General features: G+C 39.3%; 2 protein-coding genes and 2 pseudogenes across 3 annotated transcripts; 2 read left to right on the forward strand and 2 right to left on the reverse strand.

Annotated features, from left to right (window-relative positions):
- Nucleotides 1-9,407: 9,407 nt before the first annotated feature.
- Nucleotides 9,408-49,225, reverse strand: ACTR2 (actin related protein 2). Of its 2 annotated transcripts, XM_047744965.1 has the most exons (10): nt 49,050-49,225; nt 40,403-40,513; nt 38,374-38,388; nt 34,721-34,936; nt 31,057-31,129; nt 26,581-26,717; nt 24,804-24,953; nt 20,002-20,147; nt 16,092-16,224; nt 9,408-12,164 (listed from the first exon to the last, which is right to left on the reverse strand). In XM_047744965.1, the coding sequence occupies exons 1-10, from the start codon at nt 49,095-49,097 to the stop codon at nt 11,994-11,996; spliced, it is 1,200 nt and encodes a 399-aa protein (XP_047600921.1). In that variant the 5' UTR covers nt 49,098-49,225; the 3' UTR covers nt 9,408-11,993. The 2 variants fall into 2 exon arrangements, with proteins under 2 accessions (XP_047600921.1, XP_047600922.1); XM_047744966.1 differs by lacking the exon at nt 38,374-38,388 and having other exon boundaries at nt 49,050-49,223.
- Nucleotides 49,226-53,142: 3,917 nt separating this feature from the next.
- Nucleotides 53,143-54,946, forward strand: LOC125109813 (store-operated calcium entry regulator STIMATE-like; annotated as a pseudogene).
- A 7,342-nt stretch (nt 54,947-62,288) lies between these two features.
- On the reverse strand, nt 62,289-62,901 carry LOC125108729 (trafficking protein particle complex subunit 2-like). The gene has a single exon (XM_047744967.1). The coding sequence runs from the start codon at nt 62,858-62,860 to the stop codon at nt 62,495-62,497; it is 366 nt and encodes a 121-aa protein (XP_047600923.1). The 5' UTR covers nt 62,861-62,901; the 3' UTR covers nt 62,289-62,494.
- A 4,663-nt stretch (nt 62,902-67,564) lies between these two features.
- Nucleotides 67,565-98,790, forward strand: LOC125109814 (non-histone chromosomal protein HMG-14-like; annotated as a pseudogene).
- Nucleotides 98,791-144,179: the final 45,389 nt, after the last annotated feature.

Below are 144,179 nucleotides of genomic sequence, written 5' to 3' on the forward strand. Positions count from 1 at the left end.
ATGCTTGGTGGCCTCGGGCATCACGGCCAGTGTCTACCGGTGTAGCCCCAGTGTGGAGCAGCAAACCCTGAGGAAGTGCCCAGTTGCTAGATTCTGTCTGCTGTCCTTGTGCTTTTCCATCACCATCTTCCTCATCCTCCTCTCTGCTACTGTTCCAGCATTTAAGGCTTATTCAGGTATGAAGAAAAAAAAAAAAAAGGTAAAAGCCTCAAATCTTAGTTCTTAAAGTGAACCTTAAGGAAGAGATTGGAATCATAACTATTTCAGGCCCTTGAAACCTACCAGTCTCAGATGAGGAGAAGGGACCACAGCTACCATGTCTATGCTATTGGTGGGGTCCAGGATCCTCTGGGATGGGCTCTGCATGGTGTGAATGTGGGGTGGCTAGACAGAAAAGGAGGGGAGGATGGAGAGAGAGACTTTGCACTGAATAAAGCTCACTCTGACCTTCCCGCAGGACTTCTCCAAGACTTTCAAATGCTGCAAGGAAGATTTCTTTCTCTAATTCTTTGGACTACAGAGAACATGTGGGTTGCAAGGCATCTTGCTGGGACTTGGGTTTCACAGAATACTCTTGGGAAAATGCTCCATTACCCCACGTTGCCTTAGAACCTCACAGAACATTTCTTCAGATTCAAAACTCTTGGAGCTTTCCATGCAAATACAAGTGATCTTAAATGTCACTGGTTTCAGACCAATTTTAGGGCTACTTTAAAAAGGGAAGGGGAGGTTGCACCTGGGTAGCTCAGTGCATTAAGTGTCTGCCTTTGGCTCAGGTCAGGATCCTGGGGTCCTGTGTGGTGTTCTCTGCTCAGCTGGGAGTCTGCTTCTCCTTCTCCTTCTGCCCCACCCCCTGTTTGTGCTCTCACACTCACTCTCTCAAATAAATAAATAAAATCTTTACCAAAAGTTGGAGGCGAGGGGTGGGGGGTAGGGGAGCAGCACTCTACAGAGTTGAATCTCTTTCAAATTCTCGACTGTCTCTGCCACCATTGCATTTAGGAAACACAGCTTGTGATCTTTAAACAAGGGGACCCCTGACCCTACACTCAAGCTGATGGTTAAATAACTATAATTCACACAGAGTATAATAATGTTATCCAGTGTGGGGGGGTGGGGGGAGGTATTTCCTGCAAAATCAATGTAATTTCAAATGTGCTTATTTTGCACCAGCTGAAACTAACATTGTCATGAGTTGATTTTTGTTATTTTTTGTTTTGTTTTCTGGTTCACTGTCAAGTTCAACTTCAAGTTAATTTCATACATGTACACGTGCAGAATTTGCAAAAACTTTGGTTCCCAAGTAGGCTGGCCCGTAAGCCCTTGTCCAGAACAGCTGCACAAGGCTGACAACTTCCCACCACATTGGGCTTAGAAATCCTCGGCGTACTTTACAAGGAGAGAATGTAGCAGTCTCTAAAAATGCCCACTGATCCTACTTTTTAAAAAGTCATTAAGATATTGAAAACCCCATCTATGAGGTGTGGTCCCAAGGAATCTAGTCCTTGATACCCTAAAGGCACTGAATTGTGAAGGTTGCCAGGTACCAGCCCCTTTACCCTAAAATAGTATCTGAGGGAGATGCCTTCACTTGGATTGGGTTGTTTTGTTTTTTTTTTTTTTTTTAAAGAGTTTATTTATTTGACAGACAGAGATCACAAGTAGGCAGAGAGGCAGGCAGAGAGAGCGTGGTGGGGGGTGGGAGCAGGCTCTGGCTGAGCAGAGAGGCTGACACTGGGGCTTGATCCCAGGACCTTGAGATCATGAACTGAGTGGAAGGCAGAGGCTTAACCCACTGAGCCACCCAGGTGCCCCGGAATGGGTTCTGATTAACATTCAAGAGATCATTTCACACTGTTATCAGTATATTCACCTCTTTTAAACCAGTTTTTTTTTTTTTAAGTGATGAATTATTTTCAATGAGTTCGTAAAACCTATTTAATCCTATTATGAAAACCTATAGCAAATGGACAATGTGAACAGCCTTAGGGTAAACTTGCTAGAGACAGTTACAAAGAATTTATAGGCCTTGATAGTTCTAAACGTCCGGAAACCTAAGAGGAATCTGTTTCCAGGGCCTCTTCAGCCCCAGCCAGGCACTCCCTACTCTCGGTATTCTGGTTCGTATGAAAGCATTTAATCCAGGTCCTAACCCTCAACCATCCCCTGAGTATGTGAATTACAGATTCTTGCACATCTGAAGTACTTTCTTGCGGCTTTTTTTGGTCTTGCTTTGTTTTGTTTATCCTACACAACTTCCTTCCTTCCTGCCCTTTGCTCCCCGGGGGGTTCGAGAGAGAGGCTAGAGACAGAGGCTAACCACTAATCCTGTCCTCCGGCAGCGACGGGAGACCCAGGTCCAGGCCCCTCCCTCTGCTCCTAGCCAGAAGGGGACAGAAGCAAACAATGGCCACTCCCAGCAACACTGCTCTTCTCAGTACAGGAGATCCAGGGAACATCCTTAAAATCACTGCTGCTAAGTGGCCCCCAGCCGCTCGGCTTGGGCGCAGAGCTACCACCCCTGGCGCGTTCTAGCCCTAGCCGGTCTTCCCGTGTGCCGGCCGGGGCCCCTTGACAACGCACGGTGGGAAGAGCTTGCTCATGCTCTCGCCACTCTCCACGCATTCCACACAGGCAAGTTCTTAGCAGACTGAGCCATTCAAAGGTTTCCGTTCCCCAAGTGTTCTTTTCAAGGGCCATTTGGAATCCAGGGGCCACTGCTAACCTTAATAACTGACATTCTTATCATTTCTCCCCTTCCTGTCATGAGTAGAGGGTTTGAGACCTCTCCTGATGAATTTGTCAAGTTCTGATCTAAATTCAGAGCCCTGGACCAGGATGTACACCCTCTAGGCAAAATTTCTGCCTACTGGAAAAAAAAAATTTTTTTTAAACCCCAAACTTGATAAATCCTCAGAGGTTGACAAGCTCCTCTGGACGTCAGTGCCTGTGCCCAGCGGACCGCTCACTCGTTCACTCCGAGGGTTACCACTTGATTCTCTTCCTGGGGTTGGTTTGCTAGAAACAAAAGAGCAAAGCTCTTACAGCGCACTTCATATCAAAGCACTTCTCTAATGGCCCTTGGGATGTCAACCGCTCCAGGCTGAGGGCACTCTACTCATCTGCCTGAGTTAAATTAAGGCACACAAAAGACAAGTGCTTTTCCCAAGGCCTTTGAGTGAGGGGGTGGGGAGGGGGGCGAGAAGAGTCACGATGGGGTCGGAAGCTGATCAAGGCTTCGAAAGGGAGGCAGACAGACACAGATGGCCACGCAGAGCCGTGGTGGGGTGTTGAAGCCAGAGATGCTCGAGTTAGACTCTGCCTCTATAACATCCTAGCTCCACATCCTTGTCCTGGTTATTTTCTTTCGTGGTCTGTTTTCTCATCTAGGAAGTGCGGATAACAACTCCGACCTGAATGATATGAGCATCGGCACCGGTGCCCAGCACAGCCTTCTGTTGTGTCCTCACTGGTACTGTTTCTAGGGGCCTCCGGCCATTACTGGGGGGCCTGAGGACCCCTGTTGGTTTGGCTCACGGAAAGTCAAGGCAAGGTGAGAGCTGGATACACACTGGTTCAAGATGCATTCTTGTTCTCTGAAAGGCATTAAACCAAGGCCGGAAAATGCTCTCCTTTTCCAAAAGGGGTTTGAAACAAAAGCCCTCCCAAACGGATGAGACTGGCAACACTTTGGAGAGTAATAAAGGAAGCCAGCTGATTTTCTCCAGGCACACGGGAAGGAGAGAGGGAGGGAAGGGAAGAGAGAAAAACAGAGGGAGAAACCAGGAGTCCAAGGGCCCCTAGTAGTTGAGTTCTAGGCAGAAAGCATTGGGCTTCATTCTCTCAGAAAACGATTAAGAGGAACCTTTGGGAAAACATGCGCAGATTTCTATCATTTAGGCTGCAACTTACTTCTGTACAAAACGCTCTGGTTTCTGATTTAGGTTTTTCCAAATGCAAAGGAGCTCTTTTTTTTTTTTTTTAAAGATTTTATTTATTTATTTGTCAGAGAGAGAGGGAGAGAGAGCAAGCACAGGCAGACAGAATGGCAGACAGAGGCAGAGGGAGAAGCAGGCTCCCTGATGAGCAAGGAGCCCGATGTGGGACTCGATCCCAAGACGCTGGGATCATGACCTGAGCCGAAGGCAGCTGCTTAACCAACTGAGCCACCCAGGCGTCCCCAAAGGAGCTCTTCTTAGCGTGTCACCTCAGTGTCCAAAAGTGGGGCCAGGTATCTTTATCCCCCCGCCCCCCCCCCCGGTCCCGTTGAGAGCCGCTGGCCTGAGTGCTGCCAAAAACACGAGGAGGGTCCAAGGTGGCGAGGCGGGGGGGACAGTAAAGCACCTCGGAGACTCAGAATTCTCTTGGTCGAAATGAAAATAGTTTACACCGATATTGTCACAAATCCAAGATATCTGGGGCAAATGGTTTCCTCATTTCTCCTCAATAAATCAGTGTGGAGATTCTTGGCAAGCTCTGCTCCTCACAGGGTGGGCAGCTGTGAGTCCAGCCAGGGCCTTAGCTCCTCCTCCTCCTCTCCAAGCCTCGACCTGCCTTTTGCAGATGGAGTTCTCCCCCTCCCCCCTATCTGCCTCACAGCTGATTATTTTAGCAGACAAGCTCGGAGCCTGAAGAAAACAGGACCTCTTCTTTCAAGTAGTAGCTGTACTGAAACTTAGTGGGAAAAGTCCCTCCTCGGGACCCAGCCTCTGAATGCCATCAGCTAGGGGAGCGAGCAGCCATTTGGTTTCATTTGCTCAAAAGTTTTCCAGTCTCAGTGTTTCGACGGCGGGGCTGGGGGCTCCATAAATCAAAACCTCTTTAGACTCTTAAACATGGGCATTTCATCCTACAAATACTTTCCCTCACATTATTTGTTCAAAGGACCCACAAATGTAACAAAACACACTTCCATTTAGAACGCTCAAGAAGTCTTTTTTGTTATTTTGAAAACACCTGGAGAGAGATTTTTTTTTTTTTTTTTTTGGCTACTACCACAAATCTTGGCTTCTTTTGAATGGTAGAAGCAGGAAAAGGGGTTGAAAGTATAAAAGAGCGCTACATATTTAGGATGGGAAAGAGAAACATAATTTTCAGCCAACTCTTTTCTGAGATTGGTAGAATTAACCAAAATCAAACATGACATTGTCACATGATTTTTAAAAGAAAAGTCGCTTAAAGTCAGAAACAGTGTTCCTAATATCACTTCCACCTGTTTGAGAAAAGGCAAATGGTAAACACTGACACCTCCCCCACTTCCAAATCCACATTATGAAACAGCATTCTGCTTTAGGGGACCTTGTGATTTTCAGTCAGTTTTTGTGTGGTTAAGAAACGCATTTATAGCAGTCATTAAAATGACGATTGGTCATTATGAACAGTTAAACACCTCCACTTTGGGACAAATTTCAGGTCAACATTTGGAACAAATGAGGCTCCCAAACATTCGATATGCATCTTAGCTAACTGTGCAGTCACGGGTGGCGCTTGAAAAGGCTGGAGGATATTTGTTGTGTGCTCTGGAGTGAAACGGACAATTTAAGAGAAGCCTTCGTGGCGAACACGGTAGGAATAAGATACAGGCAAACAAACAGCAAGAAAATGCACCCAGCATTAGCTACAGCCTCTCCAGCTAGAGCCTCTAGAGCCTACTGGTATGGGCTGTCAGTTCAGAAGAGAAAAGTAACTTCCTACTCACCCAAAGGCTCCACACAACTCCTTAGAGAGGGTTCCCGCTCTGAAAACCAGCCACCTCCTTACCTGCAGCAGGTTATTGTCCCCCCCACCCCCCTGCGTGCACTCACCTGCACTCACTTTCATATAAATGGCCCGCCCCTCCCTCCTCTCCTCCTCACTCGAATCTCTGGCTAAAATCATCCTTGCCTGAAAAAGCAAATGTAGGGGTAAGCTTCTGCGTCTCTCTAGCAGCTAGAAGCTACGATAATAAAATGCCACAAACTTCCAAATTTTCGAACTGGGTTTATACTTTCAAAAAATCAAAACTTAACCATCTATCCGGGGGCTCCAAGCTGCATCAGGACGTTCGCTTGTAAGTTAGTTGCGTGGAACTTGAAACAGATGATTTCCTCTCCAGAAGTAAAGCTACATCTGGTGGCTGGGTTGCTTGGCCAGACTACAGACCTTTTTACAATCCGTCAAAGGGCTGAATTGTAGCACTAGCTGTCCTAGCTTGAGTTCAGGGAGCTGGGAAGCGTGCAAGTCAGAGTGAGGAGAAAACATCTCAGAACAATTCTGAAATGAGCAGTTTGCTCTGGTTATTTCCCTGTTTCCGAGCACCCAGTTCCCATGTATGGGGCCCCTAAAACGTAATACACTAACAACTCCACATTTCCTTGGAGTCTGTTTTCTTCAAGGCAAGTTAGGCCAAACTTACAGACCTTCCTTTGCCTTAAATCACAAAGAGCTGGTAAGCTTCAATGGGAGTCCGTTTGAGTCCCCGGGGTTCCTTTTAATTCACACATACATGTAAATGGCTAATGATGCTGTAACCCTCCCACAGGAATTTGCATTCTGAGTAAAGGCTCTTATCGGCCACCAGGATTGGGGATCGAGGGGATGGAGGCCAGCACAACCGGCCACCCAGCTCTGTTCAGAGGTGGTTTTCAGGGCCTCTTCCCATCTCACTTCGGAACCTATTTGCTAAAAGCTCCGAGAGGCGTCAGGAGAGTGGGGCAAGGGCAGGCTGGTGTGTGCCCCGGGGAGTGGCTCATTCCTTGGGCTGCTTATTTTGTTAAGATCCTTTTGTTAAGATTTTGTTAAGCAGCGGAGGGAGAGCTTTGAGGGGAATACAGGACCACTGGCGCAGCTGGAAAACAGGCTGATTCTCAGCCCCAAACCTGGTGGGCCCAGAGGGCAGGAACCTGCATTTGTTTTAAACACTCCCTGTGATTCTGACTTCCTATCAAAAGAGACATGAAGGGGCAAGTAATGTGACTATTTTTGAAATTTAGGTAATTTTGCTCCATCCATATAATTTCTTGTAGGATACTTTATATATTAAATTCCACCTAAAGCTCTAAAAAACAAACAAGCAAAATGGCCTTTTAAATTGATCATCAGGGTCTTTTGAATTATACCCAGTCATCATATTGTTAACTTCCAAACCGACATTTCTTTCAACAGTTTTTTTTTTTTTTTTAAGATTTTATTTATTTATTTGACAGAGATCACAAGTAGGCAGAGAGTCAGGCAAAGAGGAAGGGAAAGAGAGCCCGATGTGATGGGGGGATGCGGGGCTCAATCTCAGGATCCCGGGATCATGACTTGAGCGGAAGGCAGAGACTTTAACCCACTGAGCCACCCAGGCACCCCTCTTTCAACAGTTCTTAAAATTTAATGCCAGAAGCTTTAGATCTAAGAAAGAAAACACATATGTGGAGATAGACTGAAGATTTCAAATCAAGGGGTCAAATGTATGTTATCAACTTATTTTTGACATTTGAACCTCACTTAAATTCCAAATTTTTACTTTTCAAATATCAAGTTGGTATGAGATATGAAAATGTTTAAGAGCAGTTGACAGAAGTAATCCTCACTCAGGAAATCCTTAGATTTGGTTACCCAATATAAGACAGGCCTTGCAATTTTCTTGTGCGTATTTTAGGATATGCCTAGATAAAAAATCCCAACCCCTGCACACAACATCAAGGCTTAACAAAAAGATCAACTTAATATTGCGGCAGGTCTTAACTTTGGTTTCCTGAACTAATTGCTTAAAATGTCAACCTTTATTTGATATTAATATCTTTGCATTCAAATATTTACAATTACTTTTTTAGTCCCTAGGAACTCTTAATACCTGAGAGTTGGGGCCCTCTTTTCCAAACCCATATTCAAGGAAGAGCAAAGCAGCTCGGTAAAGTCTCCTTTTTACTGACCTTTAAGAAAAAGCATTCATCAGGCAAAAGCTCAACCTGATGCCAATGGCCAAAGGCAGTGTTCTAGGGAGTCTACCTTGGGCTTAAAAACCATAGTTTATTATTCCTGTAACTGCTTTCTGCACTTCTCAAACCCAAACCTTTCAATTGGTACGCGCAAGCATAGTTAAGATACTAAGTCTTCTCTTTCAAGGAAAAATATTTGCAGAGTCCTTTCCAGTCTTTTTCCTCTTCTGGGTGGGGAGGAACTGAGGGTAGAGAGGAAGCAGAACAGGAACTGTTCTGCCAAAGAGAGTAATCATTTCAATTCCCCCTGCCCCGTTAGGTATCTTACATCTGCACACAACACAAAATGAGACACTTAGAACAGGTACAAAGCATTGTTTTTGCCACTGCCATAGTGCAGATGATTTAAACAAAAGTAACTATAGTGTAATAGCTTCCTTCTCCCTAACTTCAGGTGTTCAACAATACAGGGCAAGATGCTTTAGGAGGGTTTTAAAGTATTAAGTCTAATGCAAAAAATCAATGTGAATTTATACAACAGCTGCCTTATTGACAATCCTGACACAACTTTTTCTGTTCTATAGCTAAGGTTACTTGCAATAGAGTGGTTAAAGTCAGGAATTTGGTCTTTACAACGTATTCAAGCTTTTAATAGGTCAAGGAATTTGAGCTGGTGGAAAAAAGGGACCCTACAAATATCCCAGGTACTATGGATACTGGTCAATTAGTCCAAGATTAGATTATGTGTTAAATATTGAGCCAAAATGAATCCTTGAGCTTCTGATTCACTTTCGTTCAGTACTCTCTTGGATGGTTCTAAAATTAGCACAGTTCCACACTCAACTGTACAGTGGTCAAAGTTTATGGATGAAGAAAACCAATGGAGACCACTGAAACCTTCATCCCATCAACAAGGAGCAGTGCCCAGTATCTTCCATCTTGTAACACATGGAGACAGTTGTCCCATTATACTGGCAACTAAGAAGAGGTTGGAGAAGACACCAGAAGCAAACCTCACGACATCCTGGGGTAACATGGCCATGAAGGGAGCAATGAGATTCAAGCATGCAAGTTCATGAAGAAGGATACACAAGAATCCTATCTACTCCTCAGCCCCATCCTCAAAGGCTAGTATGAAAACAAGGAAAAGTCAGTTTAATACACAGGCCCCTTACATATGGATCTGTCTAGCATTCCTAATCCTGCAAAAGCCACCTTAAGTCTTCCACGAAACAAAACAATCCACTTGAGGGGAAAGAACCCTCTAATACAGCTGTGTAATTTACTCTGTTTTCTAGTTTTTGTTTTACTTATGTACTTAAAATCATACCAGAAAAAAAGAGGTTTTTTGGTCAAATAATAGAACAACACTGAGCTGAAGCTCGCCTAACATTTTGTGTTGTGTGCAGATGAAGTTGCATTAGCGAAAGTGAAAATACGAACAAAAATAAGAAAATGAAACTAGAGAGAAAAACAATAGGTAAAACCAAGACAAGATTCAAATTTACTTTCAAAAATCTGATTTTATTTTCTGAATCAAAAAGAAGTGTATTCACGTTAGATGTAGAATGTTTAACTTTCCATTGATCTCTCTCAAAACACCTCCCTGATATTGTTAACAGTGCTTAGAACTGTAAAAAGTCAACATCCAATACCATGCTTTAAAGAAAAAAGTTTAAATGTAGGATTTATTTCTAAGGAACCCTTCTCAAAGGTCAAGGCATTGGCAATTCTAATTTAAAAGGAATTTTAATTATTGGAAATTTAAGTGACAATTGTTTTCAAGAGCTAAAACTCAGATCGCTTTTAAAACAGAAAAAATTTTAATATCTGAGGGACTCCTACCTGACAACTCCAATTAAACATTATTTTCTACTACCCTCCAAATAACTAAATGCATTATTTTACCTTGGAATAGGAAAATTAGAAAATGGAATTTAAAAATTATTTTATATGTATATATATATATATATATATATATATATCCATCCTTTGGACAGATATATATATATATATATATATATACACACCATTTTAACGGTCGTGTCTGCTAGCAGAATCATGAAATTAAAACCAAATTCTATATTCAAGGGACAAAAGATAACTGCTCTTTCATTGTTCTAAGAGTCTATCCTATTCGTTGTTGTTTTCTATCCCCATAGATTAAAATCATGACCAAAGGCCGAGAGTTAATCCATTTACCGGAAATGAACAGCTAGCTGGTAGGTACTGGCCCTACATTTGTGTCCTTTAACTAGTCCAGGACTCAAAGGCTAGGGGGATTTATATGAACATGATTTAGGAACCTTGAGAATTCCAAAATGACTGACATCCATGTCCCTCAAATCTAGTACATGTTATTCATAGGCTATTCAAGTGTACTGAAGCATGTCCAGCATGCAGGCAAACTTCTTTTACTTGTTTCAAATTGAGGTAAAACAGACAAAAAATACTTAATATTAACGAAGCTGCATAATTAAAACTAACCTTCTTTTGTTGCTTATTTCATAAAAATTGATTTTTAAGTTTTCTCACAGAAAAGAGACTCTTTATAAAGCCAATAATTTCTCCAATTTCAGTCACCTAAAAATAATTAAGCTTCTTCGTTCAAAGCCATTATTACTAAAGAATATTTTGAAATGAAGGAAAACATTTTCCCCCAGAATCTGCATTTTGTACTTAGCGTGATACAACTTATTACTTTATTTTTCAAATCTAGAAAGAATTCAAGTCTGAGTACTAGTTGATATTTTTCAGACACAAAGCAATACCGACGGGATTCATAAATATGATTTTCTGACAGGTGGGAAAGTTTGCTAACATTTACAAAATATCAACAACTCTTCTTTCAAGCATAAGATGACTGAGACTTATTGTTATGATTACTTTTTCAGTACAAATATGAATTTAAATCTTGATTTTTTTTTTTGCCAACATTTTAAGTAGTCAAATTTTATTCTACTTCCAAGTTTCAAATTAAAATAATAAAAAAGCAATGAAAATTACCCAACTGGCAACAAGTCCCATATTTCAATGTTATTTTTAACCCAACAATTATAACCTACTGCCAGTAATTATTCCTATGTATTTACTGATTCTTACTAAAGCAGCACTGGTCAGATATATCAAAGTGTAACTGCGAGAATGGTACTTGGCACTGGATCACCTTAATGCTTCTGGTATAAAAAGAAGCACTCTTAAGCACTCTTTTCATCTGTAATCTGAATTTCCAAAAGCATTTTTAAACTGTTAATTTTGCACTGATAGATTCTAGGGAGTCTACTCCCAGCTAACATGGTTGATTTAAAAACAAAACAAAACAAATAAATCCCTAAGCCACATGGTAATGGAGTATTACACTTGCTTTTTTATCATGGAAACAGTTCTAGGCAGACCAAAAGTAGAAGAAAACCTGCCAAATCAAAGTACTGTAAATAAATTTCATCTTACACACCTCAGAGCAGAAAAGCTCAAAAAATCAAAATTGTAAAATCAAAAGACCACTCCCTGCCCCCACGCAAAAACCCACCAAAAACACCTGAATTCTGAGTCTAACGTTCCCCTAAAATGTTAATTCCAGAAGCTTTAAGGTACTTCAACTGTGCAGTGACTGTTGAAAGCACCACACCAGGGAGGAAATGCTGTAAAAGGGGTCAGCAGCCGCTCACCCGCCCCTCACCACCCCCACCCCAATAAAATGTAAAAGCCCCTGTAAAGTTTTTTCTTATGCTAATAAAGGCATACCACCTAGCGTGCTAAAGACTAAAACTAGCCGCATTAGAGCAGTAAAGTGAAAATAGGAAGCTGACAGGAATGATCTAAATGCCTACTTAGAAGAAACAAAGCAGCAGACAGGACCCTTTGCCCTCTCATCGTGTTTGTAGGGAAGTGGTTGAATTAAACAGATTTACCCACATTAACAAAAAATTAACAAAGCTTCCCCAAGACACCAGAATAAAACCAGACCTTTCCAGTCAAAGGGCACAGAGAGGACTCTTCCATGTCCTGAAATTGAATGAGTTCAAAGACTGGCAATAAAGGCAAAAAGAAAGCATTAGGGGTGTGATGTGAACAAGCTCTGGAGTTAGTTTATCGAACAGTCACACCAAGTTTCTCCAGCACACGAACACCCTTTTCTTGGTATTCTTGTCGGGTCATCCAGAAGTTGTCTTTGTCCTTCATGATATCTGCTAGAACAGCACCACCCAGGAACACCATATGCTTTCTGCGTGGTGGGTCTTCGATGCGGATCTTAAATTTCTAAAGGAGAAAGACAAGATCGTAAAATGTCACAAGTGCATCATGCTTTCTGCTTCATGAAGATGACTGTCTCATATATTCTGCTGCTGAATTCCCACAAGTCCTGTGATGTAAGCAGAATGGCTTGACTTTTTATTTGAAGTAGACATTTTTGGTAATTTGCCCAAAGCTCAGACCGAGGAGATCACACAAACCATCCCAGTGTGCTCATTTACACCTGTTCCCCCATCGCTATTAACAACAGCCCTTGTCACTCTCAAAATTGTCTTGATATGAACAATAAATTGCACAATCAGCCTACTGAGAGCCCAAGTACCAGAGTCCTGATTGTGGCAGGTTTCTTCACCTCCTGGGGATGACCACATGAGAAAATCACTTAGATGTCAAGTCAAGAGCTTGGATAAGAGGACTTCTATGGTTTCCTCAAGGTCTAATGCCTCTATGATTGCCGTCCCATGTAAAAGTAAGATTGGAATTCTTTTCTTATAAGCAAAGCTCACTTTCTATTGTCTCAAATTCAAATGAAATGTTCTCAAAATAAACAAAGCCAAATATGGTCAAATAAACCGTGGAGATGCTGGGGAAAAAAATGAACACAGTAACCAAAATTAGACAAGTGGAGTAAGTTTTTCACTCTGCAGCCACTACTGATTGTCTAATAGAAGACACACCTCAATGTGTGATCATTCCATGCCTGAAAGAAAAACCTTAAAATGTCATAGTTCAATTTACTGTGTCACAAATCCTGCAAAAGGACTCAAAGTCACTATGTCATTTTAGATTGTCTTCACATTACATAACTGAATTGTAGGATCAGGTATAAACACCAGTTTACTTACTTAAAAAAAAATAGGCCTGGCTTTGTTGCAATAAAACTTTATTTATACAAACAGGCAGTATGAATCAGGCCTGAAGGTCAGCCACCCTGGCTCTAAGGGAAAGCTGGTTAGTCCCTGAAGGCGCTGCCGTCCCTGCAGCTCTGTCCCTGCAGCTCTGAGCAGGCTGCTGTTTCTCTCACACCACCTGGTCTGGTCACACCAATTCTTGTTCTCCACTGCTGCTTCTCTCTCCCTCCTCCCTGCAACTCCCAAGTTGAAACTCATTCTTTTTTTTTAAGATTTTTATTTATTTATTTGTCAGAGAGAGAGAGAGAGTGAGCGAGTGCGCGAGCCAGCACACAAGCAGGGGAGCAGCAGCCAGGAGGAGAAGCAGGCTTCCCTCAGAGCAGGGAGCTGGATGCCGGACTTGATCCCATGACCCTGGGATCATGACCTGAGTCAAAGGCAGTTGCTTAGCCAACTGAGTGAGCCAAGTCCCTTGAAACTCATTCTGTCAGACCATTCCAGCCACCACTCTTCTTTGCCAAGTCACCTACAGGAGCCCCGATTTATTTCCTCTCATGCCCGCTCTTCCTGTGCGTGTGTGTGCTCTCCCCACTACTTCCTGGTCTCCTTTGTGACTTCATCCTTCTCTCCCTCTCACTTCATGAGGCACACCATGGACTCAGGGGACCACCTCTCTACTCTGTAGCTGCCCCCAAGCAACTGAACATGACAGGTTAGAAACTGTACGTCTTGGCTGAACTGCATCACTTCCTTCGCTTGAGCCCCTTAGTGCAGCCTGGGAAGTCCACAGCACGTGTCTTCTCTCTTCTATTCTTCAAGAACACAATTTCATACCTCCTCCACCTCATGAACTTCCACCACCACTTCCCTCCCTCGCAGCCCGCCACCTTGTCCTTCTACAGCCTTCTTTCTTCCTCCCTCCCCCACACCAGACTTAGTGATCCCTTAAAAACAAGTCAGATCCTATCAGTTCTCTGCTCAAAACCCTCCCAAGGCTTTCTGTTTCACTAGGAGTAAAGCTAAACCCTTCACCATGGCTGACAGAGACCTGCATCCTACCACCTTTCTGACCTCACCAAGGGGCCTCCCCTTTACTCACTCTGCCCAGCCATACCTGCACATTCCTGACAACCCAAGGCTTTTATTTTGCGGGGGGGTAAAATTTTATTTATTTTTTTGACAGGTAGAGAGAAAGCAAACAAGCACATAAGCAGAGGGAGAAGCAGGCAGAAGGAAAGGGAAAAGCAGACTCCCCACTGAGTAAGGAGCCTAAAATAGGCCTCAATCCCACGACCCCGGGATCATGACCTGAACCGAAAGCAGACGTTTAACCGACAGAGCCACCCAGATGCCCCAACCCAGGGCTTTTGCACTTGCCATTCCTTCCTGGAAGATTCTTCCCACAGATGGTTACATGGCTCACCGGCTCACTCTATTCAGGTCTCTGCTCAGAACTGATCTCCTCAGAGTCTTTCCGTGACCACACTACATGAAGGAGCATGTGACCTCCCCAGTCACTACCACTTTCTAGCCCCTCACCTTACTTTCCTTTTCTTCACAGTGCTTATTACTACTGACACAGTCACAGAATAAAAGAGGGGACCTGGTTTTTATTTACTACTGTTTTGTTTGTTCCAGCAGCTAAACAAGTGTTTGGCACCCAGAAGCAGGTCAAGAAATATTTGCCGAGTAAGGAAATAATCACCTGAGATTAATTTTAAATTATATGTATGACAAAAAAAAAATCAGACAAATAAGCAAAGTACTTAGACAACATGGTTCCTTTTGAGTCTTTTAATTTATTTAATATATGTGAGTCCACATTCCATTATCACAATTTAGTGATAGATGAAAATGTGACATTAGTATCTCTGATATATATAGTCCTCTGTAATATGTAATCTCATTATCTACAACAGCTGATCAAAGTTGTTGGGACAGGGGCGCCTGGGTGGCTCAGTGGGTTAAAGTTGTTGGGACAGAGCTCAGAGATTAACTTAGAATTAAATGACCCTGGCTGAGTGCATAGTATATATAGTGTACTTCACACACTCCAGTGTTGGTAGAAAAAAAAAAATGTCAAATTATCATCAGCTATTACCTTCTAGTTTGTAAATTACTTTCTATTCTATACATTGACAACTACCAATTAAAGTCTGTTTCAAGAGCAAGGACAGCTGATGGGGATGCAAAATATTTGCTATATTATGTTTTACTATCTTTTTAGGGAAGTAAGACGTATAAAAGAAATAGCCAGAAAAATAACCCAGAATCAGAAATTTGAGACAGTCCAAGAGTAGCAATGAAGGCTGGTTACATATCCAAAAAGTTAGCTAAAAAGAACCCCAAAACCCCAAGAGGCATTTCTCTCTCCATAACACGGCAGTCGCCCCTTATCTGTGATTTCAGTTACCCATGGTCTGGCAGCAGATGAGGCCCGGCCAACACAGCACTACATCATGAGGCCTGCGTGACTCCTGTCACCTTATCTCGTCACGAAGGCATTTTATCCTCACATCACCACAAGAGTGAGTATAGTACAATCGGATATTTTAACAGAGACCACATTCATGTAACTTTTTTCCAGTGTACTGTTGTAACTGTCCTATTTTATTGTTGTTGTTGTTCATCTATTCCGGGCCTAATCTATGAATTAAACTTCATCATAAGTGTTCTTGTATGGAGGGAATCAGTATTATCTGCGGTTTAGGCATCCACTGGGAACCTTTGAACATATCCCCACAGAAAAGGATTGGGGGAAGGAATACTATATGGCAGGTTCTTCCTGTGCCCTTAGAAGCACCTCGACTCCAGGTTGTCTGTTACAGAGGAACCAGAACATGTGGCCTGGGACCTCACTGCCTCTAGCCACTGAATACAGAGGGGACCAGGCAGGACAACCATTCTGAAACAGAGCTTACCTCGAACCATTTACTTCTATCTCTTCAAGGCTGCATGCGACTTCATTAAAAAATTTGTTTAGGAAGATTTCTTGCTCCCTCTGGTGGTTGTCAAGATTCACAAGCTACTTTACAGGGTTTTAAAAAGTATGTTAACAGCTGGATTATTGACTGATACTTACAGAAAGTTTTTCCACATCTCCCTTTAAAACTCGTTCTAAGTAAAGCTGTTTAAGTTCTCGTTCCAACCGTGATGGCAGCCCAGGGTACATAGTAGACCCTCCAGAAAGCACGATGTGCTTATAGAATTCAGATCTAGAAAGACACAAAAGGTATTCATTTGGGGTTTCAGATGAGAAAAACAGTCTTTCAGCATTCCTTTTATATCTGTCAGTTTCAAGGGACTGCTGGGAGAATTAAATAAAATTCAACATGGAAATTGCAGGGCTGAACGTTTGTTATTAATGCTGTTATTAGATAACAAACCTTCTCTACGTGTAAAATACTTATTATAATTTTAATGAGGATGCTTCTAAAGCACATGACACATTGTCCTGCAAATGTAATTGAGACTTTTTTAAAAAAAGATTTTTATTTTTCTATTGAGAGAGAGAGAGAGAGCAAGCTGGGCGTGGGGGAAGAAGGAGAGGGACAAGCAGACTCTGCATTGACCTCAGGGCCTGACGTGGGGCTCGATCTCATGACCCTGAAATCATAACCTGAGCTGAAATCAGAAGAGTCAAATGCCCAACTGACTGAATCACTCAGGCACCCCTGTAATTGGGCATTTAACAATGACCAGAGTTAACATCACAAACTTCCACTATTTGGACTATGTATGTCATCACACTGCTTCCCGGAATTTACCATAACTAACCATTTTCTACTATGATTTCAGTTGCTCTTCCAATTTTTCCATTTGCCTTTTGTACTTTTTCCCTTTTGTTCCTTTGCCTTGGAACTAGCTGCTGTTATGTCCGGTGAAACTGACGTGTTTCCTCGTTACAGCAGTCTTTCTTCTTTAAATATGCTACCAGTTATGATACCAGATAGTCAAATCTAAAATAACTGCATCCATAGTAAGAGTAATATAACTAAGTGAGGGTCTGAGGAACTCTTCTAGTGAAGCTCAGGAGCTGAGCCACAGCTATTTTGGCCTCATCCATCCTGGCTTCTAATGGCTCAGCCTACCATGACCCCAGCTTACAGAAGCGTGCGGCTTTTACGCCCACTTGCAGAGCTCCGCACACAAGTGTAGCACATGCAGTTGAGCTATGGCTCCACATGGTCCGTTCCCACGAGCATTTACAGGTACACCTTCAACATGCAGAACCCACGGAGCTGAGCTGTGCTATTTCCCAATGCTAGCTCTGTTGTAAGGTCCTGAACCGGACTCCAGTGCTTTAGGAATGCCAACACTTCAATCACCACCAATAGGTATATACTTTTTTTTTTTTTTTAAGATTTTATTTATTTATTTGACAGAGAGAGAGATCCCAAGTAGGCAGAGAGGCAGGCAGAGAGAGAGGGGAAAGCAGGCTCCCCACTGAGCAGAGAGCCGGATGTGGGGCTCGATCCCAGGACCTGAAATCATGACCTGAGCCGAAGGCAGAGGTTTAACTGTCTTAGCCACCCAGGCACCCCTAGGTATATACTTTTGAGTCCAATTTTACTATTAACGATCATTAAGTTGAGGGACAAAAGCATCTACCTAATCCCTACTAAGAGAGGTTTAGATTTTTGATCATCTCACATTAAGTTTATAGCTTGTTATAAGCCAACTGCTTGCTATTTTTATTACTTTTCATTATTACCCTGCTCCTCCGCCATCCCACAAAAATTAGTTTGACGGTTATTTAACCCAGGGTTAAACAGACAAGTAAGCAAACACTTGCTTTTTACAAAATGCTTCTGAGTGAATTCCTCCATAACCTGGGTGTACAGAAGGGCTGTTCAACTATGACTCAAACTCTAGATGCAATAAAAGGTTATCAACTTATTTAATAAGTAAATAAAAATTTTTGTATAGCCAAAAAACGAGACAAATGGAAAATCAGAAAAAGTACCTGCAATAAATATTACAGAGCTATAATATAAAAAGAGCTTTTAAAAAATTGAGGGGGAAAATTACAAAAATTCTACAGAAGCAAAAGCCATGAACAGATAATTCACCAGAAAAAGACAGAAACAGCCCTAAACATAGAAAAATATGTTTAACTTCTCTCTTAAGTAAAATACAAATTGAAACTACACTGAAATATCATTTCACTCATCAGACTGGCATAAAAGTTAAAAAGTTACCAAACTATGACCAAGCTGTGGGGACACACAGGTGCCCTCATCTATTTCTGGTGGGAAGGAGAAGGGTCCTAGCAGTAACAAAACTATATGCATTTACTTACCCTCAGACCCAACAATTCCCTTTAGAAATGTTTTCAAATTATACATGCCCAACACTACAAAAATATACTGTGCACAAGGTTATTAACTGCAGCATTATTTATCTGCAAAAATACTGGCATCTACCTACGTAACCCAGATTCACCGAATGTTATGTATACACTGGGAAAAAAAAGGACAATCTCTAGGAATGGTACAGGATTGTTTAGGATTTATTAAGTGAAGGAAGTAAAGTGCAAAAAAACATTTATACTAAGCTACCTTTTGTATAAGAACAAGTAAGAAACACAGAAAGGATAAACCCAAGCTAATGAGATCATTTACCTATAAGAGGGAGGAAGACTAGGGTAGAGAACAAGGGGCTGGGAGAGTAATACTTCAAAATATGCTTTTTATATAGTTCTGACTAGATGGTAATGTTTTACCTACAAAATTAAAGCTAAGGCAGGACTATCCTGTGCCACAAAACAGAATGTGCTCAAAGAGATGAGAGCATGTCAAAGGATACACAGGTGTGTTTGAAGGGGCTCTCCCTGGCCAAATCAGGAACAATTTGAGCATCAAAATAAACAAAGACAGTAACAGATTATAATCACTGGACAAAATCATGAGTTCACATTGATAACAAGCAAAACAAGGCAATGCGCTTCCTTATGCTGGAATGCCAATTAATAAACATAGAAAGAATGACAGAACTAGAAAATTACCTTTTTGAGAGCACAATAAAAATGGATTTAGGCAAGAATCATAAACAATACTAAAAGGGGTGGGGGGGGGAGAGTTTAATGAGGAATAGGAGATCAATACAGTCCCAAGGTACTTTCCCACAAATTACTTACAAACTAAGAAAGGAAAAATACAAAAACTAAACAGGAAACTTCAAGAGCTTAATCCTAACATCACCAACAAGAAACAAACAGATCTCATCTCTGGATGGGACACCCTGAGAAGGACACATCACTTCAGTAGTATTCCAGCCCCAAATGCATAAGCTGGATCTAATCATGAAAAAACCTCAAACTCAAGTTGAGAAAAATTCTCTAAAATAATTGGCTTGTACTCTAAAAAGATGTTGCTGTCATGAAAGCCTGAAGAACTGTAACAGATAAAAGCTAAAACACGACAACTACATACACTGTGTGAGCTTAGACTTGATAATCTCCTGGGGAAAGGAAAAACTGTATAAAGGACATCACTGGGATAGTAGGCGAAACTGAAAAATGGGTGGCAGATAACAGCAGATCAGTAATCACTCTCCTGAGCTCAGAAATGGCACTATAGTTAGTTAAGAGAATACCTCTGTTCTCAGGAAATACAAAGCAAATATCAAGGAGTAAGGAGGACTTACGTGTTCAACATACTCTCAAAAGGCTCAAGAAAAAAGAGAGGGAGAATGATAGAATAAACTTGCCGAATGTTAAAATTAGGAGAATGAGAAACTGAGTAAAGAGTATACATGACTCCTCTGTATTATTCTTGGAAATTTTCCTTAAGTTTTGAATTATTTAAAAAAAAGTTTAAGGTGGTTTCTGAGACACAGTGATATATATCCAACATCAAATGTCATCCTCAAAAAATTCTTTTGCCTTATCTGTTCAAAACCATGAGTGAAGTAATAGACAACTTAGTCACTTTAACTATACATACTCTATCTATTGATAAATAACTTTGAAACCAGCACTTATGATGTACCTGGTATCAATGTCAGCTGCCTGGATTGTGTTAAAAAGCAATTCGGCAACACCTACTCCCTCAACATTGATCAGGTGAGGCTGAAATAAAGCTTCTGGTGCTTCAAATCTCTCTCCCCCAACTTTGATAATGCGGCCATCTGGGAGCTAGAAATGAAGAATAACCAGGTATTAGTCACCAAAACATATTTAAAAATTTCCCAGTGTTCTTTAGCACACTAGTACTTTAAACACATCTGTTCAATAACCAAAATCATTATCAGCAACATGCTTCTCCTAAAATGAATTTTTGAAAAAGAAAAAAAAAAGGCAAAATAAAATCATTTAGATAGTTGTTATTATCATGCTGTTTTGTTTTTTAAATGCAGAACATGCCATCATGCCATGCTCCAACACATCAGGAATTTCTTGAAAAAAGTCACGAATGCATGAGTGTGTCATGTTCCACTGCTGTGTGCAACTAAGCATAAAAAAGAAGCATTATGGGGTGCCTGGGTGGCTCAGTCATTAAGTGTGTCTGCCTTCTGCTCAAGTCATGATCCCAGGGTCCTGGGACAGAGCCCTGCACTGGGCTCCCTGCTCAGCAGGGAGCCTGCTTCTCCCTCTCCCACTGCCCCTGCTTGTGTTCCCTCTCCTGCTGTCTCTTTCTGTCAAATAAATATACAAAATCTTAAAAAAAAAAAAAAAAAGGAAGCATTAATAAACCACTGCATTTGGATTACTGGCTGGTTTCAATGCTGTTTCTCTGTTTTAACACATTTGTGGTTTATTTTATGGATATTTTTACTATGTAGCATAGACACATTCAGTTAAAATTTTTAAATAATTTCTTTTACCAAATAATTGCACTGTGAAACTTTACTGTTTTGCCATCAAAATAGTTTATATCATGTGTAAAACTTCTGTCAAATCATGTAATCCAAAAAATGTTTTATGATCAGAAAAGTTTAAGAAACACTGATAGATTACTGTAATATATATTTTTTAAGGTTTTATTTATTTATTTGACACAGAGAGAGACACCAAGAGCAGGAACACAAGCAGGGGGCCCAATATGGGTCTTGATCCCAGGAGATGATGACCGGAACCGAAGTGAGATACTTAATGAATGAGCTACCCAGGTGCCTCAAGATTACTTTTTATTAAGCAGTTCTACTGTATCCTACTTACTAGACCTTATTAAAAAATTTTTTTAAAGATTTTAAGTAATGTCTACACCCAAAGTGGGGCTTGAACTCACAACCCCTCACAAGACCAAGTCACATGCTCTACCAACTGAGCCAGCTACACTCCCCTCTAGATCCTATTAAATTTTAAATAATGGATAAATATAATTTCAACTTAAGCAAATAAGATTTCTTACTTAAACGATTTTATTTATTTATTCCACAGAGAGAGACACAGCGAGAGAGGAAACACAAGCAGGGGGAATGGGAGAGGGAGAAGCAGGCTTCCTGCGGAGCAGAGAGCCCAATGTGGGGCTTGATCTGAGGACCCTGGGATCACGACCTGAGCCAAAGGCAGATGCTTAATGACTGAGCCACCCAGGCGCCCCAGGATTTTTTTTAAGAGAGAGAGCCCATGCACACAGGGCCAGGGGGAGTGGAACAGGGAAAGGGAGAGAATCTTGACCAGGCTCTATGCCCAGCGTGCAGCCCAACACAGGGCTTGGTCTGCCGCTCAATCTCACGGCCATGAGAACATGACCTAAGCTGAAATCAAGATTCGGATGCTTAACCTACTGAGCCACTCAGGTGCCCACAGAGCAAATTAAGATTTAAACAACAGGGGGCGCCTGGGTGGCTCAGTGGGTTAAAGCCTCTGCCTTCCGCTCAGGTCATGGTCCCGGGGTCCTGGGATCCAACCCCGCATCGGGCTCTCTGCTCACAGCGGGGAGCCCGCTTCCCCCTCTCTCTCTGCCTGCCTCTCTGCCTACTTGTGATCTCTGTCAAATAGGTGGAGTCTTTAAAAAAAAAAAAAAAAAATTTAAACAACAGGTCAGATATCATTACAACATGACCCTGTGTATGTAGAAAGTCACACGTCATGTTCATATTTAATTAAATGAGAAATGATAAGTAAAAACTCCCATTTATTTATTAATATATTTTATTATTTATTTTTATTAATTTATTTTTTAATGTTTAATTTTTGAAGTAGGCTGTAGCCCAATGTGGGGTCTGAACTCATGACCCCGAGATTAAGAGTTGGATGCTCGACTAAGCCAAGTAGGCAAACAGCAAAAAACTCCCCCCCCCTTTTTTTTAAAGAGAGAGAGAGAGTGTGTATGCACATGAGCTGGGGGGGCAGGGGTAGAGGGAGAAACAGACTCCCCTCTGAGCTGGGAGCTGGGCTAGGGATTGATCTAGGACCCTGAGATCACGACCTGAGCTGAAGGCAGATGTTTAGCCAACTGAGCCACCCAGGTGCCCCTCCCTCTCTTAAAACCACCTCACAACTCATTGGATTGACCTAAATTATAAGCATGCTGGTGTATGCTGGCATTTGACCCATTTCCATAGGAGACACCAGAATTAATCTTACACTGACATGTCTCACAGTATATTTATAATAATATGACTACTGTAATTGTATCTGGATTCTAAAAATGACTTTCCAGTATGACCAAGTACCACAAAGCCAAGGCTTTTTTTTTTCTTAAAACATTTACTCCATGTTTACAGATAAATGCAAAAGTAATCACATTTTTCAAAACCTCCACAAACTGTCTTTTAATAAATTGTATCAAATTAAAAAAAAAACACACTCAAAAAACAAACAAATAACCCCCAAGGATACTGATTCAAACAAATACCCTTAAAAAAACAAAAACCCATCAGGTGAGTTTAGAAACCACATAAAATCACTCAAAATATCTGGAAAAATTTTATACACAGTACACGGTTATTGGCAAAACCTCTGTAGCTCATACTTCAGCCTCTCCGAGGGTGTGGTTTCTTTCCATACTCTGGCTGCTGGTCAGCATGGGGCCACCTGGCCTAGGAGCTACCAACCTCTAAACCCTACCCTACCCTTTACTTGTCTCTCCTTATCCCTCTTCACTTGCTCATCAGTTTCATTAGTCTACTGTTTTTTATTTATTGTGCAGCTGACCCTATAACAATATGGGTTTAAACTGCACAGGTCCAAGGACATGATTTTTTCCGACAAATACAGTAAAGTACTGTAAATGTATCTTCTCGTCCTTATGATTTTCTTAGTACCATTTTCTTTTCTTCCTATCTTACTTTATTGTAAGAACATGGTATATAATACATTTAACATACAAAATATGTGTTAGTAGACTATTTATGTTATTGGCAAGGCAATGACAGTAGGCTATTAGTAGTTAAGTTTTGAGGGAGTCAAAAGTTATACACTGCATAGGCAGTCAGCGCCCCAAAAGTCACCTATGTATATTTTTGTAACCCACCTCAAATTCTTTGAGAAAGGAGGGGAGAAATTAAATAAAACATGTTTTACATTTCTAGTTCCCTCAACTTTTTGTCTCATGCCATTTTCTTACAAGTCAGTCAGGTATATGAAAAATTATAAATCTAAAGGAACTATTAAAAAAGCTTCAGAAAAGAATCTCCAGGGCAGATCTGGAGATTAATAAGTTGCTTATAAATTATTTGGATCAGTATTGCTTAAAAAATAAAACAATATAATTTATAACAATTAACAATAATTTTTAAAAATTTTTTTATTTTTTTAAAAAGATTTTTATTTATTTATTTGACAGAGATCACAAGTTGGCAGAGAGGCAGGCAGAGAGAGAGAGAGGAAGGAAGCAGGCTCCCTGCTGAGCAGAGAGACCAATGTGGGGCTCGATCCCAGGACCCTGGGATCATGACCTGAGCTGAAGGCAGAGGCTTCACTGAGCCACCCAGGCGTCCCATAAAAATTAACAATAATTTTCAAAATGACTATTTCATACATATTTGTGATATGCAGAGCTTACATGAATCAAACGGTTTAAGAATATTTGCTTTTATTGCCCATTACTTGATTTCATTTTAGTAATAACTAGATCAAAAATGAGATATGGAAGTATTTTCTACCCAGATGAATATAATAGACTTAATATAACAATACATTAAAAATTCAAGTAGAATCAACTCTCCTGGTGTAACCTATAACTGGGTTCTCAGTCTTACTTGTTATACTTTCAAGTTAACGTTTGTTTTCAACAGCTCATTAAGAAAATACAAAGTCAGGAAAAGACTGCCACCTACTGAATTATTAGAGCAAAACTATAGGATGAACACTACCCAAAGTACGCTTCCTAGAACAGGAGTCTTACAAAATGCTAGAATCCTGTAGTCTAATAAGGTTGAGAAACAGGCACATTCTCACAGACATACACATACTAAGCACAACAAAGGTTCTGAGAAGCTCTTCAGTAAAGTGAAACTGAATCCCAAACTTATTGGACAATGTAAACTCCGCTTTAATTTTTGTGAAATTACTTAATAACATCTCAGGGAAATAACATTCTGCAAAACACAGGTTGAAAAGTGCTATTTTAGATCTCAGAATCTCAAAATAACATCTCTTATCTAATTATATCCTAAGGTAGAAAAGCAATTTATGATTTGCCTTATTTCACATTATATAGTACCCTAAAATAATCAAATCAAAGAATCTTATTGTAGAAAGACATTAAAAGTCACACACATACATACTCTAACAACTCAAAACAAAAATACTGATTCTAAGAAAACCTACTTAAGCACATTATCAACAATCATGGTGCTTCATTTTAAAACCACATATGTATTAAATACCGAAAATACTTACTGTGTACGATTCAACTAATACTGTGGTTTCTAAGGCCAGCTTCTGCTCTTGCTCAATATTATACCCCACATAACACAATTTTTCTTTAATCATGCGAACTGTTTCAAAGTCAGCAGAATGGTTGAAGGCATATCCTCGCAAAAGCAGCAGCTGGTACAAAAAACAGCAGCAAATTCACAATTAATCTGAATGAGTTAAACCCTGGCAAGCTTTCATTGCTCACTAAACAGTTCAAGTCAGTAACACATGCAATGGACAGTGGATCCTTAGGTCTTACTGAATTTCAGAAATGGGAAGAGTATTTTCCATAAAAGGACTTATATTTCACTTTCACAGAGAGTGAAAGAATTAACAGTTTATGAATAATAAATGGGTAAAGTAAGCTTAAAAAACCAAGCTAGTTTTAAAAAATGACTGTTTTCAGTGCTAACGTTTAGATAGTTTTGATAAATAATCAAAATAAATATTTCGATGAACATTATTTTAGTACTGGACTCCTATAATCTGCCTTTTGCTCAATCAATGCCATATTCATGAAATATCCCTAGGTCTTAAAACGTTTTATCCCTGACTTCTAGCATTATGTCTGACATATAGTAGATGGGCAAGAGTATTTGTCAATGAAATAAATGATTAGAATTTAAATTAACAGAAAAAAAATTCAAATAAAGATAACTCAAGTTAACAGAAAAAAGAAAAACCAAATTGGACTTTTCATACAAAAACTTTAAAACCCTCAGATATTCCTCAGACAGAATTTTGGCCTGGAACAAGAGTATTATAGTTCTCATTAGCTTAATCTCATTATTACTCTAAATGAGACAAAAGGAACCCCATGTGAAGATAAAGACTTATACAACCTATTTTACTGTACAGACATCACCCTAGAATAGTTTCTCAACAGTAGCACCAATGATATTGTGGACCTTAAAATTCTTTGTTGTGGGGACTGCCCCCACTAAACATCTGTAGGATGTTTAGTAGCATTCCTGCACAGCTGGAACGAAAAATATCTCCAGATGTTGCAAAATGTCCCGGGGGTGGGGTGGGGGCAGCATTACCCCTGGTTGAGAGCCACTGACCTGGAGAGAATAAACTAACTAGTCTAAACTTTTTTTTTCAATATTAAAAATATAACATACCTCTAAATAACAGCCTTATATACTTTCTCCAGCAATGTTTTAACGAAAATTCTAACTAATTATAGTTAGAAGTAAACATGAATATATAGTAAACACTAAACACTGGATATATTCCATGAAAACTACTAAATATTGAAGTCTGGTACAACTGGGACTGTTAAGTTTTTTTATTTATTTGAAAGAGAGAGAGAGCACGAGTAGGGGGTTAGAGGGGAGGGAGAGAGAGAAGCAGATTTCCTGCTGAGGGGACTTGATCCCAGGACCCTCAGATCATGACCTGAGCCCAAGGCAGACACGTAATTGACTGAGCCACCCAGGCTCCCCTCAAAGAAAGGTTTCATGGCAGAAAAGGCTGCCTCTATTGTTTAAGAAGTTTTACAGTCTCTTCTATTTCACTACCAAGTCTTCAGGAATAGCAAACATAATTATGTAATGATGTATTCTATTCTCATTACCACACCAGACAACATGTGTGTAAATTTTACATGGATTTTTACATGAATAATGGGGTAAATGGGTCATTCCCCCAGTGGTGCAGAAGATCTGCTATGATCCTGAGAGGATTATTTCAAATATGTTAAGTTAGTAAATATAAACTACAAAAGCTAATTTCTACGATATCTTCTTTTGCTTACCTTGATAAGATATCTGGTAATATCCCTTCCAGCAATATCCAGTCTCCTGGTAAGGTGAGGGAGAGAAAAGCCTTCATACACTGGACAAATGTGAGTTACACCATCTCCAGAGTCCACCACTACTCCAGTCAATAAACCTGTGTGAGAACCGTGAGGTTTTAAATAAAAAGCCAAATCAGAAAAATCAGAACCAGCAAATTTCAAAAATTAGTACAGAAGCCAAACTAGAAACTTCACCAACCAGAATGGTCTAGAAGACAGCATTTCTTTATTATTTGTTATTTTGCAGTTTACTTCTAACATCTAGACACTAAAGTGAGTGTTCTCACACATGCCTCTTGTGAGACCTTTAATCTGTGTGCTATCCCAAGAGACGGGAAGAAACAGACTCTGAGACCCAGGACTGAAAAACACATGTTCTTTTTTTTTTTTTTTTAAGATTTTATTTATTTGACAGACAGAGATCACAAGCAGGCAGAGCAGCAGGCAGAGAGAGAGGAGGAAGCAGGCTCCCTGAGGAGCAGAGAGCCCGATGTGGGGCTCGATCCCAGGACTCTAGGATCATGACCTGAGCCGAAGGCAGAGGCCCAACCCACTGAGCCACCCAGGCGCTCCAAAACACAACATGTTCTTAAAGCTCAGTACAATTCTTTATTTTTCTTTCCAATTTAATCTTGATCCCTGAATTTCCCTGAAGTGGAAATTTCTAAAGCATCATTGTAACTTTTAGGAAAACCATTTTGAGAGATAAATACTATACAAGTTGATAGTGAACCTATTGAATAATGTACTTATTATTTTTGTCATATAATATATTCAAAACTGTGTCTTGGAAAAATTCCTATTGATACTAGATAGCTGGAAATTTGAGAACAATTAACCTTGGCCAGCCAAAGGACCACTTTAATTATTCACCAGAAACCAGAAAGACAATCAATGTCAGTTAAACCTTTTAATAAAAGAATAGCAAAGAAGCTGCCTTGTTTCCCATACATACTATTTAAACTACAAATGAATGCAAAAGTTATCTTCTGCATTAGGGTTAATTTAGGGGAAAAAAGAAGACAAAACTTTTTCTAACTCAAATTTTCTAATAGTTACTAGTCTAACGTTTTAACCAAAAAAAGTTTTCACCTTATAGAATATGCAATGTCTGTAACTTTCTTAAGCATTATCATTTTCACATCCCTGAATAGGTTCTCTCCTTCTCTTAATACAAACTTGAATGCACCATAATATTTAATCATAATGATTTATCTTTGATACATTTACTCAATCTACCTCCTTTTGAAGCTCATATACTGTCTTTCCTTGATTGATGGTGTATATAAATCTTCATAAAAAGCTTCATAAAAATCATCTACTGCCTTTTAATGCTGTATTCCTTTCAACAAGAAAAACATCTCATTGCAAAAAAAGAGGAATCCAAGAAAAAAAAAAAAGAGGAATCCACATCATTAATTCAAAAACACTCCCAGTAATATCAACTAAAGCAGGATTTACATTTTATTTTCCAAACAGACCTTCCCATCCAACTGCAGCTTATTTTCTCCCACTCCCACTAGGTTACAGACTAGCCTTTCACAGTACACACCTGACCCATTTTCAGTGCCACACCATTTTGTCACTTGAGTATACACTCTTCCACTTCGATTCCTATGGATTCTTTGAGGTTCAACTGAGTTCATACCTCTTCATTTACACCTTTCCTGACAACTCTTACCTCCAGATTCCCTAATTCCAGTTATTCCCTTCAATCCTGTCTTTAGCATGCAGTCAAACATAGCTTCCTAAACCACCATGTTACTTCTCTTACTCACAAGCCTTCCACGGCTCCAAATGCTTCTTCCTACCTTGGTATAACTGGTAGCACTAGCCACCTTGTTTAGAAGGAGAATTTTACTGTGGGTCAGAGTTCTTTTGATCATTACTGGACTATCACTTCTCACAATTAAGGATTCAATAGTTATACAAAAAATGACTAAATACCAGGAATTAAAAGACAGTATCTTCTCACTGGATGGGAATAAATGCATGAATATTGCTAGAAAAACCTGTTACGGTCAGTTTTATTCAAATACAATTTATTTATTTATTTATTTATTTATTTATTTATTTATTTTTTTAAAGATTTTTATTTATTTATTTGACAGAGAGAGAGATCACAAGTAGGCAGAGAGGCAGGCAGAGAGAGAGAGGAGGAAGCAGGCTCCCTGCTGAGCAGAGAGCCCGATGCGGGGCTCGATCCCAGGACCCTGAGATCATGACCTGAGCCGAAGGCAGCGGCTTAACCCACTGAGCCACCCAGGCGCCCCTCAAATACAATTTAAACAAAAATTCACTTTATTAACACTGTCCATCCTCACCACCTAAATGAAACTATTATCACCAGTTTCAAAGCTTAGATTCCCCAAATTTTTAGTATCTATTTTTTTCCAAAGTATTTTCTAAAATAATTTCTAGAATTCATTTTTCTAAAAATGAAATAAAATTACCTCAGTGCAGGTAAACACTCCTTATAAAGTAACCAGTGATTTTAAATTCCTTCTTAAAAGGAAAATTATTCATAGCTGGAATATAATCACGTTAAGGTCAAGAAGACCTTACTCACTACCATGTCCTTTGCACTAAACACAGCACAAGATACATTCCACTTGATGAATGAACAAAACTTCTTTGAAAATTTAATTCCCCCAAGTATTTTCTAAGTATCTATATGTAGTACTGAAGACAGTTTAATGAGCCAACGAGTATTTCTACAAGGTGATTTTTACTAATCCATGTTTAGAATTAGATGGGTCACCACAGTGAGTCTTCTAAGTACTATGTCATACATACAGCTAATGACTAAGGCTGAAGATTTAGCTTAGGTGTCACCTCCTTTAGAAACCTTTGTCGTGCTGAGTCAAAATTATCTGTTTCTGTAGGTTTTTTCCCTATTGGACTCTAAATTCTTTGGGGGTATCTTCACATTTCAAGTGCCTAACAGGCTCTGTGGCACCTATTTGACAGCCCCATAAATTCTCTTAATAAGACTATCAGAATATAAAGAGCTCTCCCCACATGGCCAATTTTTATTCTCAACAGAAAGGGATGCAGTTACTAATGGCAGCACCAAGAAAACATAAAAGTTAGGAAGGCATTTCCAAATGTCTACCTTCTCCTCTACTATGTATATAACAAGTGTGATTTTATACTAACCTTTTTTAGATCTCTATGTATTTTTTTTAAACTCTGACACTTCTTTTTTTTTTTTTTTAAGGTTTTATTTATTTGAGAGAGAGAGGGTGAGCAGGAGAGACAGCACAAGTAGGGGGAGCGGCAGAGGGAGAGGGAGAACCAGGCTTCCTACTGAGCAGGTAGCCCAATGCGGGACTCAATCCCATGACCCTGGGATCACAACCTTAGCCAAAGACAGATGTTTAACTGACAGAGCCACCCAGGCACCCCAACTCTGACAATGCTAAGGACTAATTCCAGCTCATTCTTCACTGCATAAAAAATTTTTATTTTGGGGCACCTGGGTGGCTCAGTGGGTTAAAGCCTCTGCCTTCAACTCAGGTCATGATCCCAGGGTCCTTAGATCAAGCCCCGCATCGGGCTCTCTGCTCAGCAGGGCACCTGCTTCCTCCGATCTCTTAAAAAAAAAAATTTTTTTTTCTTACTTTAAAAAAGTTTAGGGACGCCTGGGTGGCTCAGGTCATGATCTCAGGGTCCTGGGATTGAGTCCCACATCGGGCTCCTTGCTCAGGGGGGAGCCTGCTTCTCCCTCTGCCTGCTGCTCCCCCTGCTCATTCTCCCTCTCTCTCTCTCTCTCTCTCTGACAGATAAATAAATGACATCTTTTAAAAAAAGAATTAAAAAAAAAAAGGTCTAAAAGAGGGAACCTCCTACTTTTAAAAAATTGAGTTCTCAGACAATTATCATATGATCTCCCTGATATGAGGAAGTTGAGAGGCAATGTAGTGGGTTAGGAAAGAAATAAATGAGACAAGATGGGATTGGGAGGGAGACAAACCATTAGAGACTCTTAATCTCACAGAACAAACTGAGGGTTGTGGGGGTGGGGGGTAGGGGGGGTAGGGAGAGGGTGGTTGGGTTACAGACACTGGGGAAGGTATGTGCTATGGTGAGTGCTGTGAAGTGTGTAAACCTGGCGATTCACAGACCTGAACCCCTGGGGCTAATAATACACTATATGTTAATAAAAAAAATAAAAAATTTTAAAAAATTTGAATTCTCTTTACCTTAAGTCCTTCATTGCTTAATGAAGGAAATAAAAATATATGTGGTATTTTATTTGACTAATTTTAGAAATTATGAAAATATTTGAGTAAATATTTGAAAAATTTGAATAAATATATAAATATTGTGCTTTTCTGGGATTTACAACTTACTGAAAAACCAAATTCCTCTGATATAAAATGCCCTTAATGTCTACTGAATTGATTATTTTAAAAGTTAAGTTTCACCTACCTTGAGCATACAAAGTCAGAACTGCCTGGATAGCTACATACACACCAGAAAACTGGTAAGTTTCAAACATTACCTGAAAATGCAAAAGGAGAGAAAGAAATGCTGGTATTTAGAAGTTATATAATACATATATATTTTATGCTTTCTTGATGGTCACAGAGTAGATTAGTTGCCAAAACAGAATCAAAAGGGACCTAAAAGAGTCCTCCATTCTCCTCAGCTGTCACAGAGCTCCAATGCAGGAAACAGATTTTTGGATGTACACGGAGTCCTCAAGTATTTCCTAAGTGCTACAAAGCCAAGATTTTTGAATGTTTTGGTTAATAGCTAATTAGAATGGAAGAAAGATTTTTGCATCTGAACAAGCCTTTCTTAATGATGTCCCTTAATGAAAATATCTTTTAATTCAAGGACAAACTACAGAAACTGCTCAACTGCTGACCTTCCCATCCCTCTGTCCTAACCTGGGCCAAGACTAGAGTTCTACCCCCAACTGGTTAAAAAAAAAGAAAAAGAAAAAAGTAGTAAAATGGCAGGGCAGGAAGCCAAAAATATATGCAGTAATTCCTGAATGCTGGCAGATACAGAAACTGCCTAGCTGTTCCACCCACACTCCCGGCTTGAGCCCTGGCTGTGGCGCTGCTCTCAGCCGAGCTACACTAAAGGGAGGAGTCTCCTTGTGCCCTCTCTGGTCACAACCATGCTCATTCTCTGTAATCCAGGTGGGCTGGAACATCCTGTAGGACGTTTTCTGTCATCTACAGGGAGCACTGCTTGCCTGGCAGGGCTGACTACCATTCTGTAAATCTAGTGACTTAGAAACTTTATAAATGATCACAATGAGAATTACATAGGATTTAAATGTTATTACTCTGAAATACATATTCATCAATTAAGCAACTAGATATTCTAACCAGATATTCTAATCTAGCCAGTACTCAATTAAGAAACTAGATATTCCAACCCGTATTTTATACCATATCCCCTCTCCAGCCAGGAGAAAATGGAAGAGTTAAGCTGTATTTGTATTTGTCGTCTTCAAAGTCCATTAGAACTTGTTTTTATTTGTAAGATAATTAGAAAGTATTTGTAGTACTAAATGAACTTACTGGATAAGATTAAAGTAGGACATTACCAGTCACAGCCAAATTTGCACCCACAAGTAAAAAAGAATATTAAAAGAACATAGACTTTATAGCACAGTGAGACCAATTCTTGTCAGTCTAGCAGATAAAAAAACAAAACAAAACAAAACAAAAAACACAAACATGTCCTAGTCAAATAGCTAGCTAGTAGAAGACGCATCCAGGTATAATGTCATCTTTCTAACTTTTCATCCGAAAGGAAACTTGATTTTCATTCTGATGTTGTGTTGCTTTCCTAAGGTGGTTAACATGTGTAGGAGGAACCTTTCGGTTTAATGCAAAAGTACCTCCAACCTGATTTTACAATGTGCTACTAAAAATAAATACCAATTACAAATGACTACTTATCCATCACAAAAAGTATTAGTAGTTATAAATCACTTAGAAATAATAAGTTGCAACTAAAATATGAACTAATATAATAACGGCCATCTTTCACAGTTCTAGGGGTGGTCAGGAGGGGAAAAAGAAGTAGTAAGATATAAGCCATAAGGAATGACATGGATTTTGTAACTAAAACCAGGATCTTAAATTTTTAAAATATTTAATATAAAACTTAAGCTTTAATCCAGAATTTAAAAATACTGTCTAGCAATAATCTCTTGTATAATCCTTCCAAAATTTCCACCAACAGCTAAATAGATGTAGAGTAGTATCTGCAAAACTACTAAGACAGAAACAATTATTATAAGCTTTTACCTCAAATATAACAAGACAAAGTCATACAGTTCCTACCTCATATAAAACAAAATATAATGAAAGACAACCTTGAAAAGTTACTTATCTAAACTCTGAAAAATGAAGACTTCTTGCTCTCTGTACCTGCTTCCCCCAGGGCCCTTCAATCTCCTCTCACTAATTCCCACCTCCCTGGTCCTTAGCCTTCCCACCACTGTCTGTTCCCACTTCCCTGGTGAACTGATTATCCATATCCCGATGACTCCCAAGTTTCTTTCTCTAGCCTCAGACTTTTCTTCTGAACTTGATCTTTTACAGGTTTCCCTGCTACCTGAAGGTAGAATATTCCTATGAAACCTTAAGTAAAGCTGAAATGTAAATCAAAGAAGCAATTACCATTAGCTTATATGGAAAATTGAGTGTTCCCAAACCCCAAAAATAACCTCTCTTGGGCTTTTCTGATAACCTAGGACACATCTTGCTAATGGATGCACAAAATGAAACAAGATCAAAGCACAGGTGCTCACAGACACAGTTCAAAGCTATGGCGCCTCGATGCTGCGATGCTGAGCGTCGTTCCAGGGTCAGAGTTTGGCGCCGCCACTCTCTCTGCTCTGGGTGTGCGCTGCCTCTAACAGCTCACTGTAGAAAAACTGATGAATGCAATTTTTGCTTTTCCCCTTTCTCATTAAATGAAAATCCTCTTCGGAGTTCTTTCAATTAGTGAAAACAGGTACTAATGTAGGTCTCTGGTCAAAGTGAAGTGGCATAACATGAACTTTCGAAAAGTGGGGGATACCTCTCTCTTGACATTTTTGACTGGATTTCTAATGAGGGCCTACCATGTCCAAAACTTAACTCCTGATCCATTGCCCTCAAATCCTGTTCTACTTATCTGAGTCTTTTCCCATCTCAGTTGATGGTAATGTTATCCTCTGGGTGCCCGTCCCAAAACCTTTTGAGTCATCCCTGGTTCTCCCCTCCTCTATTACCCATATTTAATGCACCAGAAAATGCTTTGGCACTTTCAAAATAGATTCACAGTCTGGCCACTTCTCTTTACTTTTGCTGCTATTACCCCAAATCCTAACCATCATTATCTTCTGCCTAGGTAACTGAAAGTCTTCAAACTTGTCTCTCTTCCACCCTTGCCTCCTTATGGTCTACTCACAACACAGTAGCCGCAGACACCTAAACTGGAGCATGTCCCTTCTTCTGTGTGACAGCACCTCATTTCACTCAGAGTAAAAGAATAATTCTCTTTAAGGGCCTGTGAAGCCCTAGAAGATCTGGCCCTATTATTTCCCTAACCTCATCCCCTACTGCTCCCCCATACTGGCCTCTTTGTTGACTCTAATATACCAGGCTTGTTCCCATTTTAAGACCTTCACACTGGCTAGCTACTTCCCTTGTCTGGAATGCTCTCCCCCAACATATCCTGGCTGATTCCCTTACTTTCTGTTTAAACATCACCTTCTCTCGATGCTTACTCTCACACCCTGTGAAAAATGTTACCCCCTCCCCACACCCCTTAACCTGCTCTTTCCCCCTCTTTAGCATCTATTATCTTCTAACAAACCATTCAGTTAATTCACTTTGTGGGCAGTGGGGGTGGGGTGGGTGTCACCTGCCAGAACAAGTTCCATGGCAACAGGACTTGATTTTGTTTACTGATATATCCTACTTAGAAATAATGACTAATCAGATTCTCAATAAATAGGATCTGGGGGGGGAAACAATTATTTTCATTCCCTTTATTCTTAATAACAATGGTAAAAGAATATGTGCTGTAACGTTACATCACAGAAACACATATATACACACCCCGCTTGAAAACTTACCTCTACAATCTTCTCTCTGTTTTTGGTGGGGTTCATGGGAGGTTCTGTGAGTAAGATTTTACAATTTCTGGTATCTATGTTAAGTTTCTCTGGTCCAAATGTATAATCCCACAGGTGTTTCATATCATCCCAATTTCGTACAATGCCATTTTCCATAGGGTAGTTAACTTCTAACATTGAGCGTAATTCACTTGCCTCATCACCGACCATAAGATCCTAGAAAATTATAACATCAAGGCTTTAGGCCAAATTTTTGCATAAAATATCTTCAGAAAATTACATTCCCATGATATTTTGGAAAACTTGGGAATAATTTAATTTTAATTTTTCTGGCACTTTCAGATAAAGTTCTTCATTCCACAAGTTTAAAAAATCTTTTCTTTCAAGAACAATGCCTTGGAGAGTTTAATCATGAATAATAAATTTTTATGTACAACGTGGTTTAAATCAATAAATGGACCTTACCTTCAATACATATGTTTCCAAAAGAAGAGCATTAGCACAAATAAACCCCACATTTTCATATTTTGGAGGGTTTTGTATGAGGTTTCATCTGTTTCTTTTGCTCAAATGTTCAAAAAATAAGGCCTGTGATATGTGAAATAGCACATCAGGGAAAAAAAACTTGTAGAAAAATGCTCAATGCATGCAGCACAGTTCTTTGTACTAAATATTGAAATGGTAAGTGTAAATGATACATTTTAATGTACAACAAAGCATAATGAAAAAAGCTAAAAATTAAATGATCTTTATTATATTGTAATAATGCAGATATGCACATTACTTGCAAATTTCACAAACTTCCACCTGCACATGCCTCAGTTAGAACTGAAATTAAGTTTTTATATATGTCTCACCAAGATCAATGGAAATTTGTAGACATACCAAAAATTAAGACATAGGGAAACAATGTTTAAAAATTAGCTCATGAGCAACATTTCCAACCTTAAAGTATAATACTGGAAAACTATGCTAGCACACAAGAAGCAGAGTACTCACAAGTCTTGTCTCCAAGGAGAGCATACTTAAGATGACCCACATTTGAAAAGTCAAATTTTGTATGTATAATAAGGCTAATGATGTCATAGAATTTAAGCGTATTTTAAAAGTCAGCTATTCAAGCTACTAAATAATCCTGATTTCTACATATACTGATTAATTCAACTTAAAAAAGCTATCAGTAATAGCTACTGTTTGCTACAACACCGTAAGTTTAAAACATGGAGAAATGAAATGTTAAAATTAACATAAAATGTCTCAAAATAAGGTTTAAATATATGTGAGTTTAAAACTTTTAAAAGTAACAATTTAAAAAAAGATCAGAGGTAAACCAGGGTGAGGGCTCAAAAAAAGAATTCTGGAAAAATCCACTGAAAGCAACAACAAAAAGGAAAAATAAAGTTAAAGCAGATGCTAGAAATGTTACAAAAGCTTCTCTGTCGCAACTAATTTCTTATAAAGTTAATTCACCATAACATAAATACTTGAATTTCTTAAATATTAACTGTTTAAAATAATCTGATAGGAAAATGGAAAATTAAAAATCTGCATCTGTGAATTCTAATCAATGACATGCATATTTTGAATTACTTTAGGAGAAGTACATTGATACTTTGAAATACATCAAAAAACGAGATAGATAACGGAGAGATGAATAAATAAATATGTGGTATGTCAGGAAACTAAATAATAGTGTTAGAATCTAGGTGATGGGTATATGGGTTTCACTGTAGGATTCATTAAACTTTGCTATACATTCTAAACATTTAATCAAATGTTGGGGGGAATCTACACCTACAAGAACATATATTACTTTTAACCATTAACAAATGGTCACATACATTACTTTTTAACTTTTTAACAATTAACAAATACACAATTTTGTTACTTTCCTCTAGAATGTATCATTCTATGTGTTGTACAAAGTTAATAAATTAAATAATTAGATGTCTTATATAATCAATATACATTCATAACTATAGTTCATCAAATTTAGAATAAGTCTGATCAGATTTCATCAGAATATTTACTTCTATTTCCATGCAAGAATAGGGTTTTACATATGTCTGACCCAGTACCAATTCAAAATAAAAGTCTCATCCATCTACTTCTAGAGCATACATATATAAAGGATTAACTGAAAGAAACATCTAGCATTGAATATTTTATAATCCCTCTGAACAAAAAGGAAGAACAGTTAAAATGGAAAACAGGTATTAACCTATGAAATTAGTACAAATATTCTTAAGTAGCTCAGCATCTAATCCAAAAATTAATCTGTATCTAAAATATTAATTAAAAGAACCATAGAATATATATTCTTCCCTAGAATGTTTCAACTTTCAAAAACTACAAATGCCAAGAGCTTTATGTGACTTGCCTTATACCTCAGCACCTTGATTTTTTTTTACCACCCACCCCACCCCTGGATTTTTTTTAAATTTAAAGCCTCAACTACCACCTGTTACTTGAAAGAATGAGAAATCACAGTAACTATATGAGACGCTCTTTCAAAGGCATTTATCTTTTATGAAAAGCAGGCAGTGTAGCTTTATTTGCCAAGAATTATTCTGAACAATGTCACCTCAAATTGGAAAATTGAGTGAACACATTTTAAAACCAAAATTAAATCCCTAAGAAGGAAATTCCATAAAAAAGTTTGTTAATAAAGCCTACACTGTTCTCTACAAGTATACACTTAATTCCCTTGAGATTTTAAGACTAATACATGATTTTTATTTAGTATAAATATAGGAATTTCCACATTTAAATGTTTTCATTTATCCAAAAGAACACTCCGCAATGATACTGTTACTAGTTAAAATACAAATCACTAAAAAATGCTTGATCTTTGTCAAAACTGCTTACAAATAATATAAAAAACACACAAGCCTGAAAATACCTACTATTGAAGCACTTAAGGACTGTCACAGAAAAATATAAAGAGAGTGAATTGTCTGGGATGTGCCCAGCTTCTAGTTCAAATTCTGGTTCACACAATGGTATTTATTTAGGGGGAAGGTGTGTTGTTTATGGAAAAGTCTTGTAAGACTTTCATATTTTTCTTATTTATCCTCAGATAATGTTGTAAAAATCTGCTCATCAATAAAAATGGTGTAAGAAACAAGTCAATCTCTTTTCCTCCCTTTTTACTATCTATAGTCCTTGGCATATCAAAGTTTTACTCAGCTTATTACACATTTACTACCCAATTGGATGCAAATACATACAGACTATGATAGGCAATGTTTAATTTAACATTGATCAATAAAATAGATTTATCAAAATGTAACAACTTCACCACAATTCTCTGGATCACACGTATTCTAAATAAAGCTACTTGATTTCTAATATTATGCACACCACATTCCATTTTAATTATAACATTCGTCTACAAGAAACACAAGGAAAATAATTCAAAACTATGTTAGTAATTAGTTCTGGTTTGGTCCATTGTATGCAATCAGGAAAGTATAGGACTTAATTAGTTGCTACCAAACTGAAGCAATGAAAAAGGTTAAAAATCAAAGTACTTAAAATTAAAATATGGAATTACCCCCCTCCCCAATACTACAGGGACACAAAACAACAACTACTGTCCCATCAAGCAAAAGTGGAAAACAAACAGAGAGCATGTGTGTAACCTCACTTACCATCTTTTTGTTATTCTACTTCAACAGGTCAAGAAAGGTGAAGAGAGAGAAGGTAGAAGTAAGAGTCAGAAAAGGCCTAAATAAAATCCTCACTGAAATTTTTAAACATACAAGCAATAGAGACAAATTAGGTAGAGATCAGATGCAGTACTATATTTTACGGAGTTAATAATTAGGGCCAAATTAACATGGACAGTTATTACTCCTGAAAGAAAATTAACTCATTAAACAATTTAAATTTCCAGTTTTTAGTCTATCACCACATTTCAGCTAACAAAACACAAAAGTATAAGTCAATCCACTAGGCACAAGAATCCCAAAAAGTCAAATTTCTTTACTTCATTACTGAATTTAAGAACCTTAATTAAGGAAAATAAATAACAGAAAAGGTCTAGTTGAGTAGGTAGAGGGTGAGTTTAGAGTGTTTTTTTTTCTAAGCTCTAGTAGTCAAGTTAAATTTGACACAGATTTCTTTTACTATTTTCTACTGGAAGAACAAATTAACTTGAGAGACTTAAAAGACTGAGCAGATTGAACAGAACTGAGCCAACAGAACACAGAATGACAAACCATACAAGCAAATGCTACTGGGGAATTCCTTAGCAAAAATGTCTTAGAATATAGGCTAGTTTCATTTCTATCACTTGGCCTTAAAAAGCAAGAAAGTGGGAGTGAAAAGATATGTAATCATTTGTGCCATGTTAGAGACCAAAATGGTTAATATGTGATGTATCTGTACACCTCAAAAATGTTATTCTCCATAAAGTAGATAAAAAAGACATTCTTTAAAAGCTTAATACTGAATAAAAACTGTGATTTCCAACTTCATTTAAAAAGCTTGTCCGTATCACTGGTACTGGCTAAATTTTAGGTCATTCATTTAAGATTAAATTCAATCAGAATGAAAGGCATTCACAAAAACAGAAGGTATCCCCCCCAAATTTCCCAAAAGACCCTGAAAAAAAAATTATCATTTTGAATGTCCCATTTGATTGTAAACAGAGGCCAGAATCATTCACTACTCTAAATCTTTAAAAATTTAACCTGGAACTTCAGTTTCGGTTGGCATCGATACTCATTATGTAACTCAATTCTCTAGTACCAAGAGCAGAGAGCTACCAAGTAGCAAGTCTCTCTCTAGCTATTACTACCTTCCTAGATATCTCAAACAAATGTCCCAAAAAGGTAGACTTAACTCGTATTTCAAATGACTCATAATCTAACTGAAGTTCTATGAAAGACTGTCCAGATAGGATCAACGATGCTAGCTTGTTCACAAATAATTCAGTAAAATGGCCCTTAAATTTGACTGCATTTTTTATAATCTCATCCCTAGGCCACCTAAAGAATTTAAGTCAATTGGTGACCACTGTCCTTTTGATTGTTCTGTTTTCTTTTCTTTTAAAATACTGTAATTCCCACTTCATTTCCAGTCCCTTTAATACGGAGAAAAATATCTCATCCTTAATGTCCAATCTCTCACGTTAAATACATGACAACCTTCCTCCACTCTCCTTACAGTAAGAGAAATAATGCAATAATGCAAGGCCAACTCAAGATGTGAGCACCTTCTTCCTGTACCTTATGGAAATAAGTTACTCTATTAGTGAAAAAAAGAACCAATAAAATGTATATCCTGTGTTTTCCTGACTAGCTATATTAAAAAGTAGGAGAATCAGACCATGAGAAGGAAGGAAAAGTCTTAGGTCCCCAGAGACACTAACATATAATGAAAAATATATGGAACTGAAAGACATAAAAATATCAGGCTGATTTCTTTTAAATATTATATGTAGTAAGGGCTTTAAGTCCCTAATACAATGTTCACATCAACATAAAAATCTTATTTTTACTCCATTCAGAGAGTAATGGCCTATCAGTTTTTGTGTCTTTCTTCAAGTGTTGATATAAATTAAAGATACAAGAAATTCTGCCTCTTTGCTTATCATGGTATCGTATCATAAAACTACTTAATTCAAAGAACACCCCACAAGTTTTAATCCTCATTTATCAATAAATAAAATATTACCTTGATTTCAATGTTTCCCACTTTGGTGGTTGATCTGATAATAGGTCTTCCAACCAAAGCTGGGAAGATGTGTTCTGGAAAGTTAGAGCCTGCATATCCGCACTTCACAAACTGAAAGAGAACAGTAAAAATGTGTTAGTGTCAAGGTATTTACCATGTCCGTTTAAAGAGAGCATCTGGAAAATACCACTTCACATTTATACAATATTTTAAACTTCTGATGCTTTCAAATGATCCGTAGTAGTCACCCAATCTATTCTATCTTCCTTTTATTTCCTTTATGGCATTGACTACTTCAGAGTTTATGTTTATTTACCAGTTAACTGCTTATTTAGTGCACAAGTCTCCCTACTACAGGGAAAGTCTCAGAAAATCTTAAGCTGGGCAGTTTATGGTGGAGCCCAACGCCTCAAAGAGATCTCAGCACACAGTGGTCACACAAGTCAGAGACAGATTCACTCAACAAATGCTAAGAATTTTTTTTTTTTTTTAAAGATTTTATTTATTTATTTGACAGAGAGAGATCACAAGTAAACAGAGAGGCAGGCAGAGAGAGAGAGAGAGAGAGAGAGGGAAGCAGGCTCCCTGCCGAGCAGAGAGCCCGATGTGGGACTCGATCCCAGGACCCTGAGATCATGACCTGAGCCGAAGGCAGCGGCTTAACCCACTGAGCCACCCAGGCGCCCCCAAATGCTAAGAATTTTTAAAAAGAGGAATGTTAGAAACTGAACAGAACTATGCTTCAATTATCTTTGGCAATTCACTTAAGCAACATTTGCCAAAATGGGGGAGAAAATAGCATCTGGACTAGCATCATATTAAAAAAAATATTTGGGGCATTTTTGACTATTTACACTTTTATATTTAGATAAATGTATTTAGTGATGCCAGGTAACCAGAATTTTATATTCAGATAGTGTAGTTCTCCAGTGAGGGCATAACACGAACCCTGATAATACTTGTAAGAAACTCATACACTTCAGGAAAATACAAATCAAAACCACAATGAGATATCACCTCACACCAGTCAGAATGGCTAAAATTAACAAGTGAGGAAACGATGGATGCTGGTGAGGATGTGGAGAAAGGGGAACCCTCCTACACTGTTGATGGGAATGCAAGCTGGTGCAACCACTCTGGAAAACAGCTTGGAGGTTCCTCAAAAAGTTGAAAATAGAGCTACCCTACGACCCAGCAATTACACTACTGGGTATTTACCCTAAAGATACAAACGTAGTGATCCGAAGGGGCACGTGCACCCAAATGTTTATAGCAGCAATGTCCACAATGGCCAAACTATGGAAAGAACCTAGATGTCCACCAACAGATGAATGGATAAAGATGTGGTATATATATACAATGGAATACTATGCAGCCTTCAAAAGAAATGAAACCTTGCCATTTGTGATGATGTAGATGGAACTAGAGATTATTATGCTTAGCGAAATAAGTCAATCGGAGAAAGACAACTATCATACGATATCCCTGATATGAGGAAGTGGAGGTGCAACGAGGGGGGTTGGGGGGTAGGAAAAGAATAAATGAAACAAGATGGGATTGGGAGGGAGACAAACCGTAAGAGACTCTTAATCTCATAAAACAAACTGAGGGTTGCCGGGGGGGGGGGGGGTGGGGAAGGTGGGTAGGGAGAGGGTGGTGGGGTTATAGACATTGGGGAGGGTATGTGCTATGGTGAGTGCTGTGAAGTGTGTAAACCTGGTGATTCACAGACCAGTACCCCTGGGGCTAATAATACATTATATGTTTATAAAAAAAATTAAAAAATTATTAAAAAAAACCCTGATACACTAAGAGACTTAACAACTACAGTAAAACTGAAAATAGAACCAAGGGTTTTTAATTCTTATACCAATAATACAGCCTGTTCAGTCTTATTTTTAAGAGCAGACATTGCAAGGAAAATGCAATTAAAAACTTAAGGGCAGGAGGAGGAAGCTACAGACCAGGAAATGTAATCATAGTCTCTACCTTCTTCCTTAACAAGTCTTTATTCATGTAAGTTATATTGTACAAGGATTTTTGTGTCTACTGATAAATCCCAAGTGCCTAGAACAGTGTCTGGCACATAGGAAGTGCATACTATATAACTGACCAATAAAAATTAAAAAATTTGCTGTTGATTTGGAAGTATGATACCATGATTATTTTATTTTTTAGTTTTATTTTTTATTCTTTTAAGATTTTATTTATTTATTTGACAGAGAGAGATCACCAGTAGGCAGAGAGGCAGGCAGAGAGAGAGAGAGAGAGAGAGGAGGAAGCAGGCTCCCTGCCAAGCAAAGAGCCCGATGCTCTCTGAGCATCCCAGGAACCTGAGATCATGACCTGAGCCAAAGGCAGAGGCTTAACCCACTGAGCTACCCAGGCGCCCACCATGATTATTTTAATACAGAGAATTTGTTTCATCTTAAGAAAAAGTACATTGTTTCATGGCTCCAGGCCCCATACATTCTCTGAAAAGAATTAAGGAGAAAAACAGTATCTGAGGGTGACACATGATAATAATAAGAATGTTGACAGAAACTATTAACCTACCCCTTGACAGAAAGCTACTGTGTACAAAAAACTGTTTTATTTGATGGTGGTAAAACTTAGGAATGATCTTAAACTTACTGACTTCTGACTAACCCCACCAAAATATCGAATTTTCATATTTCAAAGATCTCTATACCAACCTTGTTGGAAATGCTGATGAACCACATTTAACTATAAATAGCCCAGAACATTCTGCCACCCAGAATTTGAAGTGAATTTCAAGTCTTTTATAAATAGAATTTTAAAAAATATATTAAAGTCATGACTTATGCTGATTAAAGCTATGAAAAATCTGTCTGAAATACCACCTGACTTCCTATCCTCCCAGTTCACATTTACATTCTAGAATCTCCATAAAACATACTGTCCATATACATGTTCTTCCAAACCCACAAAACCTAGTCCTGGTCAGTTAACCTCTAAGTCATCAAGGCTAGGGTATTTTTCAGTTATAGCTACCTGTTTCTAAAACTTTGATACAATTCTTATTGGATTATCTTCCAAGGCAATAGTAGGATATGATGGCATAAGGAATAATCTTTTTTTTTTTTAAGGTTTTATTTATTTATTTGGCAGAGAGAGAGAATACAAGCAGGGGGAGCTGCAGGCAGAGGGAGAGGGAGAAGCAGGGAGCCAGATGTGGGGATGGATCCCAGGATCCCTGGGATAATGACCTGAGAGCCACCCAGGTGCCCCCAACCATACCCAAATTTCTATATGAATAACATTTGTCATGATCATCAGCCTAATATCAGCATTAGTCATAATTTACCTTACATTCCAAATATAGAAACAAATACTATGCAGATATTAAATTCTTTTTTTTTTTCTTCTTCCAGATATTAAATTCTTATGTTTACCTCAAAGTAATGAACAGATAAGGACACTGGGTGGGTCAAAAGTGTCCATTCCAGGCTGAAAATGCTCCCTTATATAGTTATAAATGTTTTTAAAGAAAATTATAGAATGACTGAAAAAAGAATCGACAAGTTTCCAGGGGCCATCTTCAGCATGTTAAATATAAACAAATGATTTAAGAGAGAAATACTATCTAAAATTGAAGGTGGGAGGACGAGCCTGGCATGGGAAATAAATCAAATCCTGGTGCACGGAGGAGGCTGTGAAGGTTGACATGCTTTCCCTCTCATTCTGAGCTACACAGACTCAGAAACACACAACATGGCAAATACATAAATAATCACATTTGTCAATGTTTACTGATTATAAATGCTCAGATGGGTGGTTTATAGCTTAAAATTCTCGTTTGAGCATATTTTTGTTTGTTCGTTTGTTTGAGCATATTTTAAGGGATGAAATATTTGCCGTGTGACTAATGTAAAAAGACATTCCTGAAATAGGAGACTCCCTGAAACTATAAAAACAATTGTAAACCCATTTATTCCTGTGCTTTACAAAATAAGGAAAGTTGGCATTTAATTCAAATTAAACATACCAATCACTTATTAATGAAATTACTTATGCAGTTTAAGCAGTAGCTTACTGGAAGCAGATGCTGCTTTAATAATCCAGTGCCAGGGGGACCTGGGTGGCTCAGTGGGCTAAGCCTCTGCCTTCAGCTCAAGTCATGATCTCAGAGTCCTGGGATTGAGCTCCGCATCAGGCTCTCTGCTCAGCAGGGAGCCTGCCCCCCCTCCCCCGGCCTGCTGCTCTGCCTACTTGTGCTCTCTCTGTCAAATAAATAAATAAAATCTTTTAAAAAAATAATAATCCAGTGCCAGCACTCCTACATGGTATTAGACACTTGGTCAAAATGACAATAGCTGCACTATTTCATATTATTGCCAATGTGAGAGCATTAATAGCTATAATAACAAGAGTTTAATTACAATAATCTATTTTTAATAACAAAATGAATATAATTTGACATTTCCTTTCTTGCAAAAAGTCAGTACCTTAAAAAAAAAAATCTAATTCATGTGATAAAATGCAAAGAATACAGTCTTTTCCAAGCTACTCATTTGGTATCATTTTAATCCTTGCAATACCTCCCCTAGTCTAATCATTTTAAGACTTGGACTTAGTTCTCTCATTGTGTGTAAGAAGGTTGAGTTTAAGAAATAGATTTTACCATATATAGTTTCCTCTTCATAGCACTGTGGTTTGAACTGACTCCCTTACTTGCCACTGAGTCATCAAATGGTAAGAACATGAACAGTATAATGTTCTTTCAAGCAAAAATGAAGAAAAAAATCCAACTACATTTGCTCTAAAAGTATCTTTCTCCCCTCAAAAAATAAACTGGGATTTATACAGCCCCATTTGAGCTTATTTAATTTGTATTTTTCCTTTATTAATTTAATCTGATGGTATGGCTATATTCATTAATTTAATTGCCTAGTGATTATTCTCATCTTAAGCCACAAAAATATTTTTTTCTATTTCAAAGCGTTTTGCAGAGTGAAGCCAAATTTGTTTTGGGTTTGTTCCTACTTCAAGCACTCCTAAATTCAAAATATAAACTAGCATAAATCTGATAAAGCACAGCATAAGCAACAACAAATGTGAAAATTATAAATGAAAGCATAATTATCCTAGCACAAGAAGCTACTTTGTATCATTAGACCCTAAAAATTCTACCAGTCATACAGTAAGCACACGAGTCTTTCCTGTCGGTGAACTAGCTTAATGCTGATGAAATCACCCAAGTTTGGTAACAATACACTCCAGGGACCTGGGCCCAACTCTTGAAAGACACCTAAACCTAAGCAGATCTCCAGATTTCACCTGCGTGGCCATTTTCAGTGGTTCTATTTAGATGGAAGCTCTCTTTTAGGTTTGAATTGTTATGAAGATGAAATGCATAAATTATTGGAATCAGGTTAAGTTTTCCTCCTCTAGGCCACCCTAATGAGAGAGACCACATCTAGTTGGGAGCTAGTGAGGAAGAGAAGCAGGACCAACATTTGACATGTGATCATAAGACTCACCCACTCTTAGAGCATTCCAATTAGGGCCTGCCAGCGGGGATAAAAAAAAAAAAATCATCGGGGCACCTGGGTGGCTCAGTGGTTACAGCCTCTGCCTTCGGCTCGGGTCATGATCCCAGGGTCCTGGGATCAGGCCCCGCATCGGGCTCTCTGCTTGGCAGGGAGCCTGCTTCCTCCTCTCTCTGCCTGCATCTCTGCCTACTTGTGATCTCTGTCTGTCAAATAAATAAATAAAATCTTAAAAAAAAAAAATCATCAATTTCTCAAATAGCCTATAAGCCTAAAACCTAAAATGTGTTAAGAGACCAGTTGCTTTAGGGTAACAACTATTTATGCAAGTTTTTAGAAATTAAAATTGAACATCTTCTGTAATATTTAGTTGTAGATAACTCAGTATAGGTTCAGGTACCGAAACAAAATCAAGAGGACTATGAAATATAAGCAGTAAGAAATAGAGAATTTCTGTGTTTAGAATCCTCTAAATTTTCAGATATCACAGCATTCCTAGCTACATATTACATCAGAACTGTCTCTTCATTTGAAACCAATCATGTCTACAGAAAATCCGGATAAAATTTTAAAGTAACTAGAAATCTAACACCAAATACATATATTTTGTTCAAATTAACTACATTTTTCCTTTACTGATCTCTTAAGGTACAAGATTCTTAAACTAAGGATTAGCCATAAGCCTAATCAATAACAGACAATCAGCTTTCTAACTCAGGTAAACTAATAAAATAGTAACAAAAATGAACTCATGGCTAACATTCCTATTCTAACTGAATATCAACAAACTCATACACTACAAATACAGAGCTCATTACCCTTCGAAGAGGAGGAATCACTGAAATATAACTGGCTCTCATTTCTAAAGATTATCAGACATATTTTAAAAAATATTTTAAATTCAATTTTTAAAGCTTTAAATTTTTTAGAGGTCAATTTCAGACTACAGGGGGAATCAGGCTATTTTTTTTTTAAAGCATCTTTAACTGGGTTTTAGCTGTAAAAGCAATAAATGTTTATAGTTAATTTGGTTTAAAGATAGTCTCACATGTTTTGTTAAAAAAACAAAACAGAGCACTTCCCAATAATTCAGAAGAGGCATGAAGTCTTTCCTATCTTCCCTCATTCTTATCCCCAGGCTCACAGGTAACCACTACGAACATATCACTCCCTCTAAAAGTTCCATGTACAAGTTCGTGGACACATAGACATATTTAATAAAATAAAGAACATTCACATAAATGGGATCATTCTAAAACTTCTTTTTTAACTTAACAATAAACCTTAGATATTTCCACAGTGGTGAATCTGCCTTTTTTTTTAAGCATACCATTCTGTATGGATGCCCCATTATATGATAACCCTTATTACTCTCATGTTTTTAACTTAGTTCATATAAAACTAGTGTGATCATTGCTTGTAAAAGTCTGTAGCACAATAAGGGCAGTATTATGTCAGTAAATATCAGCTCCTTTTTTCCCCTCAACAATTCACTTTCCAAAATGTGTTTTTTTTTAAAGATTTTATTTATTTTTTTGATAGAGAGAAATCACAAGTAGGCAGAGAAGCAAGCAGAGAGAGAGAGAGAGGAGGAAGCAGGCTCCCTGCAGAGCAGAGAGCCCGACTCGGGGCTAGATCCCAGGACCCTGAGATCATGACCTGAGCTGAAGGCAGAGGCTTAACCCACTGAGCCACCCAGGCGCCCCACTTTCCAAAATGTTTTAATGTTCAAGTAAAATCTGGATGCCTGGGTGGCTCAGTGGGTTAAGCCTCTGCCTTGGCTCACTCGGGTCATGATCCCAGGGTCTTGGGATCCACCCAATATCGGTCGTGGGGAGCCTGCTTCCCACCCCCCTCTCCCTGCCAGGCACTCTGCCTACTTGTGATCTCTGTCTGTCAAATGAATAAATAAAATCTTTAAAGAAAAAAAAGTTCAAGTAAAATCTTTTTTGTTTTTGTTTTTGTTTTTTTTCAGATGTACAACATAGTGACATATAGGACATATAGGACAACTATATGTTATGCTATGCTCACCGTGGGTGTAGCTACCATATAATGCTATTCAGTACCTCTGACTATATTCCCTAAGCTGTACCTGTCATCCCCGTGATTTACTCACTCCATAACTGGAAGTCTATTTTAATTCATATATCACATTTATGGAAAAAGAGAAAAGTCACAAAATATTGCAACTCCAAAATGGTTAGAAATCATTGTAATGCAGGGGGAAATGATCACTATAGAACTCATCCCAATTAGGTAACATTTCTGTCTTCCAATGTTCTACTCTAAGTTTTTTTTAAATGGGGGCGGGGAGTTGAAAGCAACAACTTTCCATTGATTTCTAAATCACTGTTTTAGCCAGATTTTTACAATCATTTGCCTTTTTGAATCTTAAAGACTAACATGATCTGTGTTCTGCATCTAAGGAAAAAAATGGGGGGAGGGGGGTAACAAAATTGGTTAACTTCCCCCAAGGTCCACAATTTAACACCTGGGCCTTAAAGTGGTCTTCGATCTCCCAAGAGCAATAGAACATACTGTCTCTGCGGGGCTGCACCGAGGCCAAATTCCCAGCATGCAGAACAAAAAGTAAATGATGCTTTGCTCAACTGCACCTCCCGCCCCCCAAAACTGCGAAAGGGCTGCGGCTCGTTGCATGACAGCACTTCCCTTTTTCTTTAAACCCATTTCCTGCCTCCCGTTGGGTATCGTCAATGATACAGGAAGAGGAAGGCCTCTGGGTCTTTTCTCCTTTCTACAGAACCGGTGACCCTGGGGCATGGAACCCTTATCAAACAAACCTACCCAGTCTTTTTCCCCTCCAGCCCTTTAGCCAAAGTGTCCCCATTCGGGCGCGGCGCTGGCCGCCGCCGGGCAGCAAGCTGGATCCCCCTCCAGTGTCGGCCTTTCCCACCGCCTCACCCCGAGTCGCGGAGGTGGCAGGCTCGGGGAGACCAGAATGGGATCGGTCCGCTCACTCCCCACGCCCGCCAAGGCCGGAAGCGCTGCACCGCGCCTCCTGGTCCCGGCTGCCCGAGGGCCCAGGGGTGCAACCCCGACCACCGAGGGCCCATGCGCCACTAGCACATCCCCGCCCCGGCTTGGGCTACGACCTCCCCGCCGGCGCTTACCCCGGTGCCGTTGTCGCACACCACCACCTTCCTGCCCTGGCTGTCCATCGTCGGTCCGGAAGAGAGCCGCCGCCGCCGAACGACCTAAGCCCCTACTGCCCGGCCCTTTCCTCTTCCTCCTCCTTCTTCGCGGCCCCTCCTTCGGGCCAACTTTCTTCCCCCAACCGGAAGTCAACGCCCGGCCCCACCCGCCATTTAAGATACAGCCAGCACGGAAGGGGTGGGGGTGGGAGGGAGGAGGCCGAGACTGGCAGTAGTGAGACCCAATAAGACACGTTTAAGTTCGAATCCCCGCCCACAACTCCTGTTTCTGCTTCGGCTCCCTCTCAGCGGTCGTGGTCACCGCCCACCCGGCTTCTTCCTTATGGCTTCTAGTTCCTGGAGCTTCGCGGGGCTTTAATGGCGGCTGATTTAGGGGACGTTGAGGCCCAAGGCGCTGCAGGAGGTGAGGGCCTCCCTTATCCGTCTGCCAAAAAGAGGCAGGCAGGTGAAGGACACTGGATCTGTGCGAGATGGCAGTGGAATGTAGAGAGGAGACAGCCTGGAGGGTGGAAGGCAGGGGAAACAAACCTGGACATCTCTGTTGAACCCACCGTTGAGCATGGTTTGGTGTGTCATGGCTTCTAGGGCTCTTCAGGGAACAGAGCTGGGATGGATACACGCATATGAAGTCATGCGTTTATACTGATACCTCCAATTCCAGTCCAACCTTTTTTTGCCCAATTTGCCCTTAGTCAAGTGAGCAGGAGTGGATACCTATCTTTTCAGGCCCCTCGTTCACCAGTTCTCGTCCAGCAGCACCATGTTCCTTCACACCTCTTCACTGTATGTACCTGTTTGAATCCAGAGTCTCGACTTCGAAATCAGACAGCCTCAGTTTCAAATATGGCTCTGCCACTCAAGGATTCTGTGATTTGGATTTATCTTTGCCTATGCATACGAATACTAACCTCTGCTTCCACGGGTGGTTGTGAAGGTAAAATTCTATTCATGGAGTATCTATCTATTCAGTGGTAGTTATTGATTATTATTTACATACTTCTAAAGGTATAGTTCTTTCTACCTATAATGCCTCTCCTTTTTTTTTTTTTTAATCAATCAGGAGACTTCTCATCCTCTAAGATCCAGTTGTCACATCTATGAAGACTTTGCTGATAACCGTCAAGAGGCTCCTTACTCTTTCTTCACTAATTAGTTTACCATGGACATATGAATAATATTCTTTTTTTTAAACTTTTTTTTTTTTAAAGATTTTATTTATTTATTTTACAGAGAGAAATCACAAGTAAGCAGAGAGGCAGGCAGAGAGAGAGGAGGAAGCAGGCTCCCTGCCGAGCAGAGAGCCCGATGCGGGGCTCGAACCCAGGACCTGGGATCATGACCTGAGCCGAAGGCAGCGGCTTAACCCACTGAGCCACCCAGGCGCCCCTTTTAAACTTTTTTTTAAGATTTTATTTATTTATTTGACAGAGAGAGATCACAAGTAGGCAGAGAGGCAGGCAGAGGAGAGAGAGAGGGAAGCAGGCTCCCCACCGAGCAGAGAGTCCGATGCGGGGCTCGATACCAGTACCCTGAGATCATGACCTGAGCTGAAGGCAGAGGCTTAGCCTACTGAGCCACCCAGGCGCCCCTATGAATAATATTCTTGTGCTTTTGACATTCAACAACTTTTGGATGAGTGATGTTAAAATTTATCTTGAAAAAAATGCCAGCATTTTTGAGAGGTGAGAACTAGAATTGTGCCTTTCACATGGCTGTACATGTGCACTGACTAGATTAAAGCTTGGATCATAAACCCCTCCGTCCAGTATTCTAATACGAGGCTGCCTCTCAGTTTTCACTTTGTTCTTTTATTAGACCAGTCGTTTTCAAACCTTTATAAGGGCTTAGGCAGCTTTATTTGAATTTAATCTTTCAAAAAAAAATATTTACTTATTTATTTATTTTAAAGAGAGTGTGCAGGATCATGGGAGGTGCAGAGGAAGAGAGAGACTCCTCAAGCAGACTCCCTGCTGACTGTGGAGCCTGATGCTGGCAGGGCTTAATCCTAGGACCCTAAGATCATGACCTCAGTCGAAATCAAGAGTCCACCACTTAACTGACTGAGCTGCCCAGGTGTGCCCCCTCAAATTAATCTTACATGGAACCTCAACATATAAAATAAATTAAAGCTGCCATAGTAGTGAAAAGTTTGAGAAATTAGAATGGATAGAAGGCTTCAGGGAACTATGTCTTCTCTGCACCTGTTTCAATAGTTGTTGAGGTACCTTAGCCTGCTGAACAGTGCATTAGTTCACAAATTACACATCTGCCTTTTGTGGCCCCAGTGCCTGGCGCTGTAAAATTTTCCCGGAAGTATATTTATTTGGTCTAAGCAAATTGAACTCAAGTATTGCTGTGTCCTTTTATTTTTCCTCTCTGTGCTTTTTTTTTTTTTTTAAACTGTTTAAGAGATTATATTTTGGGCTTTTTTCTGATAATAAAAATAGTACATGCAGATGACAGAAAATATCAACAAATATCCATTTGCTATATACTAATGGAAATGCAGCAGACCCTTGACCATGCAAATTCAGATGCAGCACTATTGGTGACTGGTTCCTACCTTCTATACCAGGTGAAACCAGATCATTTCACTTTCCTCAAAATAATGTGATTACATATTTTAGGTGATTATTTTGGGGGAGGAGGAGAGGGAGTCTTCATATCTATCCTCTATCATGGTTTTATGTATATTATTCCACACAAAAATCTTGCTAAACAGATATTCCCATTTCACACACGAAGAATGAGGGTTTGGGGTGCCTGGGTGGCTCAGTGGGTTAAGCCTCTGCCTTCAGGTCAGGTCATGATCTCAGGATCCTGGGATCAAGCCCTGCATCAGGCTCTCTGCTCAGCGGGAAGCCGGTTTCCCCCTCTCTCTCTGTCTACCTACTTGTGATCTCTCTCTCTCTCTGTCAAATAAACAAATCTTAAAAAAAAAAAAAAAAAAAGAAAGAAATGAGGGCTTTAAAATATTAAGTCCTGTAAGGTCATAGGATATGAAGTATATATAACAGATACCAGTATGTTGTTTTTTGTCATCAGTGAATATTCTGAAGTTGAAAGAATATTAGAAAAATCCAAATAAATTTAATACAAGACCGATACACTGAAAACTACAAAACATTGTTTAGAAAAATTAAAGAAGATCTAGATAAGTAAACATACCATGTTCATGGATTGAACACTCATTGGTTTGGTTTGGTTTTTAAAGATTTTATTTATTTAACAGAGAGATAGAGAGCACAAGTAGGCAGAGCGGCAGGCAGAGGGAGAGGAAGAAGCAGGCTCTCCACTGAGCAGGGAGCCCAAAGCAGGGCTTGATCCCAGGACCCCAGGATCATGACCTGAGCTGAAGGCAGCTGCTTAACTGACTGAGGCCTGCAGGTGCCCTGAACACTCATAATTAAGATGACAGTTCTCTTCAAATTGTTCTGTAAATTCAAATGTAATCTCTATCAAAACCCCAGCAGCCTTTTTTTTTTTTTAGAAACCAACAAGTTTGATCCTGAAAGTTATATGGAAATGCAGAATAGGCAGAATAGCCAAAACAATTTTGAAAAGGAAAAGCAAAAGGGGCAGACTTCCACTGATTTCAAAACTTATTATAAGGTACAGTAATGAAGACAGTATGATATTGTCACAAGGATGGACATATAAATCATGGTACAGATAGACAGCCCAGAAATAAACTTACATTTAGGGCCATTGATTTTCAACAAATCTGCTGAAACAATCAGTGGGAAAAGGCAATTTTTTTTTTAGATTTTATTATTTATTTGACAGACAGAGATCACAGGTAGGCAGAGAGGCGGGCAGAGAGAGGAAGGGAAGCAGGCTCCCTGCTGAGCAGAGAGCCCGATGTGGGGGTTGATCCCAGGACCCTGGGATCATGACCTGAGCTGAAGGCAGAGGCTTAAACCCACTGGCCACCCAGGCGCCCCGCAATTTTTTTTTAAATAAATAGTACTTGGACAACTAGATATTCTTATATGTGGAGGAAAAAAGAACATTGATCCTTGTTTCACACTATACACAAAAATTAATTCAAATGGATCATAGATTTAAATTTAGAAGAGCAGGTGAGCCTGGCTGGCTCAGTTGGAGGAGCATACAACTCTTTGTCTTGAGGTTGTGAGTTTGAGCCCCACATGGAGTGCAGAGATTATTTTTAAAAAATCTTTTAAAAGTTAAAGATAAGGTGGGGCGCCTAGGTGGCTCGGTGGGTTAAGCCTCTGCCTTCTGCTCAGGTCATGATCCCTGCATCGGGCTCTCTGCTCCGCGGAGAGCCTGCTTCCTCCTCTCTCGCTGCCTGCCTCTGCTTGCTTGCGATCTGTCAAATAAATAAATAAAATCTTAAAAAAAAAAAAAAAGGTTAAAGATAAGGGGCACCTGGGTGGCTCAGTGGGTTAAAGCCTCTACCTTCGGCTCAGGTCATGATCCCAGGGTCCTGGGATCAAGCCCCACATCGGGCTTTCTGTTCTGTGGGGAGCCTGCTTCCCCCTCCCCCTCTGCCTGCCTCTCTGCCTACTTGTGATCTCTGTCTGTCAAATAAATAAAATCTTTAAAAAAAAAATTAAAGATAAAAATAAATAAATTTAGGAGAGCTAAAACTATAAGTTCTGGGAAAAAAAGACGAGAAAAATCTTTTGTTGTTAAGCAAAGATTGCTTAGACATAACACCAAAATCATGATTCATAAAAGAAAAAAATGATAAGTTGGACTTAACTGAAATTTAAAAGTTTAACTCATGTATTAAGAAAACCAAAAGACAAGCCACAGACTAAAAGATTTTTGCAAATTATATATTCAACAAAGAACTTGTATCCAGAATAAATTAAGAACACATAATAATAATAAGATAAATTATCTAATATTAAAAGTGGGTGAAAAATTTGAGTAGACATTTCACCCAAGAAGTTTTATGAATGACTAATAAGCACATGGAAAGATACTCAACGTCATTAATCATTAGGGAAATATAAATTAAAACCATAATGAAAGTGGTGGCCTGCAGGCAGTAAGGCCCCAGGTGGACTGGGTCTTGTGCTCCTCCACCAGGCTGGTAATGCCCCACCAGGCATTCCAGCTGGGACCACTGGGCAGGCTGCCCTCAAGGCCAGTGAGAGCTGCCAGGCAAGAGCCTTGCACTCCTGCACAGTTTCGGCATTTTCTTGCAGGGGCTGCTCCGTGCAGTGGCCTTTGGCATGTTGGTGCTCAAACCTAAGAACCAAAGCATGAAAGAAGTCCCTAGAGTATATGGTTTTTAGACACTTCCTATGACTTCCAAAGTCATAGGAATATTACTCATCCACTTTGCAAATGTGTACCTAGCAGATCTCATCGAATAGGACCCTTGTTCACTTCAGCTTTCTCATCTCTGTGGACATGCAAGCCATGAGCATCTTAGTTGAGTAGCAGCAGTGGGAGCTCCTGCATTTGGACAAATGTGGAGACCCGCTGCAGTGTGGAGCCCAGGTCCAGCAGTGTGCTTTTACATCTTGATCATGATTTTTGGAAAGTCACCTTCATCGTCCTCATACTTCAGTGGAAAAAGGTGACCCATTGAGTCCCACTGAAAACCCGGATCTGAAATTGGCCATCATCATGCTGATTGCCCTTTTCTTTGTTAATGCTTTAATGTTTTGGGTAGTGGACTACACTCTTAAATTCTTCCGCATGTCCCCTTGAAGAAAGAATACAATATTTTACAAAACCATAGTATCATTGTATCTAGGAAAAATTAGCAGTAACTCCATATCATCTAACATTCAGTCCATATTTGTATTTCCCTAGTTGTCCCTACCATGTTTATAGCTGTTTTTCTTCCTAAACCAAGATCCAATCAGGGTTCAGATATTATGTTTGTTGTTATATCTCTCTCTTTTTAAAAAAAAAGATTTATTTATTTAGTTGAGAGAGAAAGAGAGCACAAGTGGGAGGGGCAAAGGGAAAGAGAGAGAGAATCTCAAGCAGACTCTACCCTAAGCATGGATGGAGCCCTAGGCAGGCTCCCATGAGCTCATGACCTAAGCAGAAACTAGGAGTTGATGCTCAACTGACTGAGCCACACTGGAACCCTTTGTTAATCCCTTTAATCTCTTAATCTAGAATAGTCATCCTACTTTTTTTTTCATGGCATTAACTTTTTGAAGAGTTCAGATCATTTGGCTATAGAAATGTTCCATGATCTGGATTTGTATGAATGCTTTCTTGTGGTTGGTTAAATTTTTAAGTGATGTTTATGCATAATGTTGTTATGGCATTTGATGATACTATAGACAGGATGTGTTACATGGATATTCTTTGCTTTTGGCAATATAAAATTAACATTGTATTGATAACAGAACCAAGCAAAAATCTTGCAATACTATCAATAATGCTATTGTCTGGATTTAGATCTAGCCTAGAAAGAGTACAATTTTTATACACACATATGCACACACAGAAAAGCAGGAATCTGTGATTTGTGATTCCATATCTGTTAGAGAAGGGAATAAATACTATGAAAGTTAATATACTAAATGTTTTACTATCCAAGTTCCTGACTTTATTTATTTATTCACTCACTCATTCATTTATTTATTTAAATTAGGCTCCTGCCCAATGTGGGACTTGAATTCATGACCCTGAGATGAAGAGTTACATGTTTTACAGACTGAGCCAGTCAAGTGCCCTTTTTCTCAATGTCATTTAGCCTCTTACTCGTTTTTGTATTCTCTGTAAAACATAAATACATCTCAGAGTTAGAGGAAAATAATTTGAGGAGTTTATGCATTTTATGATACAACAGCTTTAAGGGTTTTTTAAAAAAGATTTTATTTATTTATTTTAGAGCATGCGGTGGCAGGGCGGGGAGAGAGGTATCGGGAGAGGGAAAGAGAGAATCTTATGCCGACTCTGTTTTGGGTGTGGAGCCCAACATGGGGTTAGATCTCATAACCCTGAGATCACAACCTGAGCTGAAATTAAGAGTTGGATGCTCAACTGACTGAGCCACCCAGGCGCCCCTAAGTTATCTTTTAATAATCGACCTGATTACTATTTTTGGCTTTTATTATGGAAAATTTCAAACACATATAAAAGTATAATAAAATGAACCCTATGAGCCCATCAGCTAATTTCTGCAGTGATGGTCTTTCTGCTGTTCTTGTTTCATCAATTTTTCTTCCCACAGTTTTGTTGTTCTTGTTTGGTGGGAGTATTTTAAAGCAAATATCAGGGATCATACCTTACCTCTTTTAAATACTTCAGTATGTGTTTCTAACACATAATGACTTTAAAAATATAATCACAATAACATTATTATACCCCAAAAAATTAACAAGTTCTTATTATCTCTTAATACTCAATCCATATTTAGCTTTCCCTAGTTGTCTCCAAAATGTCCTCTTTCTCTTTTTCATTTGGTTTTTTTCTTTTTCTTTTTTAAAAGCATTTTATTTATTTGACACAGAGAGAGAGACAGCGATAGATGGAACACAAGCAGGGAGAGTGGGAGAGGGAGAAGCAGGCCTCCTGCCAAGCAGGGAGCCCAATGTGGGGCTCAATCCCAGGGCCCTGGAATCATGACCTGAGCTGAAGGCAGACGCTTAACAACTGAGCCATCCAGGTGCCCTTCATTTTTTTTTTCAATCAATATCTAAATAAGGCATGCACATTGCATTCAGTTGATATGTCTCTGAAGCCTATTTTAGTCTATGACACTTCTCTCTCTCTTTCCTTACACCATATTTTGGGTGAAGAAACAGGATCTTTTGTCCTCTGGAATTTCCTGATTCTGGATTTGGCTGATTGTATCCATGCAATGTTGTTTGTCTTGTTCCTCTAGCCTCCATATTTTCTAGAAATTGGTGGTTAGATCTAGAAGTTTGATTAGATGTAGGTTCAACTATTTTGGTAAAAGTGTTTCATAGGCAGTGATGTACTTTTATTGTAGTGAAGTACAGAGATGTACTTTTATTGCATCACATTTGAAGAAACACAATGCGTGGATGTCCCACAGTTAGTGATGTTAATTTTAAGATTATTCAGTGGATTTTGGTTTTATTGAATGATATATTAGAGAGTTCCCCATGAGTTTGCCACTTAATAGTTAAAGCAGTCATCAAAGATTGTTGCCTGATTGGATCAGGAAGCAATCAAGTAGTTTGCCTGACCCATAATTTCTCATTTCCAAAGCTAATAGGTTTTGACCTAATTAGCCACTGCAGTTGCTTTCCAATAAAATTATAGCTTTAAAACTAGGTTAATTAAATGAATTTTTAAAAATCAAAAAACAAATCTCACAGGCACTTAGTGTGTATAAGCTATAGCTTTAGTTGGCATTTTAGTTGTGATAGTTCTCATTCAAAAGGTTCATATTTCTCCCCTCATTTCACCATATACAAAAATTAACTCGAAACAGATCAAAGATTAAATTTAAGAGGTAAAACTATGAAACTCTTTTAAAAACTTAAGGGGTAAGGATGCCTGGGTGGTTGGTTAACTGTCCAACTCTTGGTTTTGGCTTAGGTTGTAATCCCATAGTCGTGAGATCAAGCCCCTCATTGGCTCATGCTCAGTGTGAGCACTGAGATCTTGAGATCTCCCCCTCTGCCCCTCCTACTCCTGTTCTCTCTCTCTCTCTCTCTCTCTAATAAATAAATAACTCTTAAAAAAAAAACACACCAAAAACACAGGGGGCATCTGGGTGGCTCTGTTGGTTAAGCCACTGCCTTTGGCTCAGGTCATGATTCCGGAGTCCTGGGATTGAGTCCTGCATCGGGCTCCTAGCTCTGCAGGGAGTCTGCTTCTCCCTCTGAGCTTCCCCCCTCTCATGCTCTCTCTCTCTCTCTCTCAAATAAATAAATAAAATCTTTTAAAAAAATAAAAAATAAAAAAATTTTTAAAACCACAGGGGGTAAATCTTTATAACCTTGAATTAGGCAATAGTTTCTTACATATGATACAAAAGCACAAGCAATAGAAGAAATAGATAAATTGGACTTAATCAAAATTAAAAACATTTGTGCTACAAAAGATACCATCAAATGAGTGAAAAGGCAACTCACAGGATGGGAGAAAATACTGGCAAATTGTAAACCTGATAAGGGACTTGTATCTAGTATATATAAAGAAATTTTAAAATTCAATAATAAAAAAGAACTAAACCAATTTGAAAATAGGAAAAGGATTTGAATAGACATTTACCCAAAGAAGATATACAAAATGGCCAATAAAGTCATGAAAAGAAACAGAATGATTAATATCACAGAAACATTAGGTAAATGCAAATCAAAACCACAGGGAGGTTTCACTTCACACTCACTAGGATGGTTGTAATCAAAATGACAGATAATAACAAGTCTTGACAAGGATGTGGAGAAATTAGAATCCTTATCTATTGCTGGTAGGAATGTAAAATGGTGCTGGTGAGAATATAAAATGGTACTGCTGCTTTACAAAGCAAGATGAAAGTTACTCAAAAGGATAAACACATTTAACATATGACCTAGCCATTCTACTCCTAGATATATAACAGAGAAATGAAAACATATGTGCATACAAAAACTTGTACATAAATGTTCATAGCAACATTGTTCATAATAACCAAAAGTGGATACAACCCAAATGTCCATCAACCAATGAATGGATGAACAAAAGGTAGTGTGTTTATATACACAAAATGGAATATTATTCAGCTGCAAAGAGGAGTGTAGTATTAGTACTGCTACATGTTATTACATGGATGAAACTTGAAAATATTATGCTAAGTGAAGGAAGCCAATTACAATTCCATCTATAATTTATGATTCCATTTATATGAGATATCTGGAATGGGCAAATTTGTAGGAACAGATGGTAGATTATGGTTGACTATGACTAGGTTGGTGAATTGTGGGGAAGGAACAGAGAAATGAGGAATGACTGCTAATGAGTATATGGTTTCTTTTTGGGCTAATGTTCTAAATTTGCTTGTGGTGTTGGTTACAGTATTTACTTTTTTGTTTTGTTTTGTTTTATTGGGATGAAATTAACATAGTGTTTATATATTTTAAATAAGTGAATTTTATGGTATGTGTATTAGATCTCAATAAAGCCTTTTTTTTTTTTTTTAAACCATTCAGGATAAAGGCTAAAGCAGTTCATTTTACAGGTGAAGAGAATTGCAAGTACAAAGACTCCCTGGGCTAAAACAAGGAATGAACAAACGAACAAAAGAAAGAAAGAAAGAAATGAGTTGCTAGGTTAATCGACAAATATTTGTAAACTGGAGAGCAGATAGAGGAATTGTAGTCATTAAACCTTGGAAAGCTTAAAAATTAATGCCTGAGGTTAGAATGGGAGAAAAGCAAGCTTCTTCTTGAGGCAGAAATCTGAAAAGGAACTGATTAAAAATGGTTTAAAAATTAGACTCCTGGGGTGCCTGGGTGGCTCAGTGGGTTAAGCCTCTGCCTTCGGCTCAGGTCATGGTCTCAGGGTCCTGGGATCAAGCCCTGCATCAGCATCAAGCCCTGCATCTCTGCTCAGCGGGGAGCCTACGTCCCCCCTCTCTTTCTGCCTGCCTCTCTGCCTACTTGTGATCTCTCTCAAATAAATAAATAAAATCTTAAAAAAAAATTAGACTCTTAAATATCCCCCTTCAGCCCTTGCAGCCAGATGACACCCTGCCCTGCTCCCCATGCCATCCCTTCTGTCATGGAATGGAGTGGCTTTTCTCTAGAGTGAGGTAAAGCCAAAGGGACTCTGTTCTCAAGGACAGGCATAGCTGGGGACTACAGGGAGGTTAATGGGACATCTATATCCAAACCAGTGGGACACCCAGCCTCCTTCTTACTGAACTGCTAATAAACTGATAATCAGTTTTCCTATAGATACTGACTGCTGGGAATCTCCCTAACAAAAGTAGTCAAAGCTCTGCTAGGTCATACTATAGTAAAATCCACTAGTCAACAGGACTCAGTGTTCAATACACAGCTTCCAGTCAGGTTTTTAGTCTTTCTCTTCTAAATATCACTGGACAGCCTGAGATTGTCAAACACTTGAGGAGAATCTCTAACACCTAAGATAAAAACCAAAACCAAACAATGTAGGAAACAGAAGATAACTTTTAAAAAATCATTATAATTAATATCTTTGTGTCCTCAGAGAGATAAGAAAATTTTAATATGATAGAAAAAGTTCAACAAAAAGGTTGGAACTAAAAGGTTAAGACTCTTTCCAGAAAGTAGAGTGAAAAGACAATAAAAGTGGGGAAAAGTAGGGAAAAAATTAGACTAAGTGATCTGGCCAGGACATTTTTTTTTTAAGATGTTATTTATTTACTTGCGAGAGAGAGAGAGAGAGAGAGAGAGAGAGCATGAGTAAGGGTGAGGGGAACAGAGAGAGAGGGACAAGCAGACTTCCCACTGAGCGGGGAGCCCGAAGTGGGGCTCCATCCCAGGACCCTGAGATCATGACCTGAGCTGAAGTCAGATGCTTAACCAACTAAGCCACCCAGGTGCCCCAGGCCAGGACACTTAATATCAGAAAAATAGAACTTACAGAAAGAAAGGACAGAAAACAGGAGGAAAGAAAGAATTTGAGAAATAAAACAAGATATTTCCAAGAACTGAGAAATAATTTTCTAGACAATGCTCCATTTCTCAGAAAGTTATTGAAGTATGTAATCCTGGAAAATGAGGCAGTTATTCAAGAAATATTTAATCATGAGAAATAGAAGACCGGGGATTCACCAAGATAGAAGAGAAAATAATTCCATGGCTGGGGGCGCGTGGGTGGCTCAGTGGGTTAAGCCTCTGCCTTCGGCTCAGGTCATGATCCCAGGGTCCTGGGATCGAGTCCTGCATCAAGCCCCGCATCGGGCTCTCTGCTCAGCAGGGAGCCTACTTCCCCCTTTCTCTCTGCCTACCTCTCTGCCTACTTGTGATCTCTCTCTGTCAAATAAATAAATAAAAATCTTTATTAAAAAAAAAAAGAATTCCATGACTGATGGTAGAACAAAATCCCAAGAAATCTGCTGTGCATCACTCTAGAGTCTGAATCAGGACAGTCTACTTTAGGAGGGAAATCAAGCCTTCCCTCTCTCCCCACATACACATAAACATTAGATTATCTGATTTATTTTAAGGCTTTGAGGGGTGTCTATGTGGCTCAGTCATTAAGTGTCTGCCTTGGGCTCAGGTCATGATCCTGGGGACCTAGAATTGAGTCTAGCATCAGGCTCCCTGCTCAGTGGAGAGTCCGCTTCTCCGTCCCCCTGCACCTTTTCCCCTCCCCTGGCTTGTGCTCTCTCTCTCACTCTCAAATAAGTAAATAAAAATAAAAATTAAAGATTTGGGAGCTGTACATATGTACTTCTAGTGGAGAGTTTTATGATAAACTAGTGATTCCTTCTTAAACAGAGGAAAAATAAGACATTGATTAAATCCAGGGGAAATTTTTAAATTGTAATACAAAAGAAATATTATCATATATACTACATGGCTCTGTATGAGTGTAAATACCAAATAATGGTCTAATCAAATATTATAATAATTGGATGCTAGGAGGATGAGGGGAAGGGAAGTGTGTGTGTGCTGGGGAGGAGTTGTAATGGAATTAAATGATATTTCATAGTAGATGGTTAAGGGATGGTGTTTAAACTGAAAAAGATCAGGCACCTGGGTGGCTCAGTCAGTTAAGAGTCTGCCTTCAGCTGAGGTCATGATTCCAGGGTCCTAGGATTAAGTCCCACATTGGGCTCCTGCTCCTCAGGAAGTGTGCTCCTCCCTCTGCCCCTCCTCTCACTCAATCTCTCTTGCTCTTGTGCTCTCTCTCTCTCCCAGATAAATAAATAAAATCTTAAAAAAATAATAAACTGAAAAAGATCAAGAAATAGCTGAAGAAGCATGTTCAAATATAAGGACTTAAGTATCAGAAGAAACAACTAAGAGTTGAAGGTAGTTGTCTTGGGGAAGCAGAAGTTCAGAGTAGAAAGGGTAAGTCCAGCACTGGCTGTTCAACATTATAAGCTTTGTAAAACCATTTGACCTTTTTTTTTTTGAGATTTATTTATTTATTTATTTATTTATTTATTTATTTATTTGAGAGAGCATGCACGTGAGCCAGGGGAGGGGCAGAGAAAGAGGGAAAGAATCTCAAACAGACTCTCCTCTGAGCACAGAGCCCATCAAGGGGCTTGATCTATCGACCCTGAGATCATGACCTGGGCCAAAACCAAAAGTTGGTCACTTAACCAACTGAGCCCCCCACGAACCCCTAGACTTTCCCCCCAAACTTTCCCAGGTTATTTAATCACAATATACACATTCCTGACAATACCCCATAGTAGCAACATTGTTATTTTCCAAAATCTTCTGCACTCAACTTAAAAGTTGTTCCTTCCCAAGAAACTGAACTTTTCTGTCAAATGCGCTTGATCAAACAGGAGAATTGGGTTCATAACATGGATTCATTGCAAACTTTATGTATAAATCACAGTCATCAATAAAGAAGTTCTTTATTCCATCTTCTTTCCTTCTGTCAGGAAGCAGAATAAATCTCACGTGACCTGAAGGAACAAATGCTGAAACAAACCAGTCCTTGAATTGGTCCAAAGCGTACCCGTCTGTATGGTTGGGCAGCCGCGTGTTCTCAGCTATGGGGCTGAGGGCAGTGTGAGTGATGAGCCCGTTCAGATGACAATGATCATCGTTAGATTCTGCTTTTCCAGGTGGCAAAAACTCCATTTTAAAAACTGGATTATCAAGGTGGCCAGCAATTATAAAGCAGAAGCTTTCAGACATCGTCTTCTACCGAGCTCCTGCAGGGGAACAGTCAGTTAGTTTCCACCGCAGACCAGGGCTGGGCAGCCTCTGCTGGAACTCCCTGAAAACCATTTGACTTTTGTAACCTGTGTGTGCCTGTGTGTGTGTGTCTATGACTGTGTATAGAGTGTTGGTGGAATGCCCAGTACTAAACAAAATGGCTGATTTTTTGCTTTTTGGCTTTCTTTTTTATCAAGGCATCCCTACCCTAGGCAACATAAATTGTAAGATCATAGTGTATCTTGCTTAAATTAAATTTTAGCCCTTGGGTTGGGAGCTTCCTTAGGCTTCTACGTATAATAGGGACAATACCCTAGCATAATCTCATTAGCAACACTTTTGCAAAGTTTTACAACTTGATTATATATGTTGCTACCTCAACTCCACTACTTACTGTTGATTCTTACAGTCTTCTTTTTCCAAGTTTAATTTTCTATCCTTGAGGCTTGCTGGCTGACTGGTACACAAGCACTCTTTTATTGCATAAATTTTATTATAAGTTGCATAAAAGATCTATACTATAATAAGAGGTATATTGCATAAGTAACATATATAAAACTAAACATATATCCACTTAATGTGTATGATAAAACTGTGTCTGTGGGGTATATTACAAAATGATATTTAATTTTAGTGAAGATTATTAGAGGTTTTTTAGTAAAAGATAATGTGGATACCCTCCATTACTGAAAGAAACAATGCAAAGTCTATTAACCCAGTTAGTTTTAAAAAGAACACGGATTTTAGGGGTGCCTGGATGGCTCAGTGGGTTGGGTCTCTGCCTTCGGCTCAGGTCATGATCTCAGGGTCTTGGGATCGAGCCCCATATCGGGCTCTCTGCTCGGCAGGGAGCCTGCTTCCCTCTCTCTCTGCCTGCCTCTCTGCCTACTTGTGATCTCTTTCTGTCAAATAAATTTTAAAAAAAAGATTTTAAAATACACACATAATGGTATATATTTTCTATGCCTTTACTTAGGTATGTAAATATATGTTAAGAGGATAAACTGATATCCTCTTGGGAGAGTACAGAATTTGAAAGGGATCAAAAAGGACTTACCTTAACTAAAATATTTTAGTTTTTCTTTAAAACAGGGAGGATGTTTTCACATACTTCCCATGTAATTAAAAATTAATGTTTACAAGATAGATGTAATTTAAAATAAATTTTATTAAGGTAAAATATACATGCAAAAAAGTACACATGGAGTGACTGGGTGGCTCAGTGGGTTAAGCCTCTGCCTTCAGCTCAGGTCATGATCTCAGGGTCCTGGGATCAAGCCCAGCATCAGGCTCTCTGCTCAGCGGGGGAGCCTGCTTCCCCCTCGCTCTCTGCCTGCCTGTCTGCCTACTTGTGATCTCTGTCTGTCAAATAAATAAATAAAATATTTTTTTAAAAGTACACAAATGGCACTTTTATACTCAAGACATTTTTACTAAGTGAACACAGCTACATAATCACACTGAGGTCAAGAAGTACGATATTACAAGTACCCCAGAAGATGCTCACACCTTCTCTAATCACTGTCCCACCTCTCCATCCGAAAGGAAAACATTATCCAGCTCCTAACAACAAAGACTAATGTTGCCCATTTTTTATTTTGTATAAATGGAATCATTACTATATATATATATATTTTTTTTTTTGTCTCATTTGCTCAACATAGTGTTGTAAGATTTGTTCATTCTTGTTGTTTCCTGAGGCTATCATTGCACTCAGAATTTGATGATAAACAGATGACTTTTTAATAAGGGTTTACTGCCCCTAAACAGTTTTTTGAAAACAACTAAGTAGGCTTGAGTTTCACTTTTCAAATGAGTTAGGGGGAAAATCATGCCTGACAACACCACCAACCATCAATGTGTAAGCTCCTGACCTCCAAGGGATCTGTCATCACCAAAAGAAAAGGAAATGATCAGAACAGCAGAAGTTTTAATTTAAGAGTCATTTGAATTATCTAGATGAAATGCATAAAATTTGACTAAATTCAGAATTTATGTATGTTTAACCTAAATAAGATACTCAGTTACTTTGACATTGTGATTAAAATCTGATGGAATAACTTGCTACCGAAAAGAAACATGAAGTGTGCGGGGGCAGTGATCAATTTAAATCTCTAATGAAGGATTAAAAAGGGATATGTTCCACGGCCAAATCCCCCAACAGCAGTGTGAGGAACAGCATGGAGCTTTTGTCACAAGCTGTTTCAGGCCTCGAAGCTTAACAAACAAGTCTAAAATAAAAATATGTGAGTTTATAGGCATGAAAATAGAACCTAGTTAAGACTAAGCCTGGGCGCTGCCTCTTCCATTGGCCTGGATGCTTAAGATCTGTTTCCTCTGCTTCTCAGGTTTACTTCTTATGTGTGTTATGGTCTTCATGAGTCTAGCTGAGATCTTCACCTACAACTCCCAGATGAAGCCGTCAACCCTCTTCAAACTCCGATTCATCAGCCAACCTGGCTTTCAAATAAGGTGTAGACAGCAAGAGGACTGAGCAGGGAGTTAACTCTCTTTTCTCCATAGCTAATGAAGCATAGCAACAGTTTGGTGGTTTCCAACCTTTCCAGCAGGAGATCCCACACTTTGCTGCTCACCTTTGGCTGCTGCTCTGAACAGTTGTCAGGCACAGTACATATCCTCTGTGTTCAGCATGCACAGGTCAGCTGCGTGTCCCAGTAACTGTTGTGGCACACCCTGAAATCATCAGTATCATTGTTTTGAAATAACAGTGTCACTGTTCTCTTGCAGGATATAAAAAATAGTTTTCAGATACCTGTGACTACCTTCCAATTTGTTACCACCGCCTCTTAGGGTAAAGATGAGTGGCCTGGGGTGCACAGGTGACCCATGAATTAGAAGGCCTGCATTCTACTCTCCACTTTAAAAACACCTAGCTTCGTGATCCTGGTCAGACTTTCTAAACTTCTCTTACTTTATACATTTCTGTTTGTTTCTTACCCCAAATAAATGCATTACTCTTTCAATTTATAAAGAGTAGTATCATTTTACAACACACAGTTATAACATTGAAATTTATGTTCCCTTATATTTTTCCATTGGTGATATTATTTTTTTTTTAAAGATGTTATTTATTTGATGAGGGAGACAGCGAGAGAGGGAACACAAGCAGGAGAGAGAGAAGCAGGCACGAACGAGACTCGATCCCAGGACACTGGGATCATGACCTGAGCCGAAGGCGGACACTTAACCAACTGAGCCACGCAGGCGCCCCTTACCGGTGATATTCTAAGTAGGGTGAGCACTATATGTTCCTCGTATACTTGTTCCTCATACACTTGTTCCTTCCTCATTCTCCTTCCCTTGCTGCCTTTTTCTCCTCAGTTAGCAGAATAAGATTCTCCATATTCACCCCTATGACCTGTATTAACATTTCTAGACGTGTGATCACTTCTTCGTATTTGTTCAGATAAATGTAATAATTGACATTACACTTGAATTGAATTCCCTGTAAATTATAAATGCAGTGTGCTGGTGCCTGAAAAAATGTTGTCAATGACAGACTGGGTCAGCCGCAGTGGCAAAGAAGCCTAACTAGGCTGAAGTAGACTATCTCATATTGTAGACCTATCATATAATTTTGGTAACATGGTACCTTCACTTACCACCTAGTACAGAGAACTTGAATTTCCTTTCGAATATCTAGATTAGATTTTTATCTTGGAATGTGAAGTTGCTCAAGAGACTGACCTGTTCAAACCTGTTTGGGCGTTCTTAAGGATGAACAATTACTCTATAATCTGGTTAAGATTTTAGACTTTCCGTTGTTGATTTAGTCTGACAATCCAAAAAATGTAGAAAAAGGCTCTGTTAAACATTATAGATGGTTTTGTAAATTTTGAGGACCTCAAGAAAAAGTGTTTACTAGGGATTTGCTAGTATCAACTTTGTACAACTTACAGGTACAATCTATTACTCATTTAGGAAGCATGACATGAGATCACTAAGCATGTTATAGCATAACACTATTTCTGAAAACGAACACTAGTCCATTTGTGGAAGGTTAAGAGGAATCTAAATAAATTAAGCTCTAAAGAAAATAATAAAGTCTCCATCTTTGTAGGAACAGTGGCTGGCTCTTTACTGGGCAACTTGTTTCTGTCACACGCTATCTAAGCCCTCTTAATATATTATCTAACTTAACTGAATTCTCACAACAATCTTACGAGGTAAGTACTAGTACCACTATTTTACAGGTAAGAGAAGTGAGACTGAGAGAGGTTAATAGCTACTGAAGCTTCACACCTGGTAAGGACACCAGAATTCAAAGCCAAGTTTGTCTGATTTGAAGTCTGAGTTCTTTCCATGATAAAATACTGCTGCTGTTTTTCATTCTGTGCTTTTGTTTTGTTTTAGCTAATAGTTAATCATATAAATACTACATGAACTCATTCTTCTTTTAACATATGGTGCAATATAGATGCCCTTGAAGTCCCTCATTATACTCATCATTAATCCCAGTTCCCTCTCAGCTTCCTCAGAAGTAACACTGCTTTAAGTTTTGGAAGATCCTAAGAGATCATTCTTAGAATATCCATTAGATACACAGGAAAAGATATTCAATGTCTTTAGTCATAATGGGAACACAAATTAAAATCACAATTAAGTACTGCTACACACCTATTAGACTATTTAGTGACTAAAAAAAAATAGTGATAACATCGAATGCTGGTAAAAATACAGAAACTGGATCTTTCAGACATTGCAGGTCAGTGAAATACTCTGTGAAATATAAAGTGAAATACTCAGTCTAGAAAATATGTCTGTCAATTCCTTATGAAACTAAGCATCACTTACCCACAACCCAGCAATTGTTTTTTGTTGTTGTTTTTGTTGCTTAAAGATTTTATTTATTTATTTGACAGAGAGAGAGAGTTAGATCACAAGTAGATGGAGAGGCAGGCAGAGAGGGCAAAGCAAGCTCCCTGCCGAGCAGACAGCCCTATGTGGGGCTCGATCCCAGGACCCTGAGGCCATGACCCAAGCCAAAGGCAGAGGCTTAACCCACTGAGCCACCCAGGCACCCCACAACCCAGCAACTGTATGCTTAAACTTTTACCCTTTTATCCTTTCACAAAGGAACCTATAGGGGAATGTTCATAGCAGTCTTACTTGCAATAGCCAAAAACTAGGAACAACCCATACGTCCTTTAATGAGCAAATGGCGAAGCAATGTAGCGTGGAATTCTACATAGCAATAAAAAGAAACAAACTATCAGCAAATCCAAGATGTTGAAAGAGTAGGAGACCTTAGTTTCTTCTGGTCCCAGGAATTCAACGAGATAACTCTCAAATCATTCTGAACACCTGCAAACTCAACTGGAGATCTAAAAAAGAATTGCTGCAACTCCATAAATAGAAAAACGACCACCTTCTGCAAGGTAGTATGTGTGGAGAAGTGAATCCAAGGGGATATATGGGAAGATAAATCACTGGGGGAGGACTTTCCATAAGCCGGCTACTGGAAAGTGATGTAGCAGTGGAGTGCAAAATTGGAGCTTCTATTTTTTTTTTTTTAAGATTCTATTTTTTCATGAGAGACAGAGAGAGAGGGAGGTAGAAGCAGTGGGAGAAGCAGACTCCCTGCAGAGCAGGGAACCTGACACAGGACTTAATCCCAGGACTCTGGGATCAGGACCTGAGGCAAAGGTGGATGCTTAAGTGACTAAACCAGCCAGGCACCCCCAAACTGGAAATTTTAGAAGTTTGTTCCAGATGAAGGATTTCCCTGCCTCAGGTGGCTAAGGGGGGCAGAATCCTAGGAGGGACAATGTGGTCTCAGGATCCCCTGGATCACAGAAAGAATGGGGTTGCCTGAGTGCAGCAGAGTCCCCAGGCATCAGAGCAGGGAAGCCAGTTGCAATGAGCAAGCCCAGGAGAGGGCTCCCAGATTGGTGTTGCCATAAACCATGAACAGAGTTGAGCAAGTGCTCTCTGAGCAGGGATCCAGCAAGCAGCAGAACTGCCTCCACACCACTTTCCCTCCCCCAAGAGGAAGAGTTTTGGAGACTCCAAATGGGGTCGCATGCCTGAGATAGAAATACTAGGTCACAGGCTGGGTGAGCACAGAGTGTGACTGGAGACCAGGAAGATAGGAGTGATGGATAGCTTCTTCCCTGAGGGCACAGCACTGAGAAGTGGGGGTGGGGTGGGGTGCAAGTTTCCAGCTCTGGGGCTGGAGGTTGGGAGGCTGCCATTTTTATTCTCATCCTCTAAAGCAGCTCAGAAAGCCTTCAGGGAACAAAAAGCCAAATAGAGAAATCCAAAGACTTACTAATTCTGGCCCCCTAGTGAGAACAGTACAGTTCCACCTGGGGCAAAGACACCTGAGAATCAGTGCAACAGACTCCTCCCCCAGAAGATCTGCAAGAACATCCAGTTAAGATCAAGTTTACCAATTACACAGAACTGTAAAACTCTAGTGCTAGGGGAAAATAATGTATAGAATTCATGTTTTTTTCCCCATGATTTTTTAGTTTTTCTATTTTAACTTTTTTTTCTTTCTTTTTTTCAGCCAATTTCTTTTTAAATCAACTCTTTTTAGAAATCTATTTTAGGGGCGCCTGGGTGGCTCAGTGGGTTAAAGCCTCTGCATTCGGCTCAGGTCATGATCCCAGGGTCCTGGGATCGAGCCCCACATCGGGCTCTCTGCTCAGCGGGGACCCTGCTTTCCCCGCCCCTCTCTGCCTGCCTTTCTGCCTACTTGTGATCTCTGTCTGTCAAATAAATAAATAAAATCTTTAAAAAAAAAAAAGAAATCTATTTTAATTGTCATTTTTACATTTACATTCTATCCTTTCATTGTATTTAATTATATATATACATATATATATGTATATATATGTGTGTGTGTGTGTGTGTGTTTAAAGATGCAGTATCTTCTAACAAACAGACCAAAATACACCCCAAATCTATTATGTTGCTGTGTTCTCTTCACCTATCTGGTTATAGTTTCCGTAGTGTAGTGGTTATCACGTTCGCCTGACACCTATCTGGTTATATTCTCTCTCTTTTCTCCTCCTCCTCCTCCTCCTTCAACTCCTTCTTGTTACACTCCTTTTTAATTTTCATCTTCACAGTTACATTCTACCCTTTCAATGCATTTAATTTTATTTTTGTGTATAAGTTTTTCTTTCTTTACAATTTTGGGATCTAGTTTTCCAACAAATAGACCAAAATACACACAAGATCTCTGTCTGTTCACCTGTCTGATTATGCTCTTTTTTTATTTTTTATTTTTTTTTTCAGTTTTGGGACTCTTCTGATTTATTTAATATATATTTCTTGGGAGTTGTTATTGCCACTTTAGCATTTTGTTCTCTTGTTCATCTGTTCATCTCTGAATGACAAGACAGAAAAGCTCACCTCAGAAAAGAGAACAAGAGGCAGTACTGACTGCCAGGGATCTAATCAGTATGGATATAACTAAGATGTCAGAACTAGAATTTCAGAATAATGATTATGAGGATATTATGGGGGCTTGAAAAAAACATAAAAGACACTAGAGAATCCCTTTCTGGAGAAATAAAAGAACTAAAATCTAATCAAGTCAAATAAAAAAGACCATTAATGAGATGTAATAAAAAATGGAAGCTCTTAAAAAAAATGGAAACTCTAACTGCTAGGGTAAATGAAGCTGAAGAGCAAATTAGTGATATAGAAGACAAATGATGGAGAATAAAGAAGCTGAGAAAAAGAGAGATAAACAACTACTGGACCATGAGGGTAGAATTTGAGAGATAAGTGATAACATAAAGTGAAACAATATTTGAATTAATGGTCTCCCAGAAGACTAGGAAAGAGAGAAGGGGGAAGAAGGTATATTGGATCAAATTATAGCAGAGAACTTCCCTAATCTGGGAAGGAAACACACATTCAAGTCCAGGAGGCACTGAGAACTCTCCTCAAAATCAATAAAATTGGTTAACATGTTGACGTATAATAGTAAAACTTGTAAATCTCAGAGACAAAGAGAAAATCCTGAAAATAGCTCAGGACAAGAGGTCTATAACCTAGAAGGGTAGAAACATTAGACCAGCAGGAGACTTATCTACAGAGACCTGGCAGGCCAAAAAATACTGGCATGATATATTCAAGATGCTAAATGAGAAAAATATCCAGCCAAGAATACTTTATCTAGCGAGGACATCATTCAAAATAGGAGGAGAGATAAAGAACTTCCAGGACAAATAGAAACTAAAAGAATGTGTGATCACTAAACCAGCCCTATAAAAATATTAAAGGGGATCCTTTAAGCGAAGAGAAAACCCAAAAGTAACATAGACCAGAAAGGAATAAAGACAATACACAGAAATAGTGACTTTACAGGTAATAAAATGGCACTAAATTCATATCTTTCAATAGTTACTCTGAATGTAAATGGGCTAAATGCTGCAATCAAAAGACATAGGGTATCAGATTGGGTAAAAAAGCATGACCCATTGATATGCTCTTGCAAGAGACTCATTTAGACCCAAAGACACCTCCAGATTGAAAGTGAGGGTGTGGGGTGCCTGGGTGGCTCAGGGGGTTAAAGCCTCTGCCTTTGGCTCAGGTCATGATCTCAGGGTCCTGGGATCGAGCCCCACGTCGGGCTCTCTGCTCAGCGGGGAGCCTGCTTCCTCCTCTCTCTCTGCCTGCCTCTCTGCCTACTTGTGATCTCTTTCTGTCAAATAAATAAATAAAATCTTTAAAAAAAAAAAGAAAAGAAAGTGAGGGTGTGAAGATACCCTTCAACAGATGAATGGATAAAAAAAGATATGGTCCATATATACAATGGAATATTACACAGTCATCAGAAAGGATGAATAGCCAACTTTTGTATCAACATGCACGGGACTGGAGGAGATTATGCTGAGTGAAGTAAGTCAAGCAGAGAAAGTCAATTATCATATAGTTTCACTGTAGAGCATAAGGAATAACATGGAGAACATTAGGAGAAGGAAAGGAAAACTGAATTGGGGTAAATCAGAGGAGAGATAAACCATGAGAGACTGTGGACTCTGAGGAAAAAACTGAGGGTTTTGGAGGGGAGATAGGTGGGAGGATGGGTGAGCCTGGTGGTGGGTATTAAGGAGGGTACGTATTGCATGGAGCACTGGGTGTAGTGCATAAACAATAAATCTTGGAACACTGAAAAAATAAAATTAAATTGAAAAAAAAAAAGAAAGTGAGGTTGTGGAAAACCATTTATCATGCTAGTGGACATCAACAGAAAGCTGGCATAGCAATGTTTATACTAGAAAAATTAGATTTTAAACTAGAGATTGTAATAAAAGATGAGGAAGGGCAATATATCATAAATAAAGATATCCAATAAGAAGATCTAACAATTCTAAATATTTATGCCCTATGGGAGCAGCCAGTTATATAAACCAATTAATAACAAAATTAAAGAAACACATTGATAATAATACAATAACAGTAGGGAACTTTAACACCCCACTCTCTATAATGGACAGATCATCCAAGCAGAAGATTAGCAAAGAAACAAAGGCTCTGAATGACACAGTGGACTAGATGGACCTCAGAGATATATTCAGAGAATTCCATCCAAAAACAACAGAATACACATTCTTCTCAAGTGCCCATGCAACATTCTCCAGGATAGATCACATATTGGATCACAAACAGATCACATACTGGATCCCAAACCAAAGGACTGGGATCATTCCCTGCATATTTTCAGACCACAAGGCTTTAAAACTTGAACTCAATCACAAGAGGAAATTTGGAAAGAACTTAAATACATGGAGGCTAAAGAATATCCTACTAAAGAATAAATGGGTCAACCCGGAAATTAAAGAAGAATAAAAAAAAAATTCATGGAAACTAGTGAAAATGAAAACAACTGTTCAGGGGCACCTGGGTGGCTTGGTCAGTTAAGTGTCTGCCTTCCACTCAGGCCGTGATCTCAGGATCCTTGGATGGAGTGCTACATTGGACTCCCTGCTCAGCAGAGAGTCTGCTTCTCCATCTCTCTCTGACCCTCCTTCCCACTTGTGTGCATGCACTATCTCTCTCTGTCTCAAAAACCAAAACAAAACAAAAGAAAACAAAAATAAAACAAAACAAAAAACAAAAAACTGTTGAAAACCCTCCCAAAGGCAGTCTTGAAAGGGAAGTACATAACAATATAAGCCTTTCTCAAGAAACAAGAAAGGTCTCAAATACACAACCTAACCTTATACCTCAAGTAGCTGGAGAAAGAACAGCAAATAAAGCTTAAACCTAGCAGAAGAGAATTAATAGTGATTAGAGCAGAAAACAATGAAATAGAAACTGGGAGCAGTTCTTTGAAAGAGCAATGAAACTGGGAGCTGGTTCTTTGAAAGAATTAATAAGATTGATAAACACCTGGCCAGACTTATCAAAAAGAACAGAGAAAGGACCCAAATAAAATCATGAAGAAAGAATTGACATCACAACCAACACCGAAGAAATACAAACAATTATCAGAACATATTATGAGCAACTATATGCCAACAGATTAAGCAATCTGGAAGAAATGGATACATTCCTAGAAACATAAACTGCCAAAACTGAAATAGGAAGAAATAGAAAACCTGAACACACCCATAACCAGCAAGGAAATTGAAGCAGTAATCAAAAATCTCCCAAAAACAAGAGTCCAGGGCTGGATGGCTTCCTAAGGGAAATCTACCAAACATTTAAAGAAGAATTTTTACCTATTCTTCTGAAGCCATTTCAAAAAATAGAAATGGAAGGAAAACTTCCAAGCTAGTTCTGTGAGACCAGCATCACCTTGATCTCAAAACCAAAGACTCCACCAAAAAGGAGAATTACAGACCAATATCCCTGATGAACATGGATGCAATAATTCTTACCCAAATACTAGACAACAGTATTAAAAGAATTATTCACCATGAGCAAGTGGAAGTTATTCCCACACTGCAAGGGTAGTTCAAAATCTGCAAATCAATCAATGTGATACACTACATTAATAAAAGGAGGTACAAGAACCATATGATCCTCTCAATAGATGCAGAAAAAACATTTGACAGAGTACAGCATCCTTTCCTGATAAAAACTCTCTACCTTGTAGGAATAGAGGGAACATACCTCAACATCATAAAAGCAATGTACAAAAAGCCCACAGTGAATATTATTCTTAATGGGGAAAAAAACCGAGAGTTTTCCCCTAGGGTAAGGAACGCAGCAGGGATGTCCTCTTTCACCACTGTTACTAAACATAGTACTAGAAGTCCTAGACTCAGCAATCGGACAACAAAAGGAAATAAAAGGTATACAAATTGGCAAAGAAGAAGTCAAACTCTCACTCTTTACAGATGACATGATACTCTATGTGGAAAACCCAAAAGACCCCACCCCATAATTGCTAGAACTCATACAGGAACTCAGCAAAGTGGCAGGATATAAAATCAGTGCACAGAAATCAGTTGCATTTCTATACAGTAACCATGAGACAGAAGAAAGAGAAATTAAAGAATCGATCCCATTTACAATTGCAAAAAAACCCATCAAATACCTAGGAATAAACCTAACCAAAGAGGCAAAGAATCTGTACTCAGAAAACTACAGAACACTCATGAAAGAAATTGAGGAAGACACAAAGAAATAGAAAAATGTTCCATGCTCATGGATTGGAAGAATAAATACTGTTAAAATGTCTATGCTGCCTAGAGCAATCTACACATTTAATGCAATTCCTATCCAAATACCATTGACATTATTCCTGGAGCTGGAACAATCTTAAAATTTGTATGGAACAGGAAAAGACCCCAAATAACCAGAGGAATGTTGAAAAAGAAAACCAAAGCTGGTGGCATCACAACCTCTATTACAAAGCCATAAGCATCAAGATAGTATGTACCAGCACAAAAACAGATGCATAGATCAATGGAACAGAATAGAGAGCCCAAAAATGGACTCTCAACTTTATGTTCAACTAATCTTTGACAAAGCAGGGAAGAATATCCAATGGATGAAAAACAGTCTCTTCAACAAATGGTGTTGGGAAAATTGGACAGCCACATGCAGAAGAATGAAACGGAACCATTTCCTTACACCATACACAAAAAGAAACTCAAAAAAGATGAAAGACCTAAATGTGAGACAGGAATCCATCAAAATCCTTGAGGAGTACACAGGCAGCAACCTCTGTGACCTCAGCCATAGCAGCTTCTTACTAGACATATCTCCAAAGGCAAGGGAAACAAAGGCAAAAATGAACTATGGGGACTTGATTAAGATAAAAAGCTTCTGTACAACAAAGGAAACATTCAACAAAACCAAAAGACAACTGACAGAATGGGAGAAGATAGCTGCCAATTTCTTATCAGATAAAGGTCTAGGTTCCAAAATCTGTAAAGAACTGATCAAACACAACACCCAAAGAACAAATAATCCAATCAAGAAATTGGCAGAAGACATGAACAGACATTTTCCAAAGAAGACATCCAGATGGCCAACAGACACATGAAAAAAGCTCAACATTGCTAGGCATCAGGGAAATACAAATCAAATCCACAATGAGACACCACCTCACACCAGTCAGAATGTCAAAAATTCACCACTCAGGAAATGACAGATGTTGGTGAAGATGTGGAGAAAGGGGAACCCTCTTACACTGTTGATGGGAACGCAAGCAGGTGCAGCCACTCTGGAAAACAAGATGGAGGTTCCTCAAAAAGTTGAAAATAGAGCTACCTTATGACCCAGCAATTTAGGGATTTACCCCAAAGATGCAAATGTAGTGATCCAAAGGGGTACACGCACCCAAATGTTTATAGCAGCAATGTCCACAATAGCCAAACTATGGTAAGAGCCCAGATGTCCATCAACAGATGAATGGTGTATATATATACAATGGACTATTATTCAGCCATCAAAAATGAAATCTTACCATTTGCAGCAATGTGGATGGAACTAGAGGGTATTATGCTAAGTGAACTAAGTCAATCAGAGAAAGATTATTATCATGATCTCATGCATATGTGAAATTTAAGAAACAAAACAGATAGAAAAAAACTAAGGGTTGCTGATAGGGGGATGGGGTAACTGGGTGATGGACATTAAGGAGGATAAATGATGTAATGAGCACTGGGTATTCTATAAGACTGATGAATCACTGACCTTTGCCTCTGAAACTAATAATATGTTATATACTAATTAACTGAATTTTTAAAAAGATTATTTATTTATTTATTTATTTGAGAGAGAGACAATGAGAGAGAGCATGAGTGAGGAGAAGGTCAGAGGGAGAAGCAGACTCCCCGTGGATTTGGGAGCCCAATGCAGGACTTGCTCCCAGAACTCCGGGATCATGACCTGAGCTGAAGGCAGTCATCCAACCAACTGAGCCACCCAGGGTGTCCCTAACTGAATTTTTAAAAAAGAGACTGTCGATACACAAAATAAGAACTTGAATTGAATAGATCTCAAGGGAATTATGTTGCATGGAAAAAAAAATAGCTATATACTATTTAATGCCATTTATTTAACATTCTAGAAATGACAAAATTATAAAGATAGAAAACAGGTGAGTGGTTGCCAGGTGTTTGGGATGGGGTGTGGGAAGCATATTGGGTACAGCTTTTAAGGAGTAGCATGAGAGATCTTCGGGTGATGGAGCAGGTCTCTATCTGGATTGTGGTGGTGATCGCATCAATCTACATATGTGATAAATTGCACAGAAGTGTACACACACAATGTGTATGTGGGGATATCTGAATAAAGTTAGTGGATTGTACCTGTCACTTTCCTGTTTTGATGCAATGTATTATCATTGCAGAAACTGGAGCTTGGGTGCATGGGATCTTTCTATATTATTTTTTTACAACTCCCTATTGATCTGTAATTATTTAAATTTAAAAAGTCAAATTCAAAATATATTCTTGCATATACATATGTCCCTATATACAATTTCTAGTACTGACTTTTGCATATATGTGATTTTTCCATACTATCATCCTGAAGTGTCATTCTGCAAACTTGATTTCTCAACATTCTGGTTGTTTTTTTTTTTAAGATTTTATCTATCTATCTATCTATCTATCTATCTATCTATTTGGAGTACATGCATGAGAGAGAGTGGGGAGGGAAGGTCAGAGGGAGAGGGAAAACGAATGTCAAGCAAACTCCATGCTAGAGTGAGATACAGGGCTCCATGTCACCACCCTGAGATCATGACCTGAGCCAAAACCAAGAATCAGATGCTTAATCGACTGATCCACTCGGGCGCCCCTCAACATTCTGTTTTGAGGTCCATCTGTTTTGAGGTCCATTCTGTTCTGTTTGAGGTCCATCCAAAACTAATAGAGACCTAGGTCTTGTAACTACTGGATAGGATTCTAATATATGGATATGTCATGCTTATTATCTCTCCCCCGATTTATGAACATTTAGTTTTTTTCAATTTTTCCCTGTTACAAAGCTTGGTGTAATGAATATTCTTGTATGTGACCTTTTGTGCACACGGACAAGGGTTTTTCTAGTATGGTATTTCCTGTACTTAGAGGCAATAACAATACTAGCTGTCAATATTTACTGAGGACTGGCTATAATATTGTTATGATTGATGAGAGAATGGGGAAGTTAATTCACTTACCGAAAATCACACACTCAATAAGTGGCAGAGCCAGGATTCAAACTCATCCTGTCCAATTCCCAAGCCCATATTCTTTTTTTTTTTTTAAAGATTTTATTCATCTATTTGACAGACAGAAATCACAAGTAGGCAGAGAGAGAGGAGGAAGCAGGCCCCCCGCCGAGCAGAGAGCCCGATGCGGGACTCCATCCCAGGACCCCGGGACCACGACCAGAGCTGAAGGCAGAGGCTTTAACCCATTGAGCCACCCAGGCACCCCTCAAGCCCATATTCTTAACCACCGTGGTGTGCTGCTGCCTGCAGCAGTGTTCAGTAAAAATCTTCTGGATGTCTTCTTTGAATGAATGTTGATCCAGGTGTCCTCAATCTGTACTTTACAGTTTAATCTTTCAACCTAAAATGGTGTCTTTTTATTTATTCTGGTTAATTAAATCATCTTGATTTGAGACCATAATATTTCAGCATGTTGAGATAAATATGTACTTCAAGCACAAGTGTTTTTAGAGCATTTCCTGTAAAGTGTTCCTGCCAAATATGTTGAACTTGAATCCAAACAGGCTTCTAGTGTTATCTTCCATTTATTTTTTAAAAATTTTTAAAGATTTTATTTATTTATTTTACTGAGAAAGAGGCAGGGAGAGAGGGAATACAAGCAGGGGGAGTGGGAGAGGGAGAAGCAGGTTTCCCACTGAGCGGGGAGCCCAATGCAGGGCTTGATCCCAGGACCCTTGGATCATGACCTGAGCCAAAGGCAGACGCTTAACTGAGCCACCAAGGCACCCATATGATGACATTGCACGAATCTTTGGCCAGGATCTCCATAATACCATCTCTTTCCATCCAGTCTCTCCCATAGCCTTGGCTTCTTAAAGGATCTTACCAGGAAGATATTAGATGCCTATTTAGATAAATACACAAACAAAACAAACAAACATTGGACTTCAAATCCTGCTAATTTTCTTTTCCTCTTAGGGAGAAATTCAAGTTGTGAACTTAAAGAATGTGGTCTCTACTACGTACCCTCCAAACTTGACTCCTGGTTACTTATGTAATTTCCCATCTTTGAATGTTTTTCACTTGGCCTGGTCTCTGTCTTTTTGTAAAGAAGTCAGATTCATTCATTCTTTCTTTCTTTCTTTCTTTCTTTCTTTCTTCCTTTCTTGCTTTCTAATAAATTCTTTAAAAAAAAAAACAACTTTCGGGGCGCCTGGGTGGCTCAGAGGGTTAAAGCCTCTGCCTTCGGCTCAGGTCATGATCCCAGGTCCTGGGATCGAGCCCCACGTCGGGCTCTTTCCTTGGTGGGGAGCCTGCTTCCTCCTCTCTCTCTCTCTGCCTGCCTCTCTGCCTACTTGTGATCTCTCTCTGTCCAATAAACAAATAAAATCTTAAAAAAAAAAAAACTTTCAGTGTTTATTGCTTGTATATAGAAAAGCAATTGAATTATTTTTTATTTTTTATTTTTATTAACATATAATGTATTATTTGCACCAGGGGTACAGGTCTGTGAATCATCAGGCTTACACATTTCACAGCACTCACCATAGCACATACCCTCCCCAATGTCCATAACCCACCCACCCTATCCCTAACCCCAAGCCCCCAGCAACCCTCAGTTTGTTTTGTGAGATTAAGAGTCTCCTATGGTTTGTCTCCCTCCCGCTCCCATCTTGTTTCATTTTTTCCTTCCCTACCCCCCACAATCCCCTGCCCTGCCTCTCGAATTCCTCATATCAGAGAGATCATATGATAATTGTCTTTCTCTGATTGACTTATTTTGCTCAGCATAATACCCTCTGAGAGTTCTATCCACATCATTGCAAATGGCAAGATTTCATTTGTTTTGAAGGCTGCATAGTATTCAATTGTATATATGTACCACATCTTCTTTATCCATTCATCTGTTGATGGACATCTAGGTTCTTTCCATAGTTTGGCTACTGTGGACATTGCTGCTATAAACATTTGGGTGCACGTGCCCCTTTGGATCACTACATTTGTATCTTTAGGGTAAATACCGAGTAGTGCAATTGCTGGGTCATAGGGTAGCTCTATTTTCAACTTTTTGAGGAACCTCCATGCTGTTTTCCAGTGTGGCTGCACCACCTTGCATTCTCACCAACAGTGTAGGGGAGTTCCCCTTTCTCTGCATCCTCGCCAACATCTGTCATTTCCTGGCTTGGTAATTTTAGCTATTTGACTGGTGTGAGGTGGTATCTCATTGAGGTTTTGATTTGTATTTCCCTGATGCCGAGTGATGTTGAGCACTTTTTCATGGGTCTGTTGGCCATCTGGATGTCTTCTTTGCAGAAATGTCTGTTCATGTCCTCTGCTCATTTCTTGATCAGATTCTTTGTTCTTTGGGTGTTAAGTTTGATCAGTTCTTTATAGACTTTGGATACTAGCCCTTAACCAACTGAGCCACCCAGGTGCCCCTTGATACATGCCTTAAAAGCATTGTGGTTATGTAAGAAGATGTCCACTTTAAAGAAGAGATTCTTACCAAAGTATCTTCAAATGAAATGATATGATGTTTGGAATTTGCTTTGAAATACCCTGTGGGGGGTGCCTGGGTGGCTCAGTGGGTAACCTGTGCCTTCTTCGGCTCAGGTCATGATCTCAGGGTCCTGGGATTGAGCCCCACATGGGGCTCTCTGCTCAGCAGGGAGCCTGCTTCCCCTCTCTCTTTCTGCCTGCCTCTCTGCCTACTTGTTATCTCTGTCCAATAAATAAATTAATTAATTAAAAAAAAAAAGAAATACTCTGTGGAAGGGACGCCTGGGTGGCTCAGTTGGTTAAGCATCCAACTCTTGATCCCAGCTCAGGTCTTGATCTCAGGGTTATGAGTTCAAGCCCTGCACTGGGCTCCACACTGGGCATGGATCCTACTTAAAAAAAGATTCTCGGGGCACCTGGGTGGCTCAGTGGGTTAAGCCGCTGCCTTCGGCTCAGGTCATGATCCCAGGTCCTGGGTTCGAGCCCCACATCGGGCTTTCTGCTCGGCAGGGAGCCTGCTTCCTCCTCTCTCTCTGCCTGCCTCTCTGCCTACTTGTGATTTCTCTCTGTCAAATGAATAAATAAAATCTTTAAAAAAAAATAAATAAATAAATAAAGATTCTCAATATAATTTTGTGACCCATTTTTCTCCTTCACAAGCATTTTTAATATTGGCATGAATTCTCTTAAGCATCATATTTAGTGCTGGCATAATAGTTCATTGAATAGTTATACTCAGGCTGCATTTGATACCTCTCCTCTGTGTTTACATATCATTCTATTAAGATTTCTATTAAAATATTTATTTGGAATCACATTTTTTGTGTAGGAGAAGGCATAGTCTCTTCCTATATACTAAACCAAACACAGTGCTTGATACAGAGTAAATACTTAACAAAAGCTTATATAAATTAAATGAAAAATTGATACTTTTTTGGGTTATTCAATTAGCTGTGTATAATGGCCCATGTTACTTTTTTTTTTAAGATTTTTTATTTATTTATTTGACAGAGAGAGATCACAAGTAGAAGGAGAGGCAGGCAGAGAGAGAGAGAGAGGGAAGCAGGCTTCTTGCTGAGCAGAGAGCCCGATGTGGGACTCGATCCCAGGACCCTGAGATCATGACCTGAGCCGAAGGCAGCGGCTTAACCCACTGAGCCACCCAGGCGCCCCTGGCCCATGTTACTTTATTTTGTCAATCAAAATGTCATGAAAGTCCATGTTGAATTCATTATTTGAATGACATTTTACTGCATATCCCTGGTCTTTCAGTCTATTAACCCAATCAAAATTAAAATGGCTTTTGTTAATAAACTTTCCCTTGTTCTTATTGCTCATCACCTGATCCTTAGACAAACTGATGAAGCATTCACATAGTAATCTACAAAAATTATACTGGGTAGCAACACCAAAATGGCAGCAACTAGTTTTCCATGAATCTTTCATATGAATGCTGCAAAATTTTAACTAATGTAAAAAATTAATATTTTCCATAACTGAGTATATACAAGATCATGGTGATGTCTGCCATGACCTGGAGCAAGGTAGGTTATGTGAAAAAGGGCAAGGCTGCATATAATTTGCTTTGAGGTACAATGAGTTAGTTTAAGATCGGATAGTTTGGTTAATTTCAGTAGGCTCTGGGCTATTGGGATGATCTCTAGTTGTCTGGTACCTGGCCTTAGGGGTGAATTAACTAGTCCCAGGAGGGGACATGTCTCCAGGATCAAAGCCCCAGATCTCAGACTGTCAAAAATAAAGAAAATAAGAAAGTATGTCAACACAGCTCTTATAAGTGAAACGTCCAGGAAAATTAATTTTCTGGCATAGCTGTATATGACACATATAATATTATCTAAGCGTCATGCTCAGGCTCCCCCTGGTGGTTCCTGGCAGTTCCAGACTCCACTATTCCCTTTCCACCCACACTCCACAATGCCTAAATGACTACAGCTGCTCTCCTCTGCATCCTTTTTGCTTCAAATCCAGAAAGAAAGAAACAACTTCTTTTTGCAAATAGCCAAACAAAAATCCTGGTCCTCATTCTTCTTGGCCAGACTTGGACCAATCAATGCAGCTAATGGGATGGGAATTGCCTATAGGAAGCACCACTGACCCTGCAACCACATGGATTGAGAATAGAGTAGAGGTGGCTCTTTGGGTGTTCTGGTACGCTGTTTTACAGGAAGAATGGAAAATGGATGCTAGGGAACCAAACCAAACCAAGCAAAACAAACAAAAACAACAAAAATGGCTGTCTCCTATACAAAAGATGTCAGACATATTTATCCTGGGATAGCTCTTACTTTGTAATCATTGCTAACTTGTTTTGTATAACTTTGACTTTCCCAATTCAGTCACAAGTACCATGAAAAACGGTAGTATTTTGACATCCAGAGAAGATGGAGGAATAGGAGGCCCCTAAACTCACCTTGTCTCATGGTTACAACTAGATTACACCCACATCAGTATAAATAAACCAGAAAACAGCCCAAAGAGTAGTAGAATATATTTTCCATAGATAAGTGGAAACAAAAGACCACTTTAAAGAGGGTAGGAAGGGCAGAGATGCAGTTGGGTGCCAAAGGACCCACAGGACTTTTTGCAGGGGGATAAAGATGCTGTGGGAATGGAGCGGTAAGAGAAACAGACCCTCATACCAGGTGCCCCAGACACAGGGAACCTGAATGGGAAGATGAATCCCTATAACATTTGGCTTGGAAAACCAGGGGGACCGAATTTAGTAAGTTCTTATAATCAGCAGGGCTTAACACTTGAAACTTAAAAAATCAGCAGGCTTGGCTCTGGCTCCCTCCTATCAGGAGGGTGATAAGAAACTGGGTCCCCACTATTAAAGAGATATGCAGAAATACAGCATAGAAACAACAGTTTGAAAATTTCCTGAGGTATATGGGAGGGAAATTTGTTCACTAATCTCAGAGCATGTGCTGGGAAACTTATCCAAGAAGAAAGGAGTGGGCAGGTGCCATTGCCATCCCCTCCCCCACCGCCCAAGCATGGATACATGGACAGCTGCAGGAATTAGCACAGTGCTAATACTTGCTACCTAACTTGCTAAAACACACACCCTGCCCCATGTTCTCCCATAGACATGTACCCTCCAGCGAAGCCTTGGCTCTAGGTCCCATCCCACAGCAGACCTGAGCAAACCTTGCTAAAACTGAGCATCCTGCCCCTGCATATTTTTGTACAAGATACTCATTGGACTTGAGAAAAGAGTTGAGGACCTCAGTGAGACCCTTAACAAAGAGATAGAAGACATAAAAAAGAATCAATCAATCAAGACATAAAAAAGATGAAGAACTCAATAACTGAAATTAAAAATACACTAGAGGGAATAAATAATAGATTAGAGGAAGCAGAAGAACAGATCAGCAACATGGAGGACAGAGTAATGGAAAGCAGTCAAGCTGAATGATAGAGAGAAAAAAAACTATAAAACAACTAGGTTTAAGCAAATAACTGATACCATCAAACATAATAACATTTGCATTACAGAGATCCCAGAAGGAAAAAAGAGAGAAAGGGGAGCAGAAAATTTATTCGAAGAAGTAATGCTTAAAACTCCCCAAATCTGGGGAAGGAAACAGATGTCCAGATCCAGGAGGCACAGATAGCCTCCAGCAAAATCAACCCAAGGAGATCCACACCAAGACATGTAATAATTAAAATGGCAAAAATTTGTGATAGAGAATTTTAAAAGCAGCAAAAGAAAATAGTTACATAAAAGGGAAGCCCCATAAAGCTATCAGTTAATTTTTAGTAGAAACTTTGCTGGTCAGAGGGGAGTGGATAATATATTTAAAGTGCTGAAAGAAGAAGAGGAAAAAAAAAAAAAAAAACCCAGAGGGAAGAATATTCTATCTAGCAAGGCTATCATTTAGAATAGAAAGAGAGTTAAAGAGTTTCTCAAACAAAAGTTAAAGGAATTCATGACCACTAAACCAAACCCTACAAAAAATATCAAAGTGGACTATTTGAGTGGAAAGGAAAGACCATAAGCAGGAGTAAGAAAATTAAGAAGCACAAAAGCAGTAAAATTAAGTATAAGAATCAGTCAAGGTGTTCACAAAGTAAAAGGATGTAAAGTATGATACTATACTTAGAATGTGGGGTGGAGGAGGAGTAAAGAATGGCTTCAAACTTAAGGGACCATTAGCTTCATATAGAGTGCTATACACATAAGATATTAGATACAAATCTAATTGTAACCACAGTCCAAAAACATAATAGATATGCCAAAAATAAAGAGGAAAGAATCCAAGTATATCACTATAGAAAGCCAGCCAACTGTGAGACAAGAGAGCAAAAGAAAGGAACAAAGAAAAACTACAAAAACAACCATAAAACAAGTAATAAAATGGCAATAAGTGCATACCTATCAATAATTGCTTGACTGTAAAGGGACCAAATGCTTCAATCTACACATGGGGTGATGGAATGAATAAAAAAGCAAGACACATTTATACACTGCCTAAAGAGATTCATTTGAGAACTAAAGACACAGGTATATTGGAAGCAAGGGGATGGAAAAGCATTTATCATGCAAATGGAAGTGAAAAGAAAGCTGGGGTAGCAAAATAGACTTTAAAACAAAATAGACTTTAAAACACAGGCTGCAGGGCACCTGGGTGGCTCAGTGGGTTAAAGCCTCTGCCTTTGGCTCAGGTCATAGTCCCAGAGTCCTGGGATGGAGCCCCGCATTGGGCTGTCTGCTCAGCAGGGAGCCTGCTTCCTCCTCTCTCTCTGCCTGCTTCTCTGCCTACTTGTGATCTGTCTGTCAAATAAATAAATAAAATCTTAAAAAAAAAACCCACAAAGACTGCAACAAGAGACAAAGAAGGATACTATATAATCATAAAGGGAATAATTCAACAAGAAGATATAACAATTGTAAATACTTATGCAGCCAAGATGGGAGCACCCAAGTACATAAAGCAGCTACTATCAAACATAGAGGAAGTAATGGATACAAATATAATAATAGTAGGAGTCTTTAACATCCCACTTAGATCAATGACTAGATCATCCAAACAAAATCAACAAGGAAATAGTGGCTTAAATGACACATTGGACCAGACAGATTTAACAAATATATTCAGAGCATTCCATTCTAAAACAGCAGAATACACATTCTTCTCAAGTACACATGAAACATTCTCCAGAATAGATTCCATATTAAGCCATAAAATAAATCTCAACAAATTCCAAAAGACCAAAGTCATACCATGAATCTTTTCCAACCAGAATGCTATAAAACTAGAAATCAACCATAAGAAAAAATCTGTAAAGAACACAAATACATGGAGGTTAAATAATATGTTACTAAACAATGAATGGGTCAACCAAGAAATCAAAGAGGACATTTAAAAAATACATGAAAGCAAATGAAAATGAAAACACAATGGTCCCAAATCTTTGAGATTCAGCAAAAGTTGCTCTAAGAGGCTGACATCAAGAAGCAAGAAAAATCTCAAATAAACAACCTACCATCATACCTAAAGGAGCAAGAAAAAGAAGAAAAAACAAAACCCAAAACCAGTAGAGGGAAGAAAATGATAAATAATAGAGTAGAAATAGGGGCGCCTGGGTGGCTCAGTGGGTTAAGCCGCTGCCTTCGGCTCAGGTCATGATCTCAGGGTCCTGATATCGAGCCCCGCCTCGGGTTCTCTGCTCAGCGGGGAGCCTGCTTCCTCCTCTCTCTCTGCCTGCCTCTCTGCCTGCTTGTGATCTTTCTCTGTCAAATAAATAAATAAAATCTTTAAAAAAATAGAGTAGAAATAAATACAATAGAAACTAAAAATAAAATAGAACAGCTCAAAGAAAACAAGAGCTTGTTCTTTGAAAAGATCAACAAAATTGATAAACATTTAGCCAGACTCATAACAACAATAACCAAAAAGACAGAAGACTCAAATAAACAAAATCAGAAATGAAAGAGGAGAAATAATACCTTACCACAGAAATACAAAGGATAATAAGATTATGAAAAATTACTTGCCAACAAATTGGACAACCTAGAAGAAATGGATAAATTTCTAGAAACACATAACCTCCCAAAACTGAATCAGGAAGAAACAGAAAATTTGAACAGACTGATTACCAGCAATGAAATTGAATCAGTAATCAAAAAACTCCCAAGAAATAAAAGAACAGGACCAGAAGTCTTCACAGGCGAATTCTATCAGACATTTATAGAAGTAATACCTATTCCTCTCAAACTATTAAAAAAAAAAAAACAGAAGAGGAAGGAAAGCTTCCAAATTCATTCTAGGGGCCAGCATTGCCCCGATACTGACACTAGGCAAGGACACTACAAAAAAAAAAAAAAAAAAAAAAAAGAACTACACAATAGCCCTGATGAAAAAAGAGATAAAAATCCTCCACAAAATATTGGCAAAATGAATTCAATGATCATTAAAAAAAATAATTCACCACCACATGGGATTTATTCCCAGAATGCAAGGGTGGTTCAATATTCATAAATCAATCAACATGATATATCACACAGTGAGAGAAATGATAAAAACCACATGATCATTTCTATAGATGCAGAAAAGGTATTTGACAAAGCATAACATCCATTCATAATAAAAACCTTCAACAAAGTAGATTTAGAGGGAACATACTTCAACATAATAAAGGCCATATATGAAAAACCCAAAGCTAATATCATACTCAATGGTGAAAAACTGGGGGCTTTTCCCCTAAGATCAGGAACAAGACAAGGATGTCCACTTTCACCAACTTTATTCAACATATATTGGAAGTCCTAGCCACAGCCATCAGACAAGAAAAAGATATAAAAGTCATCTTAATTGGTAAGGAAGAAGAAAACTTTCACTATTTGCATATCATATGATACTATCTATAGAAAACCCTAGAGAATCCACCAAGAAACTACTGGAACTGATAATGAATTCAGGAAAGTTGCAGGATACAAAACAGTATACAGAAATCTGTAGCATTTCTATACACTATTAATGAAGTAGTAGAAAGAGAAATTAAGAAAACAATCCTATTAATAATTACACCAAAAATAACAAAACACCTAAGAGGTGAAAGACCTGTACTCTGAAAACTATAAAACACTGATGAAGGGGCGCCTGGGTGGCTCAGTGGGTTAAGCCTCTGCCTTTGGCTTAGGTTGGGATCTCAGGGTCCTGGGATCAAGGCCCACATCTGGCTCTCTGCTCAGCGGGGAGCCAGCTTCTCCCTCTCTCTCTGCAGGGCTCTCTGCCTGTGATCCTTCTCTCTCTGTCAAATAAATAAATAAAATCTTAAAAAAAAACAAACCTAACTGATGAAAGAAATGGAAGATATACAAACAGATGAAAAATTATTACATGCTCACGGAATAGGGAAAACAAATATTGTTAAAATGTCCACATTATTTAAAGCAATCTATAGATTTAATGCAATCCCTATCCAAATATCAATAGCATTTTTCACATAACTCAAATAAATAATCCTAAAATTTGTATGGAACCACAAAAGACCCTGAATAGCCAAAGCAATCTTGAAAAAAGAAGAATAAAACTGGAGGTATCACAATCTCAGATTTCAAGGTATAGTACAAAGCTGTAGTGTATCACAACACTATGGTACTGGCACTAAAATAGACACATAGATCAATAGAACAGATTAGATATCCCTAAAATAAACTCATAATTACATGGTCAATTAATTTTTGACAAAGGAGACAAGAATATACATGGAATAAGACAGTCTCTTAACATAACATAACATAACATAACATAACATGGGTGGATCTAGAAAGTCTAATATTAAGTGAAATAAGTCAGTCAAAGAAAGTTAAATACCATATAATTTCACTCACATGTAGAATTTAAGAAACAAAACAAATGAACAAAGATAAAAAGAAGGGTGCTTGCTGGCTTAGTCAGTAGAGTATGTGACTGTTGACCTTGTGGTCATGAGTTCAAGCCACACATTGGGAATGGAGCCTATTTAAAAATAAATAAATAAAATCAGATACAATTAGACTTATTAAAAAGAAAAAAAGAAAAAGAAAGAGACAAACCCAAAAAACAGACTCTTAGCTATAGAGAACAAACTGATGGCTCCCAGAGGGGAGGTGGGTGGGAGGATGCGGGAAATAGGTAAAGGGAATTAAGAGTACCCTTATTGTGATGAGCACTGAGTAATGCACAGGATTGTTGAATCACTATATTGTATACCCATGCTAATTACACTGGAATTAAAATTTTAAAAAATAATTGAAAAGAAAATTTAATATAGTATAATCTTACTACAAACCATTTATAAGCACATTATAAACTGGCAGCTAGGGATAAGGATAAAATTACTTGAACCACACTATTATTAAACCCACAAAATAAAAAGATATTTCATATGAAAAAGTAGAACTGTAGAATTTAAAAATGTCTCACAAATACCAAAAAAGTAAGAACTGTCATATAGTTAAGGTTGATATATTAGTTGACAGAGTTGAGTTTCTCAGCATCCATCCCCCACACCTTATAATGCTATTGACACATGTCCGGTCTTTTGATATTTCATCTGTTCAAGATATCTCAAATCACAGTTAGCAGTGCTGTGATCATGTCTGCAAAGTCTTTTATTCCATTTCAGTGCAATTTCCCTTGACATTTGAGTTCTGCCATCTTAGGCTTCAATTTCATCTTTAACATAGTCATTCACCAAGATCCATCCACCCCTTACAAATAATGTACCAGCTGTAAGACTCAAAGGGGTTATGAATAGATTGCCACCCCCAGCTCACAGAGAGGGCTCTGAGGGGTTTAATTCAATCAGGTTAATTCTACCTCCCTTGTAGCAGTTATTGGTTTAGGTAATCTAAATAGAAGCCAGTTACATGAGATTAGCTGAACACTGGAATTGGATCTGGTTTGGCCCAATGAGGGAAAAATTTTTGTTTGAAGATATAAAAATTCCATTGCTTTTTAATTTTTTAAAAGATTTTATTTATTTACTTGACAGAGATCTCAAGTAGGCAGAGAGGCAGGCAGAGAGAGAGGGGGGAGCAGGCTCTCTGCTGAGCAGAGAACCTGATGTGGGGATCAATCCCAGGACCCTGGGATCATGACCTGAGCCGAAAGCAGAGGCTTTAACCCACTGAGCCACCAAGGCGCCCCTCCATTGCTTTTTTAATCTGCATTGTGTTAGGTCTTAACTTTCATTGAATTTACAGTAGTTTAGAGATGAGATATAAATATGAAAATGTAAGTAATTTCCCCTAATACCCCCCTCTGAAGGCTTCTTGCTCTCCTCTGATCAAGCTGCCTGCCGTATTTCCATGTAAATTTAAATGGGGTCATGGAGGAAGCCTCCAATATCTATAAGACATTGTCTTTTTTCCTCAGTTCCAATACTAATATATATGAGCAATACATTGATGTTTCCATCTTCAGAAGTTTATACAGCAATGTGTGTATCTATAGAGACACATCTTTGTTAGTCATTTTAGTATTGTGGATCTAAGAAAGTTCATAATTTATTTTCATTAACAAAGCTAGAGATTTTTACTCTGTAGATAGAACTTTCGGAAATAATGAAGAATATGTGCAAAGATTTAGCTGCTAAAGATGCTCTTTCAAGTGTTTTCAGAAACATTTTATAAAAGGGGTGTGTGGGTGGCTCAGTTGGTTAAGGGTCTGGCTCTTGGTTTCGGCTCAGGTCATGATCTCAGGGTCATGGAATCAAGCCTCTTGCAGGTTCCAGGAGTGTGGGGTCTGCTCCAGATTCTCTCTCTGTCCCTCCTCCCCTTCTGCCCCTTCCCTTGCTTGCTCTCTCTCTCTCTCTCTCTCTCACACACACACATAGACAAAAATAAATAAATATATATAATCTTTAGAAACATTTTGTGAATGTCTTATAACAATGTTGCCATAAGCATCTTTGGTATTTAATCTTTGTATTCATAATTATTTCATTAGGAAATAGAAACAAAATTACTTCATAGATGTAACTTTCAGGTCTTTGGTACAGACAACACACACCTTAGCTTTATAACTCATTTTCCTGCCTATGGTTTCTCTCTCCTTCCATTCTGTCTTTTGTTGGTGAATTCATCTTCCTAAAACACAGTGCTCAGCATTTACTTCCCGGCTCAAAGCCCTTCCTTTCCCCTTGCTGGGGCCCAGTTCTTCACTCTGATATCTGAGGACTTTTACAACCTGGCTCTGCCCACCAATTTCCAGTCTTTTCTGCCACCACTCCCCTGTTTGAGTCCTTCATTCAACTAAATCCATCTATTCCCTGGGTGCCTGGGTGGCTCAGTTGGTTAAGTGTCTGCCTTTGGCTCAGGTCATGATCTCAGGGTCCTGGGATCGAGCCCTGCGTTGGGCTCTCTGCTCAGTGGGGAGCCTGCTTCTCCCTCTCCCCCTGTTTGTGCTCGCACACTCTATAAAAAAATTCATCTACTCCCCATCTCCCACTATTCTTTGTAATTCCGTCTTTACACTTTTGTTCATGCTGTTCCTACCACCATAACAAAGACGAACATTGAATAATAAAGGAAATGTTAGAATGAGGAATGAGTATTTCAGTTTGTCACAGCCTTCTGTAAACTTTTTCTCTACCTTTTTTTCTCCACATCACCAAACTGCTAAATTGTCCTGCCTTCAGTGCTAAAAGTATCCACATGTATACGCTACTCATCTCTCCCTTCCCATTCACCACCCCCTCACCTTCTCCAAACCCAGGGGGCTATTCCACCTGCCACGTGGGTTCTAGTCCCTTTTCTCTCTCCCATCAGTGGCCAGGCTCAACCTCCTCCTCAGAGCTGCCCTCTCTTATTGACTGCCGTGTCCACCAGATTCATTGCTCCTGTGTTCTCCATCTGTGGCCCCCTGGGTTCTACTCTTTGTTGGCCATCTCTGATCTTCTCTGTGTCTGCTGTCTATCCTTCTACCCTTTTCTGGTCTCCTTTCCTTCTTTTATTACGATTCCTATCTCTTAGTTCCCAAAAGAAGAGACAAACCTTCATAGTGCTGAGAACACTTTCTGTCACTTTCAAAGCCTTTCTGTCATTTTCAATAACTGTTTTCTCCAATCCCATCAAGCAGAACATGCTTTTCCATCCTTCTAGACTCTTTCCATCATGCTTTCCTTCTTCTCCAATCCTTCCTTTCTGATCCTCACAGCCATCGCCGATGCTCAGATGCTCTGGCCTCAAATAACAAGAGAAATAAACCTCAGGGAAAGAGTCCTCATCCAGGGGAATAGGGAAGACAAAATAGAAAAACTACAAAAGTTTTAAAGAAAGAAAAAAGTATTATTTGCCTCATAAGGTTTTTTCAGCCTCCCTTTTGGTTTCTAGAGCACAATATAAAAGAAAGGCTGCATAAATTCTCAAGTGTTATTAGACTCAGAGGGAATGATCTAAATAAGCTTAAAATAAAAGACTTCCATGAAGCACAGCCAAATTGTTAACAACTCTGGAATTGTGACAATTGCTAATGATAAAGGGAGAGTTTAGAAAGAAAAAGCCATAATTTGGTTAGAGAATTTAGATCTAATCATTGGGGGCAAATACGTAATTCTCAGACAGCACAAATAGGTTTTTAAAAATTTGGGGGCACCTGGCTGGCTCAGTCATTTAAGCGTCCAACTCTTGATTCTGGCTCAGGTCATGGTCTCAATGCCGTGAGATCAAGCCCTACGGGCTCTGCACTCAACAGGGGGTCTGTGGGAGATTCTCTCTTTCCACGTCTCTCTGCCCCTCCCCTGCCTCTCAAAAATAAATAAAAATAAATCTTAAAAAAAAAACCAAACCAATTTCCTTAACTTCATTTGGCTGGGGTTCTTATTCCCATTAAGAAACCAATCAAAGGATAAAACAAGTGAGAAAAGTTAGACTTTTTTCTACATAATAGATTTTTTGAAGATAGATTCAAATGACAGAGACCTATTACATTCCTGTTACATGGAATCATTTTTCCTATTATATCAATGCATAATAATTTAAACTTACATATGTAGAGTAAAATAATTCTTATCAGGGGTTTCTGTGTCCTCTGTTCACAGAGTTCTATTTGAAGTGAAATAGACTTTGAAATCAATATATTTATAAGACAAAGACAAACGACATGATTTGGTGAGTGAAAGATAAAGGGAGGAGAGAAGATGATCAGGTAGAAAAATATCACAGTCAATATTTTTTTCTCTTTTTTTCATAGTCAATATTTTTAATGTCCTCATTGTTCAAACATCTTACAGGATCAAATAACAATTGTTCAAATCCTTTTATAGTCTCTTAAGTCAGGTCATCTGAAAGCATTATTTTCTTTCTTTCTTTTTTTTTAAAAGATTTTATTTATTTATTTGACAGACAGAGAGCACAAGTAGGCAGAGAGGCAGGCAGAGAGAGAGGAGGAAGCAGGCTCCCTGCTGAGAGAGGGAAGATGTGGGGCTCGATCCCAGGACCCTGGGATCATGACCTGAGCTGAAGGCAGAGGCTTTAACCCACTGAGCCACCCAGGCGCCCCGAAAGCATTATTTTCTTTATTATTTTGAATTATCATTTCATCAACATCTTTTTGGAAATTTATAACTCATTTCCTTTTTCAAAAATAGCTTTATTGCATAGTATACAATTCATCCATTTAAGGTGTACAATTCAGGGGTACCTGGGTGGCTCAGTTGGTTAAGCATCAGGCTCATGATTTTGGCTCAGGTCATGATCTGAGTCATGGGATCAGGCCCTGCATCGGGCTCCACACTCAGCAGGGAGTCTACCTGAGAGTCTCTCTCTCCCTCTCCTTCTGACCCTACCCCTGCTTATGCATTTTCCAAAATAATAAATAAGTCTTAAAAATAAAGTGTACCATTTAATAGCTTTTAGTATATTCACAGAGTTGTGTAACCATCATCACAGATTTAGAATATTTTATTACTCTCAAAAGAAACCCTGCACCCCTTAGCTGTCATCCCCAATTTCCCCATTTACCCCCAGACCCAGGCAACCACTAATACACATTCTATCTCAATGGATTTACCTCTCTGGGGTATTTTATATAAGTGGAATCATACATTATATGACCCTTTGTGACTGGCTACCTTTTCTTAGCATAATATTCTTAAGGTTCATTCATGTTGTAGTATGCATCAGTCCTTCATTTCTTTTATTGCTGAATAATATTCTATTGTAGGGATAAACCAAATTTTATTTACCTATTCTTCAGTTGATGGACATTTGGGTCATCCTGACTTTTTGACTATCAGGAACAATGTTTCTATGAACATTGATCTACAAGTTATGCAAACATATGTTTTTATTTATCATTTCTCTCAGGCAAATATTTAGGAGTAGAATTGCTAGATCACATAGTAACTCTACATCTAACCCACTGAGGAACTGCCAGACTGTTTTTCAAAGTAGTTGTATCCTATTACATCTCCACCAGCAAGGTATGAGGGCTCCAATTTCCCCACTTCCTTGTCAACAGTTATTATATCTGTCATTTTGATTACAAGCATCCTAGCGAGTGTGAGGTGGTCTCTTGCTGTGTTTTCCATTTGCATTTACCTGTTAACTAATGATGTTGAACATCTTTTCATGTGTTGATTGGCCATTTTCTTTGGAGAACTGTCTATTCGGGTCTTTTGCTCATTCTTAATTGGGTTGTCTTTAGGTTATTAAGTTATAATCATTCTTGATGTGTACTGTTGGGTCTGAGTTCAAAGTTAACAAATCAACAATATATATTAAATCAGGTGTCTTTAAATAGAAACACATATAAAAACAAGGGTATGCATTGATCAGTTGGTGAAATGTAACCAGAGATTTGTAGGAACCTAACCTTGTACCTTCCCTAGGAGAAATGGTTCAGTATATGCTAATTCAGTGTTTATGGTGACTTTGTAGAATATAGTAAGAATTGACTATATTTTATTTTTTGATGCTATTGCAGATGGAATTGTTTCTTAATTTCATTTTTGGTTTGCTTATTGTTAAAGTACAGAAATATAGCTGATTTTGTATATTGATTTTGTATCATGCAACATTGCTGAACTTGTTTATTGCTTCTAAAAGTTTTTTAGTGGATTCACTAGGATTTTCTTTCTTTTTTTAAAAAAGATCTATTTATTTATTTTCGACAGAGAGATTGAGAGAGAGAGAGAGAGAGCAAGCGCACATGGTAGGGAGAGGAGAGAAACCCAAGAAGACTCTGAACTGAATGAGGGCCCACTGTGGGACTAAATCTCATGACTCTAAGATCAAACCAAGAGTTGGATCCTTGGGGCGCCTGGGTGGCTCAGTGGGTTAAGCCTCTGCCTTCAGCTCAGGCCATGCCTCAGGGTCCTGGGATCGAGCCCTGCATCGGGCTCTCTGCTTGGCAGAGAGCCTGCTTGGTCCCCACTCCACCCCCCCCCCCCCATCTGCCTCTCTACCTACTTGTGATCTCTGTCAAATAAATACATAATAAAATCTTTTTTTAAAAAAAGAGTTGGATCCTTAACCAACTGCACCACCCCTAAATATTCCTAAATATTTTCTAGTTTCCTTTGTGATTTCTTCTTTGACCAATTGGTTATTTAGGAATGTTTTGCTTAATTTTTGCATATTTGTGTGTTTCCCAAATGTTTTTCTATTGTTGATTTCTAATTTCATTCCCCCATGGTCAGAAAATATACTTCATATTATTTTTTTTAAAGATGTATTTATTTTAGAGATAGAGAGAGCACAAGTGGGAAAGGCAGAGGGAGAGGGAGAGAGAATCTCAAGCAGACTCCACACTGAGCATAGAGTCCAATGCAGGGCTTGAACCCAGGATCCCGAGATCAGCACCTGAGCCAAAACCAAGGTACTTACCCGACTGCAACACCCAGGTGACCCTGTGTTATTTTTATCCTTTTAAATGTATCAAGATTTGTTTTATGGCCTAGCATATGGTCTATACTAGAGACTTTTCTATGTGAACTTGAGAAGAATTATATTCTGCTGTTTGGGGATGGAGTGTTCATAGACAACTCTTAGATCTACTTGGCTTATAAAAACAAGCTCTCTATTTCCTTGTTGATCTTCTGCCTCTTTGCTCTTTCCATTATTAAAAATGAGGTTTTGAAGTGTCTAATCATTATTGTTGAATTAACTATTTCTTCTTTCACTTTTGTCAGTTTTGCTTCATGCTTTCTGAGTTCTATTAGGTGTATATGTTTATAATTATATTTTTCCTGATGGATTGATACTTTCATTATCATAAATGTTCCTACTTACCTCACTTTTTATAACTTTTTTGCTTTAAAGTCTATTCTGGTATTAGTATAACCACTCCAGCTTCTTATTCTTATCTTTGAATCTAAAAGTTGGATAGCATTAGATCCAATTGGAGAGTTATTGATACATTTAAAATTTAAATTTTTTAAAAAGATTTTATTTATTTATTTGACAGACAGATATCACAAGTAGGCAGGGAGGCAGGCAGAGAGAGAGGAGGAAGCAGGCTTTCCGCAGAGCAGAGAGCCCAATGCGGGGCTCGATCCCAGGACCCTGGGATCATGAATTGAGCCGAAGGCAGAGGCGTTAGCCCACTGAGCCACCCAGGCGCCCCTAAAATTTAAATTATTGATACAGTTAAATAAACACCTGCTATCTTGCTTTTTGTTTCTATATGTTTCATGTCTTTTCGTTCTCCTACTATTTATGTATTGCTTTCTTTTGCATTAAGTCGATATTTTCTAGTGTAATATTTAAATTCCTTTAATTATTTCTTTAATATATTTTTGAGTTATTTTCTAAATGACAGCCCTAGGACTTACTATATACATCTTATCAAAATTGACTTCAGACTTAAATCAACTCAATTTCAGTGAGATATAGAAACATTATTCCAGTATATATCTCTATCTTCTCTTCCTCCTTTCTGTACTATTATTGTCATATGTATTATGTCTATGATGATACAAACTCAAAACTCACTATTATAGCTATTTATATAATTTTATGTCTAGTAAGAAAGCTAAAAGAAGGAAGAAAGCAAGTATATATTTATGGAGATTGTTATAATAACCTTCTTGTTAACCATTCCTAATCTCTTTATTTATTCCTGTGGATCAGAATTACCATGTGGTGTACTTTCCTTACTCCATAAACTTTTGCTCCCAACATCTTTGTGCTACTAACTGCCAAATATAATACATTTCACATATTACAGGATGAACCATACAATTATATACACATTGCTTTATACAATTGCTTTAAAATAATTTGAGAAGGGGAAAATATGCATTTATTGTTTTCTTATATTATGTAATTGGATAATTACCTTCACCAGTATAATTTTTTTTTATGTGGATTTCAATTACTGGCTGAAGTCACTTGCTTTTAGACTAGTGAATTGCTTTTAATATTTTTTGCAAGGCAGGTCTGCTGACAATGAATTTGCTCAGTTTTTGTTTAACTGGGAATGTTTTTATTTTGCCTTCATTTTCAAGATATGGTTTTTCCCGATACAAAATTCTTGGTTGACACAACACTTTGAATATGCCATTCCAATAACTTGTGGCCTCCATTGTTTCAAATAAGAAGTCAGCTATTTATCTAATTTGGCTTTCTTTGTTCATAACTAATTGATTTTCTTTTGCTCTCAAATTTTCTCTTTGTCTTTGTACTTCAGCATTTTTACTATGATATACCTATACATGGATCTCTTTGTGTTTATCCTCCTTGGAGTTTATTCAGTTTCCTGGATGCATAGATTAATTTATGCATTATTTTTCATCAAATGTGGGTTGTTTTCAGCCATTATTTCTTTGAATATATTTTCTGGTTCCTTCTCTCCTCTTTTTTGGCTACTCTCATTACACATATGTCAGTATGTTTACTGGTATCACATTTTTCTATAGCTTTGTTAATTTTTCTTCATCATTTCTTTTCTTTATTTGTCAGATTATATAATCTCAATTGATCTACCTTCAAATTTTTTGGCTCTTTCTTATGCCAGTTGAGAAAAAGTCAGTTCTTTTGGGAAGAGCTTTGAACTCTCTCCTCTAATAGGCACTGTCTCTGAGCCACTCCTCTGGAATTGACAGTAGAAGTGACCTGTAAGTGTTTTACAAACCAGATGCTAGATAGTAATGGTAGCCTCTGGCATTCTTGTCTTGCCTCTCCTTGTGTGGAACCTCTACCCTCCAAGTGAGCTGTGGCAAGGCAGTTGGGACCCCAGTATTCTCCATTTGCAGTGCCTGGGGGGGAGAGCCTCCATTATATGAATAAAAGCTGCATAGAGGAGAGGAGTCTGAATTTCTTGGCTATGCTCATCGGGAATATGCTTCTGCAAGTCAGAGATGGAGAACCTAAGACATGTTAATGGCATCACCTCATGAGATGCCTTATCCCTTGACTGGAAACTCAAGAGAAAGAAAACCCTGCTTTCTTGGTCAGATCTGCCTGAAGTGGCACTCTGCCAAAGCTGAATTGGAGAAGGGGCGTGAAGGAGTTGTGGCTCAAGCACTACAGACTTTTCTGTTTGTACTGAAATTTAGTAGATTTCCTTGAATAAATATTTCTTCATTTTCTGTATGACCTTAGGACAATTTTCAGAGACCTCAAATGGGTATTTTTATTTTTTTTTATTTATTTTTTTTTTAAAGATTTTATTTATTTGACAGAGAGAGATCACAAGTAGGCAGAGAGGCAGACAGAGAGAGAGGGGGGAGGAAGCAGGCTCCCTGCAGAGCAGAGAGCCCGCTGCGGGGCTCGATCCCAGGACCCTGGGATCATGACCTGAGCCGAAGGCAGAGGCCTTAACCCACTGAGCCACCCAGGTCCCCCCAAGTGGGTATTTTTAAAAATTTTCTTCATTTCTTTATTTTGCTGGGGGACAGATTCATGTAGTACTTCAAGCTGCTATTCTGGAAGTAGAGTCCCTTGAATTTTAGTTTTCATAAGGAATCTTAGAATATTTAAAGTAACATGTTATTTGGGGAAAGCCTTATTTTTAAATGAATAACTCTGTTCCATATTCATTTCTTCTGCAATTTCTTTTAATATTTCTTACAAGGCAGGTCTGCTAACAATGAATTTGCTCCCATTGGTGAGATTAACAAGTATTATCATGAAAACAATATGTTCCTTTTAAAGCCATAGTTCTGGGGCCCCTGAGTGGCTCAGTCATTTAAGCATTGGCTTTCCCCTTGGGTCATGATCCTGGGGTCCTGGGATGGAGTCCCACATCGGGCTCCCTACTCAGGGGGAGCCTACTTCTTCCTCTCTCACTCCCCTTGCTTGTGCTCTCTCTCCCTGTGTCAAATTAAAAAAATAAATAAAAGCCATAGCTCTCTGTGTTTATATTTATAAACATAGGCAAACACATATTTTTCCTTTAGTAGGTGATTTCAACAGATACCTAAACATTAGGGTAGGGCTGCAGCAGCTTGGACAGCAGGCGGAGTGGAGAAGTGGAAATGGCCAGCAACCCAGCTTTGCAAAGGCTCCGGGTGGCCACAGACACACATGGCACACCTGCCCCACCACCAAGGTAGCCAAGAGGAAGGTCAGCTCCGCCCAACAGGCAACAAAGGAGGAGCCCAAGACAAGGTCAGAGAAGTTGTCAGCCAAATATGCTCCTGTAAAAGTGGAAACAAAACCAAACAAGGCGACAGGAAAGGATAAATCTTCAGACAAAAAAGTGCTAACCAGAGGGGAGCGAAGGGAAACCAGGCTGAAGTAGCTAGCCAGAAAACAAAATAAGACTCACCTGCAGAAATCAGAGAAAATGAAAATGAGGAGAGTCTAGCCTCTGATGAAACAAGAGAGAAAGAAACCAAGTCTGATTAATACCATATACCAGGTCTTATCACAGTCACTGTCCACTTGTTTGTACAATCCAGAGAAATTTTCTTTTTGGCAATTTTTTTAAACTTATTTTTTTTTAATTTTATTTTTTATAAACATATATTTTTATCCCCAGGGGTACAAGTCTGTGAATTGCCAGGTTTACATACTTCACAGCACTCACCATAGCACATACCCTCCCCAATGTCCATAACCCCACCCCCCCTCCCAACCTCCCTCCCCCCATCAATCCTCAGTTTGTTTTGTGAGATTGAGAGTCACTTATGGTTTGTCTCCCTCCCAATCCCATCTTGTTTCATTTACTCTTCTCCTACCCCCTTAACCCCCCATGTTGCATCTCCTCTCCCTCATATCAGGGAGATCATATGGTAGTTGTCTTTCTCCGATTGACTTATTTCACTAAGCATGATACCCTCTAGTTCCATCCACATTGTTGCAAATGGCAAGATTTCATTTCTTTTGATGGCTTCATAGTATTCCCTTGTGTATATATACCACATCTTTTTTATCCATTCGTCTGTTGATGGACATCTAGGTTCTTTCCATAGTTTGGCTATTGTAGACATTGCTGCTATAAACATTCGGGTGCACGTGCCCCTTCGGATCACTACGTTTGTATCTTTAGGGTAAATACCCAGCAGTGCAATTGCTGGGTCATAGGGTAGTTCTATTTTCAACATTTTGAGGAACCTCCATGCTGTTTTCCAGAGTGGTTGCACCAGCTTGCATTCCCACCAACAGTGTAGGAGGGTTCCCCTTTCTCTGCATCCTCGCCAGCATCTGTCATTTCCTGACTTGTTTATTTTAGCCATTCTGACTGGTGTGAGGTGATATCTCATGGTGGTTTTGATTTGTATTTCCCTGATGCCGAGTGATATGGAGCACTTTTTCATGTGTCTGTTGGCCATCTGGATGTCTTCTTTGCAGAAATGTCTGTTCATGTCCTCTGCCCATTTCTTGATTGGATTATTTGTTCTTTGGGTGTTGAGTTTGCTAAGTTCTTTCAGAGAAATATTTTTATCAACTATTTTGTAAATGCAAATTTTTAGTGGCTCTAGAAAATTTTTGAAGAGAGAATCCCACCTCATTCCATTTTTTAAGTGTAATTTTTTTTAAGAGGTGAAATCATTTGTGGGTTGTTTATTTTTTGGTATAACCAGAAAATAGTGGGATATTGAATGTGGGATATTGATATCCTCAATTGTCTTGTGTGTCAGTTTAACATTCCTTCGATGGGGCAGTTTTTTGTATATCCTGTAATACCAAGCATACTGAACAACAATTTGGAGTCAGTCATGCACTTAATATGTCTTGAATATTTTAAGTCCTATTCCCATGTTGTTTTGGTAGAATTATTTCCTAAAGAAAACCACTCCTTGATCTTGGTTCCTCCTGTCAGAATTTTGTATACTCTATAATATCTTGGTCATGGTAGTCCAGTTTTCCTAATATCTTTTTTAATCTTCTATGCAAGACTGAAAATCTGAGTATGCAGTATATATGATATTAAATTGTGAATTAATGGGATTTAACAGTGCAACAGTATATCAACATTTGAAGATACAGGTACTTGATATACTGCTAAGAAATATTTGCCTCCAAATTTTTAAAAAAGATTTTATTTATTCATTTGAGAGAGAGAGAGACAGTGATAGCAACAGAGCACAAGCGGGGAGGAGAAGGAGAAGCAGGTTCCTCACTGAGCAGGGAGCTGGACGCGGGGCTCGATCCCAGGACTCTGGGATCATGACCTAAGCTGAAGGCAGATGCTTAACTGCCTGAGCCACCCATGCACTCCTTGCCTCCAAATTTTAAGCTGGAAGATCACTGGACTAACTTTTAGAGAAGAATCACAACTCCGTGATTTATTTATTTATTTATTTTTTAGATTTTTAGAATGTACGTTAAGAATTGTATACAAATTGGGGCGCCTGGGTGTCTCGGTCAGTTAGATGTCCAACTCTTGATCTTAGCTCAGGTCCTGACCTCAGGGTTGTGAGTTCAAGCCCTGCATGGAGCCTATTTTTAAAGAAAAGGAATTGTGTACAAACTGAACACCTCAGAACAACCAATAAAAACTCAATCATGAAAGAAAAAAATAAACATAAAGGCAGCAATGATTCTAAAACACAATGAAACTCTAAGTTAAGGCTTTGTATTTGTTTTAAAACCCATATTCATATGTAGTTATGCCCAAATCAAACTTCCATCTTCTAGGTTGAGTTCATCTCCCCAGGACATATATCATTTATCCTGAGCCAACAATTCCTTTGTATTGGATTGTATGAGATAGGAATTAGTAGCAAAGATGATCATTTCACTTTAATGAATTATTAGTTCCTTTCTGAGGTTTTGGTCTCTGTTTAGCCTGTTTTGTCTCTGTTTTGTCTCTGATTTAGCCTTTAGTAGCTTAAGCATATGCAAAAGAAGAGATAGAGCATTTCTTTGCAAAACATGGCAAACCTATATACAAACCATATTAATTCTTATCTTCTTGAAAGTTGGCCAATAATTGATAATTCAGGACATCCTAAATACAGAAAACACCAAAAACATAGTTGACCACTCCCCAGCCTCCTTTTAAAATGTAGAAACATGTCAAGGTAGGGATGGCAGGATCTGTTGATGGACAGACTACATACAGGCTGTGAGAAGACACAAGGATGACTTGATGGCTTTGGGCTGAAGCAACAGGAGGGAGGGAATTGCCATTAAATGAAGCAGACAGTTCTGCAAGGAGAGCAAGCTTTGGGGTATAGGGGTTTATCATGGATATTTTAGTAAATAAAATGTTTAGGCTAGTGTCCGAATCACAACTTCACACTTTTACCTAATTTGAACCTTCTCTCAGCTCTGGCTTGCTTTAGGCTGGAAAGGCAACAGTGGGTTCTCCTGCTCTCTCCTGGCCCTCAGACAGCTCTTCCTTCAGGTTAGGAATGGACAGAAAGATCTCACTGACAGGCACCTCACAAACATGACCACTGGGGAAGGCAAATCCCAGCCTCTCACAGGGCCCTTCCTTGAGTCCATCAGAGATTCCTGTGCTGGGCTCTTTGATGACAACTCCCTGGACACTGGCAATGCCCCTTCTCTGACTGCCTTTCTAGACTCCTCCTTTTCGTCTTTCAGGCCACCTCTTTGTTGGAAACTGCTGACTTCTCCAGGACAGGATCCAGGAGGGATCTTAGACCTGCATTTGGTCCATAAGAACCACCTAGACCTTGCCTGCTCTCAGAGGGAGCGTCCTCCACATTTTATGCAGCTGTCTCTACTCTGCTACCACTTGCTACTTTAGCCTGGAGAATTTTTTCAGAACTAGTTTTGGCACTTGCCTCTGTGTCACAGAAACTCCAAGAGAAATGAGTCAAACTCTCCAAGGGGGTTCTCTTGAAATCCCCTCTAACAGTTGGCTAACATGAGAGTATGCACCTACTAGAATACAAAACAAAACCCCAACAATACCAAGTGCTAGAAAAAAAAAATGTGGAACAACTGGCATTATTGTATATTGGTGGCAGGAATGCTTCTTTGGAAAACCTTTGACAGCATCTATCTAAAGTGACCTGGCAATTCTTAATCTAGTTAGATATCTACTGTATACATACATACATACATATGTATGATCAACAGAAGACATCATAAGAGTAATAATGGTCATAAACTGGAAACAACCCAAATGCCCATCAGCAAGAGAATGAATAAGTAATGGTGGTATATTTTCTAAATGGATTTTTCAAAAACAGGGAATGAGCTACTGCTCTCCATAATATGGGTAAATTTCACAGATATATATTAAGTCAAAGAAACAAAGTACAAGAATTCATATGGTTTGATTCCATTTACATGATATCAAAGAACAGACAAAACTAATCTAGTTGTTCAAAGTCAGGATAGTATAATAAGTAGTGACTGGGGTGGGCAAGAGAGAAATTTCTGGGTTACTTGAATATTCTGTATTTAATATGAGTGATGGTTAGATTTGTAATATGATGGGTTTACACATTTCTAAAATTTAATCTAGCCGTACAGTTACAATTTGTGCATTTTATAAAATTTATGTTACGCTTCACTAAGAAAGAAAGAAAAAACAAAATTTATGGAGAAATTCATGTTCTTCCAACTACTTGTGCATCTCATTTTCATTATTTGATAACATGAGCCTGGAATTATCTAGAAGGGGTGTTTTAGCTGTGAGGACATTCTGAGCCCTAGAAGAGACATTTTGAAAAGTGAAAATGTTACGTCTAAGTGAGAATAGCCCTCTTCCTTTGTTGCCTGTGGCTGCTGGTTTCAATAAGCTCCGAGTTCCACTCAGCCCACAGTTTGGCTTCTGGGGCTTCTTACCAGCATTTACCAGCAGGGGTCAGACCTGAGCAAAACCCACACGCGAGCCCTCTGTGAGGGGGAGCTTTCTTCCCAGTTCAGAGAACTTATCCTGGCTTTTTAGTTCTCTGACTTCGTATCTCTAGCTACACTTGACTCTGTCACCACCACTCGCTCTCATGATCACAACATGGACCAGAAACTTCACCACTGTCTTCTTCACTCATTCAAGGACCCTGTTTTCTCCTTCCACTTTCTCAAGTAACCACCAGCAACACTCCCTGAATGCCATCAAACCCTTCAGCCCAGCGACCTGCCATTCCCTCTCCATTCTGCAGTCCTCTTCTCTCTTCACCGACCCTTTACCCATCCCTGACATCGTGGCTCATCAGTGCAATTACTGTGGCCAACACCTTCAACTCTTTGACCATGCCAGATCCCTGCTCTTAACCCATTAATGATTTCTCATTGCACTTAGGTCAAAATACAAAACCACTGCAGCACCCACAAGGCTCCTGCCTTGCCCTGCGCTGGTCAGGGCCTCTTCTACCGTGACTCAGACACCACAGGTCTCACCCCATGAGTTCAGTTCTTCCCTGCACCAGTGTAAAAGTCATTTCTCCCAAGTCCTTTCTCTTGGTCTCTTTCCTGATGGTGAGGTGTTCATTTCCTTCAAGACACAATTTAAAATTATACCCATATTTGTGTACTTGTGTGCTTAACGTTTGTCCTTGGCTTGACACTGTGCACTCAGCAAAGGCCATAGTCATATCTGGTTTGCTCATCTTCTATACAATTAGTGCCAAGCACTTGTTGGGTGCATAGTAGATCCTCAATAAAGATTTATTGAATGAAAATATCAATCTGGATCTTGACCCCACAAAGACAGGGAACAGATATGGGACACTCTATTGCTTTAAAAAACTGCACTTTGTATAATATATGTCCCTTCAGAGCACTTTCACATCCATTATCATAATAATTGAATAATTAGCTAGATAAGCATTGGAAGGCCCATTTGACAGATGAAGAGAGTGAGCCACAAAGAGAGTTGACTAAAATGTCAGAGTAAGGACTAAAGCCAAAATATCTAACTTACACATCTGTGTATCTTAAGTGTATGTAAATGTTCTGTCTCTTGATCAAACTTGCAGTGGGGAGGAGATCTTAATAATTAAATGCTTAGGCTCTAGGGATAGACTGCTAGGGTTCCTAACCAGATCCAACACTCAACTTGCTGTGTGACTTTGGGCAAGTTACTTAACTTCTCTGAGCTCCAGTTTCTCCATCTCTAAAGTAGAAATAACAATATCTATTTGGGGAGGTTATAGTGAAGCTTTGAAGATATATATATATATATATATATATATATACACACACACACACACACACACACACACATATAGTGATACACACATGACACACACACACACACAGTGCTGAGCATGGTCCATGAGAAGCACTCAAAGCTGGTCATTATTTGTGGAAGTCTTTTGAGAGAATGATTATATTTCCTCCTCTCCGGTAACTCTAACACAGAGCCTTTCACAGTGACATTCAACACAAATGCTTAACACAACTTTCTGGCAACATTGGGATTTTTGTTTTCTTGAACTAGTTCTTATCTGTGAATGCTGTTGCCTTTGAAGAATGGAAAAAAAGTGTAATATGTACCCTGGGTGTGACCACTCCCATGCGTATATGCTTTAAGACTTGATAATTAGGAGCAGACTTCTAGACGCCTGTTTTCTCCTAGTTCACTCATTTTAGAGTCCATTTCGCTCTTTGGAAGAGTGTAATTGATATAACGTGCATCCTCAAACTCCCTTTATTCTGGGACAGCTATATATATTACAGCCATGGCAGTTCCTGTGAACTGACCTAATAAGGTATTGAATTAATGCGGTAATCTCTACCCCCATAGGATAGGATAGAAAATTATAGAGTAGCATGCAAAGGAGGAAGGTTAGTTCTCTTTATGATGGAATTCTAAAGAAGTTTATTAGAATGGAAAAATCACATGCCCTTTGAAAAACTGCTTTATGCAGGATAAAGTGATAATTTAAAATAAGCCTACAAAAGAGAAGTAAAGGTCATGACATTTTATCTAATTTGTTTGGTCCTTTTAAAAATATGTCATGCTGTAATTTTTTTGTCTCCTGCAGCTATGAATATAAACATATAGGAATAATGGCCCCTCGTGAAACTTGTGAAACATAGGAGTACAAATTTAAATGAAGGTTTCCTTGGAAAGCTAGCGCAAATGACTAATGGATTGCAGTCTAGTAGAACAGACAAAAATGCTTTGTTTAACTATGTATGGTGATGCCTCTTCCCTTTTTGTGATCATTTATTAACATTTTTACATAGCTACTGAATTATGAATCTGTGAGTAAGAACTTGTTAAACACACAGTAAAAAGCATTTTTACATATTCTGTTTCTTTTACAGAATTCAGTAAGCCATTAAATGCATAGAACAGAGTAGCATCCATCTTAATGTTCAGTGATCCTTTCAGTTTTTGTAAAAATATTATAAATTAATCAGTTTAATAGGTTCTCTTTTACCTACCGTACATTTTTTAGAAATGATGAATTGGTTCTCTAGCATTCTCTAAAAATGGCCAATGAGATTTTTTTAATGAATAATTCGAACTTACTATTTATCCATATTTAATGTGTTTTTTAATTCATTACATCTATTATTCTTACTGATGCTCAAATTGTTCCATGTTGGGTCAGTAGGAATGTCTTCAAGTTTGCTTCTGAGTCATTTTGACAGGATCCTATTAATTTCTGATAACTTCTTTGCTTTCTGGTAGGATAACATGGTCCAAGTCTCAATATATATATATTCTACTTCAGACGTGGAGTTAGCCATTTCCATAAGGAGTATGGTTCCTTTTCGTAGGAAACTGTATTTAGAAACTACAGTCTAATTGCTCAAGGTGTTTATTACTGAGTTAGTTATTATTTGTAGGCTTTTCCAGAAAGCTACTTTTAACAAAAATTCTAATTGATTCATTTGTTGTATGTAATATCTCATTCTATCACCTCACTTCATATATTTTTAAAGATCTTATTTATTTATTTTTATTTGAAAGAGAGAGAGCACAAGCAATCAGAGTGGGAGAGGGAGAAGCAGGCTCCTCGGTGAGCAGAGATCCCGATGCTGGACTCAATCCGGAGATGCTAGGGTCATGACCTGAGCCAAAAGCAGATGCTTAACTGACTGAGCCACCCAGGCGCCCTGTATCACCTCACTTTAAAATGTCTTTTTTCCCCCGGGTTCTTTGTGACTCTTCTTATGGTCTTAAACACTCATTTTTCTATCTTTTTTTAAAAGAAAGTATCCTTTTCCTGCTCTGAATAAATTTTTAAAAAAAATTTTTTAAAGATTTTATTTATTTGACAGACAGAGATCACAAGTAGGCAGAGAGGCAGGCGGGGCGGGGGGTGCCGGGAAGCAGGCTCCCTGCTGAGCAGAGAGCCCGATTCGGGGCTCGATTCCAGGACCCTGGGATCATGACCTGAGCCAAAGGCAGAGGCTTTAACCCACTGAGCCACCCAGGCACCCCTAAAATGTTTTGATTGTGGGAAATCAATAGATTTTTGAGCATACATGATTTCTTCAAGGAGTTTGTATGGTGTAATTCTAAAGGAGCAGGCATTGGTATCAGATTACCTGATTTAAATTCATAATGTGGGAAATTAATCTGATGCTATGGTGGTTTCCAAGCCTCCTATCAGCAAGCTATTGTAGACTAGGTCATGGCACAGAAAAGCTTACAGATCAAAAAGAAGTTATAGTTGTGTTGAATCATCTTAAAACACAAAGCTAGAAGCAAAGGGGTAAGGATAGATTGAGATATTTATGAATGAAACCAAGCCACATGGAGGACCACACTACCTGAATCCCATGTTTTACAATGTCCAGATGGATGTTCTCTCTCTTTCTCTCTGCCACATCTGTCTTCCCTGCTGATGGTGTGATTACAAAGACCAAAGTCAAGATTGAACAAGGTGTTTAGCAAGAAGGTTACTGAAGCAGACTTGCTCTTACTTTTTTCAGGAGCAGCTTGGTCAAGTACTTCAGGCCAAAAGCTGTAGCTTGCCAATTAGCCTGCTTAGCAGCTGTGAATTTTATCTGCGTCTCTTGGATGGAGCACATGTGGAGACAGAGTGGGACCATAAGGGGTGTTACTAATGGATACTTGATTTTGAAGATAATATTAAGATATGAGAACGATATTGTGGCTATGTTTAGAAAAAAAATTTTAAAGATTTATTTATTTTAGAGAGAAAAAGAGAAAGTGAGGGGAAGGGCAGAGGGAGAGGGAGAAAATCTCAGGCAGACTCCCCACTGAGCATGGAGCCAAGGCAGGGCTCAATTTCATGACCCTGAAATCATGACCTGAGCTGAAATCAAGAGTCAGGCGCCCAATCTACTGAGCCACAAAGGCAGATAAAGAGATACGGGTTTGAAACAAAGCAGGAGAACTTGATAGTATTATTTTAGCTCATTGGGTTGGTAGATCCATTGCCTTATATTTCTGTTTCTTGGTTCTAAACCCACACAAAACAATTCAGAAGGTGGTGTACATGGGTGCTCTTCAGAACTAGGCTCCTTGGGATTTTTCTAGTAGTCCATGGACTGAGGGATGCTGGGGGAAGATAGAGAGTGAGAGGTAGGTGTACAGGGTTGTGGGAGAAACAACACATTCACCACTACAATGATTTGATGGTTTTATGGGAAAATATGCTTTAAAAAGTAGGAGTCAAGCCAGCTTAAACTTGATTCCTAATTTCATGACACGTTTATGGTACTCAGGACAAGCTTATTAAAGCTGTAACTATGATTATCAATAAGTTCTATCTACTTTACAATGCATTGTTTTTAATAAGCATTGATTCTTTTGAAAATTCAAATGTAGTTGGGGTACTTGGGTGACTCAATCGGTTAAGTGTCTACCTTCAGCTCAGGTCATGATCCCAGGGTCCTGGGATCAAGCCCTGCATGCGGCTCCCAGCTCAGTGGGAAGTATGCTTCTCCCTCTCCCTCTGCTTCTGCCTGCACCCCCCCCCCAACTTATATGTGCTCTCTCTCTCAAATAAATGAATAAACATCTTAAAAAAAAAAAGAAAGAAAGAAAGAAAATCCTGATGTAGGGGCACCTGGGTGGCTCAGTAGATTAAGCATCTGCCTTTGGCTCAGGTCATGATCTCAGAGTCCTGAAATCAAGCCCCACATCATGCTCCCTGTTCAGTGGGGAGTCTGCTTCTCCCTCTCTCCCTTGATCCTGCTCTCTCTCTCTCGTTCTCTCAAATAAAATAAATAAAATCTTTTTTTTAAAAGGAGCATCAAAATATATAAAGCAAATATTAATGGAACTAAAAGGAGAAATCTACAATAATACAGTAATGGTAAGGGGCTTAAACACTCTACTTGTATCAATGAATAGATTTATAAAGAAAGATCAATCTTAAATAAAACCAAATGGATTTAATAGACATATATGGAACATTCCATCCAAAAGCAGCAGCTTATTTTCCTCAACTCAAAATGGATTATTATCCAGGATTGGTCATATATCTGGTGACAAAACAAATCTCAATGAATCGAAGATGACTGAAATTATATCAAGCTTTTTCTCCAAACACAATGGTATGAAACTAGAAATCAAATACAAGAAAACTGGAAAAACTGCAAAAATGTGGAGCTTAAACAACATGCCACTGAACAGCCAATGGGTCACTGAAGAAATCAAAGAACAAATAAAAAATTTGAGAGAGACAAATAAAAACAGGAAAATGAACTACCAAAAATCTATGGGATACAGCTAAAGCGGTTCTTAGAGGAAAGTTCATAGCAACACAGGCCTACCAAAAGAAAAAAGGAAGATCTCAAACAATGTAACTTTATACCTACAGGAACTAGAAAAAGAAAAACAAAGCCCAAACTTAGTAGAAGGAAGGAAATAAAGAGCAAAAAATAAATGGATACTAAAAAAAAAAAAAAAAAAAAAAAAAATAGACCAATGAAATAGAAGCTGGTTCTTTGAAAAGATGAATAAAATTGACAAACCTTTAGCTAGACTAAGAAAAAAAGAGGAATCAAAGTCAGAAATAATAGAGGAAAAGTTACAACTAATACCACAGAAATACAAAGAATTTATCATAATTATATGCCAACAAGCTGGACAACCAAGAAGAGATGGATAAATTCCTAGAAACACACAGAATACCAAGACTAAATCATGACAAAATAGAAAATCTGAATAGGTTGATTACTAGTAAGGAGATTGACTTAATAAAAACCTCCCCAAAACCAAAAGTCTAGGACTAGACAACTTCACTGGTGAATTCTACCAAACATTTAAAGATTTAATACATGTCATTATCAAAACCTTGCCAAGTCTGTTCAAACCAACACAGTCTGATCCGGAAATATGGCCTCCATATGTGATGTCAGTGTTTCCGTCAGTACTCAAAAAATACAGATTTCATTAAGTTGGATTAAATGAACTTCCTTAACTGCAGATATCCAAAATAACTACCTTACTGCCAACTCCTTGTACATAAAATAAAAATACTCCAATTATGAGTGCTTTAATGTGGGGGCAAAAAAAAAAAAAAAAAAAAAAAGACCATAGGCAAATTGTAGACATTTGGGGAAAATGTACAAAGAATGTACATTCCATCAGTTGCAGAAGTATTTCTTGCTATCATCTTTGTAGACCCAAAATACACACACAAACAGGGACCACGCTGTACATATTTGCTTTCTGAAATACACATTTCGCTTTCTGAAATACATTAAGCACATTTTTTTCCATGTCATTAAATAACTTCCAAAACTGTGAAAAAAAATGCCCTCAGAGCTGAGATCTGATCTAACTTACAGATTATCCACATGCTATCTTGTCTCTTTGAGTCACTTTTCTCGTCCTTATTTTCAGGGTTATCAGAAAAATCAGAGTGCTATCAAAAAGGGAAGGTCTTGGGCACCTAGGTGGCTCAGTGGGTTAAAGCCTCTGCTTTCAGCTCAGGTCATGATCCCAGGGTCCTGGGATCAAGGCCTGCATCACATCGGGCTCTCTGCTCAGCAGGGAGCCTGCTCCCCCCCCCCACCCCGCCTGCCTCTCTCCCTACTTGTGATCTCTATCTGTTAAATAAATAAAATCTTAAAAAAAAAAAAGGAAGGTCTTTATTGCTCCTTGCAGCAATGTGACCGTAATAAATGCATGTGTTCTAGATAGTCCAGTGACACAACATTGAGCTCTGTCATCAGCCTACGAAAGCTGATGCTTTTGCAAAAATACAGTAAGACGAAGCGTTGCCGTGGCATATGGCTTTTACCCCGGTTAGATAAATCATTAACTCAGGCACCCTGTGGTACAGGATATTTGACTAACCGTGTAAACCACGCCAGGGAGCAGAAGTAGAGTCTGTGCAGCCTTCCTCTCTGAAGCAACAAGGGAAGAAAAATAATTTAGTGAAGAGTTCCAAGCACCACGTGCCCCAGTACAGCTGTTGGTTCTCTCCCTAAACATGCCTTCCCTCTGATCCGTAAGGAAAAAAACATCGTTAGGAAAGGATTTTAAGTGAATAAAGAAAAGCCCAACTCGAAGATCCCTTTTCCCTCTTCAGTTAACTAGGGGGAAACTTTCAGGGGGAGCTGAGCGGGCTGTTGATTGATCTACTACACAATGTCAAAAAACGATCTAAGGAAAGTTGAAATGTTTTATCTTTCCCCAAAATGAGCTTTCCCTTTTCGTGGCGGGGCAGCGGTTTCTGGGTCAATGTGTGCCTTCTTGGGCAGCCGCAATGAGTAAGACAGATCGTTTGATGATGTGAGCTTCCTCAGCCAGAAGGGGGCGAGCAGGAACAGATGCCGAGGATTTCAATGAAGTCAGGTGTCTGGTGTTCACATCCACTGGAGGTGGCCAGATTCACCTACCTGAAATGAGCCAGGGTGAAACCGCCTCAAAAACTTAGAGCAGCTCTCCACAGCTCAACAAATTAAGTACAGACTCTGTGTTCTTCAAGGCTGGCTCCGGAGAAGTACTTTAGTTAAAAGCAGCTGGTGTGTTTTGGTCCCTGTTGAGGAAGTGCAAAGGCAAACCCTGGCGATTGCAAAAGTCTGAGTAGTGAGGGCAGCGACAGTTTTGTTAAGCAACCACGCTTCCTCCGACCAGCTTTGCTGTGAAAAGTCTATGGCTCTTGAGGGAGGACCCGGTGAGAAGAAAGCAGAGAGAGCCAACACTGGTAAGGAAAGATAAAACACCCAAAATGGCTTTCTCTGGATTCAAACTTAGGCAATCATTTTCAGCTAGCCTCAACACTCATCCCTGGATCTTGTTATTACCTGGAAAGAAAACTAGAATACTTTCAGAACTTCCCCATTTCTCAGCTACCACCAGATGCAAGTCATAGATTAAAAATCCGCATCAGATTTCACTTCACCAAATGGGGGAATATTTTTCTACTTCCTGTTAACAAAATATCAAATGCTAGGCTTAGCTGCTGACTAACGATTCTTAGTGGTATCTACATTTCTTTTTCATCAGCTATATAGGAAATGTTTGAAGACAAAAGTGGCTTCAATTTAACTTTCTGACCTGCGTAGGAAACTCCCAGCCCAATCCAGGGTATTTGCCCATGTTCCATGCAGTGTCTGGAATATAGTGCTTTCCAAATAAATCTAAATATGAAAAATAAAGTGGGGCACCTGGATGGTTTCATCGGTTAAGCGTCTGCCTTTGGTTAAGGTCATTATCCCAGGATCCTGGGATTGAGTCTCAAACTGGGCTCCCTAGTTAGTGGGGTGTCTGCTTCTCCCTCGGTTCCTACCCGCTGCTTATGATCTCCCTCCCTCTCTCTTTCCCCCTCTCAAATAAATAAATAACATCTTCAAAAAAAAGTCATAAAACATTAGAAGAAAATATGAGAGAATATTTGTATGACCTTGAGGGCGTGGTCATCTTAAGGAAAATGAGAAACCCAGAAAATTTAAAGGAAAAAAATGGCCTGTTTGACTATATAAAAATTATTTTTTTTTTGCAAGGCAAAAGATACCATAATCAGAGTAAAAAGAAAATGTGAGGGAAAATGTTTGCAATAAAAATGATGGAAAATGGCAAATGTCTTACTAAACTAAGGCTTCAACAAATTAATAAATAAGAGATCATAAAAAATGGGCCAGGGTTATGAAAAGGCAATTCATAAAAGAGGAAGTAAGAGAAGGTGATCAGTCTTACTGGGAGTCAGGGAAATGTAGGAACAAAAATATATGCATGAAAAGGTGTAAAAATACCCAGTCTATGAGGGGTTGCCTCAGGGTCCATGGACCTAGGGGAGGGTAATAAGCCTGGGATTGGAAGTCAAAAGGGCTTTCAACTTTAACTGCAATGTTTTATTTCTTCTATTAAAATATATTAAGATTTAAGGGGAATGTAATAAAAAGGTAACTTATCAAAATTGAGTTTTATCTTTTGGTTAACATTTACGTGCATTTCTGTTGGATATATGACTAGGAGTAGAATTACAAGGTCATAGATATCTGTAGGTCTAAAAACATTCTGTTTCTAAATCTGGGTATTGGTCATAGGGGTGTGCTCAGTTTGTGAAAATTCACTGAGATATATACTTACGATAGGTGCATTTCAGTAAAAAGTTAAATAATAATAAAATAAAAAAGTATAGGGCAACACTACTTCACAGCCACCAGCATGACTAAATTAAAACAGCAGAAAATACCAAGTGTTGGTAAGGATATACAGCAAGTGAGTTACTCAGGTATTACTAGTGGAAATATACTTCTATACAGTCCCTTTGGGAAACTGAAATTATTTATGAAAAATGAAAATATATGTGCTCCATGATCTGACGATTCCGCTAATAGGTAGACACACCCAGTAGAAATTTGTCTATATGGTTACCAAAAGATATGCATAAGATTTATGAGAAGCCTTTTTTTTTTTCAATATGTTTTTAACAACTTTATTTGAAAGATCTTGGCATATATATATTTAAGGTGTGCAACTTGGTGCTTTGATATATTATGATACCATTCTTAAACCATCAGATTGAGAGGAAAAGAAATTATGGCACATCCAAGATAGGAACTTTATACAAATTTATATATATGGAGTTGGTAGGATATCCCTAAGAAGTTAAGTAAAGAAAACAAGTTGCATATAAAGTGTCCTCATTTTTTCAAGGATAAAAAACAAAGACAAACCCCTTTTATGTGCATGTAGGTATATAAGATCAAGAAGGAAAGACTCCAAGTAAGTTAATCAAACTTTTAATATGGGAGGGTAAGGTTAAATGGGGAATGAGGAGAGAGGCAATTAGCTTTTTCTTTAGTTAGCTCTGTATTGTTTGACTTGCTAAAACTAGAATTATTGATGAGGTAATTATTTTTTAGGTAATTCATATACAATAAAATTCACCACTTTAAAGTATGTAATTCGGTAATTTTAAGTATGTTCACCAAGTTGCACAAGAATTGCCACTAAGAACATTTTCACAACTCCCCTCTCTACCCGCCCCCAAAACACATACCCATTAGCAGTCACTTCCTGTTCTTCCTGCCTCCTAGCCTCTGGCAACCACTGGTCTACTTTCTGCCTCTCGAGATTGTGTATCATGCACATTTCATATAAATAAAATCATGTAATATGTATGTGACTTTTTTTGTCTGGCTTCTTTCCTTCGGCTTGTTTCTGAGGTTTAAACATGTTATAGCATGTATCAATGGTTCATTCCTTTTTGTGGCTTAATAATATTTCATTGAATGGATATAGGATGTTTTATTTATCCATTCAACACCTGCTGAATTCAACACCTGATACCACTTGGATACTCCAGAATGACCTTATTTTAAAGTCATCTGAATAGCAACTTAATTCACCTTTGCCTTCTAAAGCTAATATAGTCACAGGTTCTGGGGATTAGGATATGGACAACTTTTCTCTGGGTGGGAGGCATTATGCTGTATACCAAGTTCTGTAACACAAACTTTGGATCTGGGGAACCCTCTTATACAGTTGGTGGGGATGCAAACTGGTACAACCACTCTGGAAAAGAGCATGGAATTTCCTCAAAAAGTAAAAAATAGAGCTACCCTATGACCTACCAATTGCACTACTGGGTATGCATCCAAAGGGTACAACCATAGTGATTTGAACAGGCACCTGCACCCCAGTGTTCATAGCAGCAATGTCCCTAATAGCCAAACTGTGGAAGGAGTCAAGATGTCCTTCAGCAGATGAATGGATAAAGAAGTGGTTGTGTGTGTGTGTGTATATATATACACACACACAATAGAATATTACTCAGCCATCAAAAGAATAAAATCTTGGGACGCCTGGGTGGCTCAGTTGGTTAAGCAGCTGCCTTCTGCTCAGGTCATGATCCCAGCGTCCTGGGATCAAGTCCCACATCGGGCTCCTTGCTTGGCAGGGAGCCTGCTTCTCCCTCTGCCTCTGCCTGCCACTCTGTCTGCCTGTGCTCACTCTCGCTTCTCTCTCTATCACAAATAAATAAATAAAATCTTTAAAAAAAAAAAAGAATAAAATCTCGCCATTTGCAATGACATGGATGGAACTAGAGGGTGTTGACTAAGCAAAATAAGTCAGTCAGAGAAAGACAATTATCATATGATTTTACTCATATGTGGAATTTAAGAAACAGAACAGATGAACTTAGGGGAAGGGAGGGAAAAATAAAATAAGATGAAATCAGAAAGGGAGACAAGCCATAGAGACTCTTAATATAGAAAACAAACTGAGGGTTGCTGGAGGGGAGGCAGGTCGGGGGATGGGGTAGATGGGTGATGGACATTAAGGAGGGCACTTGTTGTGATGAGCACTGGGTGTTCTATGGAAGTGATGGATCGCTAAATTCTACTCCTGAAACCAATACTGCACTATGTGTTACCTGACTTGAATTTAAACAGAAACTCCGAAGGGAAAAAAAAAAAAAAAGAATTAAAAAACCCCCAAACCTTGGATCTGAATGCAAATATTTTTAAATAGTTTGCATTGGTGTTGGTTAAATGAGATTTAAGATCATATAGCAAGTAAGTGACAGGTCTAGGCAGAGGACACAGGTGTTTAAATTCCCTGTGTGGTGATCCACTTACCTCATTTTGCATTCAGGAAGTACCTACTGAAGGGCACCCAGATGGCTCAGTCAGTTAAGCATCTGACTTGATTTTGGCTCAGGTCACGATCTCAGGGTCCCGGGATCTAACTCAGGGTTGGGCTCCACGCTCAGCAGGGAGTCTGCTTGAGGATTTCTCTCCCTCTTCCTCTGCCCTTCCCCCTGCTTGCTCTCTCTCTCTCTCTCTCTCTCTCAAATAACTAAATCTTAAAATAAAGAAGCATTTGGACATTGAACATTTGGATGATGTGGCATATAACATTATGCTCTTTTAATAATGGCATTTCAGAATTAACCAGCTTATTGGGCTTGGCGTTCAAGATCTCCAAAATTTCAAACTTTTAAATAATTTTCAAAGAAAATGTAAAGACGGGTGATGACTTATAAGGAACTGACAGTGCAAAGCTTACTAATCACGTGAAGTCAAAAGTCAGTCAATGACCCAGACTGTGAGGCCAAGGCAGGAAGTGCTGGTTGGTGTATGGGCTGGTAGGAAAGGAGCAAGGGAGGTGGAGCACAGTCAGTGTCAGATCGCCACCCATCCTTGCAGGCACACTCACCAAATGGGCGGCGGGGGCGGGGGGGGGGAGTTATATCCATTTCTTAATGGATGTTTCTAGATGCTAGATTAGATGTCAAAACAGAAGGAAATGTATCCATGCAATAGCAACCAGAGAAGCTCAGTCCATGGCTGAAACAAGGGAAAAACCAACAACAGGCAGAAGAGCATGTATTTCAGAGTTCTTTCATGTATTCAGCCCTTAAACCAGCATAGACTCCAGGCATTGTGCTAGGGGTCAGGAACGTGGCTCTGAAGGAGGCGTGGAGTCCCTTACTTGCAAGCCACCTCCCAGCCAGGTCCTACCCGCTTGAGTGCTGCCACGCAGGGAAAGGGTCGGGCTGAGAAGTCCGTGCGGGTGTCCAGACCTGCTCCCTCCCCCTCCAGCCACAGCCCCACTCACTGACTGCCACTGCCCTCCCCCAGCCCTGCCCATGCCCTGTCCTCTTTAGTTCTCAGTGTCTCCCCTTCCCCCACCTTCCTCCCACAGAGCTTGGCTTCTCCCCTCCTGACATCTCCCCTCCCCCAGCTACCAAGATAATCCTCAAACTGTAATAAGCCCAAACAGCCCACTTCCTGGGTTGGATTTTTCAAGGAATGCTATCAAGGAGAGGCAGGAGTGGTATGCAGGCCTGGAAAAAAGCCGGAGAGGGGGTGTACAGGGCACAGTGGAAAGGAGGAGCAAGAACTCTCCAGTCTCTGTCATCTTCATAGGACCGGGTAGTGAAGTGGTTAGAATCCTGTTGTCTGAAGGTCAGGGTTGCCTGGGTTCAAGCGCAGTTTTTCCTCTTGCCGCCAGAGCTGCCTTAGACACTGTCCCTTAACTTCTTTGACCCCATTTCCCCCACCTGTAACACTGGAAGAATAGTGATTTGTAAGGTTTTATTTCATAAGGTTGTATTTGTCATATGGCTAGAGCACACAGAGCAGCATCTCCAACATGACAGATGATCTCTGTGTTAGCTAAAAGCATGATGTGGGGAACCCTGTGCCACCACGACACCAGGGCAGGCCTGCCCGGTTCTCTCAGTTCTCCTCTGCAGCTCTAGTCCTGGTGGCCTGCGGGTAGCTGTTAGGCAAAACTCAACTTATAGAATGTCACGAGATTAACCGCGAGTCCTAGGGACAGCAGCCTAAATTCATTTTCAGTGGAAAAAGAAGGTTTGTGTCAAAGGGATAAATCTGCAGGGGTTTCCACGGCTCCCTTGTAAATGACCTCCAAGGTCCTTGTGCAGAGTGATTTCTTTCCTCTTCCCTCAATTGCCTGCTTCTAGACGTCCCCCTGGGGGCCTCCCTCTGCCTAACAAAGCCCATTTCAGTGCCTTTCCAACAAGAAACATCCCTTGGCAACTCTCCTAGAATGTGCAAACAGCTCATTTTAAAATAGAATCCTTTTTTCTTTGGTCCTTCTACATTTAGTATACAGCGTACTAAGTGGAAAACTGTCATCATAGTCCTTCCCATTTTCTGCTGTTCCCTCTGTTCCACTCTACTCTTTTGGGTCTCTTTCCTTCCCCTTTTATTGTCTTGGTTCTCTGTTTCCTTGAATTCCTCTTTAGGGCTCTGGACTGAGCTGCTGATGGTATTGTTCCGAACCAGATAGCCGCCAAGTCTAGGAAATAGTTCCTTTTATGAACTTGGTGCTGGACCGGGAAGGGAGAGTGAGAATTTCTTAGGTGAAGACCCAAAGGTGTAGAAAGAAGCAACCGGGTCCAAGGCGGCGACGTCCCCGAGCAGACCCATTCGTTTCCGGAGCTTTCTCTCTCCAGCTTCCCTGGAGTGGCCAGACTTTCTCTCTGACTCAATAAAATGCATGATGTTGAACCCAGGTATACCCTGTTCTCCATCCAGTGTCTTTTATCTCTGGGTTCCAGGCTGTAGATGACATCAACTATTTTTATTTATTATAAAGTGTCTTTTTAATCTATTTTTATGTATTATAAAGTGTCTTTTAAATCTTGAATCCACATCTGATTAATTTTGTGGCTTGTTGTTTCCTGAGACATGAAGGGAGAGGTTCCAGTGTTCAGGAAACATAAGAATGGACAAGATTAGCTTGATGGCTTAGCAACCTCTCTAAAAAGGAAAGTTTTCAGAGTTCTGCCCAAGGACCAGGTACAGGGAGGGAATTTGCTCTTAACCTACAGATACCCTATTTATCTCAGCTGTTGTTCGAGTATGTACAATATTTCAAGAGAAAGAAAATATTGTAGTATTTGGCCATAGTTTATTTTGTGTAGCTAGATGTGAATAGCATTTTTTAAAAAGGGGGGTGCACCTGGGTGGTTCAGTGGGTTAAAGCCTTTGACTTTGGCTCAGGTCATCATCCTGGGGTCCTGGGATCAAGCCCCACATTGGGCTCTCTGCTTAGCAGGGAGCCTGCTTCCTCCTCTCTCTCTACCTGCCTCTCTGCCTACTTGTGATCTCTGTCTGTCAAATAAATAAAATCTTTTAAAAAATTTTTAAAAAGGGGAGCCTGGGTGGCTCAGTGGGTTAAAGCCTCTGCCTTCGGCTGGGTCATGATCCCAGGGTCCTGGGATCGAGCCCTGGATCTGGCTCTCTGCTCAGCGGGGAGCCTGCTTCCCTTCCTCTCTCTCTGCCTACCTCTCTGCCTACTGTGATCTTTGTCAAATAAATAAATAAATAAATCTTTTAAAAAAATTTTTAAAAAAAGGATTAACTGTGGATTAGAACAAAAAAGTCAAATTGTTATTCAACTTTTTTTTCTAAATTAGCTTCTGAATTCGATTGATTGGTTTGTTTTAGTTTTGAAAATGGATTTATTTATTATCATCATCATCATCATCATCATTTACTAATTCAGATAGCAATGCTGAGACCTGGCTTCTCTATCACATAGAGAAGAAACAATAGTTTTTCTTTTCCTATTCTGAATTCGTGGGTGAGACTTCTATAATAAAAGACAGATTAATGTAATGAGAGAAAAACAAACAGAACTTGATTAACATCTATACCTCATTTATACCTGGGAGACACCCAGGGATGTGGCTTAGAGGTGGCTTAGAATTCAGTATTACCCATCATCTTAGTAAGGAAAGGGGAGGAAGAATGTAGGTCTCTTAAGAGAGAGTAAATGATTTTTAGGAAAGATGAGTGGGTCCTCAGAAGAACAGATGGGAGGGATGAAAGTGTGTGACAACGTTTGTCTAGGGGTGCTGTGGACTTCTAGTTTCTTCACCTGTGATAAAATTAAATCTTCCCAGGTTGATGAAAATCCCAGGAAGAGGATTTTTGACAACTGAGTTCCTTTTGGAGGATCTGTCTTTGGGCAGTTGAGGTGAGTTTGGAGAAAGACTCTCCCTGCATTATTATTATTTTTTTTAAAGATTTTATTTATTTATTTGACAGAGAGAAATCACAAGTAGGCAGAGAGGCAGGCAGAGAGAGAGGAGGAAGCAGGCTCCCCGCTGAGCAGAAAGCCTGATGTGGGGCTCGAACCCAGGACCTGGGATCGTGACCTGAGCCGAAGGCAGCGGCTTAACCCACTGAGCCACCCAGGCGCCCCATTATTATTATTTTTTAATCAGTTTTTCAAGCACCTTCAGCTCAAAATAATCAAGATATTAAAGTAGCATCTTCTAGGGTGGCGTATTCTGCTACCTTTCAATCCTTTGTGGAGTCAATGACCCAGGGTTTATTAGGTTACTTAAAAACAATCCGAAAGAGTTATTGGATTCCTTTCACAATTACTTCCGTCTTAAGTAGAACAAGGAAAAAATAAATTGTCAGTTCCGTAAGTGTGAAGGAGAAACTCCAAAGTTAGAAGGACAAATCCCTTGAATGGCTTTTGTATCTGCCACTTTACATTCTGGTAAAGGTAAGCAATCGGAAGAGAATGTCCACCACCAGCACTAAACTCTTGGTTTCTGTCTCCCTCAGTGGTTGCTCCTTCTAGGTTCTTCCTCTTCTCCCAGAACCCTTACCCTTGGTATGCGCCAGGGCCCCTTCCTTGGCTCCGTCACTATCTGCATTAATTCCCCTGTTATCTCATTCAGTCTCACGACTTTATATTCCTGTCAGGAATGCAGGAGTGTTCTGGGTTGAAGCAACAAGATGCCTCCAACTTTCAAATAGCTTGTTTAAGCAAACAAAAAAAGAACTTTTTAGAGAAATAGAGAGTTAACATGGCAAAATGTTGATAATGATTGAAGGGACATAAAGGTATACATACTAAATATATGTATATTCTAAATATATGTATATTTCTACACATGTACATGTACATGTAAAAGAATAGAAATACGTAAATTATCCTCTATGTACTAACTCCCAAATTATGTCTCCTGCCCAGACTGCTCTACTGAACTCCAGACTTACATATCCAATTGCCCCCTGGCTTCCCCATTTGTTTGTCAAAGTAATATATCCAAACTGAACTCCCAATCTGCCCTCCTTCCCAAAAGCCTGCTCCATCTGCAGCTTCCACACCTCAGTTGATGACAACTCCATTTTTTGTAGTTGTTCAAGGTAAAAAACTTAGGAGATACATTGACTCTTGTCTTTCTCTCCCAGCCCCCATCCTATCCTTCAGGAAATCCTCTTGGCTCTGCCTGCAGAGCTGCCCAGATAGTGATCACTCTCACCACTACCACTCCACACCCTGGTCTAAACCACTCCCAGCCCTTCCTTGGACCATTGCAGTAGTCTCCCAATTGATCTCCCTGTTTCTGCCTTATCCTCCTCAGTCTCTTCTCAACTAAGAAGCCAGAGAGACTCTTTCGAAAGGAATTCACATTGTGTTCCTTCTCTCCTCCAGAGCAGCGTTTCACCCAGAGTAGATAAGGAGAGAGTGGAAGCTGAAATCCTACTACAACCTTGGGCCCTAGTGGTCTCCTTCCACTTCCCTCCTAGCCCACCATGTTCTGTTCCCTCTGTCCTCCTTGCTGTTTCTGGAATAAGTCAAGATGCTCCTGTACTAGCTGTTACCTCTTCCTAGAAGTCTCCTCCCCCCAATTTTTGCACCTTTTCCAAGTCTTTGCTTATTGTTTACTTCCTAACAAAGCCTACTCTTACAAATACAACCTGCTCCTCCACTCAGGCTAGATCCATCTAACCTTGTTCTTATTTCCCTGTAGCTCTCCCCACTGTCTACTACATGACCTAATTTACTTACATAATATATTTCTCACCTGTCCCTCCCACCTGAATGTCGGCTCAATGAGGATAGGGGCGTTTTGCTTGTTGTCAAACGCCCTGTGCCTGGAACACTGTCTGGTCCAATTTGGGGCCTGGCATGCACTGAAAATTTGCAGAATGAAAGAATTGAATGAATAGTCACACTTTGATTGCATTGCTTGAGCAAAGAACCTGGGATGTGAGCTTTATTGGGCCATAAATTAAACTTAAATCAAAACTCTTGTACATCAGGGGCGCCTGGGTGGCTCAGTGGGTTAAGCCTCTGCCTTCGGCTCAGGTCATGATCTCAGGGTCCTGGGATCGAGCCCCGCATCCGGCTCTCTGCTCAGCAGGGAGCCTGCTTCCTCCTCTCTCTCTGCCTGCCTCTCTGCCTGCTTGTGATCTCTCTGTCAAATAAATAAATAAAATCTTAAAAAAAAAAAAAGAAACTCTTGTACATCAGAATCCTGAGCTACACTCTCAATCTAGCTTGGTCTTTATTTCGTACTATGGTGGCACAAAGCCATCTGTGAATGGGCTCTTATATGAATGATTTAATTGATCTTTTTATTCCATATGTTGTAATTCTTGGAACGCCTGTCAATTCGGCTGTTTCATTGATTTCACTTAGTACTTCCTTAAAGTGAAATGATACTACTTAATATGTGAGACTCAGTGTGATTTAAAGTCTGAGTAAGAATAATCCCCTGTTGAACTACCAGAAGTCCAACAAGGGTTCCATGGGATCTGAAGATGCCCCTTTGATATCCATTCTTCCTAAAACTCACCCACACACACTCTACATTCAGTAACAAGCTGTGCTCCTCCTAAACATTACTAGTCCCTTGGGCCAGCATAAAAAATTTCTTTTTGGTAACATAATGGATTTCTCCCGATCTTTCTTGGCTGATTCTTAGATAGCAGAAGCACAGTTATCATTACAGTCCCAGGAAGAGCTATTTATATAATGCAACACCCTTCTTTTCTACAGTAATTCTGCTACTATAAATACTATATTCTAGAAGGTTGCCCCATTTTTTTCCTAGCTTGACCATAGTCATAGACATGTTAAATGTCTTTCTTGGTTTCTCAAACTAAATTTCTTAGTTTTAAATAAAGGAAAACTCAGTGGTTAGGGAGTAGAATAAGTTTATCCTATCCGTTGTACTCTATCTCTTCCCTTTCTGTTAGAATATAAAATTTAATGAATCAGAGGAAAATAGAACTAAAATAAAGCACTGGGGGTGTCTGGGTTACTCAGTTTTGAAGGGAGGTAGAAGGTATATGTACTAAATATATGCACATTTCTATACATGTAAAATGTATGTATAGTCTGCCTTGGGCTCCAGTCATGACCTTGGGGTCCTGGGATGGAGTCCCACATTGGGCTCCTTGCTCAGTGGGGGGTCTGCTTCTCCCTCTCCCTCTGCTCCTCCCCACTACTTGTGCACTCGCTATCTCTCTTTCAAATAAATAAATTAAATCTTTTTAAAAAATAAAATAAAGCACTAAATGAAAACTAATTGTATAGAAGTAAGTTGGACAGGGCTTTAGAAAAAGGTCTGGTCCCTGAAAGTGGAAGGTAAAGCTAATGTGTCAACTGTGTTTTGGACACCTCTCTCATCTTCTGCCTGGGCACTTGCTAATAATGTACTGTTGGGGACAAGGCACGCAGCAGGCAATTCATAACTACTCTTTTGGGCAGCCAAATACTATGTGTTCTGATGTAATACAAGGAAGTACCACTATCACCTATGACAGTCTGGCCAAAAACATTTAGTTGGAACATGTTAAGCTTTTGGATTCAATTTACAGTTCTTAGGAAATACGAGGGATAGAGGATCAAGCTAATATATATAAGCAAGCAAGCAGATGAGCCAGAAAGCAGAACAACTGGATGAGTCTCTTCACTAAGTTGGTGTCATGCCTCAGCAGCCTGGGCTAGATTAAAAGAGATTTGAAGGACAGAATAACCAGATGCAATGGAAATGGGCTGAATTTTCTTTTCTTTTCTTTTTTAAATATTTTATTTATTTATTTGAGAGAGAGAAAGAGCAAGAGCATAAAGGGGGTGAGGGGCAGAGGGAAAAATGTGAGCCAGACGTAGGGCTCAATCCTGGGACTCTGGGATGTGACATGAACCAAAGGCAGACACCCAACTGACTGAGCCACCCAGGGTGGGATCTGGGAGTTAACGGAGATAAAATTTACTAAAATGGACAGATAGAGAATGCTGACCAGGAAAAAAAAAAAAAAGCAGGTTACAAAACAGTATGTACAATATAATCTAATTATAGTTAATAATTATAGAGCTCAGGATTCAGAATATGCACTAATGTGATGAGCTCTGGTTTTTCTTTTTGCTTATCTGCATTTCCGTTGTTTTTTTTTTTACTGCATATATATTATATCCATAACAATAAGGGGTCATTTAAAAAAATGTTGGAAAGTACTTTTTTACTCCAATAGGCTAGACTTGGCTCTATTTCATCTTGCTATGATTTCTTATAGTTTATTCACTATATGAAAAAAATACTACCATTCAAAAAGACAGTGTTCAAGTGGTTTAATTGGGAGAGGAATTCAAGGTCATATAATACATTCCTAAGCTAGTTATTCATTGATACTAATGAATGTTGCACAATAGTAGTGTGCCGATGTTTATACACAACAATTCTGTTTGTACTTCATTCTATTTTCCTACGGCTTTACACATTGTTATAGATTTTGTATTCAATAAGCACTTGTTGTTGAGTATATGTAGGAAAAGTTAAATGAGAAGATTTGATCTTTTGTTTCCATAAGCACTACAGTTTGGAGACGAAGTTATGAGTTTCTGTCCTCAGTTTCTTTTTTTTTAAAGATTTTATTTATTTGTTTGTCAGAGAGAGAGAGAGAGAGCACAACCAGAGGGAGAGGCAGGCTCCCTGCTGAGCAAGGAGCCCAATGTGGGACTTGATCCCAGGATGCTGGGATCATGACAGAGCTGAAGGCAGCTGCTTAACCAACTGAGCCACCCAGGTGTCCCTGTCCTCATTTTCATTTTATTCTGGGTACAAGAGGATGACCTAGTTACTGTTTACCGATATTAAAGTAATTATATGCTGGCATTGGTGCTCCTGTTTTCTACTTTTTTTAAAAATTTTATTATTTATTTGACAGACAGAGATCACAAATAGGCAAAGAGGCAGGCAGAGAGAGAGAGAGGGATAAGCAGGCTCCTTGATGAGCAGAAAGCCCGACATGGGGCTTGATCCCAAGGCCTTGGGATCATGACCTGAGCCGAAGGCAGAGGCTCAACCCACTGAGCCACCCAGGTGCCCCATCCTGTTTTCTACTTCTAATAGTTCTACAGAGCAGAAATGGCAGTGACCTTGGAGCTAGCAAACTTGAATTCCAGTCCCAGGTCAGCAACTAAGTAGGTTAGTTTTTCACATATTTAAGGTGAAAAAGCAAGGGTAGAAGAAATGAAGGTTCCTCCGAGCTCTAAAATTCCATAATCTTAAAACATTGCTTTCTTATATTTTTTCCAGAATGAGATTCTTCATGTCAAAACAAAGAGGCAAACAACAAACCCCCATATAATTTGTGAGGCTTTAGCCAGTAGCCATTTGTATGAATGACATCCCATAATTTGCATATGATGACTTCATAAAGGGATTAAAACAAGAAATTATTGTTATTTTTTATATTTTCAGAACAAGTAAAACTAATAGGTTTCCTCTAGTCCTACTGATGATCCAGTATATTCCAATATATATTCCAATATATCCAATGGATAACAGATGCTCTATTATCCATCACAAGGAAATATAATATAAGCTCGTAATTCAGGTTAGGTAATGTTTGCAAATCTAAGATACCTTTTATTTCCATGGGCTGTGGGGTCAGACTAACTTAGGTTAAATGATAGTTTTGACATTTACTGCTTATTTTCCAAACTTTTTTTTTTTAAGATTTATTTATTTATTTGAGAAAGAGAGTGTTTGTGCATATGTGTGTGGGGGAGGGGGAGAGAGAATCCTCAAGCAGACTCCTCAGAGTTCAATGTGGGGCTCAATCCCAGGACCCTGAGATCACAACCTGAGCCAAAATTAAGAGTCAGAAGCTTAGCCAACTGAGACACCCAGGTGTGCCCCTCCAAACCTTCTGTTGAATTCCTCATTTTCACTTTTTTATTTTTAATTTCTAGGACCATTCTCTGAATGTTTTTTCCCCCAGTAGCATCCTGTTCTTGTTTCATGGTTATTGATTGCCTTCTTCCTGCATTATTCATATTTCCTAAAAGTTTTTTTTTTCTTCTGTTTGTGTGTCCTGCTCCACATTTTGACATTAGAAGATTCTTTCTGATCTCTGTTAATCCTCAGGTGTCTGCTTTTCTTCCATTGGGTTGTCTTTGTTGTTGAGTGGTAATTGTATTTTAAAACATTCTAGACACTGTACCCTTATCAGATAAATGATTTCCAAATATTTTCTCCCATTCTGTAGATTGCCCTTCCACTTTCTTGGTAGTGTTCTTCAATACACAAAACTTTTAAATTTCGACACAGTCCAATTTGCCTTTTTTTTTTTTTTTTTTGTAGCTTTTGGTTTTGGTGTTATAGCTAAGAAATCATTGCTCAATCCAAGATCATGCGGGTTTTCCTGTTTTCTATTTTCTCCTAAGAGTTTTATACTTTCATCAGTTATATTTAGATATTTGATCAATTTTAAGTTAATTTTTGTATATGGTGTGAGGTGAGGTCTAATTGATTTCTCTTATGTGTGCATATCCAGTTGTCTCAGCACCATTTTTTGAAGGGATTATCCTTTCTCCCATTGAATGGTCTGTGGCACCCTTGCTGACAATCAACTGACCATCACAGTATGGATTTATTTCTGGCCTCAGGTCTCTTCCATTGATCTATATGTCTATCTGTATACAAATACTCACTGCCTTGAATACTGCATATTTGTAGAAACTTTTAGAATCAGTATGTGTGAGTCTTCCAACTTTTTTTTTCAAGATTGTTTTGACTTATTTGGGGTCTCTTACAATTCCATATTAATTTTTGCAGAAAAGGTATTGAGATTTTTTTTTAAAGATTTTATTTATTTGTTTGACAGACAGAGAGCACAAGTAGGCAGAGAGGCAGGCAGAGAGAGAGAGGGGGGATGCAGGCTCTCCACTGAGCAGAGAGCCCGATGAGGGGCTTGATCCCAGGACCCTGAGATCATGACCTGAACCAAAGGCAGAGGATTAACCCACTGAGCCACCCAGTTGCCCCGGTATTGAGATTTTTAAAAAGATTTTATTTATTCAAGAGAGAGACAGCTTAAGTCCGGGGGGGGAGGGGCAGAACCTCAAGCAGACTGCACTAAGTGTGGAGCCCAATGCAGGACTCAATTTCATGACCCTGAGATCCTGACATGAGCTGAAATCAAGAGTCAAATGCTTAACCCACTGAGCCACCTAGGCACCCCAAGGCAATTGAGATTTTGGTGGAGACTGTGGTGAATCTGTAGATCACTTTGGGTAATATTGCTATGTTAACAATATATTTTTTTAAGAATTTATTTATTTATTTGACAGACAGAGATCACAAGTAGGGGGAGAGGCAGGCAGAGAGGGGGAAGCAGGCTCCCCCCATGTTAACAATATTAAGTTGCCTAGTCCATAAACATATGAAGTCTTTCTATTTACTTAGATCTTCTTTAATTTTTTTCAGCAATGGTTTTTAGTTTCAGAGTCTGCATTTGCCCAGTTGCCTTCATTTCTAAGTATTTTATTCTTTCTATTGAAAGTGGAGTTGTTTTCTTAATTTCACTTTTGGATTGTTCATTGCCAGTGTACAGAAAGACAACTAATTTTTGTGGGTTGATCTTGTGTCTTGTAACTGCTGCATTCATTTATTAGATTTGGTAGTTTTTTTATTGATTCCTTGGGATTTTCTACATATAGGGTCATATCATTTGAGAAAAAGAGATAATTTTACTTCTTCCTTTCCAATTTTAGCTTCATATCTATATATTATTTATTTTATATATTATATTATATCATATTATATTATATATTTTTACCTAATTACTGTAGCTAAAATTTCCAATACAATGTTGAATAGAATTGGTGAACGTGAATGCTCCTGTCTTGTTCCCAACCTTAACAATGCTCTTATTTGGAAAAGAGCAGGGGGAGACTTTGGTGCATACCTGGACCTTACTGACTGAAATTCTCTGTGGTTCTCTGTGGTTGATCTGACTGGGCCAGTTGATTGGGAAACCTTTGATGTTATTACCTTTAGGTTTCTCTCTTTTGCTAAATTCCTTGCCTCCTGCTTTCCAGTTTCCAAAATGGTGTTGTTTTTTCTCTTCTTTCTCTTTCTTCCTGTCCTTTTTAAAAAATCCCTTTGCATTATATTACTGTTGTTTTCCTAGGTGACAAGTATTTACCATCTTTCCTCAAAACTTCTTTTTTTTTTTTTTAAAGAGTTTATGTATTTATTTGACAGAGAGAGATCACAAGTAGGCAGAGAGGCAGGCAGAGAGAGAGGGGAGAACAGACTCCCTGCTGAGCAGAGAGCCCGATGCGGGGCCTGATCCCAGGACCCTGAAATCATGACCTGAGCCAAAGGCAGAGGCTTAACCCACTGAGCCACCCAGGCACCCCTTTCCTCAAAACTTCTGAACTGAAATTAATGGGTATTGTGCCAGTTCTCATGTCTTCTTCCTCACTGAAATAGTCCCATAAATAAAACATACTTTTCACTTTTCAGTAGATTTTTAGAATTTTGAATGGATTGAACTTTCTCTTTAGACATTGGTTTATTTGAGAGAGAGAGAGAGATTGAGAGAATGAGTGGAAGGAGGGGCAGAGGGAGCAGACTCCCCACTGAGCAGGGATCCTGATACGGGGCTCCATCCCATGACTCTGGATCATGACTTGAGCTGAAGGCAGATGCTTAACCGACTGAGCCACCCAGGCACCCATCTTTAGACCTTTTAATAACCCAGAGATACCACTGACATGACCTACTGGCCCTGACTAGCGTTGTGGCAGACTCTTCTTTGGAGCACCAGTCATTCAGCAATGTGGAAAGAGTGAGTCACCAGCTCATAGGAGCCATCCTGCTTGCTATTTTTGTGGCCTTTTTGCTTATCTGTGCCACCAAATAAACCCTAATTATGGGGGTGCCTGGGTGGCTCAGTCGGTTAAACTTCCAACTCTTGATTTCGGCTCAGGTCAGGATCTCAGGGTCTTAAAATCAAGCTCCATGTTGGGCTTTGCTCTCAGTGAGGAGTCAAACTTCTCCCTCTCCTTCTGCCCCTCCCTGTGCTCCCACATGCATGCTTGCTCTCTCTCTCTCTCTCTCTCTCCCTTCCTTGCTCTCAAATAAATAAATAAACAAATCTTAAAAAAAAAACCTTTAATTACAGAAAATTCCTGTGAATTGGCCTTGTATCAGGAAAATGTCCTTCTCATAACCTAGTTAAGCTGTGGCACCAAGAAGTCAGCAAGAGGCCCCCAGTAGAGCCATATTTAGATACTTGTCCCCTGCTTGGGTCTGGGAATCGTTGGCTTCACTGGTTTTAGGGCACAGGCTCTGAACCCCGAGTACACCTGAGAATTACTTACAGAACTTGAAGAAGAAGAAAAAGAAGGAGGAGGAAGGGGAAGAGGAAGAAGAAAAGCTTGTCTTCAGTCCTCACTCCAGACTAATTAATTCAGAATATCTGGGGATGGAGTATAGACATTGGTATTTTTTAAAGTTCTCCTGATGATTCTAAGTGCAGCAGGCTCAAGAACACTGATTTAAAGGGCCTACTAAAACTTCTGGGGCCTCTCTAGCTTGTGAGGGTATGCCCTAGGTAAGGCCAAGCCAGAGGAACCCAGGCCACCTCCCTTCTGGAAATGAAGCAACAAAATCTTTTGAGTTTTCCTTTTGAAGAAATTGTTTAAAATATGGAAGTTTCATAAGAACTTAACCCTTGAGTTGGCAAGGAATGCTTAGGAATTATAATACAGCCACCCTGACTTCATGCTTATGTTCTTTTTTTTTTTGTTTTCTTCTCAATAGGCTCCACACCCAGCGTGGAGCCCAGAGCAGGACCAAACTCATGACCTCAAGATCAAGACCCTGAGATCAAGACCTAAGCGAGAACAAGAGCCCAGTACTCAACCAACTGAACGACCTACGTGCCCCGTGAGTTTATGCTCCATAACAGGTCGTGTAACATCTTCTATCCTCAGTTTCCTTATGTACAAAGAAGAGGATGAACATCTCATAGAGCTCAATAAATAGCAACTCTTCTATTGTTTGGGAAATAAAAATAAAAATAAAATAAGAGGCAAAATAAGAGCTTAAAAATGGTCCTACTGAGGTAAAAGACGCTACAGAAAGGCTGTGCTGGGCATAACGTATAGTTTAGCATTGTGTCCGGCAGGAACTTGTAAGAATGGTCTTACCTAACAGTGCTTTGCAAACATTAATGTTCCTACAAATCTCTTGGGGATCACATTAGGATGCAGATTCTGACTCAGTACATTAGGTGTAGGCCTGAGAAGTTGCATTTCTAACAAGCTCTAGGTGATGCTAATGCTGCCAATCCAGGGACTACATTCTATTTTTTAAATTCTTTTTTCAAGTTTTATTTATTTGAGAAATAAAGTGAGAGCAAGGGGAGGTATAGAGGGAGAAGGAGAGAAGCAGACTCCACTAAACATGAAGCCTGACATGGGGCCCGATCCCATGACCCTGAGATCATAACCTGAGCCAAAATCAAGAGTTGGACACTCAACCAGCTGAGCCACCATGACCCCCCCCCCCACCTGCCAACCAGGTACCACATTTTAAAGAGCAAAGTAGAGTGCATATCAGACATGGTGTCTGCTGAAACTGACCTTCCTCCTCCATAGTTCTCTTGACTGCATCCTTGGTGGGCCTCTGATACAAGGAGTCATCACAGGCTGGGTTTCAAAATATAAGATGATGGGTTGTAGGGGGACCATAGTCATTCCTGGGCCACTCAGGCTAGAAATTTTCACCAAAGCCCAGGCCAGGCCCCAAAGGCAGTGCCTGTAGCTCCCAAAGGACCAAAGAATGTCTACATTTCCATTCTGTTTGTATCTAAAATACCCCATCTCTTTCCCTTCCCATAGTCTGGATGCATTCATTTGTCATTTATTTATTTATTTATTTATTTATTTGATAGAGAGTGAGAGAGAATGACAGGGGAGAAGGTCAGAGGGAGAAGCAGACTCCTCATGGAGTTGGGAGCCCGATGCAGGACTCAATCCCCGAATTCTGGGATTGTGACCTGAGCCGAAGGCAGTTGCTTAACCAACTGAGCCACCCAGGCGCCCCTGTCATTCATTTAGTCAGTATGTATCTAGTACCTCTTTGACTCTAGGCATGATTCTGGGCTGCAGAGGGACAGCAGAGCACAAAGTAAGGCCCCTGTTCTCAGTTAATATTCTAGGGGAAGACTTCTTCCAACCAAATAGATGAGCTCAATGAAAGAGGGATCCTACCAAAGAGGTTCCACGGTCAGTCTGCTGTGTTCTGCTAAATATTTGGAATGTGTTTAAGATAAAGGAACTTGTTACAGAAGAGACTGTAAGCCAAAAAAATGCAAACACATTTCAGAAGGATCAAACAAAATAATACGTGATGTAGTCCTAAGTGTCGGTGTATAACATATATATGCATTCAGGTTACAAAGAAAATAGAGGCATATGGAGGCATTCTTTAAATTTTCAGAATTGAACTTTAGAGGGCATCTGTATTTCCTTTTTATTGTTTTGGGTTTTGTTTTGTTTTTTTTTTTTTTTGAAGGGTAGTTGACACACAGCATTGCATTAGTTTCAGTTGTCTGACATAGTGACTCAACAAGTCTGTATGTCATGCCGTGCTCACCGTGAGTGTAGCTGCCATCTGTCACTACCCAGGGCTATAATAATACCACTGACTATATTCCCTATGCCGTACCTTTCATCCCCATGTAAAGGGCATTTGTCTTTAAACAACCTTATCTTAAATGGATTTGGGATAGGCTACTGGCTCCCACTTTTATGTGCAGCATTTTTCAAGTATTACAGAAGGATACAAAAAACAATCACTGAGAGTCTGTGAACTCCTAAGAAACACTTCTTCTTTTTCAGTAGCATTTAGTAGCAGAGTGACAGAACTGCAGTAGGGGCACCTGGGTGGCTTAGTCGGTTGATCATCCAACTCTTGGTTTCAGCTTAGGTCCTGATCTCAGGATTGTGAGACTGAGCCCTGTGGTGGACTCCGTGCTCAGCGGGGAGTCTGCTTGAGGAATCTCTCTCTCTCCCTCTGCCCCTCCCCTCCCTCTAAAATAAATAAATAAATCTTTTTTTTTTTAACCGTCAGCATTCTTAATAGTGTTTTATAAAGTAATATTTAGTGCATAAAGTAGGGCAACTGGCAACATTTGGAATTCTGATATTCCTAACCTGTCCTTGTTTTCTATGGTAGGAAGCAGTGAAGCACAGTGGTTAAGAACATAGGATTTAGAGTCAAACATACTTGGGTTCTGATCCCAGCTCTGCCTCTTGAGAGTCATGTGCCTTCAGGAAAGATTACCTCTCTGACTCTCAGGGTCCTTATCTGTAAAATGGGCATAATTATAATGCCAGCCTCACAGGATTTATTACAGGGGCTAAATAAAAACAATTTATATATTGGGAAAGGTATGTGCTATGATGAGTGCTGTGAACTGTGTAAGACTGATGATTCACAGACTTGTACCCCTGAAACAAATAATACATTATATGTTAATTTAAAAAAAAACAATTTATATGTAATTCAGTATCTACTGACTTTTATGAAACACTGTATTCCTAAAAAGATACTCCCATCTCCTTTCCTCCACAGTGACCCAGCATTACTAGTGGGAACAAATAAAATGGTACTTCAGTAATGCCCGTCATCGGTATTCCTGGGTGGCTCAGTCAGTTAAGCATCTGTCATGATCCCAGGTCATGAGAGCTCAGGTCATGATCCCAGGGTCCTGTGATAGACCTCCACATTGGACTCCTTGTGCAACAGGGAACCTGCTTTTCCCTCTGCCTGCTGCTACCTCTGCTTGTGTTCTCTCTCTTTCCAACAAATAAATAAATAAAATCTTTAAAAAATTAGTACCTGTCATGACATCTTCTCTCATCTTCTTCCTCATCTTGTCCACTGCTGCTCTGTAGCCTCATGGTGGTACCCCCTGATTGACACCCCTGAGCTGTCGTCTCTGGATACTTCCAAACTTTGCAGTTCTTAGAGCCCAAGAACAGTGCTGGGGCAGCTAGAAATGAGAGGAAAGGGCATCTCCTCTTCCATCCCTGGTTTTGACAGGTCACTCAAAGCCTCTTTTGAAGAGTTCCATCAACTTCTGCCTCCAACTCTCTCCCAGTAGTGAACCCCAAACCAGTCCAAGGATCTAGGACCCTGGGATCATGACCTGAGCCAAAGGCAGAGGCTTTAACCCACTGAGCCACCCAGGCGCCCCTAGAGGAGGAGTTTTATTTTGTAACAGAGAATGTGGAGAGGAAGTATGAGGAGGGAGAGAAGCTGAAGTAAAGGAGCTGGGAAATGGAAAGAGATAGAAGGGATTCTGGCATCTACCTAGATCCTTGGATGAGAGAAGATGTCATGACAAGGGTCCTGGGATCGAGCCCCACATTGGGCTCTCTGCTCAGCAGGGAGCCTGCTTCCCCCTCTCTCTCTGCCTGCCTCTCTGCCTACTTGTGATCTCTTGTCTGTCAAATAAATTAAAAAAATAAAAATAAAAAAAAACCTCCTCCTGTATGCACGCAAACATGCTACCTCATACTGACCTGGATGTAGGATCAGTGGTGGAAGTAGAGTGTCTACACTGGCAGTAACCAGACAATAAGTGCCTTTTTATATACATAAGTGTTTGGATATTGATTGTACTTCATCACACATTTATAACTCTCTTTTATAACTTTTAATTTAATCGAGTAGAATAGAATATAATTGTGTACATTATGTATCCTCCTAGAGACAGACATTCAGTATTTTCTGTTACTGGCAAAACAAATCAATTCCATGGACACAGTGTCAAGTATTTATTAATAGGATTTTATGCAATGAAAAGAAATAGGGGTGCTGCTTCTACCTTGCTTTTCCAGTAGATGGGAGAAATAATGTTAACTCTCAACTCCTGATCATCTGCATAGCTTTAAGGCTAATGAACAGAGTCCAAGTTTGGGACTCTGGAAAACAAACAAACAAACAAAAAAAACCCCAACAAAGTGAGTTCTTTCTTTTGAATTGTCCAAACTAGTTCAGTGAGTCCTATGGGATTGACTTGCTTTAGCAATTAGATTTTAGGGATGACTGAAATGGTTGGCTTAGCCACAAATGCAGCCCAGCTGGACATCTGGAAGTGCATTTGGCCAGATTCCAAGGAACAGTGGGTGTGCCCATGGATATTACATTGATGTCACACCCTTTACCCCAGAGAACAGGATTTTTTGTGAATGAGGTATTATGTTTGCATATTTTTATGTATGTAGAGTATATTCTGATTTGATTTTTTAAAATTATGGCAAAATATACATATAAAATGTACCATTTTAATAATTTTTTAAAAGATTTTATTTATTTATTTATTTATTTATTTATTTGAGAGAGAGAGAAAGAGAATGAATGGGGTGGAGGAGCAGAAGGAGAGGGAGAAGCAGGCTCCCCATTAATCAGTGAGCCCAATACAGGGCTCAATCTTGGGACCCTGGGATCATGACCTGAGCTGAAAGCTGATCCCTAATTGACAGAGGCATCCAGGAGCCCCACCATTTTTATCACTTTAAATGTGTAGTTAGTTTAATGGTATTAAGTACATTTCTGCGCAAACCATCACCACTATCCCTCTCCAGAACTTTTTTGCCATCCCAAACAGAAACTCTGTACCTATCAAAGAAAAACTCCCAATTCCCCGCTCCTTCCAGCTCCCTGAAATCACATTCCTACTTTATGTCTCTATGACTTAGACTCTTCCAGGTGTGTCATATAGTGGAATTGTACAATATTTGTCTTTGCGATTGGCTTATTTCATTCAGCATAGTGTCCTCAGGTTCATTCATCTTGTGGCACGTGTCAATATTTCTTTCCTTTTTAAGGTTGAATAATATTCCATTGTATGTATACACCACATTTTGTTTATCCGTTTTGTCCATCTACTGATGGGCATGTGGGTTGATCCCACCTTTTGGCCATTATGGATATAGCACGAAACAGGCTGCCATGAATATGGGTGGAGGGCAAGCTGAAAGGTATGTTTCAGCTTATCTCAAAGTCCTTTGAAAATAACTTTTGCATGAGGAAATTAAAAAGAATTTAAATAAATTCCTCAGATAACATAAAGTTATGTGCTCAAGAAAAAAATGAGGGGAAATAGGCTATAAATCTAAGACAAATATAAGAAGTTATTGGAAATGTTAGAAAAATATCAAACGCCATTCTGTGTATCATGATGGGTAGAAGAACGAAACCTGTCATTAGGTCTATGAACCATACAGTTCAAAGATACATGGCTGCTCTTGGTTGCCTAATTGAATAATTCCATTTGCATTCAAAATTCAATCAGAGGAGGGCATGAGGGACATTTTTGATCAAATTACAGAGTTCCCTTAAAGAAAGAATCTTGTATTTTCTTTTTTATATAAATTCCAGTTCTTGGTTGCAACTGTTGACCTTCAGGTATAAAATGAATTGAGTTTGATAATATATTTAGAACAAACACATTAAACCGGTTTTCCACTGGAGGACTTCTCTGAGATGTTTGGCAATGTCTGACGGCCGATTTTGGTTGTCACAACTAAGAGAGTGCTAGCGGCATCTAGCAGGTAGAGGCCAGGATGCTGCTGAACATCCTACAATGCACAGAATAGCTCCCACAGGAAAGTTCTGTGGCCCACAATATCAAGTGTCGTTAGTGCCACCGTTGAGAAAGCCAGCACCGAACAGGATATCTTGAACAATTCCAGTCAACCAGGACAAAACTGATACTTGAAAGCACTTGATCACAATGAATCTTTTCCAATTCTCATTTAAAAAATGTTATTTTCTTCCTTCCTGCCTCGCCTCCTTTCCTTCTTCCTTCCTTTTTTGTAGGGACATGAAAGAAGCTTATCTACCATCAACTCCACTCATTCTGGAGTTTCAACATTATTTTAAAGTGGTTAGAAATATGAATGGGGGAGTTCAAGTTGGAAGTCAGACAGCTTAGAAGAAATCCTACTACCTCAAAATAGAAAATATTGACTTGTGACCCCAGGCATAGTTTTCCTAACCATCCATTTCCTCCTCTCATCAACAGGCCGGGCCAATCTGCCTCGTGGGCTCTGCTCCCCTGGTACTGGGAGTTCTCTGCTGGTGTCACTTCTGATTGGTTCATGCCTCATTTGGACTAGTTGGTGCCCAAGCCAAATGTTTTATTATTGCCATACAAAGTGGATATAATAACTACACTGCCCACCGAAAAAGGCTTGGAAGGATCTTGTACAGCAGCTAAAAATACTTACAAAGAATAACAACCATGTGCATGTAAAGTCTTAGGGAATCAAAGGACATAAGAATACCAAGGATGACAAACCAAAGATCAAAATGTGCACAGCCCCATCTGGGGGTTCAGGGTGAGGTTATTCTTAATTTGTTTTGCTTTTTAAGCTAAGTCTTTGTTTCTGCTACCATTTAATTTGGGGGAAACAAAGGCCATTATGGCCTTGAATTTTTATCTCAGTATAGTTCAAATCCTGTTTTGGTCATAGGAGAGCAAATTATGACAGAAAAGAAAAAAAATCTTCTAAATAATTGGGTCATCATGGCATGGATCCATGTGAGCTCTTCTGGGACAAGATTTAATCACTTGGTAAATTGTGTATGTTGGTTGTGTTATAAATAATAATCCTGTGTGCCTCATTAAGCCCCGAATGCGTGTCCTTGGATGAAACTCATTCTTTTCTTGCCAGCCTGACTAGATGCATTGTCTTTGGAGTTGTCTTGGAAAACAGGTGCACCTGGCTCAGTTAGGCAGGTGCAAGATGTCTCAAGAGCAGTGCAATTTTATGCTCAACAATTTTGCCAACACGTGCTCTAGATTAACTAGCAGGGCTTCTCTCTCTCTCTCTCTCTCTCTCCTTTCTCTGTAAATTAACTGGTAGATCAATTAATAAAAATTGCCAGATAGGAAAAATAGCTTGACTCCTGAGACTCCAATCTGTCACATTCTATATTTAAGCCTTGAGTTTTACAAAATGCGAGCGTGTCCTAATTTCTTCCACAAAAAGCATTTAGAATATATTTACTTGGATGAACCAACTTCCTGGAAAGATAAACCATCGAAGCTGAACAGATTTTATCTTAATGTTAAAGAATGAAACAAGAAATTCCTACCTTTCTATGGTGTTTTTTTTTTTTTTAAGAGACCGATTTCTTGTGAAATTGGGCAAATTGTAGTGCTACTTAAGGTGGGATCCATTGGCTGGGGCCATCAGCGAATTGTTACTCATCTGCCCATGACAACACGCTCACAGAAATCAAGAGTAAGCATCTGGAAGTTTTATAGCAATCTAAGCTTAATTATTTTTCTGGTACTTTATTTTCATTTCATTTAGCAAAAATGTCAGTTCGTGTTAGATTGAAATGAAAAACTCTGGTCCTTCACAGTAGATAGTCTGAGAAGTGCTGTCGTAGGGAATTCTCTTGGTGCTATACTCTCTTCTCCAAGGATGACTATCTTCATAAATTTTTCTTAGGCAACAGAATAATACTGTTCTATCCTTAGCTGTTCTGCTTCGAGTGTGAAGACACATAATAGCCAGTGTTTTTACCTGCAAATACTAGAGCCTTGATAGAAGATCAATTTCCCTTCCTTCTGCCCTTCTAGTCTTCTGAATCCTTTCCCAACAGATCCCATTTCCTTCTAGATCTTGTGTAATATCCAAAGTGTGCCCTTGTGAGGTGTTCGTGGTACTCTGGTTGGGCTCCTGCATTTAGAAGGGTGCTAAGGAAAATCTCTCTCTGGTGCCTGTACATTCCTCACTCCCATTCCAGGAGTCGGGTTATTATCATTCTTGCATCAGAGACAGGGTTAGGTTAGCTGAGTTGTGAGGCAACTTGTAATAGGATATGCAGTGACCTTCCTTCTTCATAGTCGGCCTTATATTGTGAAGGAAATGGACCTGGCAGAGGCACACCCCCAGGTTTTTATTCTCCAAGTGGCAAGTACACTCAAGAGGCTCTTAAGGCTCCATTTCTCCTCTGGCAGGCAATATGGCACTGATTAAACCTGACGGATGTATCATCCATTTTGTATACCTATATCTCCTTTCTGGAGGTGTACGTGTGTACTGGGGGCAGGGGGACCAGAAAAACAATTGTTTTATTAAAAACTTTCAAACCCAGCATTTATAAGTGCCAGTTTTATTGTCTTTTGTATTTAATTTTTGTTTGTATTTAAAGAACCAACATATTAAGTCCTCTCCAGTCTCAGTCTTCTTCCCTCCCTTCCCTGATGCATTTACATTCATGAGGTTGGCAGGTACATTTCCTGTCTCTGTTTTTATACTTTCACTATTTTATTTCTTTTAATAAACACTTACATAACACTATACAGTTACCTATCGCTGCATTACAAGTCACCTTAAAACTTACTGGCTCGAAGTAACATCAACAATTCTTTTATTTTCTCTCATGGTTCTAAGGATTGACTGGGCTCAGCTAGGCAGATCTCTCATAAGGTTGGAGTTGAATGGCAGCTGGGGCTGGAATCATCTCGAAGCTTATCGAGATTACCTGGCGGCTGATGCTGGCTGCTGGCTGAGACCTGGGGCCATTGACTGGGACACATGCATGTGATTCTTCTCGCAGTTTGGGCTTTTTACAGCCTGGTGGTTGGCATCTACATGCCAAGGGACTCTGTCAAGAAAACCAGGTGGAAATTGTAGTACATTTTATGATCTATCTTTAGAAGTCACATGGCATTATTTCCGATAGCCATAGGCCCACCCAGATCCAAAAAGAGGGAATATAAACCCCCCCACCTTACTTCTTGATGGGGGAAATGTAAATGTCACATTGTAGGAAGATCATGTAAGATGAGAAATCTTGTTCTGGCCATCTTGGAAAACACAACCAGCCACAGCACTTATTATGTGCCAGGACTATTATTCTAAGTGATTTTCAAATAGTGCGTATCCATTAACAAGATGTGATACTATCATATATGTTTTTAATCTTTTTATAAATGGTAGCATTATTTTGCAACATTTTCATTAAGCTTTTTAGTTTCGAGATCTACCTAGCTGATACATGAGGGCTAATTGTGTGTGTGTGTGTGTGTGTGTGTGTGTGTGTGTGTGTGTGTGTAAAGCGATAGAAGTTTATGAAGTGAAGATACAGGAAAAGCTCTCAAGAGTGAGAGGGGTCCGAACAGGGTTGCCCTCTTTTTTTCTTAATTGCTACTTTCTACTGTATTGTAGGAACATGTCACAAGTTGTCTATCCCCTGTGTCCATATATCTTCATTTTTAAATTTAAATCATATAGAACATATATGTGACATACTTTTTTTTTTGAAAGATTTTATCCATTTATTTGAGAGAGAGAGGGAGATTGAGAGGGAGAGGGAAGAGCAGACTCCCCACTCAGAGAGCCCAATGTGGGACTCAATCCCAGTACCCTGAGATCATGACCTGAGTCGAAGACAGGCGCTTAACCGACTGAGCCACCCAGGTGTCCACTTTGTGACACCCTTTAAAAAACTACATTAAATGGCCAGTAGTTTTCCATCCCACCATATACTCTCCCAACACAAAAATTTTAGTGGCTTCATTCTATCCATCCATCATGTCAATGGAACATAATCTTTAACTGAATCCTTAGAGTTGAATCTTTAGGTTGTTTGTAATTATTTTCACTATTAAAAAGAAACCACCACAACCATTCATATGTATATCTGTATAAATCTTCTATTATGGGGTGCCTGGGTGGCTCAGTGGGTCAAAGCCTCTGCCTTCGGCTCAGGTCATGATCCCAGGGTCCTGGGATTGAGCCCCGCATCAGGCTCTCTGCTCAACAGGGAGCCTGCTTCCTCCTCTCTCTCTCTGACTGCCTCTCTGCCTACTTGTGATCTCTGTCAAAAAATAAATAAAATATTAAAAAAAAAATAAATCTTCTATTATTTCCTTAGGTAAATTCTTTACGAGAGGAATGAGCAGATGATAGGTATAAACGCTTTTGAGGCTTTTAACACATATTGCTAATCTTGGATCCCTTTTGTTTATTTTTACATTATGATCAATACCAGAAACACTTAGGTGTCCATGCAACTTAAGAAGTAAAATAATGCCAATAGCTGAATTATCCTGTTCACTCTTCCCATTTCATCCCCCTCTCTCTTTCTAGAGGGCCCTGCTATGCCAAATATTCTCAGGTATTTTTATGTTTATATTAATAAAATCAAACTACATATATAGAAATGCTTTCCATGTATTTATATATTTACATAAATGAAATCATACTATATTTATCGTTCTGCAACTTTGATCAACATTGTATTTGTGAGATTTATCTGTATTGATACTTGTAATGCTAGTTCATTCATTCCTGCCATGTAGTATTCCATTAAATGGCTACACCCTTTGATTTGTTTACCCGTGGTTTGCCCCACACGGTACTATCAGATTTATCAGTTTGATGGGTGTGAATTGGCATCTCACTGGGGGTAGCACATTTTTAAAAGCCTCTGAAAATTGGCCTTAAATCCAGTAAGGAGTGCCCAGGCTGATGACAGTTTGCAAACAGATCACATCAAGGAATAACAGAAGAAAATCAAGCTGCATGGTCAGGAAAACAGGAAGACCAGTAAGAGTTACATTGACAATCCTCAAATACAGGAAAAGCAGACATTTAGAAGGGGACTTGATTCATTATTTGTCACTCCAGAGACAGATATCCCTAGTGACTCCATTTCTCAGACATGGTCAAACAGAAACGAAAGGTCTGGTTTCAGGAACGCGGTAGAGCACTGGCAACCTTGGTGGGGGAGATTCGAGGATGGGCTTTAAGAGTCCAGTGATCCTCCTGGAGATGTTTGCAAGCTGCTGGTAAAAGTTCTGGCTGGTTCTTTGGGAACAGAGTTCTTAGCTTTTTGTCTCAGAGGGGTATGACCTAGATAGGACAGATTGGACTAGGATCTTCCCAGGGCCTATTTAACCAGCTTTGGGGTTTTGTTTTACTAGTAGGAGATGCTGAGTATTTATTGATGGGGATAATAGAAGTGATGGAGAGTAGGGTAGGGGACAGATTGCGGGAAAAGATTATGAACTGGTCAGCTGAGGTAGGAGTAGTTTGAGAGAAAGAACAAGGATGTCTAATGGGAACTTCTGGTTGTTTGGCTTAGTCTGCCCATGAAAATGTCAGTAAATGGGCCTTTTCGGGTTGGACATGCATACCCACAATAAGAATGTTTCCACTTTGAGGGCTTCTGGGTGGTTAAGTTGGTTGGACATCTGACTCCTGATTTGGCTCAGGTTGTGATCTCAAGGTCGTGAGATCGAGCCCCACATCAGACTCCATGCTGAGCACGGAGCCTGCTTATCACTCTCTCTCTCTCTCTCTCTCTCAAAAACAAAACAAAACAAAACAAAAAAATGTTGCACTTTGTATGGGAGGTTGCAGTATTTGGCCTCCAAGCATCCTTAACTACCCATCACAATAAGATGGTACTGGTTCTCCCAGAAATGATTGCATTTTAAAAGAAAATCTGCAGAAAGTAAGCAATGCAAAACCCTACGGAATGCCTCATTAATCTCAGAATTTCAATCATGGGCTAGGACAGGTAGATGATTAATGTTAGGAAACATCCTGGTTCCTCTCAAATTGTACCACTATAGAAAACAGCCTAGAATCATAGAATTTCGGGGGCTAACCTTCTTCATTGCAAAGGTTCAAAACAGAAACATAGAATCCCCTTCCTCATGAATATGGATTAGAATTAGTAAATGACTTCTAATAAATAGAGTATGGAAAAAAAGTAATGATTTTATATTGGAGAAATCTGGCAGATACCACATTAACCAAATGATCAACTTAACATCACCAGAAATAAGTCATGTTACTATCATGTCCCCCCTGATATGAAGAGAAGGGCACATCATTTCTATACTCCTTTTCCACAAAAATCCATAATTGCAGCCTAATCATGAGAAAATATCAGACACCCCAAAATAAAGGGAAATTGTACAAAATATTTCACTCTTCAAAAGCGTCAAGTTCATGAAAAACAGGAAGAGACCAAGAGCCATCAAGACTGGAGGAAACAAGATGAGTAAATGCAACGTGGTGTCCTGAATTAGATCTTAGAACAGGAAATGGATATAAGTGGCAGAACTGGTAAAATCCAAATAAAATCTGTAGTTTAGTATTGTACCAATGTTAATTTCTGAGTTTTGATAGATGTGTCATGATTGTGTACATTGTTAATATTAAGAAAGTCTGGAATCTTTGGATTTTCGATGAATTTAAAATTATTTCAAAATAAAAGTTAAAAAATACAGTTTCAATTAAAAAGTACTGAAGTTCAGAGGAATTCATTGATATTCAAGATTACACAACAGAAGTTGTTTACCTGAAATTAGAGTGCAGATATCTAGACCCAGACCCAGAATTATTTATCATTAAAGCCATCTCCAATAGGCCACCCTAACCCTGCGGCCCAACATTCCTGCTCATCTTAGAGCATATATTTATGAATTCAACTTCTCTGCACTTTCTGGGTGGGAACTAAATAAGATTCTTCCAACTACAGTCTTTTCTGCAACACTGCAACCCCATCCTCCCGTTGTCAGAAGCAACCATTTCAAACTTTTTCCCACTCCTCATTCTTCCAACCCAATCACCTTTTCCCTCACTCCCTCAGATGGCCAGATCTACTTCACAGCAAGCACAGAAGCCATCAGAGAACTTCCTCAAGTTCTGATGACCCAACCTACAAACTTACCTGCTTCCTTCCACACCCACCTGCCTTTCTCCACCCCGTACCATTTCACCAAAAGAGATATTTGCCATACTGTCTCCAGCTGTACCCCTCACCGGTGTCCTGGGTTTTCCTCCTATTCCTGCCTCAGGGACCTCTACTTACCAATGAACCTCCCTCCTATCTCTTTAACTTCTCCCTCTCTACTGACATCTTGAGATATCTTTTCTTATCTTCAATCTAAAAACCATATTTCCTCAATACTATAGGCACTCAATACCTTGCCCTTCATAGCCAAATATCCTGAGAAAGTCATCTAACTCATTTATTTCTTCACCTCCCATTGCACTATTCTTTTTCCCATTTGATTTTTCTGAGCATTTAGCACTATGAACCACACCACATTCTTCTTCCTTTTTTAAGTTCACCCATTTAATGTGTACAGTTCAATGGTGTTTAGTATGTGCACAATTTTAAAACATTTTCATCACTTCACAAAGAAACCTTGTACCCCTTAGCTGTCACTCCCTTTTCACCCCATCGTCCACTACCATCCCTAAGCAACCATTAATCTACCTCTGTCTCTATGGATTTGCCTGTTCTGAACTTTCATATGAATAAAATCACATAATATGTTGACGTTTGTGATTGGCTCCCTTCATTTAATATAATGTTTTCAAGGTTCATCTAAGTTACACATGTATTGGTACTTCATTCCTTTTTATGGATGAATAACCTCCCATTGTGTGGATATACCACAGTTTGTTTATCCATTCATCGGTTGATAGCATTTGGCTTACGTCCACCCTTTTTTTACCATGATTTTTTAAAAAGATTTGCTTATTTATTTTAGAGAGAGAGAGAGGAAGAAAGCAAGAGTGAGTGTGGGGGAGAGGCAAAAGGAGAGTGAGAAAGAGAGAGAATATCTCAAGTAGACTCCCCACTGAGCACAGAGCTGGACAGGGGGCTGGATCTCACAACCCTGAAATCATGACCTGAGCCAAAATCAAGAGTCAGTCTGAAAAACGATCTGAGAATTTTGAAGGGGTGGGGGGTGGGAGGTTGGGGGCACCAGGTGGTGGGTATTGTAGAGGGCACGGATTGCATGGAGCACTGGGTGTGGTGCGAAAATAATGAATACTGTTATGCTGAAAAAAATAAAAAAATTAAAAAAATAAAAATAAAAATAAAAAAAAAAAATCAAGAGTCAGATGATTAACCTACTGGGCCACCCAGGTGCCTTTGAACAAATTTTCTTAATACTAATTGTCCTCCTACCTCTCTAGCTCCTCCTTTTCAATCTTCTTTGTAGACTTCTTTTCCTTTACCTTCCCTTGAATAATGGTCTTCTCCAAGGTTTTATCTTCAGGGATTGTTCCAGGCTCTCTCCCTTTTCACTCCTCCCTGTATTTCTCCTTTACTGTCTGATTAACTACATTCATCCCTCAACCCGCCTCTCAGATAAGCCTCCCAGACTCCCCAAGTAATATCGGCTTTCCCTCTTTCAGAGCACTTACCACCATTCTAATAAACAATCCATTGTGTAATTAGTTGTTTAATGTCTACCTCTCCCACTAAACCATAAGCTCAATGACAGCAGGGAACATGACTGTCTTTTTTATTTCTATAATTCTGAGGCCGAAATAATTATTTGTTGAATAAATGAATGAGTGAGTGCATGAAAGGAAAAATAAATGTATGGTTACATGGTATCATCATCCATTTCCATGGTCTTGGTTTTCAGTGTATTGGTGAGTGAAAAATCATGTATTGCCAAGTCTCTTTCTCTTTTGAAACTCAATAAGAAAATGATATTCAGGGAAAGTCTCTTGTTATAAACAAGTGCCAGAACATCAGAATTCCATGTAGATGTTTCGAAATGTCAAATGTCAACAAATTGGGCACACTATTCAGCTATTGCTTGATCTTGGATGAAGCCTTTACTGCCTACGAAGTGTTGAGAGACAAGTCTCCATGTGTCTCTCTTCTTTTTTCAGGTCTTGTGAGTAGAGGCACCAACAGTCTTTTGTTCTGCACTATCTTTTCTAGGACAGTATAGCCTACAAAGAAGGAGATAGTGTTTTTCTCCAGAGCAGAAGGTAGGTTCGTGTGCTATGCAGTGCAATAAAGATAATGTCTCCCTCTGGAGCAAAGGTTGAGCAATGGGTTTGTGTCCTGTCCATTATACAA

This window comes from Lutra lutra, chromosome 9, assembly GCF_902655055.1.
Source record: "Lutra lutra chromosome 9, mLutLut1.2, whole genome shotgun sequence".
NCBI classification, from domain to species: domain Eukaryota; kingdom Metazoa; phylum Chordata; class Mammalia; order Carnivora; family Mustelidae; genus Lutra; species Lutra lutra.

Coding starts and splice junctions, on each gene's coding strand:
- ACTR2 (XM_047744965.1), bottom strand. CDS start 49,097: ATGGACAGCCAGGGCAGGAAGGTGGTGGTGTGCGACAACGGCACCGGG. Junction 24,954..26,580: donor TTACCAGATATCTTATCAAG/GTAAGCAAAAGA, acceptor TTTTTGTACCAG/CTGCTGCTTTTGCGAGGATA. Junction 16,225..20,001: donor GCAGCTGACATTGATACCAG/GTACATCATAAG, acceptor GTGTCTTTCTAG/ATCTGAATTCTATAAGCACA.
- LOC125108729 (XM_047744967.1), bottom strand. CDS start 62,860: ATGTCTGAAAGCTTCTGCTTTATAATTGCTGGCCACCTTGATAATCCA.